Source organism: Ovis aries, chromosome 9 (assembly GCF_016772045.2).
Source record: "Ovis aries strain OAR_USU_Benz2616 breed Rambouillet chromosome 9, ARS-UI_Ramb_v3.0, whole genome shotgun sequence".
Classification (NCBI taxonomy): Eukaryota; Metazoa; Chordata; class Mammalia; order Artiodactyla; family Bovidae; genus Ovis; species Ovis aries.
In genome coordinates, this window is record NC_056062.1 from 89,327 (window position 1) to 211,222 (window position 121,896).

Below are 121,896 nucleotides of genomic sequence, written 5' to 3' on the forward strand. Positions count from 1 at the left end.
CCTGGCACTCTTGATTCCAGCTTGTGTTTCCTCCAGTCCAGCGTTTCTCATGATGTACTCTGCATAGAAGTTAAATAAGCAGGGTGACAATATACAGCCTTGACATACTCCTTTTCCTATTTGGAACCAGTCTGTTGTTCCATGTCCAGTTCTCACTGTTGCTTTCTTCACTGTTGCTTTCTGGCCTGCATACAGATTTCTCAAGAGGCAGGTCAGGTGGTCTAGTATTCCCATCTCTTTCAGAATTTTCCAGTTTATTGTGATCCACACAGTCAAAGGCTTTGGCATAGTCAAGAAAGCAGAAATAGATATTTTTTCTGGAACTCTCTAGTTTTTCAACGATCCAGCAGATGTTGGCAATTTGATTTCTGGTCCCTCTGCCTTTTCTAAAACCAGCTTGAACATCAAGAAGTTCACGGTTCACATATTGCTGAAGTCTGCCTTGGAGAATTTTGAGCATTACTTTACTAGCGTGTGAGATGTGTGCAATTGTGCGGTAGTTTGAGCATTCTTTGGCATTGCCTTTCTTTGGAATTGGAATGAAAACTGACTTTTTCCAGTCCTGTGGCCACTGCTGAGTTTTCCAAAATTGATGGCATATTGCGTGCAGCACTTTCACAGCATCATCTTTCAGGATTTGAAATAGCTGGACTGGAATTCCATCACCTCCACTAGCTTTGTTTGTAGTGATGCTTTCTAAGGCCCACTTGACTTCACATTCCAGGATGTCTGGCTCTAGATTAGTGATCACACCATCGTGATTATCCAGGTCGTGAAGATCCTTTTTGTACAGTTCTTCTGTGTATTCTTGCCACCTCTTCTTAATATCTTCTGCTTCTGTTAGGTCCAGATCATTTCTGTCCTTTATCGAGCCCATCTTTGCATGAAATGTTCCCTTGGTATCTCTAATTTTCTTGAAGAGATCTCTAGTCTTTCCCATTCTGTTCTTTTCCTCTATTTCTTTGCATTGGTCGCTGAAGAAGGCTTTCTTATCTCTTCTTGCTGTTCTCTAGAACTCTGCATTCAGATGCTTATATCATTCCTTTTCTCCTCGGCTTTTCACTTCTCTTCTTTTCACAACTATTTGCAAGGCTTCCCCAGATAGCCATTTTGCTTTTTTGGATTTCTTTTCCATGGGGATGGTCTTGATCCCTGTCTCCTGTACAGTGTCACGAACCTCATTCCATAGTTCATCAGGCACTCTATCTATCAGATCTAGGCCCTTAAATCTATTTCTCACTTCCACTGTCTAATCATAAGGGATTTGATTGAGGTCATACCTGAATGGTCTAGCGGTTTTCCCTACTTTCTTCAATTTGAGTCTGAATTTGGCAATAAAGAGTTCATGATCTGTGCCATAGTCAGCTCCTGGTCTTGTTTTTGTTAACTGTATAGAGCTTCTCCATCTTTGGCTGCAAAGAATATGATCAATCTGATTTCGTTGTTGACCATCTGGTGATGTCTATGTGTAGAGTTTTCTCTTGTGCTGTTGGAAAAGGGTGTTTGCTATGAGCAGTGCATTTTCTTGGCAAAACTCTATTAGTCTTTGCCCTGCATCATTCCGTATTCCAAGGCCAAATTTGCCTGTTACTCCAGGTGTTTCTTGACTTCCTACTTTTGCATTCCAGTCCCCTAGAATGAAAGGGCATCTTTTGGGGTGTTAGTTCTAAGAGTTCTTGTAGGTCTTCATAGAACCACTCGACTTCAGCTTCTTCAGCATTACTGCTTGGGGCATAGACTTGGATTACTGTAATATTGAATGGTTTGCCTTGGAGATGAACACAGATCATTCTGTCGTTTTTGAGATTGCATCCAAGTACTGCATTTCAGACTCTTCTGTTGACCATGATGGCTACTCCATTTCTTCTGAGGGATTCCTGCCCTCAGTAGTAGATATAATGGTCATCTGAGTTAAATTCACCCATTCCAGTCCGTTTTAGTTCACTGATTCCTAGAATGTCGACGTTCACTCCTGCCATCTCCTGTTTGACCACTTCCAATTTGCCTTGATTCGTGGACCCTACATTCCAGGTTCCTATGCAACATTGCTCTTTCCAGCATCAGATCTTGCTTGTATCACCAGTCACATCCACAGCTGGGTATTGTTTTTGCTTTGGCTCCATCCCTTCATTCTTTCTGGAGTTATTTCTCCACTGACCTCCAGTAGCATATTGGGCACCTACTGACCTGGGGAGTACCTCTTTCAGTATCCTATCATTTTGTCTTTTCATACTGTTCATGTGGTTCTCAAGGCAAGAATACTGAAGCGGTTCGCCATTCCCTTCTCCAGTGGGCCACAATCTGTCAGAACTCTCCACCATGACCCACCCATCTTGGGTTGCCCCACAGGCATGGCTTGGTTTCATTGAGTTAGACAAGGCTGTGGTCCTAGTGTGATTAGGTTGACTAGATTTCTGTGAGTATGGTTTCAGTGTGTGTGCCCTCTGATGCCCTCTTTCAACACCTACCATCGTACTCGGGTTTCTCTTACCTTGGGGGTGGGGTATCTCTTCATGGCTGCTCCAGCAAAGCACAGCCACTGCACCTTACCTTGAATGAGGGGGTATCTCCTCCCGCTGCCCTTCCTGACCCTCAACATGGGATAGCTCGTCTAGGCCCTCCTGCGCCCACACAGCTACCACTCCTTGGACATGGGGTGGTCCTTCCTGGCCGCCGCCCCTAGCCTTGGGCGTGGGGTTGCTGCTCCCGGTCATCGCCCTGGTCTCAGGCATGGGGTTGCTTCTTCCTGCTGCCGCTCTTGGCCTCGGGTGCCCCCCCTGGCCTCGGATGCAGGTGGCTCCTCTCAGCTGTCGCCCCTGACCTCGGATGCGGGGTGGCTCCTCCCAGCCCCTGCCCCTGGCTTCAGATGTGGGTATCTCCTCCTGGCCGTCACCCCCGACCTCGGATGCTGGGTAGCTCCTCTTGGCCGTTCCTGTGCTGTCGCATCCTGGCACTCTAGACCACTGTCCCTGACCTCGGACGTCAGGTAGCCCTAGGCCGTACTTAGTGTGGAATGAAACAGACATCTTTTAAGAATGAATTTAAGAATGAAACATGTCTATTTCATCCTTAAACCTCTGCATATCCTTCTCTAATTCTTCAGATACATACACTTCAGATGTGCTGTGACTATTAGGTGAAGAAGAATTCCCATTTTCTAATTCGGGTTCCATGCTTTTATTGTCACTAGCACTGCAATTATCTGCATGCAGTGGCTTCTGGGACCAGTCCTGTATTGCTTTATTTTTCAGATCAGTATTTTAACAACAGCAAAGGGAACGTGAATTTTCATTTGAATTCGATGTTTCATCTTACCAGAGTAGACAAGCCACAGACTGGAATGACATGCCTGTCCCGTGTCTAATTTCCGATTAGTGGGATCTTGCCTCATATTTTGTGACATCTGCACATCAATCTCTTGGTCTTTCACTTCAAATATAACTACTGGCTCCCTTACTTTTGTATTTTCTGTATCATTATAAAAACTCTCCTCAATTTTCATAAACACATGTTCAATGTCCAGTTGATAAATTTTAAAGTCTACTTTATTTTCAAGGAAACAAAGCTTTGAAGATGACCCACAAGTCTATCCAGGGACTCTGAATTTATGGACCATGGAAAAACATTTTTGAGACTGGGTTGTTTTTGTTCAGGAAATGCTTGGAATACTAGAGAGACAGATACTCCAAGTGCATCTTTTTCCTCACAATCAGGTATATTATTTGTGAGATTAGGAGATATTTCCTTTCAGTTTGCTCCTTCTTTAGGGTTATCACATAGTGGATCTTCCTTAGGAAAAAATGGTAATTTGGTATTCCTCACAAAATTTCACTGAACTTCCCCTTTAACTCTTTTGTGATACATTTTAACTTATCTTTCCATTCTAATTTGCCTTGTTTGATACACATTTTCTCATATAATACTATACCAGATATTGAAATTTACAGTTTTACATATCTGTGCATCATTATTCTCATCTTCACCAAGTTTTTTCTGTTCTTCCTCTGTTATCATTTCCAAGTCTAGTTCTCTTGACGGATCTGCATGTTTAGTTAAAACTACTTCAAATGTTTAGATAAAAGATATAATCCTCACTTAAAACATAGATCTAAAACATTGTGTGAAATGACACATTAAATCAATCTTAATTTTCAGCTGAATATTTACTTCTTTAAGAACTACTTTCAATGACCTAAAAACTTCAACAAACCATTTGGGAAATATCAGATGTCACCAGCTTGCAGGCACACAAACAGATCAAAGATTCAGTCACTGCTGCTGCTGCTAAGTCGCTTCAGTCGTGTCTGACTCTGTGCGACCCCATAGACAGCAGCCCACCAGGCTCCCCCATCCCTGGGATTCTTCAGGCAAGAATACTGGAGTGGGTTGCCATTTCCTTCTCCAATGCACGAAAGTGAAAAGTGAAAGGGAAGTCACTCAGTTGTGTCTGACTCCTAGCGATCCCATGGACTGCAGCCTACCAGGCTCCTCCGTCCATCAGATTTTCCAGGCAAGAGTACTGAAGTGGGATTCCATTGCCTTCTCGATCCAAACAGCAGTAAACTAAGCGGAAACCAAACAAAATACAGGACAGACATATAAAGTCACCATACATTCTCTTCTCTACTTCACAACAGGACCTTTTTAACAACATGCCAAGCATCAACTGCAACATTATTCAGGGTTTACAAAATTCCTCTTCCTTTTAAGCTTTAATCAGTCCTCCATCTAAATGCTTCCCTCTACTCTTCTGACAAATTACTTTTCATCTTTTAAGGCTCAACCTGCTTTGTGAAGTTGTCTTTGATTACTGCCATCTTTCCCCTGATAAAGAGGTACACCTTTCCCTGTGGCTACCTTAGTACTTTAAAGATTTTTCTAGTGTATCTTTCTAGATTTTCCTAGTGATAGATATAGACCTAAACTGTAAATTATTCTTTACATGTCTATCTTCTTGGCTCCTAGACTGCAGAGGACAAGCTCTTAAAACCACCTCGGTATATATAGCATTTTTAATATTTTTTTTAATTGAAGGATAACTGCTTTACAGAATTTTGTTGTTTTCTGTCAAACTTCAACATGAATCAGCCATAGGTACACATATATCGCCCCTTTTGAACCTCCTTCTCATCTCCCTCCCCATCCCACCTCTCTACGTTGAATCAGAGCCCCAGTGTCTCTTATTCAATAATTATTTCTCAGGTTTCCGCTCAGTACTAGACACTGGAGTTTAATGAAAAATGTACAAAAAGGTGTCAGGGATGGCTTTTCTAGAGATAATGCCTGAGGGCAGACTTACACAGTTCAAGGGAACAGAGGGCAGAAGAGGGAGAGCATTTCAGGGTGTAGCAAGATGGGAAGAGAAGCACACACATCACAGGGTAGATATTTGTCCAAAGTGAAGGGATGGGACTGATGAAGGTCATGGCATCCAGTCCCATCACTTTGTGGCAAAGAGATGGGGAAACAATGAGAACAGAAACAAACATTATTTTCTTGGGCTCCAAAATCAATGCAGATGGTAACGGCAGTCATGAAATTAAAGGACAACTGCTCCTTGGAAGAAAAGATATGACAAACAGAGTATTAAAAAGCATAGATGTTACTTTGCTGACAAAGGTCGGTTTAGTCAAAGCAAAGGCTTTTCCAGTAGTCATGTATGGATGTGAGAGTTGGACCAAAAAGATTGAGCACCCAAGAACTGATGCTTTTGAACTGTGGTGTTCAAAAAGACTCATGACAGTCCAGTGGACTGCAAGGAGATTCAACCAGTCAATCTTAAGCAAAATCAGTTCTGAACATTCATTGGAAAGACTGACTCTGGTGCTGAAGCTCCAGTACTTTGGCCACCGGATTTGAAGAGCTGACTCATTAGAAAAGACCTGGATGCTGGGAAAGGTTGAAGTCGGGAGCAGAAGGAAATGACGGAGGATGAGATGGTTGGATGGCATCACCGACTCCATGAACATGAGTTGAGCAAGCGCCGGGAGATGGTGAAGGACAGGGAAGCCTGGTGTGCTACAGTTCATCAGGAGGCGTAGAATCAGACACGACTGAGTGACTGAACAACAACAAGAGGGACAATTTAGGAGGGCGTGAGCAGCAGTTCAGAATTCTAGAGCAAAGGAGTGAAAGGACTAGAGATAGAGGGTCAGACAGAAGTCAGATTCTGAGAGCATCAATGGCGCTTTAAGTGGTCTAGACATTAATGTGACTCAGAGTGCCTCATGGTCACGTATGCTTTTGAGATTGGTGACTCTAAACACCATGGGAGGGAGGAATCTGAACGGCATATGAATAACCAGAGGAAGGTGAATCTGAAGGCAATAATGCTGGGAATAACAAGGTGATGCAGGCCTGAACTGAGTGAGTGTTTACAGAAATATTTAGGATATAAAACTTTCAGGGTACAGTATAGAATAAATCTTTAAGAAACCAATAAATGTACAAATCCACAAACCCTGAAGGATAAAATAACTTCTCGTTACATTATAAAATGTATTGACTGATATGAAAATGATCAACATGAACTGACTGAAGTGGCTTCTATCTATTTTGTAGTTTTCCTATCTCACATCATCCAGTGTTGAAGGGACTCATGTAGGCATTTTATTTGAATTTGTTTTTCCTGGACCTACCAAGCTCATGGAGAGACAAAAACAAATGACTCAGTTGTATAGATTAAAAGAAAAAAAGAGAAACACGTTGAGTTTAGAGCATGTAGTCACTATTCTAGGAGATAACTGAGAATATTCTGTAAATGCAAGGTGATGATAGAAAATAAAAAAGTAGAGGACTGAAAAAAGAAACAGTGGATGACTTCTTACCATAATCCTGACCGTATGACTGATTAAGGGCGCAAAATTAATTAGTATTTATGGACAACACATTCTTAGATGTGGTTACTCAATAGACTTGGCATTCTAGTAGAATCATAATTGACTTTCTATATACTGCTTTTAAGGGATACACCACTCCTTTATACCAACCTCCCTTGTGAACTCTCAATTCATTACAAATACTAATACAAGTTGATATACTATGTGGACACTGCTGAGAAGGAGGTACTATGTAGCAAATTTCCCATGACTCCCATTCCCACTGGAAAAGCCAATTCTAAATGATACAAAGTCACAGAAAACACAAGAAATATTTTACATTTGGTATCAGAGTTGCTTTTGCAGTTATACTGAATATAATCATAACTAATACTTATGAATTGACAGCCATATAAAAACATTGCTACAAAGTTGGGTTTTGAGAAGGCAGTCTCTAGATGGCTACCTAGTCTTCCAACTAGTCCCAGAGTTCTAAACATAATCCTGCTACCCACTCTCAAAGTGGAGTGAAGTGAAGTCGCTCAGTCGTACCTGACTCTTTGCAACCCCATGGATAGTAGCCTGCACCAAGCTCCTCCATCCAATGGGGTTTTCAAGGCAAGAGTACCGGAGTGGGTTGCCATTTCCTTCTCCAGGGAATCTTCCCAACCCAGAGATCAAACCCAGGTCTCACATTTTGGACAGGCGCTTTACCATATGAGCCACCAGGGAAGTACCCACTCTCAGGTGTATGCTAAATACCAGCCTGAATGAACTTACTTTTCCCTAACTCTCTTTGTTATTTATTGTATTACTATGGTCAGAGGGAGAATGCAAGCACCTTACTAAGAGGTATTGATTGGCTGCAGGTTACAAAAAAGGAGTCAGCACAAGGTAGACTTTGCCACAAAATCTAATTTGGAACCATTAGAAGGACAGTAAGGCCTTGCCCAGATGGCCCACAGCTGAGTGCTCTGGGCTTCTGCATTACCTTCTTTGCTTCCTCTGTTTCCTGGCAGCTCCAACTTGCATAGCTGACAGAGCGAGTAATTCCCTACAGGGAAAACCGCTGCAGTCTTCATCTTCATTTTATCTATTATGGTCTTCTGTCAAAATTCTGTGGATGCTGACTGATTTTTGGTCATTGAAGGGGACACCAACGCACACTGACAATCATCTTTCAAATGCTTGACTCTTTGACAAGTCTCATTATTGAGGCTCAAAGCAGCAGAAGCCCAATTCAAAAAATGTGAAAACAAAGTCTCCATTTGTTAGAATGTGAGAATACAACACACTAACTTGTACAAAGTCTTTCTTCAGAGAATCAGTTCCAAGTCCTCTTCTCCCCTGAAACTCACTAGTCCTTCACAGCTTACAGTATCTCATATGTCACTGTCATTCATGAAGAGATGTAAACTAGTGTCTCATTTCTTCTACTTTTTCATTGCCTAGTATTACTGATTCTGATTTACTCAACTTCTATTACATATTCTGTATTCCATAAGAACTTTACCAATAATTATTTTTTCAACATCAGTTCAGTTCAGTTCAGTCGCTCAGTCGTCTCCAACTCTTTGTGACCTCATGAATTGCAGCACACCCGTCTTCCTTGTACATCAACAACTCCTGGAGTCTACACAAACTCCTGTCCATTGTGTCAGTGATGCCATCCAACCATCTCATCCTCTGTCGTCCCCTTCTCCTCCTGCCCTCAGTCTTTCCCAACATCAGGGTCTTTTCCAATGAGCCAGCTCTTCATATCAGGTGGCCAAAATATTGGAGTTTCAGCTTCAACATCAGTTCTTCCAATAAACACCCAGGACTGACTCCCTTTAGGATGGATTGGTTGGATCGCCTTGTAGTCCAAGGGGCTCTCAAGAGTCTTCTCCAACACTACAGTTCAAAAGCATCAATTCTTCTGCATTCAGCTTTCTTTATAGTCCAACTCTCACATCCATACATGACTATTTTTCAACATACAAATATATTATTAAGAAAATGTATATCTACATTCTTTTACACTTAATTATGCCTTATAATACTGTGTGCTCTAGAGACCATGGTTTTAAAAACACTTTTAATGAATGCTACTACATTAATGGGCTCAATAAAGGACAGAAATGGTATGGACCTAACAGAAGCAGAAGAGGCGGCAAGAATACAAAGAACTGTAAAAAAGATCTTCAAAACCCAGATAATCACGATGGTGTGATCACTAATCTAGACCCAGACATCCTCGAATGTGAAGTCAAGTCGGGCTTAGAAAGCATCGCTATGAACAAAGCTAGTGGAGGTGATGGAATTCCAATTGAGCTGTTTCAAATCCTGAAAGATGATGCTGTGAAAGTGCTGCACGCAATATGCCATCAATTTTGGAAAACTCAGCAGTGGCCACAGGACTGGAAAAGGTCAGTTTTCATTCCAATCACAAAGAAAGGCAATGCCAAAGAATGCTCAAACTACCGCACAATTGCACACATCTCACATGCTAGTAAAGTAATGCACAAAATTCTCCAAGCCAGGCTTCAGCAATACATGAACTGTGAACTCCCTGATGTTCAAGCTGGTTTTAGAAAAGGCAGAGGGACGAGAGATCAAATTGCCAACATCGGCTGGATCATCGAAAAAGTAAGAGAGTTCCAGAAAAAACATCTATTTCTGCTTTCGTGACTATGCCAAAGCCTTTGACTGTGTGGATCACAATAAACTGTGGATAATCCTGAAAGAGATGAGAATACCAGACCACCTGACCTGCCTCTTGAGAAATCTGTATGCAGGTCTGCAAGCAACAGTTAGAACTGGTCATGGAATAACAGACTGGTTCCAAATAGGAAAAGGAGTATGTCAAGGCTATATATTGTCACCCTGCTTATTTAACTTATATGCAGAGTACATCATGAGAAACGCTGGACTGGAAGAAACATAAGGTGGAATCAAGGTTGCCGGGAGAATTATCAATAACCTCAGATATGCAGATGACACCAGCCTTATGGCAGAAAGTGAAGAGGAACTAAAAAGCCTCTTGATGAAAGTGAAAGAGGAGAGTGAGAAAGTTGGCTTAAAGCTCAACATTCAGAAAACAAAGATCATGGCATCTGGTCCCATCATTTCATGGCAAATAGATGGAGAAACAGTGGAGACAGTGTCAGACTTTATTTTCCTGGGCTCCAAAATCACTGCAGATGGTGAGTGCAGCCATGAAATTAAAAGACGGTTACTCCTTGGAAGAAAAGTTATGACCAACCTAGATAGCATATTCAAAAGCAGAGACATTACTTTCCCGACTAAGGTCCGTCTAGTCAAGGCTATGGTTTTTCCAGTAGTCATGTATGGATGTGAGAGTTGGACTGTGAAGAAGGCTGAACGCCAAAGAATTGATGCTTTTGAACTGTGGTGTTGTAGAAGACTTGAGAGACCCTTGGACTGCAAGGAGATGCAACCAGTCCATTCTGAAGGAGTTCAGCACTGGGATTTCTTTGGAAGGAATGATACTAAAGCTGAAACTCCAGTACTTTGGCCACCTCATGCAAAGAGTTGACTCACTGGAAAAGTCTCTGATGCTGGGAGGGATTGGGGGCAGGAGAAGGGGACGACAGAGGATGAGATGGCTGAATGGCATCACTGACTCGATGGACATGAGTCAGAGTGAACTCCGTGAGTTGGTGATGGACATGGAGATCTGGTGTGCTGCAATTCATGGGGTCGCAAAGAGTCGGACACGACTGAGTGAGTGAACTGAGGACCACACTGCATCCAAAGAGCACAGAACACCATGACGAAAGAATGCACGCAACACAGAAATATTTGCTTAAAAAAAATGGAACTCTCAGGTCTAAATCTCTTAAGAGAAATCAAAGAATCAAGCAAGAAATGTAAAAGTGAAACTAAACCCCGTGTCAATACAAGGGTCACTTTATCGTTTCACAGGCAACCATGCCAATGGTTCAAAATGATGGTTCTGCAGTGTGCCCTGAGAATTCCTGAAGTCCAGAGACCCACTGGGCCAGGGGATCCAAGAGGTCGAAACTTTTTTCACAACAACTCTAAACTTTACTTCCATGCTCAATTATGTTTTGAGTGTACACAGGTGTTCTCCAGAGACAGGATATGTGAATATTAGAACTCTAATGACTAGTGGAATTAGCCATTATGATTGTGTGTGCCTGTATTTTTACCTTTTTAAGTTTTATTTTCCAGGAGTCTCTGGCTGAAGTGAGGGTTGGAGGTGGCCTGCTGCATGGTCAGGGTCACTGAGTGCAGCAGTGCATGCATGGGACCTGTTAAAGGAAGTGCCATTATCTTCATTACCTCCACCATAGTTTGGCCTCAGGTCAAACAACAGGGAGGGAACACAGCCCCACCCATCAACAGAAAATTGGATTAAAGATTTACTGAGCATGGCCCGGCCCATCAGAACAAGATCCAATTTCCCCTTCAGTCAGTCTTTCCCATCAGGAAGTTTCCATAAGCCTCTTATCCTTATTCATCAGAGGGTAGGCAGACTGAAAACTTCAATCACAGAAAACAAGCCAAAGTGATCACATGGACCACAGCCTTGTCTAACTCAATGAAATTATGAGTGAGCCATGGCCACCCAAGACAGACAGGACATGCTGGAACATTCTGACACAACATGGCCCACTGGAGAAGGGAATGGCAAACCACTTCAGTATTCTTGCCTTGAGAACCCCATGAACAGTATGAAAGGGCAAAAAGATAGGACACTGAAAGATGAACTCCCCATCAGCAGGTCAGTAGATGTCCAATATGCTACTAGAGATCGGTGGAGAAATAAATCCAGAAAGAATGAAGAGACGGAGCCCTAGAAAAACAACACCTAGCTGTGGATGTGACTGGTGATGGGAGTCAAGTCCAAGGCTGTAAAGAGCAATAGTGCATAGGAACCAGGAGTGTTAGGTCCATGAATCAAGGCAAATTGGAAGTGGTCAAGCAGGAGATGGTAAGAGTGAACATCAACATTTCAGGAATCAGTGAACTAAAATGGACTGGTTTGTGGTTTAGTCCATAAGTCATGTCCAACGCTTCTGACCCCATGGGCTATTTGTAGCTCGCCAGACTCCTCTGGCAATAGGATTTTCCAAGCAAGAATGCTGGAGTGGGTTGCCAATTCCTTCCTCAGGAGATCTTCCTGACTCAGGCATCGAACTCGGGTCTCCTGCATGGCAGGTAGATTCTTAACTGACTGAGCTACCAGAGAAGCCCCCAAATGGACTGGAATAGTGAATTTAACTCAGATGACCATATGTCTACTATTGTGGGCAAGAATCCTTTAGAGAAAATGGTGTAGCCATCACAGTCAACAAGAGTCCCAAATGCAGTACTTGGATGCAATCTCAAAAATGACAGAATGATCTCTGTTCATTTCCAAGGCAAACCATTCAGTATCACAGTAATGCAAGTCTATGCTCTGACCAGTAACACTGAACAAGATGAAGTTGAACGGTTCTATAATGACCTACAAGACCTTCTAGAACTAACACCGAAAAAAGATATTCTTTTCAATATAGGGGACTGGAATGTACAAGTAGGAATTCACGAGATACCTGGAGTAACAGGTAAATTTGGCCTTGGATTACAAAATGAAGCAGGACAAAGATGAACAGAGCTTTGCCAAGAGAACGTACTGGTCATAGCAAACACCCTCTTCCAACAACACAAGAGAAGACTCTACACAGGGACATCACCAGATGGTCAATGATGAAATCAGACTGATTCTATTCTTTGCAGCCAAAGATGGAGATGCTCTATACAGTCAGCAAAAGCAAGACCAGGAGCTGACTGTGCCTCAGATCATGAACTATTTATTGCCAAATTCAGACTTAAATTGAACAAAGTAGGGAAAGCCACTAGACCATCCAGGTATGACCTAAATCAAATCCCTTAGGATTATACGGTGGACGTGACAAATAGATTCAAGGCATTAGTTTAGATAGACAGAGTGCCTGAAGAACTATGGACGGAGCCTCATGGCATTGTACAGGAGGCACTGATCAAGAACATCCCAGGGGAAAAGAAATGCAAAAAGGCAAAATGGTTGTCTGAAGAGACCTTACAAATAGCTGAGAAAAGAAGAGAAGTTAAAGGCAAGGGAGAACAGGAAAGGTATACCCATTTGAATGCAGAGTTCCAAAGAATAGCAAAGAGAGATATGAAAGCCTTTCTCAGTAGTCAATGCAAAGAAATAGAGGAAAGTAATAGAATGGGAAAGACTAGAGATCTCCTCAAGAGAGTAAGAGATATCAAGGGGCCATTTCATCAAAAATGGGCACAATAAAGGAGAGAAATAGTATGGATCTAACAGATGCAGACGATATTAAGAAGAGGTGGTAAGCGCACACACATAAAAACTATATAGAAAAGATCTTCATGATCCAGATAAGCACAATGGTGTGATCTTTTACTTAGAGCTAGACATCCGGGAATGTGAAGTCAAGTGGGCCTTAGGAAGCATCACTACAAACAAAGCTAGTGGAGGTGATGGAATTGCAGTTGAGCTATTTCAAATCCTAACGGATGATGCTATGAAAGGGCTGTGCTCAATATACCAGCAAATCTGGAAATCTCAGCAGTGGTTACAGGACTGGAAATGGTCAGTTTTCATTCTAATCTCAACGAAAGGCAATGACAAAGAATGCTCAAACTACCACACAATTGCACTCATCTCACACGCTAGTAAAGTAATACTCAAAATTCTCCAGGCCAGGCCACAACAGCACACGAATTGTGAACTTCCAGATATTCAAGCTGGATTTAGAAAAGGCAGAGGAACCAGAGATCAAACTGACAACATCCACTGGATCATCGAAAAAGCAAGAGTGTTCCAGAAAAACATCTACTTTATTGACCACCCCAACTGTGTGGATCACAGCAAACTGGAAAATTGTTCAAGAGATGGGAATACCAGACGACCTGACTTACCTCCTGAGAAATCTGTATGCAGGTCAAGAAGCAACACTTAGAACTGGATATGAAACAATAGACTGATTCCAAATAGGGAAAGGAGTACGTCAAGGCTGTATATTGTCACCCTTCTTATTTAACTTATACACAGAGTACATCATGCAAAATTCCAGGCTGGATGAAGCACAAGCTGAAATCAAGACAGCCAGAAGAAATATCAATAACCACCGATATGTAGATGACACCACCCTTAGGGCAGAAATTGAAGAAGAACTAAAGAGCCTTTGGATAAAAGTGAAAGAGGAGAGTGAAAAGGTTGGTTTAAAACTCAACATTCAAAAAACTCAGATCAATGCATCCGGTCCCATCCCTTCATGCAAATAGATGGGGAAAGAATGGAAACAGTTACAGACTTTATTTTGGGGGGCTCCAAAATCACTGCAGATGGTGACTGTACCGATGAAATTAACAAATGTTTGCTGTTTGGAAGAAAACTATGACCGACCTTGACAGCATATTAAAAAGCAGAGACATTATTTTTCCAACATCAATCTGTCTCATCCAAGCTATGGTTTTTCCATTAGTCATGTATGGATGTGTGTTGGACTGTACAGAAAGCTGCACACCGAAAAATTGATGCTTTTAAATTGTAGTGTTGGAGAAGACTCTTGAGAATCCCTTGGACTGCAAGGATATCCAACCACTCCATCCGAAAGGAATTCAGTCCTGAATATTCATTGAAAGGACTGATGCTGAAGCTGAAACTCCAATACTTTGGGCACCTGAAATGGCTGAACTGGAATTCTGTCACCCTCACTAGCTTTGTACAACTGCTCAGCAAGATATTTTTTAGAAATTTAAATTAAAAGGTTATAAGTAAACTAGTAATTAAAGGTCTCAGTTCAGTTCAGTTCAGTCTCTCAGCCCTGTCTGACTATTTGCGACCCTATGAACTGCAGCAAGCCAGGCCTTCCTGCCCATTACCAACTCCTGGAGTTTACTCAGACTCACGCCCATCGAGTCAGTGATGCCATCCAGCCATCTCATCCTTGGTTATCCCCTTCTCCTCCTGCCCCCAATCCCTCCCAGCATCAAAGTATTTTCCAATGAGTCAACTCTTCGCATGAGGTGGCCATAGTAATGGAGTTTCAGCTTTAGCATCATTCCTTCCAAAGAAATCCCAGGGCTGATCTCCTTCAGAATGGACTGGTTGCATCTCCAGTCCAAGGCACTCTCAGGAGTCTTCTCCAACACCACAGTTCAAAAGCATCAATTCTTCGGCGCTCAGCCTTCTTCACAGTCCAACTCTCACATTCATACATGACTACTGGAAAAACCACAGCCTTGACTAGACGGAACCTTAGTTGGCAAAGTAATGTCTCTGCTTTTGAATATGCTATCTAGGTTGCTCATAACTTTTCTTCCAAGGAGTAAGCATCTTTTAATTTCGTGACTGCAATCACCATCTGCAGTTATTTTGGAGGCCAAAAAAATAAAGTCTGACACTGTTTCCACTGTTTCTCCATCTATTTCCCATGGAGTGATGGGACCAGATGCCATGATCTTCGTTTTCTGAATGTTGAGCTTTAAGCCAACTTTCTCACTCTCCTCTTTTACTTTCATCAAGAGGCTTTTTAGTTCCTCTTCACTTTCTGCCATAAGGGTGGTGTCATCTGCATGTCTGAGGTTATTGATATTTCTCCCAGCAATCTTGATTCCAGCTTGTGTTTCTTTCAGTCTAGCATTTCTCATGATGCACTCTGCATATAATTTAAACAAGCAGGGTGACAATATATAATAAAATAACAAAAAATCTTAACCTAGAAGCAGAAATTAATCTTCTGACTTCGTATCACAAGTTTGTTTAATTCATAAAAAGTGTTTCTCTTATGATTCCTTCAAATGAGAAAACATCTCTATGTCGTTAGTGTTTAGGTGCCAGTCATCATTTATGCTTAGGGGTAGAAAAACTGCAGTGGGCACAGTAGAACTTGGAAATGATTACGAAGCACGGCCAAAGTAAAATCAATTAGAAAGAAAGTCAGACATCTGAATATATACTTTCAGTTACTAGGCAAGAAGATTCCATTTCTAAATTAGAGTTTAAACTCAGCTTTTCAAGAAAATTTAAAAATTTAATCAGTATCTGTTAAAAATGAGAAATCTAGGACCAAAAAAGATCACAAAATTTGTGTGTCCTTGATTACCACAGCCACTGATGGTTTTTACTTAGTGTGTATAAGTCAAATAAACAGCTCAGAAGTTCACCAAATTAAAAACAAGAATCACTTATCACGAATCTGAAACTCAAGGCAAAAAGATAATAGAACTGCCCTCAGTCAAATAAGTCTCAAAGCTGTTATGTAAAGGGCATGGAATTGAGGTAGAAACCGCTACACTTGCTCTTGGAGTAAGATTTCACTTGAGCACTAAGGTACTATAGAAATTTCTAACACAAGGTGGGACTCCAGGACTGGCCCCTTGCTAAGAGTCCTGAGTAAAGACCTGTTCTGCTGTTTCTCCACCTCAAGTCTGGTGCTCATCTCTGCCAGCCTCTCATTAGTCCTGGGGAAGATGGAAAACACCAGTTTCATTCATGTTTCCCTAAATGATTGACATTTTTTAAGTTGCCATATACTAAATGGAAATCCCATTATACTGTTTGAACACTGAAAACACGGAGCAGCAGACCTACTATAATCAATGATAGTTGTAACCTTGTTTGAAAGAAGTACACATGTGTCTGGGGCTTCTCAAGTTATAAGTCACAGTTGAGAGAGGAGAGAAAGGGCATCAGAGACCAAGGGATATGTCCTCACAGTGATAACTGCTGCCTCTGGGACACATCTGCCTCCAGGAAACAGTTCAGGGATGAAGAAACACACCATCCCACAAAGCCACGTTCAAGTGCTTCCTTTCACCACCCTTGTACATACGTTTCTCTCATTAGGTGCCAGTCATCATTTATGCATTTGGCTCTGAGGAATCACCTAGAGCCACATCTCAAATGGAGGATGAGAAAGTCAAAGGGTGAGACTGAAGAAAGTTAAAACAGCCCCAGAAACAATTACAAGTGTCCCCTCTTCTTCCAAAGTTCACTTTATGTCACTTACTTCTATAAAGGGCCTATGTCAGCAACTGTTTTTGATTTTTTTTAATGTGAAGAGAATTTTTCATTTCAAAGGCAGTGTCAAAACATTGTTCAGTGTATGTCTTTACAGTGAGAATCATCACGTTCCACAAGCATGGAAACTGGCCCCACCGAGATCCTTCCCCAGAAACCACACCCCACATCTCAGCGTCAAGTTGCCACAGCCCTGAACCCTCTCTGTGAGCACCTGTACTTCCCTTGTGTATACTTATTTTAGGCATCGCGTAGCAGAATGTGTCCTCCGGTACTTGCTCCTTTGAGGTATGCTCTTTGGGCTTATGAAATGTGTCCTAGGAGTGCTCTGATTTCAGATGGTGGGAAACCTGGACTCAGCACTGTAGGAGGGAATCTGCCCTTTCCAGCCTCCACATCCCCTCAGTCAGGTCATCAGCCACTTTGTCAATTACCTTCCCTTTCACCCCTGTGTGAATCCTCCCTATTTCACAAGCATGCTTTTAAGTAGTGTAGAAAAATTTGGTACAGTATTAACACAGATTGTCTTAGAGCACCCTCTAGCAGTGACTATCTAGTTAGCTTTCACTTCCTACTAATCTCAGGAACCTGGCTCTATAAAAATTAGGCTTCAGAGAGAAATTAATGGACTAAATTTAGCTTCTGTGATTCTGTGTCTTGACTACTTGTTTACTTTATTTGCCAATGACTTTCTGACTCCTAGTTCTTCTAGGTAGAGTTGCTTATATTTTACCCACTCTCTTTATTATAATCTTATGGCAAAGTTTCCATCTTGAAGAGTTCAGATTCCAAGTCTTCAATTCTGAGTTCCATCTGACTTTTTATGGAAACATTATTCCTCTGTCTTAACTACTCTAAGTTCTGTTGAGCTGCTGCCTGTATCTAAGGCAAATGCAAAAAGATAACATTTTTAAAATAATTATAACTTGGATAATTATACTTGTTCCCTTTAGTTTTGAGTCAGTGAATCAGAGGGTAATTTTAAACCTGAAAAATAAACAGTGGAAGTTTAAAACAATTATCATCAATGTGAAGTGGATTAAATCTGAATTATAAAATTAAAGTGGAATCAATGTTATAGGAGTACTTATATAATCTGATAATTCAAAGACTACAAAGATAAACTGCCGGGAGCCAGCCTGAGGAATCCCACCTATGGCAAAGGTCATGAGGAAGGAGGCCTGACAGTACACAAACGCAGGGTCAGGCCTCAGGGGTCCCCCTGGACATTCTTGAGCATTTACCCCCAAAACTAGAGTCTGCCTACCTTACTGCATTATGCTTTCACCTACACTGCTGACATTATGGGGGGCTATCCCCCAACCACCTCTCTCTGAAAAGGAGTTAACTTAGAACTCCAGTTAATAAATCTCCTGGGCATGACAAGAGTGTTTCAGTCCATAAGCTCCTCTGATGGCGGTCTAGCCTGCTAACAGGTTTGTCTGGCCACATGTGATTGTTCACAGACTCCCAACTGTGAGAGGCATGAGATGCTTTAAACTTTCTAAAAACAGATTCTTTTGAGAAGTTAGAAAATTATTAGTATAGTATTAGTGAGTTAGTTAGAAATTATACTGGTGGAGGGTTTTCATTGTTGAGCCAATATTTGCTGCTAAGCCTCCATATCCCTTGCCCCTTATACACACTAATTGATATAACTAGCATATAGGAGAAATAAGTATTAACCTTGATATTAATGATGTTAGACCTCAGGCTAAGTAAATTCTTTTCTTGATTATAGCGCACTGCACCTTTGCCCTGTAGAAATGCAACTTTATCTGGTGCCTTCGGAGGGTGGTGCCTGACTTAAGAAAAATCACCTTTGGAGAAAACAAGTTTTCTGGTTGACTAATCATCATCAGAAAGGGTCATAAAATGTTAGCAGGCCTCTTGGCCAGATGATGTAAATCACCTTAGAACTTTGTATATCAAAAGGAATGCAGAAAGAAAGCGTGGTTTCAATAAGGGTCAGGACTGCTGACCCGACGTGACTTTGTATTTTCCATTTATCTCTATGTATAACAAAAAGTATAAAAGCGGCCCTGGAAAATAAAGAAATGGACCAGTTCCTGGAAAGACTGGTTCCCCCGAGTCGTCTTTTTCATTTTCTGGCTGAATTTCCACCTGGAGCATGGAGGCTCACCATGTCTACTTATTTGCCCTGGCTTCTAAGACCCACGTGAGAGGGAGCCTAAGGCGGGGCACCCTGCACTATTCAAGCGGGGGCTGGTGGCCTACGTAAATGGTGCAAACCCCTTGTCTCGGAGTTTTATTGGTTCTCCACATAAACCAAGTTATTCAGCTTCTTTTCTTCACTAATTTTCCTACTACACTATTCTTTTCTAAACTCTCTATATCTTTAAGCAAACAACTTTCCTATAGACGCCGACTCCGTCCCCACTTCGAATTACCCTGGATCCATCAGGGCTGGACCCTGGCAATCAACTTAAAATTATAAACACTGAACAAGAAAATTTAAGAATAATTCAAGAGGATGGTACCGGTTCTAAACTACAATATTGTCTTTTCCTCCTAATAGTCTTGCTGTATACCAACTGGTCTTATAAGTAAAAGGATTCTTTAGTGAGAGTCATTCTGAAAGGTCAGTATACTAATAACTGTGATGGAAACCGAAATATTTAAAGGGCAAAACAAGTGTACCCTTCCTTCCAGTAGTCTACAAAACAGACTGCTCTAAGGGAAGTAGAGGGAACACATGAACAGTATACATCGAAATGTACAGTGAGGTCAATTCAAGCACATGACAGATCAACAAATGAACCTGAAAAAATAGGTTGACTTCGTTTCATTTCTCTATGAGATCCTGTCTCGCTCTTCCTTCAGTCTCCAGTATATACTGCTCTACTTGACTGTGTTCTATCATATTCAGTTCTGTATGACTTTTGAGGGTCACTCCTTCTGGCTCCAAGTTCTTTTTCTTCTCTTCTAGTTTTTCACATTTCTTTTGCATTCCTTTCATAGATAATAACTCCTCTCAAAGGACTTGATTTTTCTGCATCCAGGGGCAGCCATTTTGAAGATGCAGTTCCCATCTCTGCTGGAAGATCATCAATCTTCAAGAAGAAAACAATACCATTTGGTAATGAGGCAAGTGGACTGAGCACGGCCTAACTTAAACCCAGGATCAAATAAATATGATGGTATCTGTATCGTAGAGTGTAAGACCAGGAATTATTCAGAGAATCAAGAAAGAAGTACAAACCATCAAGAGTCAGAAAATATGCTCTTCACTGTCATCATCTTTCTCACACAACATTTGCATTTGATTTTATACTTTTATTGTTCTACAATAAATATTTTTCTACCTTTCATCTATAAAATGACTACAAGTCCCCTCTTAGTAGAACATCTCTTACTCCTCCCCACCCCCCATCTCAATGCCCCACAGTTTTCAAGGAAGTGCAAGGGATACTGTATTGGGTTATCTAGGGCTGAGTCAACAAATCCCTCCAAAAGAAGACTGAAAACAAGACTCTAATTACTAAATCTGCAAATATGGATGCTAATCCCATAAGACTTTTTCTGAACTACAAAGACTGTTTGCTCATTTGACCTGCATTCCAAAGCAGTTAATGAAATTCCATTTCCTAAGAGTTTACTGAGATGATCCATACATTTTTCTGAAAAGAAAAATGCCACATTCTGCTAATCCTTTGTTACTTTCCATTTATGCAAGAAAAGGGCTGTGCATATCAATAAATATTCCCTGTTAGTGTGTACTTAAACAAGATTCTCCTTCATGGAAAAAATGACGACAGTGTAAATTTAAGGGCTAAACTGTTCTTCACAGGCTAGATGACAAGGGCTGAAGAGAAAAGGCTCCATGAGAGCTGGACAGTCAGGAAAGCTCTGGAGGAGGAGAGACTGAGCACCAGCTCTGAATAAATGGAGGGCTACCCAAGAGAAAAGAAACTGTAAAGACAGAAAGGACAGTCTGAGCAAAGGCCAAGAAAAGGAGAAATCAGCCAGTGAACTCTGAGGATAAAATTCCACCACAGGGAAATAAAAAAATGCCCACACAGAAACATGTAAATCAATGTTCACAACAGCATTATTAATAGCCCCAAACTGGAAACAACCCAAAGCTCCATTGATTGATGATGGATACATGGCTTAGTTATATACTGCTTATTGTTTGACCATCAACAGAAATGGAAGAACTGATATGTGCTATCACATGGATGAACCTCGAAAACACGTCAAATTAGAATAGCTAATCCCAGGAGGGCGATCCTAAGATGTCAGAGGAATAGAACGGGAAGACCACTTTCTCCCTCACAAATTAAGGAGCACATACTGTATGATTCCATTTACATAAAATACCCCAAACAGGCATGTCTCCAGAAACGGATATTAGACTGGGGGTTGCCTGGAGCTGAGGGAGATGAGGGGGCCATAGGTGGTGGCTAAGGCATTCAGGGTTTCTGTTGGGGGCTGATGGAAAGGCTCTAAAATCGATTGTGGCCACAGGTGACAGCCCTCTCGACTAAGAGATACTGAACTACACATGTTGAGGGGGTGAATTCCATGATATGTGAATTATACCTCAATAGCTTTTTTAAAAAAAATTCAATGGCAGGATCTAGATAATCTTAATTCTCCAGTTTGGATGAACGTACTAGATACCATCTGAGTATCTCCATGCCTTTATAATATATCTAAAATGAAAAGAAAAGAAGGCAATGCCTGACTTCAACTGCTTTGTTTAATACCCTTTCTGCACAAGTTATTCTTAAATGCATGAAATAAATATATAAGAATTCTACAGCCTTTCACAAAAGTAAATATGCAAAACGACAATTTTCTGGAACATTCCATTAAACATTATCCTCTGATTTTATCTGGCTTGCCTCATCATGGTAATACAGCTATCACTAAAAAAAAAAAGTCTATAAACTTCTGTGAAGAATGAGGCGCAATTCCCAACTTTTCTAAGGATATCTAATATAAGAAAAAAGATAGTGCAAATGGCAGAATGAAAGTCAGAGTTTAAGAAAGAAGTGCATTTAAAGATAATAAAACTGTAGTAAATTACTTGTAATGAAAATACAAAAGAAAGCTGTCCATGAAAATGAAGTCTTAAAACACTTTATCCTATGTATTGACCATTGACACATCAAATTTCACACTTACCTGACTTGTGAGTTGAAGTAAGTTGTTCCTTAAATCTTATGCCTCAACTTTTAAGTTAGGACAATAACGTGACGTGACGTGACCTCCAGTGAAGCCCCCGAAACAGACTGCTTTCTTAGGGTATCAGCCAGTTCTTGTTGAACTGGTCTCACAACTGCCTAATAAGATGCTCTGTCACTGAGTTCATAAAATCACTTTACTATTATGTTATGTTAATAATACAGAATGCCAACATATGTACTTTGATTTCATCTCACATGCTAGCAAAGTAATGCTCAAAATTCTCCAAGCCAGGCTTCAACAGTACATGAACCAAGACTTTCCAGATGTTCAGGCTGGATTTAGAAAAGGCAGAGGAGCCAGAGATCAAATTGCCAACATCCACTGGATCATAGAAAAAGGAAGAGAGTTCCAAGAAAACACCTACTTCTGCTTTACTGTGTCAAACCCTTTGACTCTGTGGATCACAACAAAGTATAGAAAATTCTTAAAGAGATGGGAATACCAGACCACCTTACCTGCCTCCAGAAAAATCTGTATGCAGGTCAAGAAGCAGCAGTTAGAACCAGACATGGAATAACGGACTGGTTCCAAATTGGAAAAAGGGTACATCAAGGCTGTATGTTTTCACCCCACTTATTTAACTTAGATCAGAGGACATCATGCCAAAGTCGGGCTGGAGGAAGCACAAGCAGAAGTCAAGATTTTCGGGAGAAATATCAGTAACCTCAGATATGCAGAAGACAACACGCTTAGGGCAGAAAGCAAAGAGGAACTAAAGAGCCTCTTGATGAAAGTGAAAGAGAGTGAAAAACTTGCTTGCAACTCAACATTGAAACAACTAAGATCATGGCATCTGGTCCCATCACTTCATGGCAAATAGATGGGGAAACAGTGAAAACAGTGACAGACTTTATTTTCTTGGGCTCCAAGTCAATGCAGATGGTGACTGCAGTGAAATTAAGATGCTTTGTTCTTTCAAGAAAACTATGACAAACTTAGACAGCATTATTGGGACTTCCCTGGTGGGCCAGATGGTAAAGTATCTGCCTACAATGCAGAAGACCCGGGTTCAATCCCTGGGTTGGGAAGATCTCCTGGAGAAGGAAGTGGCAACCCACATTAAAAATCAGAGATATTACTTTCTCGATAAAGGTCCATCTAGTCAAAGCTATGGTTTTTCCAATAGTCATGTATGGATGTGAGAGTTGTGTCATCAAGAAAGCTGAGCACCAAGGAATTTATGCTTTTGAACAGTGGTGTTGGAGAAGACTCTTGAGAGTTCCTTAGACAGCAAGTAGATCCAACCAGTCAATCCTAAAGGAAATCAGTCCTGAATATTCAATGGAAGGACTGATGCTGAAGGTTCAATACTTTGGCCACCTGATGCAAAGAACTGACTCACGGAAAAGACCCTGATGCTGGGAAAGACTGAAGGCAGGAGAAAAAGGGGACAACAGAGGATGAGGGCTGGATGGCATCACCGACTCAATGGACGTGAGTTTGAGCAAGCTCCAGGAGTTTGTGATGGACAGGGAGGCCTGATGTGCTGCATGCCGTCCATGGGGTCACAAAGAGTCAAGACATGACTGAGTGACAACTAAACTGAACTGATGGACTTTGAAAACTATCACCACAGACATCTATTCACCTTCTTTTCCCTCCTCACTGAATCTGGTTACAGACACAGAAGTGGCCACCCTCCAGCCTTCCTGATATTGTTACTCAGGAAAAAGATTCAGTCTCGCTGTCCATGCCCTTCCCCTCCCGATAAATCTGCAGAGCTTCATAACCGCATGTCCAGAAAGAAAGAGGTGTGAATGTGGGACAAGTGGTGGAAAATTCCACGCTGTGGAACATTTTGCCCTCCTTTATTAGAGGTTTGATTAATTAGCTTCAGAGATCTTCACATATTCTTTCCAGTGCTCAGATCTTTCCAATAGATTCCTATCTCAGCGAAAAAATGAGGTCATTCCCTTGTGGCATATCTATTTTATATCTAGTAGCATGTCTATGTTAATCCCAAACTCCTAATTTATCCTTCCTCCCCACTTTTGCCCTGGGCTAACCACAAGGACCAGCATAGCACAGGGAACTCTACTCAATATTCTGTAGTCACCTACATGGGAAAAAGGATCTAAAAAAGATGGTATATATGTATGCATATAAATGAATCAACTTGCTTTACATCTGAAGCTAACATAAAATTGGAAATCAAGCACATTCCAACATAAAAGAAAAATGAAATTTAAAAAATGAGGTTTCTCCCATGGCCTCCAGGGAGCCTTGATAACCTGGCTTCCACCTGCCTCCAGACTGCAGCCCCTACATCCCTCTCCCTGACTCACTCCATTCCTGCTGCTCTCAAATCCTGCCACCCTTCAGTCTTAGTGGATGCGTGTGTATCCAAACGATAGTAATTCATCCTTAAAATGAGAATTCTCCAAGCCAGGCTTCAACAGTGTGTGAAACGTGAACTTCCATTGTTCAAGCTGGCTTTAGAAAAGGCAGAGGAACCAGAGATCAAATTGTCAACATCTGTTGGATCATTGAAAAAGCAAGAGAGTTCTCAAAAAACATCTACTTTTGCTTTATTGACTATGATATATCCTTTGACTGTGTGGATCACCACAAACTGTGGAAAATTCATAAAGAGATAGGAAACCAGACCACCTGACCTGCCTCTTGAGAAATCTGTATGCAGGTCAGGAAGCCGCAGTTAGAACTGGACATGGAACAACAGCCTGGCTCCAAAATGGGAAAGGAGGACATCAAGGCTGTATATTGTCACCCTGCTTATTTAACTTATATGCAGAGTACATCATTAGAAATGCTGCGCTGGATGAAGCAAAAGCTGGAATCAAGATTGCCGGAAAAATATTAATAACCTCAGATATGTAGATGAGATGAGCCTTATGACAGAAAGTGAAGAAGAACTAAAGAGCCTCTGGGTGAAAGTGAAAGAGGAGAGTAAAAAAGTTGGCTTAAAGCTCAACATTCATAAAACGAAGATAATGGCATCCAGTCCCATCAGTTCATGGTAAATAGATGGGGAAATAGTGGAAACAGTGGGAGACTTTTTTTTTTCTGGGCTCCAAAATCATTGCAGATGTTGATTGCAGCCATGAAATGAAAAGCTGCTTACTGCTTGGAAGAAAAGTTATGAGCAACTTAGACAGCATATTAAAAAGCAGAGACATTACACTGCCAACAAAGGTCCTTCTAGTCAAGACTATGGGTTTTCCAGTAGTCATGTATGGATGTGAGAGTTGGACTATAAAGAAAGCTAAGCACAGATGAATGGATGCTTTTGAACTGTAGTGTTGGAGAAGACTTTTGAGAGCCCCTTGGGCTGCAAGGACATCCAACAAGTCCATCCTAAAGGAAATCAATCCTGAATATTCATTGGAAGGACTGATGCTGAAGTTGAAATTCCAATACTTTGGCCACCTCATGCGAAGAGTTGACTCATTGGAAAAGACCCAGATGCTGGGAGGGATTGGGGGCAGGAGGAGAAGGGGACGACAGAGGATGAGATGGTTGGATGGCATCACCAACCCAGTGGATATGAGTTTGAATAAACTCCAAATATTGGTGACGGACAGGGAGGCCTGGCATGCCGCAGTCCATGGGGTCATAAACAGTTGGACACAACTGACTGAACTGAACTCAACTGATTGAATTGAAAATGAGAACTATGAGCAAATTGTTTGCAAAAATTTTCTAAGTAAATCATAAATAGCAGATGGAAGAGTAAATCTAGAAGTGTTTGGGTAAAGCTCATCACTTGAGTCCCTAATTATGAGTGAATGACAAGTAGATGCCTTTAAACAGTTGACAGGCCATAAAAATGAGTGATTCAAGGCTGAAATATTTCCCAAATTAAATTGACATGAAGAAAAATAAAATTATCCCAAGAAATATGACAAATACCTCCAATAAACACAACTTGCTAGCTTTAAAAAAAAAAATGCATCTGATACCTAACCTACACAGCTACCCCAAAGTAAAGAGCTTAGCTCTGTATATATCTAAACAGACTAAATTTTGTAAAAAAAATTTTCTTGAGAATATGCTACGGTTCTAACATTGTAATAGTCCACTACTATTATACCTATTGATACCTATTGATAGCTGCAATAAGCACCTCTACAAACATCAGCTAGCTCATTAGCTATAATGATTCTGGAAAGGAAGAAGTTAGAAATATAAGTAAGCTGCAGAGTATCTATACTCTGCAAAAAAATTAAGAGTATCTATTACTAGTTGCAAGAGGTATGGTTTTCCTTGCGGGGGAGCAGAGGAGGCAGGACTTTTATAAGTTTATTCTGAAGAAGTTAAAGTGTTCAAAAATGTTTTTACAACTGATCTTGCAGTTTTTACAAACTGGAAAACTGTAAAGGATGTGCAAAGGTCGTTGACAGTGGAGCCAAGAACGGACTCTGATTTAGACAGTGAAGGTGATGACGTGCATGGAGTGACACACATGCTCACTCCAAAGCAGAGGGACTTGGGTGTGTAGTGCGGTCGATGGGGGAGCAACACGCCATCTTTCTGGCCTAAAGTGCAATCAGCCTTCTGACTCTACTAGTCCTCTTACATCAAACCACAGTTACTTCTCTAGTACAAATATATCAATACAAAATACGCTTCTTATTTCACTCATGGTGCATACACTAATGGTAAATAGGTAAAATTTAGAGAGCTCTTCTTAGGCAATCATGAGATTATTTGCTGCTTCCATAACTTTCGCTTCTTTTTCTTAATGCTTAAAAAAGTAAGATAGGGCAAAAGACACTGGGAAAACACTTATTAATTACCACTAAATATATATTATGTGGTATCTATCACTGTTTTCAAAAGTTCAGTTCAGTTCAGTTCAGTCGCTCAGTCGTGTCTGACTCTTTGCGACCCCATGAATTGTAGCACGCCAGGCCTCCCTGTCCATCCCCAACTCCCGGAGTTCACTCAGGCTCGCGTCCATCGAGTCAGTGATGCCATCCAGCCATCTCATCCTCTGTCGTCCCCTTCTCCTCCTGCCCCCAATCCCTCCCAGCATCTGGGTCTTTTCCAATGAGTCAACTCTTCGCATGAGGTGGCCAAAGTATTGGAGTTTCAGCTTTAGCATCAGTCTTTCCAAAGAAATCCCAGGGCTGATCTCCTTCAGAATGGACTGGTTGGATGTCCTTGCAGTCCAAGGGACTCTCAAGAGTCTTCCCCAACAACCACAGTTCAAAAGCATCAATTCTTCGGCGCTCAGCTATCTTCACAGTCCAACTCTCACATCCATACATGACCAACGGAAAAACCATAGCCTTGACTAGACGGAACTTAGTCAGCAAAGTAATGTCTCTGCTTTTGAATATGCTATCCAGGTTGGTCATCACTTTTCTTCCAAGGATTAAGCGTCTTTTAATTTCATGGCTGTAATCACCATCTGCAGTGATTTTGGAGCCCAGAAAAATACACTCTGACACTGTTTCCACTGTTTCCCCATCTATTTCCCATGAAGTGATGGGACCAGATGCCAGGATTTTCGTTTTTTGAATGTTGAGCTTTAAGCCAACTTTTTCACTCTCCTCTTTTACTTTCATCAAGAGGCCTTTTAGTTCCTCTTCACTTTCTGCCATAAGGGTGGTTTCATCCGCATATCTGAGGTTATTGATATTTCTCCCGGCAATCTTGATTCCAGCTTGTGTTTCCTCCAGTCCAGCATTTCTCATAATGTACTCTGCATATAAGTTAAATAAGCAGAGTGACAATATACAGCCTTGATGTAGTCCTTTTCCTATTTGGAACCAGTCTGTTGTTCCATGTCCAGTTCTAACTGTTGCTTCCTGGCCTGCATACAGATTTCTCAAGAGGCAGATTAGGTGGTCTAGTATTCCCATCTCTTTCAGAATTTTCCACAGTTTGTTGTGATCCACACAGTCACCTTGTACTAAAATAGGACACTACATAGAGCAGAGTGTTAATTTTCTCACAAGAATGACATCCAAAATATAGTCTCCGAATTGCCTCTACTTTTCCTCCTTACCATCAGTGGAAGTTATCAACTACCCTAATGATCTATCAAGGAAGGGAAATCAGTGCCAAAAATTAAGAGGATCTATTGCTAGTAGCAAGAGGTATGGTTTTCCTTGTGGGGGAGCAGAGGAGGCAGGACATTTATAAGTTTATTCTGAAGAAGTTAAAGTGTTCAGAAATGTTTTTACAACTGATCTTGCAGTTTTTACAAACTGGAAAACTGTAAAGGATATGCAAAGGTCGTTGACAGTGGAGCCAAGAACGGACTCTGATTTAGACAGTGAAGGTGATGACGTGCATGGAGTGACACACATGCTCACTCCAAAGCAGAGGGACTTGGGTGTGTAGTGTGGTCAATGGGGGAGCACACGCCGTCTTCCTGGCCTAAAGCACAATCGGAGGAGGGTGCCCGCTCATCTGATATGCTTGCAATAATTTTGAGATCAATTCCTATGGAAAATATTAAAGGGCTCTCCTTGGATGAGGTCATTGTATGCTCCTACCTGACTGATGTAGACAAATGGATCTGAATTACAAATATTGCTTTATCCAACACATGAAAAATGTCATCCCTCCTCAAAATATAGATGTATAGGCTTTCACAAGCCTCTATACTTTCTATGGTACATACTCTTCGTTTATACAATATATACACACAGATACATACACACACATACAGGACTACTGAAAATACCTCAGAGTTCATTTCCTGATTAGCCATTTATTTCTGCTTTTGTTTGGCAAGGTGTTTGCCAGGATTCCCTCCTGTAAGATTCTGGCATTCCATTCTCCAGAAAACTGCTTCTGAGTGTCATATGTCGCTCTTCCATAACCTGGAGAGACACTATATGAAGTTTTGGGGCCCATATCATTAAAAGAAAAAAAAACCGTTAAAAGCTTAGAAGCAGAATATAAAATGAAATAAAACTGTTTAAAGGAAGTAGCCTTTTAAAGCACAAGGATCTTTATCCCACATGAGTAACTCGGATTTTAATTTAAATGTCTGCTAAATTTATCACAGAGCAAAAACATGCAGATATAGTATTGTGAAAGGAAATCTCTTTACAAAGCATTTAACTAGTTCCTTCACAGTCTCAAGGCAAGTTAGCCTGTATTTTAACATTTAAAAAGCCAAAATTAATACATGGATTGGAATTAAGAAGATTACTTTGTCAAATGTATCAAAAGTGCCAATCATTATGTTAATTAAGCTCAAGTTACATCCAATCCTCCACTCAGAAAACACATACAGAGCATCTACTAGATGCCAAGAATGGCAAGAAACTAATCACTTAAACTCTGAATGTCACAGTTCATACCCAGGTTGAAATAACATTTTGTTTGAAATCTAAATAATACTTATTAAATAAGAGATATATTATAAATAATATTGATGAAATGGTGTTAGAAGTTTGAAATTTTCAGCAACGATTACTATGCATGATTCACATCATTTCTCAGTCTTCAGTTCCATCTAGTGCTCTGAGAGTGAGTTCAAGTTGCTGTTTCATTCCAAATTCTTTACTATATTGGTCTTCCTTTCTTCTTAACTGCTCCCTAACTTTTTCATATAACATATCAACATTTCTTCTATTCACTTCTTCTTGCTTTAAGGTCAATCTGCAAAATTTATAGAGCTCTTAAAAAAAACATGAGACTATTCACTGCTGCAGTAACTTTCATTCCCTCTTCATAATGTTTAAAATAGTAAAATGAGGGGAAGACAATGAAGAACAGTTAATGATCACAGTTTTCATGCAGAGGGTTAAGAATAAAACAGCATAATTTTTTTTTCTTTTCTGTCTTGAGAAAAATGGCTACTTCATACTTCTGTGGGTGGGAATGAAAAGTAGTCTAAACTTTCTTAAGAAATAGTTTAGAAATATGGATCAAAGACCGTTTCCAAACATTTTCATACTTTAACCAAATAATGCACTATTATTAAAGAAAATGAATTCAAAATATTAGAAATATAGAAATGAATCTGTAGAAAAGATGTTTCTTCTAGTATTGAACATAAGACAGAAACGTGAAAAACAACCAAAAGTCAATCTGTTGAATCATGAATGAGATTTCCCTTATGGTGGACTTCTGTATGATCATGAAAATGATGATCTGGAAAAATATACATTGTCATTCGAGGCATTCACTGTTAAGCACTTACATTATTTCCATGAATTTCACACTCCACAATACTAACGACGTATTCTCCCCTGTAAAATCCCAGAGGGTAAGTTAAATATTATAACACAGCTACTTCTCTGCAGTATTAAAGTAAATAACAATTCAAATATTTCTCTAAAAGTAGGATGTACAGTACCTCAAGCTGCCAAGCTCTCATGTCCACTCCAATTCCTGATACCCTAACTGTGATTCACTTCTTTTCTTTCAGACAGTTCTTTCTGTAGCTCACCAACCTTATTTTCCAGTTTTTTAATTTCTCCTCTAAGTAGTTCACAGTGGCTTTTTAAAACTTTCATTTATTTTTCACATGAAAGAATTGCATCCCTAATTTTCAACAAGCTAACACAATCTGCAACAAGAAGAAAACACATAGAAACAAGAAACACATTGATATGAGTAATTTTTGAGTATAAAGGACAGCACCTTTCATGTTCACTCCTCCATACACTGAACCATACTGAGTGTCTACCAAGGGGAAGACATTATTCTAAGCTCTCCAGATAAAAGAGATGACCCTGGCTCTTGTTTAGCTTGCAGTCTAGTAGAAGAGAAAGAGGAAAGAGAAATAAAATAATTACATACATATATATAAAATTATAAATTCAGGTACAGTAAGAATGATCATAGGCTCAGTGTATACATTCACTGTCACTGTCTTTTAACACAAAACATATTTCTAAGATGCACACCACTGTAATATATCCATAGCTCTAGAGCAGTACTAGAAAAGGTGAGCATGTATTACTACACTATACACAAACAGGCTTTGTATTGATATTTACACCATGGTTCTACCTTTATACCTCAAGCCAAGTGGTTCTACTTGCAATGTGGAATATTTAAAGACATCACCATCCTGGGAAGCACTTTCAGATGACTGAGGTAAGTCATTCAGGTAGCTCATGTCATTAATCTGTGCTTTGACCTACACAAAAATAATAGTGTTTCAAAGTGTCCTCAGAATATTTATAAAATATACTAACTGTACAAAGGTGATAAATAGCACGTCATTAAACGAAAAACAGACACTTCTTAAAAGGACAGATTTTTATCAAAACCATAATTTGATCAGTAGTGTTTCTAAATTAAGTTCTCAAAGTGTATGTCTCTACCACAAATGAAGATTTTCTGTTTTGCCATTATTCCTTTTACAAAATAGTTTTTACTAGGATAATATTTTTTATAATTAGTTTTTTGTTATACCTTGTTCTTTTCATTAGATGTTTTCTTTGCAGCCCTAAATGACAAATGATTCTTTTCAGGGTAATATTAAATACTTAAAAATACAAACAATACTTAAACTTTGGCTTTTTACATAAAACCATTGCACTGGAAAGTAATTTTTTACTAAAGGATTAAACAATAAATAAGAGTAGCATTAATTCTCAAAGAAAATATATCAATAATACTAATAAACCATTGAATTTAGATTAAAGGAAAAGGTAAAACATAACTTTACTTGTGTTATTTGAAAAGAAGCAGTATACCAGGGTTTTTGGCAGTTGTCATTTTCAATAAAAACTACCTTTTACGGCAATAAAACCTATCTGGAAGGTATTTCTTAATTCCTTATAAGAAAGAAACCCATATATAAGAAAACCATAATAACCATGATATTAGCCTTCTGAGGACTTCCTATGCAACTGCTATGCATTATTACAAGCACTTGACATGTCTTAAGGCATTTTTAATCCTCACAGTAATTCTTGGAGATAGGTAATACATTAGGTCCTCTACCTAGGGAGAAATGGAGCACGGAAAGGCTGAGGATCTTGCCCAAGCCCACATAGCAAGTCACCAACAGACCCAGAATTCAAACCCAGGAAATCTGGCCTCAACATTGCGGTTCCAAAACATGCTAAGAAAGTAAGATTTAAATAAGTCTTTCTAAGTAATATGATAGCAAATGAATCTACATTATTATTCCATGTCTACCAATAACTATAAATAATAATTTCTGAATCTTAACATATTTCTAAAAAAAATCAAACATCTTTCCGTGTAGGCAATATTGGAAATCTACTTGCAATAAAGACTTGCTTTTTGTAAAGAAATTCATCAATAGGCATTCATGTAACCATTCTGCCATTTCTTCATGCACTGACATGCACTTATTGAGCAGAACATATGTGTTAAGGACACTCGGTATGGGATGGATGGTTTTAGTAATTTAGAACGTTATGATACAAAAATAATAATTAATGAAAGATTGTCAATAGCTTTTTCTACTGAATATAAACAAAAATTTCCCCTTTTCCCAGGAATCTATAAACAACATGAAGTTAATATGCTGTGATGTTTCAGAGTACCTTCCAAAACCTTAGCTACTCACGATGATACGATCATCCAGAATCATCAAGGAATGATTCAATCCTATTCAGTATAGCCTAAGTGTTTGTATATTCATGATTCTATAATTTTTAAAAATCTATATATGATAGAATTAATTGAAGTAATCATCTCCATATTCAATTACATAAGAATATTACACTTCAGAACCAATGAACAAGCCCTTATCATAAAACTATATATGAGCAGAAGTATTATGTACAATTAATTTACTGTAATAGTTTAAAGATAATGTCATACAGTCAATAAGCTTTCTAATATCAGAAATGGAAACAAGATTCAACTTAATACACACGTTCTCTGCTGGCTCATTTCCAATAGCATATATATGCTAAAAGCTCCCCTCTGAATATAAAATAAGAAACTCCTTTGAACTCCCCATTCCTTTTCAGTTACCATCCACTTCTCCATCGCCTGTCCCAGGAAATTGTGCCTATGAAGCTGTTTATGTGTATTTGCTACAGTTCAGCTTCCAAGGGGACTAGTCACTGAAATGACTTCTGGCCAAAGACACTCGTCCTCACCTTACCCTTTCACAGTTAAGTGAAAAATAACTTGCCTTACCTGAAAATAGGAGAAAAACATGAACTCAAAACCCAATTTTGGCCCTGTATGTTTGAATTAATTCATGTATATTAAATCTACCAAAAGTGAATTAGATGATTTTTTATGTTATTGAAGGGTTAATAGGGTAGCAGAGATGTGCCTGCAAACAGGCCTCTCTGCTAGGGCTGGATGTCCTTGCAAATGAGGCATTCTGCCAAAGAGTCTGGACACAGCCTTGAGTTTAATGGTCCCTTGCAAACAAGGGAGCATTCCCTTCTTATGATAAAGAAGGAATAGAGGGCTTTGTACAGACTCTGCCGTAGACTAGGATTTTACTCCCCTTTGCTATATTATAACATGTATGTACCTGTGCTGTGCTGAAAAGGCTTATTCATGCAGTCTGGAATTCTGCCTAGGGGGCTTTTATAATAAACGGCAATTAGTTTTTTGCCCAGTTCTGTTCCTCCAGCTGGAGTGTGCGTGTCATCTATCTCTTATGTGTCTTGTTCTGTGTCATTTCACTCATAATCTCCAACATCTGGTGCCCAACATGGGGCTCAAGTGAAACCGAAAGGGTGAGTAACCCCGGGGGGATTTTAAATCCATAGCAGGGGAACTTTCGGGGAAATTATGGGGAATTCCTCACCCTAGCAGAGGGGAGCTTTCAAAAAAATCATGGGGAATTCCTCACCATAATTACGGGCACAATACATGGAGTTAGTCCAAGGACTTCTCCACTCCATAGGCGTTAAAGCCTTGACTTGTCGGTTGAGTGAGCTTTTTCGCTTGGTGGAGCAATATTGTCATTGGTTTCAATATCAAACTAAGTTAGAGTTAAACTTGAAGAAATGGAAAATAATTCAAAAGGAATTGAGAAAGCAACATCAGAAGGGTAATGTGATCCCTTTGAAGTTATGGACTTTGTGTACTGCTATAACACAGGCTTTGACCTTGCTCTCTACTGATAATGAAACTAAACCTAATGCTTTAAGGAGGGGAGAAATAATTTATGAGGATGTGTCAGACGTTGCTGGGGCTTCTGCATCGCCTGAAGGCAAGGATACAAATAAGCCTCCTCCTGTAAATGGTGAAACATCTGGTAGTTCAGAATCAGATTCAGAGGCTTCTTCAGTTTTGTCAGAGGAGGGCAAAAAGATTAAAGAAATGATCCATCTATTCCAGGAATGATGGAAATCCCGTAAGGAGGAGAAAAAATCTGCACCTTCTGCTCCTCCTTGTGCTTCTCTTTTCCCCACTGCAGTTAATCGGCCCGATGTGGGTAGGGAACATTGCTGGTTCTCATTTCCTTTGTCTATGCTTCATGATGATGACTTGTCTGCTCCCCCTGGTGGGTTTATCAATCCTCCACAATTGTTTCCCATCCAGAGACAGCAGGATGGCAATGTGATAAATGTTCAATATGCTCCTTTGGATTATAAAGTTTTTAAAGATCTTAAAGCTGCAGTAGCGCAATACAGTCCTCAATCTCCCTTTGTTTTGGCTATGCTGGAATCATTGGGAAAAGGCAAATTAATCTTTCCATTAGATTGGGAATCTATTGCCCAAGCTGTCTTGGAGGGCTCTCAATGGTTGCAACTTCGTAGCTGGTGGGAAGAAGAAGCTAGAAAGCAGGCTCAGATTAATGAGGGACAGAATCCCCCTGGTCCTCTCGAGGACAAGCTAATGGGAGAGGGCCAATATCGGGCTTTAAGAGAACAGGCTCAATACTCTGATCAGGATTTACAACAAGTCTGCCAGGTCTTTTTACGAGCATGGCACCATGTGGTGCCTACAGGTCACACCCAGCCCTCCTTTGTTAAAACAATGCAAGGCCCCAGTGAGCTATATACTGATTTTCTAGCAAGATTGAGGGTAACTATGGAATGGGCTGTAGGGAAGGATGAGATTTCAGATATATTATTACAAACTTTAGCATTTGAAAATGCAGATCCTGAATGCAAGCGTATACTGGGACCTTTAAAGGGACAGGGTGCATCTATAGCTGAATATATCAGAGCCTGCTCGGGAATAGGAGGGACTGAGCATCAGGCTAATGTCTTTGCTACAGCCTTGGCCAAAGTTATGAGACCACCAAAGGGAGGTAACTGCTTCATTGTGGAAAACCTGGTCATATGAAAAGAGAGTGTCAGAAATTAAAAGTTGATCAAGGTGCAATTCCTAAAGACAGATCTCTTGCTGGGAAGAATAAGACTCCTCCTGGACTTTGCCATCGGTGTGGGAAAGGGTTTCATTGGACTAATGAATGCAGATCTAAAACAGACAAAATGGGCAACCCGATACTGGGAAACTATCCTGCGGGCCTAAGTCCTTGGGGCCCAGGAACAATAACAGGGACTTCTCCTCCTTGCCCTCCTCCCATCCCATCTGCCCCAACCCTATTCCCTCCCAATAACCATTGTGAGTCGATGCCCCGTTAAAAGGACCCCAGATGATGATTTCGAACTTACGGTCTGCTGCTTCAGGGAGTGCTACTGCTGATTTGCGACTAGCTGATAATGTTCTTTTGTCACCAGGGGGAGGCATTTATAAATTAAAAACAAATGCATTTGGACCACTGCCTAAAGGCACTTTTGGCTTGATATTAGTCCATAGCAGCACAGCTTTGAGAGGTTTAACCATAATTCCTGGGGTACTAGACTCTGATTATGTTGGGGAAATTTTAATTATGGTCTCTACTTCTACCACACTTTCATTGTTAGCTGGGGAACGTATTGCTCTAATACTTCTACCTTATCACCCCTTTTTGGCTCTTCCTAATGAACAGGAGGATTTTGATGTACTGGGTGAATATATTTTGGGAAATGCTTATCAAAGATTCCTGCCCTGTTCTCTCCTTGATTATACAGGAAAACAACTTTGAAGGACTAGTAGACACAGGGGCAGATGTTTCAGTCATTTCTTCTCAACAATGGCCCCAAGATGGAAAAAAGAAAAAAGCCCTTTAATGCTGATGGGATTGGGCTCCATTGCAGATGTCTGGAAGAGTACCCATCCCTCACAATGTCAATTCCATAATGGAATATCAGTGTTTGTTACCTTTTATATTATAAATATACCTACTAATATATGGGGAAGAGATCTTCTCTCTCCCTTGGGGGCTTCTGTAACCATTCCATCGGAAAACTAATAGCCACTGCTCAAATTCCTCGAACACTCCCATTAAAATGGTTAACTAATACTCCAAAATGGGTTGAGCAGTGGTCATTACCACAAATGAAGCTCGAGGCATTAGAACAATTAGTACAAGAACAACTCCAACTTGGTCATATAGAGCCCTCTACCTCACCCTGGAATTCTCCTGTTTTTGTTATAAAAAAGAAATCTGGAAAATTGAGAATGTTAACTGATTTACAAGAAGTTAATAAACGTATTGAACCTATGGGAGCCTTGCAATTGGGACTCCTCTCTCCAGCTCTTATTCCTCAGAACTGGTCCTTAATGGTGTTAGATCTTAAAGACTGTTTGTTTTGTTTTGTTTTGTTTTTGTTTTTGTTTTACCATTCCCCTACAATTGCAAGATAGAGATAAATTTGCTTTTACAGTCCTGTTCTTAATCATGCTTAGCCTGTTAAGCATTATCAATGGACAGTCTTAGCACAAGGAATGATAAATACTCCTACCTTATGCCAAGAATTCGTAGCTCACTCTTTACAATCCCTCCGTCAAGAATACCCCAATTATATTCTATATCATTATATGGATGACCTATTGGCAGCTCCTAGTATTGCTGAACGTGATGAATTCTTTTTAAAAGTACAGGAGGCTTTAAGACTATACAATTTGCAAATAGCCCCGGAAAAAAACACAAAAGGACTTTCCTATTTCATATTTAGGGACAATATTGGAACAACATAGAATTAGGCCCCAAAAGTTGCAAATTAGAAGAGACCATCTCAAAACCTTAAATGATTTTCAAAAGTTATTGGGAGATATTAATTGGCTATGCCTGGCACTTGGGATTCCTACTTATCAATTATGACATTTGTTTTCTACTTTAGAAGGAGATACAGCTCTGGATAGCCCCCAGACCTTAACCCCATTGGCTTTACAGGAATTTCAATTTGTTGAGCAACGACTAAATTATGGCTTTTTTACTTACTTACATGCATCTCAGCCTATTTCTTTTATAATATTTCATACCCCTTATTCCCCATCTGGTGTAATTCCTCAAGAAAAAGGATTAATAGAATGGGTTTTCTTACCTAACAGTTTTTACCAAAAAATTGACTATATATATGGATAAATTAGCCTTCCTTATACAGAAGGGCCGCCAATGTATTTTACAATTATCAGGATGTGAACCACACCAGATTGTTACTCAGTTAACAACTGCTCAAATATCTCAATGTTTACAATTCAATGAAAACTGGCAAATTTCTCTTGCTTCATATCCCGGTTCGTTTTCTGATCATTATCCATCATCTAAATTGATTGATTTTCTCCAGACTAACACTATGATATCTCATTCCCCAATTTCAGATGTTCCAGTTAAGGGACCCACTATTTTTATAGATGCAAATAAGAATACTGCTGGATATTGGACCCCGGAAAATTCCAAGGTTCTCCCCACTCATTTTCTTCTGTACAGCCCGATGAATTGTGGGCTATCTATTTAGTTTTGCAAGATTTTCCCCAACTTCCTATTAACATTGTTTCAGATTCTCGATATGCTGTTCTCTCTTGCCTACAGCTTCCCCATGTCTCCCTTCCATTGACTCTTAAAACAGCTATTGATAAATTGTTTTACCAAGTACAACAATTGCTCTTGCAGCGTTCAGAGTTAATTTTCTTTACTCACATACGTGCACATTCTTCCCTTCCTGTACCCTTATCATCTGGAAATGCTACAATTGATGCCTTACTTTATCCTATAGAAGCAGCAAAACGAGAATATCTCTTACAACATACCAACTCCAAAGGGTTACAAAAATCTCATGCTATTACTCGAAAACAAACTCAAAATATTGTTCATTCTTGTTCCATATGTGCACCCTTTGCTTTACCATTTACCCCACCAGGTGTCAACATAAGAGGACTACAGGCAAATCAGATATGGCAAATGGATGTAATTTACATTTCTTCCTTCGGACAACAAAAATGTGTGCATCATACTATAGATACTTGCACACATTTTCAATGGGCCACTGCATTACATTCTGAAAAAGGCTGACGCTGTTATTACTCATTTGTTATCTTGTTTTGCAGTTATGGGATTACCAACTGAATTGAAAACTGATAATGCACCTGCTTACCAATCCGCAAAATTAGCTCACTTTTAATCTCAATACCATATAACTCATATTTTTGGTATTCCTTATAATGGTCAAGGGCAAGCTATCATTGAAAGAGCTAATTGTACCCTGCGTGATTATCTTGAAAAAATAAAAAAGGGGGAACAAGAGAGATTTATGAAACCTAAAGATATTCTGAATAAAACCTTACTTACCCTAAATTTTTTTTAATGTTTGGAGCAAGGGAAATCTATCAGCAGCAGAGTTGCATTTTCAAGGGAAAGAAGAGGATAAGAAGATCTTGAATACGCCTATTTGGTATAAAGATAAAGAGAAAGGTTGGATCCCAGCATCATTAATATATTTGGGACGAGGATATGCTTTCATTTCTGTTGATAATTACAGGTTTTGGACCCCAACAAGATTGATCAAAATCAACAATGGCTGATCCACTTGTTCAAAAATTCCAAGAGCTTACTATACAGAAAAGCCTTACTTCCCGTACAAGGGAAGAAACACCTCCTACATGGGGTCAAATGAAGAGGTTGACCCAGGAAGCAGAGAAGACGTTAATGAAGGCGGGGCAACCTCTAAATCCTACCAATCTTTTGCTTGCCATGATGGCGATGGTGACATGTCAGGTAATCGATGTATCGGCAAGTAATCATACAGATTGGGCATATATACCTAATCCCCCATTAATAACAGCAGTTTCCTGGGGGGAACCAGAAGTGCAGGTATGTACTAATGAGACTGCCTTCTTTCCCCCGCCAGCTTGCGGAGGAATAGAACAACTATCTCATCATAAACAACAATATAATATTAGTAATTTGACCATTGCAGCAGAAGGTATTCCTTTATGTATAGGGGGACACCCCTTTTGTCTGTCCACCAAGAAACATTCTCATCATTCTTATAATACATGGGGGGTAAAATATAATAATTACCATTTTTCTACTTTTGCTGTGTTTGTTTCCACCAGGGGATTTAGCACCTCGACAGAACTGATGGACACTCATAATGGAAAACACATGTCACTATGTCCTGTTAACTTTTTTATTCCTTCTCTAGAATCTTTGGAATGGGAACGTTACCGAGGTCATCGACCCTTTTAAGTCATGAATTATTCTCGGGCCATCATTGTAGATTGGAGTCCAGATCATGGGTAATTCTTAAAAAAATGGTCAAGTAAATCTTTTAGGTGGCATCGTGCAAATAGCACTTTGATAGGCAATGATAATGAAACAGTTAAATGGCAGCAATTTTCACTTGTCCCTCCTCAATTACAATTGCAAGGATATCCGCACATGCAAGGAGATATTTGGAAACTATGGGTGGTTTCTGGTAATCTCACTATCTGGTCAGGAAACTATACTTTGGACAATGGTAACTCTTCGGGTCCATTCCATGTTAATTTACATGTTAATAAATCTTATTCTGCAATGACATGTGTAAAATATCCTTTTGCATTGTTGTATGAAAATTGGACTTGGAATGATACTGTGGGGTCTGTGTCATGTGACTATTGTAGTCTAACTCAATATGCAAATCAGTCTTGGTGGGAAGAATTTGAAAGATGAGCCTATAATTCCAATTTCTTGCTAGTAATTGCTAAGGCTCGGACAGAAGTATGGTTACCTATAAATATGACTCAGCCGTGGTCAGATTCTTTTGCTGTTTCTCATCTAGTAACAGCTGTACAGACTTTGCTACACCGATCTCGACATATGCTTGGTGTGGTCATTACTTCGATTCTAGCAGTCACGTCAGTAACTGCAACAGCAGCGGTGGCAGGTCTTGCGTTACACCAAAGAATTCAAACAGCTGATTTTATTCAGGACTGGCATAAAGACTCTCATTTCTTATGGCAACAACAATGAGATTTGGATGCCCAACTTGCTATCGACGTGCTCAATCTTCAACACACCGTTTCCTGGCTTGGAGATCAATTGGCTGTTTTATCTACACGAAGTGTGATGAAACGTGATTGAAATTCTTCTCAGTTTTGTATAACCCCTGTACCATTTAACATGAGTGAAAGATGAGATAAAGTAAAACGATCCTTGACTGGGCATCAAAATCTCACTACAGAGACTATGGACCTAGAACGACAAATTTTGTCTACTTTTAGCAGGACTTTACCTGACATTACGGGGTCTGATTTGCTGAAAAGTCTTCAAGAGAGAATGAATAACTTAAATCCATTAGGGCATGTATCCTCACTAATTGGGACTACTTTTGGGAACACTGTGTTTATATTACTTTTATGTTGTGTTGCTTTTCTAGTCTTCCAGCGATGGCGGAAAGGGAAACAACTAAAGCACGAACCAGAGAAGATCCAGACCATGCTACAATTTATAAAAGCAAATAAAAAAGGGGGAAATGAAGGGTTAATAGGGTAGCAGAGATGTGCCTGCAAACGGGCCTCTCTGCTAGGGCTGGACGTCCTTGCAAACGAGGCGTTCTGCCAAAGAGTCTGGACACAGCCTTGAATTTAATGGTCCCTTGCAAACGAGGGAGCATTCCCTTCTTGTGATAAAGAAGGAATAGAGACTCAGCAGTAGACTAGGATTTTACTCCCCTTTGCTATGCGATAACATGTATGCACTTGTGCTGTGCTGAAAAGGCTTATTCATGCAGTCTGGAATTCTGCCTAGGGGGTTTTATAATAAACGGCAATTAGTTTTTTGCCCAGTTCTGTTCCTCCGGCCGGAGTGTGCATGTCATCTGTCTCTTTAGGTCTTGTTCTGTGTCATTTCACTCATAATCTCCAACAGTTATAAAGGCTGCCTTCCCTTAAAAATATTTCCCCTCATTATATCTTAAACAGGGAGTCCCTACAGCACATTTGAAAGCTTTTTATTTTTTTTAAAGGACTAATATCTACAGAACAGACAAACTTTATATTACTAGGAGCCAAAATCTATTAACACCAATCAGAAAGAGGAACCAACTCCTAATTTAATACAAATTATATATAATGATAATGCTATACATCGATACATATTACCTGCTTACATTCAGTTATGTGTGTGCTTAGTCCTATCTGTGACTCTTTGCATCCCCTAGGACTGTAGCCTGCCCGGATCCTCTGTCCATGGGGACTCTCCAGGCAAGAATATGGAGTGGGTTGCCACAACCTCCTTCAGGGTATCTTCCCAACCCAGGGATTGAACCCAGGTCTCCCAACAGTACTGGAGTGGGTATCCTATCCTTTTCACAAGGGGAACTTCCTGACCCAGGAATTGAACCAGGGTCTCCTGCATTGCATGTGGATTCTTTACCAGCTGAGCTACCTGGAAAGCTCCTACATTCAGTTATATTAAATCCGAACAGCCACCAATGAAAGTGGATTAAGCATTTTTAATAATATTCATTAATTTCCCACCTGAAAATGAAATAAGTTATAAAGTTATTATTTGTACCCTAACAATAAAGGTCCAATCTGGAAGGTTCAATTCTTTTAATAGGCAGTTGGGTTCATTCTATGACCTACTCTGTTGCTGAATGTTCCTCCCTAAGTCCATCCTAAAGGAGGTCAGTCCTGAATGTCCATTGGAAGGACTGATGTTGAAACTGAAACTCCAATGCTTTGGACACCTGATGCGAAGAGCTGACTCATTTGAAAAGACCCTGATGCTGGGAAAGACTGAAGGCAGAAGAAGAGGATGACAGAGGATGAGATGATTGGATGGCATCACTGACTCAATGGATATGAGTTTGGGTAAACTCCGAGAATTGGTGATGGACAGGGAGGCCTGGCATGCTGCAGTCCACGGGGTAACAAAGAGTTGGACATGACTAAGGGACTGAACTGAACTGAATTGAACTGAAGTCAACTATGCTGAGATATCAGACAGAATGAATCTTTAATCTTGGCATCAGTGACTGGCAATTTCAATGGAAAACCCTGACTACTGGCAATGATCTCTCTTTACATGTATCTAGGTCAGGGACCATCATTGTCCTATTGTTCATTAATTCAACTCTTTAATCCTATGATTCAGCATTTGATCTCACCTTCTTTATCATGTAAAAAATTATAAAAATGGAAGAAGTAAACAATAGTCAGGAGAGTTTTTTGCCTCAATTCCAAAGACAAGCTATAAATTATAATAGATTCTAACAATATTTTAAGTTTTCTAATTGAAATGCTATAAAAACTTAAGTGATCATGTTGATTCTAAAAGGCTACTTTTGAAAGGTAATTTTATTTGTTATGAATTCTGTTGCAAACTGTATTATGTTGTTAAAGAATAGAAAACAGTATTAAACCAGAAATTTAAATTTACATTTTTACATACCTGTGAATGGTTATTTTCATCTCCATCACATTTTTCTTGTTCTTCCTCTCATGTCATTTCTAAGTCTGGTTCTGCTAATAGATCTCTAAGTTTTGTTAAAATTACTTAGAATATTTAGATAAAAGAATATTTAAAACATAGATTTAAAACATTGTATCAAATGACAGCTTATATCAATCTTAGTCTTTAGCTGAATATTTACTTCTTTAAGAAATACTTCCACTGGTCTCAAACTTCAAGAAACCTTTTGGGAAATACCAGAATTCATCAGGTTACAGGCACACAAACATCTCAAGGATTCATTCACAAATTCATCCAAACATCAGTGAACAAAACAATCAGAAACCAAACAAAATTTCAAAATACAGGACAGATATATAAAGCTACAGTATCTTCTCTACTTCATAACTGGACCTATACAACAACACGCCAAGCTTCAACTGCAACATTATTCATAGTTTATAAAATTCCTGTTACATTTTTTTAAGAAATTGATTTCTTAAATTGAAATCTTCTTTCCCAACAAATTACTTTTCACTCTCTAAGACTCAGCCTGCTTTGTAAAGTTGTCTTTGATTACAGCTGTCTTTCCCCAAATAAACAAGTATCTCTTTCCTTGTAGCTACCTTAGGACTTTATAGATTTTTCAAGTGTATCTTCAGCTCCTGAATGTACATGTCTACCCTCTTGGCTCTTAGACTGCAGAGGACAAGCTCTTAAAAATCACCCTGGCATACAAATGTCTTTAGTTATTTATTCAATAATTATTTTGGGGGGCTCCTGCTCAGTACTAGATGCTGGAGTTTAAAGAAAAATGTAGATAAAAGGTGTCAGGGATGGCTTTTCAAGAAATACTGCTTGAGCGCAGACTTACGCAGTTCAAGGGAACAGAGGGCAGGCGAGGGAGAGCACAGAAGGCTATAGCAAGATGGGGAGAGAAGCACACACACGAGAGGGTAAATATTTGTCCACAGTACAGGGACAGGTGAGGAGGACATCATCAGTGGTTCAGGATTCCAGAGCAAAGGACAGAAAGGGTGAGAGGCGGAGGGTCAGGCAGAAGTCAGATTATGAAAGCATCATGTGTCGCTTTAAGATGTCTAGATATTAATGTGATTTGACGAGTTGTTCATGGTCACATGTGTTTTTGACACAGGTGACTCTAAACAGGAGGTGGAATTTCAAAGGTATACAAATAATTAGAGGGAGAAGAATCTGACAGCATTAATAATGAAAAAAAAAAGTTGATGCCGGCCTGAACTGGGGGAGTGTTCCCAGAAATATTTAGGATATAAGACTTTCTTGGTCGAGTACAGAATAAATGTTTATGAAATCAATACATGTACAAATCCTGGGACCCTGAAGGAGTAGACTATGCTGGTTACTCTATAAAAAGTATCGACTGGGAAGATAAATGATCTGCATGAACTGTCTGAAGTTCCTTCTGTTTATTTGGTGGTTTTCCTATGTCACATCTTCCAGGGTTGAAAGGATTCGTGTAGGTGTTTTATTTGAATTTGTGCTTCTTGGACCTAACAAGCTCATTGAGAAACAAGAGCAAACAAGTCCCTTGTAGAGATGTTAAAAAACAAACAAACAAAAAAAACACTTTATAGCTTGTAGTCACTATTCTAGGAGATAACTGAGAATCTTGTAAATGCAAAGGTAACTTCTACAGGAGAGGAAAGAAAAGAAAAAAATGATAGGAGTGAAAACAGAAACAGAGTATGATTTCTTACTATAGCCCTGATCATATGACTGATTGAAGGCATTAAATTAATTGGTGTGTATGGACAACACATATTATATGTGGTTACTCAATAGACTGGGCATCGCAATAGAATAAGAATTGGTTTTCTATACACTACTTTTAAAAAATACAGCACTCCTTAAAACCAACATTTCTTCTGAACTATTAATTAATTGCAAATAATAAAACAAGCTGATATATTACATGGATACAACCGAGGAGGTACTATGTAGCAAATTTCCCATGACTCCCATTATCACTGGGAAAGCCAATTCTAAAATATATAAAGTCATAGAAAACACAAGAAATATTTTAGCATTTGGCTTCAGAGGTGCTCTTGCAGTCATACTGAATAAAACTTATAACAAATACTTATGAATTCAGAGCTATGTAAAAATATAGCTAGGAAGCCACATTTTGAGAAGGCAATCTCTAGATGTCTACCTAGGTCTCCCAACTAGATGCAAAATTCTAAATAGAATCCTGCTACCCACTATTGGGTTTGCTACATACTGCTGCTGCTAAGTCGCTTCAGTCATATCTGACTCTGTGAGACCCCATAGATGGCAGCCTACCAGGCTCCCCTGTCCCTGGGATTCTCCAGGAAAGACCACTGGAGTGGGTTGCCATTTCCTTCTCAAATGCATGAAAGTGAAAAGCGAAAGTGAATTCCCTCAGTTGTGTCCGACTCTTCGCAACCCCTTGGACTGCAACCCACCAGGCTCCTCCGTCCATGGGATTTTCCAGGCAAGAGTACTGGAGTGGGTTGTCATTGTATGCTACATACTAGCCTAAATGAATTTACTTTCTCCTAACTATCTTTGTCATTTATTGTCTTACTATTGTCAGAGGAAGAAAGCAAACACCTTTCTAAGAAACACTGTTTGGCTGTAGGTGGCATACAAGAAGCGAGCACATGGTAGATTTTGCCACAACATCTAATTTTGGAAATGTCAGAGCCCAGGTGGCCCAGGGATGAGTGCTCTGGGCTTCTTCACTACCTTGTTTGCTTTCTCTGTTTTCTGGCAGCTGAGACTTGCCCAGCCGATGGAGCGTGTAATTCCCTGCCAGAAGCACCACTCCAATATTAACCTTTTCTTTATCTAGTAAGATTGTCAGGGGAGTGTGTAATTTCCTCGGTTCTGTCTTGTCACAGCAAACATTTGAAGAGACGGATGTTAAAACCCTCAGCATGTCACAGCTCTCAGACAGTGTTACAGCTCCGTGTTACAGCTCAGTTTTATTTGGAAAATACATGCATGAGGTGAGGACATGCTGACCCTAAAGAAGCAAAGTGAAGAGAGGGAGAGAGATAGACAGAGCGCACATCCCCGGCCCTTTATATATATATATATACATATACATATATATATATATATTTTTTTTTTTCCTCCCCCTGGGCTTGCCCCATGTCAATTGGGCTACCCAGGAGTGCTGTTTGTTCTACCTGAGGTCTTCACTCCGGTCCTTGGATCTTCCTTTGTTCTATCTTTGCAGGCTCTACCCTTCCTTGGCTTTTAGCCACCACCATTCTGGACTCCTTTTTCCTATCCTAACTACCTAACAAGGTCATATGTCCCAATTCTGTGGATGCTGACTGATTTTTGGTCATTCATTGTGAAATCAACAGACACTGATCATCAACTTGCAAATGCCTGGCTCTTTGACAAGTCTCATTACTGAGGCACAAACAGGTAGAATCCCAACCTGAAAAATCTGAAAACAAAGTCTCCATTTATTAGAATGTGAGTAAGAAAACGACTCCAATGACCTCCTACAAACTCTTATTTCAGAGAATCACTTCCACGTCATCCTTTCCCCTAAACTCACTACTCCTTCACAGCTTATTGTATCACATGTCACTGACATTCATGAAGAGATGCTAACTAGTGTCTCATTTTTTCTACTTTTTACTTTTCTAGTATTACTTACATCGATTCACTCAATCTGTTCCCTATTCTGTATTCCATAAGATCTTTATGAATAATTTAATTGCCACAGAATTATTATTAAAAATCTTGCATGTTTCAAAATCAGTGTGGTATTTATTGAAAATAACAATTCTAGCATTTAGGGGATGAACCCTATTAATCTGTTTTATTTCAAAATTTAGTTTGGTTTGCTACATCATGCTAAAGCTTCAAAAGATTTCTGTGAAACAACTGCCAAAAAATCAGCTACCTTAAAAAGAAAAGTCAATGCCTTCCATATTAAAATTATTCTACTTCAAATAACAAATACCAGTACAACATATACCTTTGATGCCTGAGAGTTACTTAGAGTGGCTGGGTTTCCCCTACTTCTAGCAGCACCACCCTTCTCCCCCACCCCGAATATTCTCTGGAGCAACAGTGATCTTTCTCTTTTCAGTGTAAATACACTAAGCCATCTAGAAGGAATTCTCTCAAGTATCCTCATCAACTCCAAACTCACCTTCCTAAGGACTTACTTTCCTCCCTTCCTCCTTTCACTAGATTCTCTCCTCTTCAAAGGGTAATCTCTGGATCTGCGGTCTTAATTCTTCCCCCTTTACATTCTTTCTATGGATCATCTCCACCACTTCTTTTTCCTTTTTTGCTTAGCAATGGTATCTTACACCTGTAATTGCTACTTCAACTCTTTGCTTCCCTCTGGCTATAAACACGCTCAGAAAGAAAAACAAAATAATGCTTTTTCTTGATCCTGTTCTGTCCTGCACTATCCTATGCTCATCTTCCAGATTTCTCTAAAGGCAAGGCTACACCCTTGCTACTCAGAGAGCTTGTTAGAAATATAGATTCTCAGACCTCCTGCTTAGCAAATGCACTTCCCACAAGGTTCCCAAGTAACTAATTCAAATGTGAGAAACTCTGGTCTACACTGAGTCTGCTTCTACATGAATTAGCCTAATTTATTCTTCTAAAATCTTAGCCTCAGCTTACCCTCCAGAGAAAGCAATGGCAACCCACTCCAGTACTCTTGCCTGGGAAACCCCATGGACGGAGAAGCCTGGTGGGCTGCCATCTATGGGGTCGCACAGAGTTGGACACGACTGACGTGACAGCAGCAGCAGCAACTTACCTTCACTCTACCTTCACTTTGGAGACACTTCCATCCAAATGGAAACTGCATCAGAAGTTGGAAACTTTCCAGTGGACACTGTATCAGGCTGTAGATTCCTTGATCTCCCCATCATGGCCCCTGCTCTCTCCTTCTTTCCAGTTCTCTGGTTTTGGCTGACCGTGACACCATCCTATACAGCAGCAGCATCTCATATGACATCAATTTGCACACATTTACAGCTGAGTACCTATGCCTGTGTTCCTGCACAGAGGCTAACACACAGCTCTGCGTGCCCAGGGACCTCAATCCTGAATGCCTTCTAACAGCGAGGAAAACAATAAGACAAGGAAAACTCTGCTGTTCTTCTCAGACAAGCTCACTTCAGATTCATCACCCATGTCAAATACTCTCCCTTTTTTTAAAGACCTATCTTATTTCTTGCCATCTTCCCCCACAGACCCTTGCTTCCTTTCCCTTCATTTCCTCCCTGAACCCTATGCCTCTCTCATCCTTCATTCCCTCTTTCCTCTTATTTCTCAACCTTATTGAGGTTGTATCTTGAAACAGAACTAATAATTTTTTTTTCTTTCGGCCATGGATCACACTGACCAGGGATCAAAATGGCACCCCCTGCATCAGAGAGTCTTAACCGCACAGTCTTAACCATTGGACCAGACCTCCAAGGAAGTCCAGGAACTCATAATTTAGCTCCTTAAATGGCATTCTCAATTTAATCTCTGGCTGACACCTGATAAGATATACTATTTCCCTCCTCGACTTTTTCCTCACTACGCATCTGTCAGGTGATTTGCTTTGGCTATTAGAATATGTCAGCAGTCCCATTTTAACTCAACGTTCTGTCAAATGACTTTTCTATCAAATCTAGTTCTTACCTTCTACTTGTCCATTTAATGTCTTTTTTTCCTCTTTGACCAGCAGCTCCAGATAAACTATCCACACACTTCTGTGGAAGGCTCTCAGAGATACTGTTAAAATTTATACTGAGTTACATGAAGCATTCCTAAACCCTTTCTAAGAAAATCTCCTACTTTTAAAAACTGCCCACTTTTAACCCAGGTAAGACAGGTTTTGCCAAGATCCCACAGCTGCTAAGTGTCAGAACCAGGATGCTGACTTCAGGCATGATGCTGGATCACCAGGCAGCAACTGCCTGCAACGAAGAGAGCAGGGCCTTCCTATCTCCTTCCATTGGTGCCACCTTCAAATAGGGCACCCATACTTTCTGTTACTTCAAGTATGGCTGTCATAAAGGTACTCTGCACATCCAAAATGCTTTGTATTATTAGTGTAAAAGTGAAAGTCGCTCAGTCTTGTCTGAGTCTTTGCCACCCCATTCACTATATAGTCAATGGAACTCTCCAGGCCAGAATACTGGAGTGGGTAGTCTTTCCCTTCTCCAGGGGATCTTCCCGACCCAGGAATCAAACTGGGGTCTCCTGCATTGCAGGCGGACTCTTTACCAACTGAGTGATCAGGGAAGCCCTTGTTAAAACACCATTGCCTCTTGAGAAATCTGTGTGCAGCTCAGGAAGCAACAGTTAGACTGGACATGGAACAACAGACTGGTTCCAAATAGGAAAAGGAGTACGTCAAGGCTGTATATTGTCACCCTGCTTATTTAACTTACATGCGGAGTACATCATGAGAAACTCTGGACTGGAAGAAACACAAGCTGGAATCAAGATTGCCAAGAGAAATATCAATAACCTCAGATATGCAGATGACACCCTTATGGCAGAAAGTGAAGAGGAACTAAAAAGCCTCTTGATGAAAGTGAAAGAGGAGAGTGAAAAAGTTGGCTTAAAGTGCAACAATCAGAAAATGAAGATCATGACATCCCGTCCCATCACTTCATGGGAAATAGATGGGGAAACAGTGGAAACAGTGTCAGACTTTATTTTTGGGGGCTCCAAAATCACTGCAGATGGTGATTGCAGCCATGAAATTAAAAGACGCTTAATCCTTGGAAGAAAAGTTATAACCAACCTAGATATTACATTCAAAAGCAGAGACGTTACTTTGCCGACTAAGGTCCGTCTAGTCAAGGCTATGGTTTTTCCAGTAGCCACGTGTGGATGTGAGAGTGGGACTGTGAAGAAGTCTGAGCACCAAAGAATTGATGCTTTTGAACTGTTATGTTGGAGAAGACTCTTGAGAGTCCCTTGGACTGCAAGGACATCCAACCAGTCCTTTCTGAAGGAGATCAGCCCTGGGATTTCTTTGGAAGGAATGATGCTAAAGCTGAAACTCCAGTACTGTGGCCACCTCATGTGAAGAGTTGACTCATTGGAAAAGACTTTGATGCTGGGAGGGATTGGGGACAGGAGGAGAAGGGGACGACAGAGAATGAGATGGCTAGATGGCACCACTGGCTCGATGGACGTGAGTCTAAGTGAACTCCAGGAGTTGGTGATGGACAGGGAGGCCTGGCGTGTGTTATGCCCAGAGTCTGAGTCCCCAAACTGAGAGAATAAGACATGCACAGCAATGCAAAAGCATGACGGGGTTTTATTTCTAGCTCAAGCTAGGGCTCCCGCCACATCCAACGCAGTGGAGTGGAGCAAGGAGCCTGGAGCCCAGATTTACAGCAGTATTTATAGGTTTTAGTACAGAGAGTTGGCAAGGGCTGATTGGCTGCAGGAGTTTCCTAGTATTTACTAATTGGTTAATCTTTATTGGCTGCAGGGGTTTTCTGGTATTTACTAATTGGCTATTGGCTGCACGGGGATGTCTTTTACGTCCTGATAAACTCAAACCAGGTTACGGGGAGTATGCTGATTAGACAAGTCCTGGCATCCGCGGGGATGACCTCACTGGGCAATGACTCAGCTTTTCCCATGAGTCCTACCTTAGTCCCTGAAGCCTATCATGGCGTTTGTTAGGTCCCAACATTCCCCCCGTCCTTTGATCATGGAGAGGAATCCTCCTCTTCATTTTGAGACATTGCCTGATATTGTTGTCTCAGCATCATCACTTGAACTGTACTGATATGTTTTTTTTACAAAGGTCCAAGGTCAAAGAATAAATCTGGCCACCAAGTATTGGGGGGATTCCAGTAGTCGAATTGAGTGCCTCATGGGTTAGTCCATTATGAAGCGTCCAGGTGATCTTAGCAGGTTGATGTGGGTTAGCACCAGCAGTTCTGGAGTGGAGAAGGAGGGTCACCAACAGGAGAGTCAGGGGGATTCATCTGGGGCCAGCTGGCAGACAAGCTTCATTTTTAAGGGGTTGGTGGGATGCGGCGTTGCCTTCCATTCTTTTTGGGTGCCTCTGGGGTGGCACGACACACGTGGTTGCAGTGCACCCAGGGTCCAATTCCGTCCACCTTTAGGGCAGTGGGGGTGGTAAGGAGAACAACATAGGGGCCCTTCCATCTTGGCTCTAAGGTTTTTGACTGGTGTCTCTTAACCCAGACCCAATCTCCCGGGCCCATATCATGGGATGGGGTTGTTCCTTTACTCTGGCCCTCATGAACTTCTCATATAAGTGACCAGATATGTTTATGCACTTTACTTAAAGCCAGCATCTCTTGTTGGAACGTGCATAGTGAGAGAGATGGTTTAGTCTTTCCCTCAAACACTGAACAAATGGGGGTGGGGGGTGGACTTCCATATACAATTTCAAAGAGAGTCAAACCTAGTTTATAGGGGGTATTGTGCACCAGAAAAAGTGCAAAGGGAAGGAGGGTTACCCAGTCCCCGCCAGTCTCTATTGCCAGTTTTGTTAAAGTTTCTTTTAGGGTCCAATTTATTATTTCTACTTGTCCTGAGCTCTGGGGACTGTACTCGCAATGTAGCTTCCATTTGGTCCCCAGGGCTGAGACCAGTCCTTTAACAATTTTGCTCACAAATGCAGGTCCATTATCAGAGCCAATAGATGCTGGCAGCCCAAACCTAGGTATTATCTCTCCTAGGAGCTTCTTAGCCACTATTATTGCTGTCTCCTTTTTAGTGGGGTAAGCTTCTACCCACCCAGAAAATGTATCAACCAAAACTAACAGGTAACGATAGCCATACTTGCCTGGCCTTACCTCTGTAAAATCTATCTCCCAATGCTGTCCTGGCCTTTCCCCCTGGTATCTTACACCCGTGTGCTGTCCTTTTCCCCGTCTCATCATCTGACAGGCCTTGCAGGTGCGGACTATGTCCTGTATGGTTTTATTTTGTCGGGGAAACTGCAGCTGTGCTGCTTATAGAAGCATCAAAGTCTTTTTCTCTCCCAAATGGGTGGTTTGATGTAAATGGGTACAGAAGTGTCTGCCCAAGTCGGCAGGAAGCAACAGGTTGTCATCCTGGTCCTGATACCATCCGTCCTTGCCCGCAGGGAAGTAGGTGTTATCCTCCATCCAGCTTAAATCGGAGGGGGAGTATATGGGGCTTGGGGGAAGAGTCCCCATCCCCGGTGGTGGTAATCCTACAGCCAGCATATGAGCTTGGCAGTATCTATCGGCCACCTCGCGGGCTGCTGCATTGGCAGAACAGTTGCCTCGGGCCCTGGCATCTTCTCCTTTCTGGTGTCCTGGGACATGTACTATGTATACTGCCTGGGGCAAGTGGACCACTGCCAAGAGTCTGCGTATTTCAGGTAGGTTCTTAATCTCTTTTCCCTCTCCTGTCAAGAACCCCCGTTCTTTATATATAGGGTCATAAATATGCACGGTGCCAAATGCATACCGGCTGTCAGTGTAAATGGTGATCTTTTTTCCTTTTGCCCTCTCTAGTGCTTGTATCACAGCTATCAATTCTGCTTTTTGGGGGGATGTTCCAAGGGGCAAAGCCTCGGTCCAGATGACCCTCCCAGCGTCATCTACTATGGCTGCCCCTGCTTTTCTCTGTCCATCCTTTATATAACTGCTCCCATCTGTGAACCATATCAGCTCACTGTCCTTTAATGGTATGTCCCTGAGGTCTCTTCGTATGATGGTTACCTCAGCCAATACTTCAACACAGTCATGGAGAGGCCCATCCTCCTCCGGGATGGGCAAGAAAGTAGCAGGATTTAGAAAACAGGGTGTCTGAAAGTGTATCCGGGGAGCATCTAACAGCAGGGCTTGGTAATGGGTTAAGTGAGCGTTAGAAATCCACTTACCTGGTGGCTGTTTGAGGATCCCCTCTATGGCATGGGGAGTGTAGACCAAGAGGCGCTGTCCTTAAGTCAACTTGTCAGCGTCATGGACAAGGAGAGCAGTGGCCGCAATGATACGGAGACAGGGCGGCCATCCAGCAGCTACCGGGTCCAGCCATTTAGAGAGGTATGCCACAGGCTGCCTCCAAGGTCCCCATTGCTGTGTCAGGACTCCCTTTCCCACTCCCTGCTTTTCATCCACAAACAGTTGAAATGGCTTAGCCAGATTAGGGAGAGCTAGAGCCAGGGCTTCTAGCAATGCTCACCAAAGTTCCTGAAACGCCCACCTCATTGGCTCAGTCCAAGTCCAGTTCTTATTTTCTCTACTTCCTTCATATAGAGGCCGGGCCTTTTCAGCAAACCCCAGGAGTTTGCTGAAAACCTGCAGTACCCAACAGTCCCTAAGAACTCCCTCACTTGCTGAGGAGTCGTTGGCTCGGGGATCTGTAAAATAGTCTCTTTGATAGCCTGAGTCAACCATCTTTGCCCCTGTTTTATTTTGGACCCCAAATAAACGACTTCCTGTTTAGCAATTTGGGCCTTCTTTACACTCGCCCAGTACCCCAATGTCCCCAAAGTCTGAAGGAGGTTGCCTGTGGCCTCTAGGCATACCTCCTTGGTAGTAGCGGCAGCATGAGGTCATCCACATATTGCAGTAGGACGACGTCGGGGTGGCTAGTCCGGTACTCACAGAGGTCCTCACCTAGAGCCTCATTGAACAACGTTGGCGAGTTTTTTAATCCTTGTGAAAGGCGAGTCCAGGTCAGCTGTCCTACAGTTTGACTGTCTTCATCAGTCCATTAGAATGCGAAGATGTCTTGGCTCTGGGGGGCCAGAGGCAAACTGAAAAAGGCATCTTTTAAGTCCAAGATTGTATACCAGATGTAGTCTGGTGGCAAGCCGCTCAGGAGGGTGTATGGGTTAGGGACAGTGGGATGAATGTCACTCACCCGCTTGTTGACTACACGAAGATCTTGGACGGGTCTAAAGTCCATTCCCCCGGGCTTTTTCACAGGCAGCAGGGGAGTATTCCATGGGAACCGGCACTTTTTAAGAATCCCTACCTTCAGGAGGCACTGTATGTGTGGCGTGATTCCTTGCTGGGCCTCCTGACTCAGGGGGTACTGCTTTACCTTCACAGGGGTAGCATTTGCTTTTAATTCAACAATGATGGGAGGTCTTTGTTTTGCCAGTCCTACTCCTGCCGTCTGAGCCCAGGCCAGAGGGTATTTTTGGATCCATTGTAGCATAGCCAGGTCCACAGCTGCAGGGGGTTTTGGTGAATATAGTCTGTATTCATCTCTCAGTGCCAGGGATAAAACATGAATTGGTTGTCAAAGCCCGTTTGCAACTGATATCCCTCCAGAGTCAAAGTGAATTTGCGCATTGACTTTGTACAATAGGTCTCCTAATAAAGGGGCTGGACATTCCGGGATCACCAGAAATGAGTGGGACACCCGTTGGGCTCCCAAGTCCACTTTTCGTTTAGTAGTCCAGTAATATCTTTTTGTCCCAGTGGCTCCCTGGACCAAGCTAGTCTTCTTGGACATCGGCCCGAATTTTTGATTGAGGACCGAGTATTGGGCTCCTGTATCCACCATGAAGCCAACCAGTTTCCCCTCCACATTAATAGTTACCCAGGACTCGGGGAGGGGTGCCGGGCCTTGACCCCCCAATCACTATCTTCTCCTGCATATAAAATGTGGGTACCCAAGGGAAACTCTTCTTTTCTTACAGTCCTTCTTTTCAGGTTTATCTTGGAGCACTCATTTTTCCAGTGCCCTTGCTCTTTGCAATAGGCGCATTGGTCTCTCTTTAGGGTCGGTCTGGCTGGTTTCTCTCTTCCTTTCGGCTGGGTGTCTTGAGTCTTCCGGGAATCAGGTCCCAGTCTCGTCCCCGCAAAGAAAATTTGAGCCAACTCTTTCTGATTTCTTCAGTTTCCCTTAGCTCTAAATTCCCTTTCCTCCCGTCTAATTCGTTCCTCCCTCTCCTCAGGGGTCTTTCTGTTATCAAACACTTTCTCAGCTGCCCTCACCAGATCCTGTATTGACTGTTCTCCCAGACTCTCTATCCTCTGTAACTTCCTCCTGATATCCAGAGCTGCCTGATTAACAAAGGCTAGCAAGACTGCTGCGCGTGACTCATCAGCCTGAGGGTCCATGGGTGTATACTGCCTGAAAGCCTCCATCTATCTCTCTAAAAAGACTGCTGGGCTCTCATTTGGCTCCTGCCTTATCAAATTTACCTTAGACAAATTCATTGGTTTCCTGGCGGCTACCCAGAGGCCAGCAATCAGAGTCTGGTGGTACACTTGGAGATGCTCCCTACCTTCAGCACGTTCAAAATCCCAGTTCGGTCACATCAAAGGAAACTCCTCCTCGATTAGGTGGGGCTGCGTGGTGGGTCTTCCATCCACCCCTGGAACATGTTTTCGTGCTTCCGATAGAATTCACTACCATTCCTCCATGGTGAAGAGCACCTGCAACAGCTGCTGAAAATCATCCTAAGTAGGATTGTGAATAAACAAGATAGAATCTAAGAGATCAATAAGACCTTGGGGTTTTTCGGAAAAAGAAGGGGTTTGAGTTTTCCAGTTATATAAATCACTTGTAGAAAATGGCCAGTACTGGTATGTTTGCTCCCCACTGGGATTTGTTGGCCCCACCCGGACAGGGAATGCCCGAACGGTGGATGAAGGAGCCTCCCAGCTTCCGTCCTCAGACAAGTCTCCACCCCTTCGAGTCTTTCCAAGAGTTCGTTGGGCTGGCCCCCCTTCCCATGGCGGAGCCGAGGGTTCTGGGTCCCTCCTTTGTTCTACGGACGACACCTGTAGTAACTGCGGGGGCAAGGGTGGCTGCATATATGGGGGAGGTGAGATCTCAGTGTCTAAGTCAATCAGGCTAAGATATAAAGAGGATTGCTGGAGTATCGGCTTCTTCTTCTGACTCTCCTGATCTTCATGGTCAGTCATTATAGACTAAGGGGTGGAAGAGCTTTGACCCATAATGATGGAGCTCACAATGAACACACACACACACACACAAAATGGCGCCAGCACACAAAGAGAGGCAACAGACAGAAGACAAACAAATATCGGCTGAAAACACAGAACTAGGTCTATCCCGGGTTACTGTTGTCTTGCTTCCCAACGTTATCTCACCGAAGGGTGTCCACTGCCCACTAGATTCAGAGTCGGGAGAGATGTTCCTTCCCAATCCCTCACAGAACCAGCTGCCTTCCAGCATGAATGCTGGGCCCGGGTCTTATGCTAGCTGCCAGTTGCCTTCCAGTGCGCTCACTGGGCCTCGGTCTTACACTGGCTAGGATGACTAATTCACCTCTGATTAGGCCTAACAAGAGTCAGCTGCCTTCCAGTGTGTATGCTGGGCCTCGGCCTTATGCTGGACTTAACCAGACTTAACACTGGTGTTCAGATATTTTTCCTCCTAGTAAGGAAACCCCTCCTACCAGGAGAGTGTTATTCTTCCCAGTTAAAGGGATCCCAGTTGAGCCCCCAAATGTTATGCCCAGAGTCCGAGTCCCCAAAACAGAGAATAAGACGTCCACAGCAATGCAAAAGCATGAAGGGGTTTTATTTCTAGCTCGAGCTAGGGCTCCTACCACATCCAACGCAGCAGAGTGGAGCAAGGAGCCCAGAGCCCAGATTTACAGCAGTATTTATAGGTTTTAGTACAGAGAGTTGGCAAGGGCTGATTGGCTGCAGGAGTTTCCTAGTATTTACTAATTGGCTAATCTTTATTGGCTGCAGGGGTTTTCTGGTATTTACTAATTGGCTATTGGCTGCACAGGGATGTCTTTTACGTCCTGATAAACTCAAACCAGGTTATGGGAGTATGCTGATTAGACAAGTCCTGGCATCCACAGGGATGACCTCACTGGGCAATGACTCAGCTTTTCCCATGAGTCCTACCTTAGTCCCTGAAGTCTATCATGGCTTTTGTTAGGTCCCAACAGCATGCTGAGATTCATGGGGTCGCAAAGAGTCAGACATGGCTGAGTGACTGAACTGAACTGAAAAGCAAACTGCTGTTGTCATAAGCCCACATATTTATCACTACCCTCCATGCTTCTGCGTCTCTTGAAATGCTCCTTGCAGATCAACTTGACAAGCCAAAGGCAGTAATACTTTCAAGAACTATCTTTTCCAGGCCGAAGTGGTAAAAAAACACAATTCAGCCTGTTTCTCTCTGACCCCCTCTAGCAGTTTTACACCTGCACATGTACCGAAGAAACATACATTTGGTTGGGAGATTGGGACTGACACATACACACTACACACTGTTGTGTATGAAGGATAACTAATGAGGACCAACTGCATAGCACAGGGAACTCGACATTCTATAACAGCCCATATGGAAAAAAAATGCTTTTAAAAAGAGCTGATATACATATATACACATAACCGATTCACTTTGCTGCACACCTCACACTAACACAATAGTGTAAACAACTGTACAATAAAAATCAAGGTGAGAACAGAAGGAAGAGACACAAACATTTGGCTATAGACTGACATGGAATAATGCAGCAATTTTTAGATGTCACTTCAGAACCCAAAGTGTAGGGTAGAAAAATCAGGATATTGTCATTATCCTCAAATTAAAAACAATTAGGAGCCCGGTGGCGGCGGGACGCACGCACTGGCCAAGCCCACCGCTGGTGCTCACAGCTTTTTCCCGGCGCCACGCCGGCCTCACGCGGAGGGGGCCCAGGTTCGACCGCTAGCTGCCAGCCCTTCAAGCCAGACTGTGACCGCCCGCCCTCGCGGCTCACAAGGCCCCGGAGTGCTGGCGTGGGTTTCCCATTGACAGGGCCCGTTTCCGGCTCACATGCCCCTGCAGTGCCGGCCCGGCTCCCCGCTCACACGCACCCCTGCCCCCGCTCCCCAACGGCCCGGCTCGCCGCCCTCAGCCCAGTGCGCCCAGCCGCGCTCCCCAGTCTCACAACCCCGGACGTCGGCCCGCGCTCCCCGGCCGCACGCCCCTAGCGCAGGCGCCAGCCCGGCTAGCAGCCCACACAACCCCCGCCCCGCAGGCGCCGGCCGGTGCTCGCCGCTCACACGCCCCCTGCGCGCCGCCTTCCCTCGCAGAGGCCCGGCCTAAGCTCGCCGCCCGGCGCTTGTGCCGTGTTCTGCGAGAAGGCCGTGGAGCCGGCCCGGGAGCTGCCCCCCGCGGCCGAGGGAAGGCTGCCTGAGGCGGGGCGCCGGGAGGGCGGAGGCGGGCGGGCGCCTCCCGGGGCCGCTGCTCTGGGGCTGCACAACCGCGAGGGGGATGGCGGGTGTGCCTGTGGTTCCACTCCGTGGCTTGGGCAGGTCGGTTTCGGTGGCTTCCATCGCGCGCGGGGCTCGCCGCCACTTCCTCAGCGACCCCCGCCGCCCCGAGTCCTCGAAGCCGCTGTGCGCGCGGGTTCCCCCGTCGGCGTCTCGCCCTGGTGACGCGCGGAGAGACCGGGAGACGGGCTGCTGGAAGCAACTCAGGTGCTAGTTACACTGGGGAGGTGCCCTGAGGGCTGCGGTGAGTGTAGCCCCACCGGGGAGCCGGCTATGCAAACACCCTCCCCTCCCCGCCGGAGAAGGGTGGGCCCCAAGGGGGCTCAGGGGCGCGAGGCTCGCTCCCTCTTCACTCCCAAGGCATTTCAGAGGAGCTATGGGATTACCCTGTGTTTAGATGGCTGTTACAGCGCTTGTGGCTCATCTGGTAAAGAATCTGCCTGCAATGGGGGAGACCTGGGTTCAATCCCTGGATTGGGAAGATCCCCTGGAGAAGGGAAAGGCTACCCACTCCAGTATTCCTGCATGGACTGTCGTGAAGAGTCAGACTGAGCGACTTTCACTTCACTACTTAGGGGGCTTCCCCACTAATTAAGGGACTTCCCTCATAGCTCAGTCAGTAAAGAATCTGCCTGCAATGCAGGAGACCCGGGTTCAATTCTTGGGTTGGGAAGATCCTCTGGAGAAGGAAATGGCAACCCACTCCAGTATTCCTGTCTGGAGAATCCCATGGACAGAGAAGCCTGGCAGTCTACAGTCCATGGGATTGCAAGAGTCCGACACGATTTAGAGACTAAACCACCACGCGGCACTTTGGGGACTGGATCGGATAGAAAAAAGACTGGTTCTGAGTGGGTTATAATACACAGCAGGAGAGATGGATGTGGTCAATAGCCTGGTCGGGGGTCACTGAACACCATGTCCTGAGACGACAGGACTTGTAGGTACAAGGACAGGGGTTGGAGGTGAGAGGAGTATTGGGCAAGGGGAGGGACCACATCTCTAGAGGCTTCTCTCAGGTAGCAGAGTAAACATCTGGTGGTCAGCAGGAAGAGCCTTTGGGTAAGGTGAGTTTTGTTTTGAACATTCAAGAGAACTTAATCTGACTCTTGGGGCCATTTAACAGATGGGGAAGCTGAGCCACTGGAATTACAGATCAAGTTAAAGGACTTGTCTGAAATTGCAGCTGTTGGAAACGGAGCCTCAACTTGAACAATTGTCTTCAGTTCCCAGTCTGTTATTCTTGCAACTTCAGGCAGTTACCTTATCTAAAAAGTTAGGAGACCACAGTGGGAGGTTCACTGGAGACGTAGAAGTCAGAGGGGTTGTTGTTGTTCAGTCCATAAGTCATGCCCCAGTCTTTATGTCCGCATGTACTGAGGCATGACGCCAGGTCCCTGTCTCCCTGAGTTTGGTCAAATTCATGTCCACTGGGTCAGTGATGTCATCCAACCATCTCACCCTCCGTAGCCCCCTTCTCCTTTGTCATATCTTCAATCTTTCCCAGCATTAGTCTTTTCCAATGAGTCAGGACTTTACATCCAGTGGCCACAGTATTGGAGCTTCAGCATCAGCATCGGTCCTTCCAAGGAATATTCAGGGTTGATTTCCTTTAGGATTGACTGGATTGATTTCCTTGCTGTCCAAGGGACTCTTAAGAGTCTTCTCTAACACTACAGTTCAAAAGCATCAATTCTTAGATGCTCAGCTTTCTTTATGGTCCAACTCTCATATCCGTACATGACTATTGGAAAAACCATAGCTTTGCCTATAGAGACTTTTATCTGCAAAGTGGTATCTCTGCTTTTTAAAATGCTCTCTAGGCTTATCATAGCTTTTCTTCCAAGGAGCCAGGGTCTTTAAATTTCATGGCTACAGCCACCATCCTCAATGATTTAGGAGCCCAAGAAAATAAATTCTGCCACTGTTTTCATTTTTTCCCCATCTATTTGCCATGAAGGGATGGGACTGGATACCATGATCTTAGTTTTTGAATGCTGAGTTTTAAGCCAGATGTTTGAGAGGGGTGGAGGCTTTCCAGTAAGTCCCCACTAGGGTGGAAAGACTAGGCCACATGGGAAGAAAGGAGCCCAAAGGCATAGACAGTGCCCACAGGTGCTGGCTTTTCACACTGTGAGTCCAGCTGTCTGTGTCGCTCAGACTTGAAGTGTTGGTTTCCCACTTTGGGAAGCGGCAGGGTGGAGGGGGGGAATCAGGGGTGAACTTAGAAGTGTAAAATCACTGGCTTTTCTGGGTCTTACAGGGCATCAGTGCACCTTTTCTTGCAGTCCTGGCTGCCTTTGGGGGCTGGCCACTGGGACAGCTGAGCTGGGTTAGACTAAGAATTGGTCTTGATCTGATTGACCCCTCACACCCTGGACGCACACATTCTTTTGAGAATCATTCCTTGCTAGCAGATGGTAGCTGGTTTAGAGCAGGGACTCTGCGTTTTTCATTCCAGAATCCCTCATGGTTAGGTGCTGTGTTTGGAAAATTGGAATGATGTACTTTGTATCTGCAGAACTGATAATAGTTTGAGTCCTTAGGAAAATTATCTTGAGTTCCCAGGGGCTTACAGCTGGAGGTGGGAGCACAAAATGATGCAATTCCCAGTGTAAATTTTAAAAATTTAAGTCTTAAAAAAATAAATAAAAATTTAAATCTGAAAACTCATTTGAATCTTTACAAGTTTATTTCATACTTGTCTTTTGTATACCTGCTGATCTCCTAATGATGCAAATTTCAGCTGTCCCTTAATATTTGGAATAAAAAGAATATTTAAGTGAGTGCTAGTAAATCAGACTTTTCCATGATATCTTTTTAACCAGTTGATGAAAGAGTAGGTAGAAGTCATGCTTTTTTCATTAGAAATCATTTCTTACATCCAAGCAGCATTAAATAGTGTAATTTTGTAGTTATAACTGAAGTGCTAATGCATTTATTTTGGATCTAACAGTAGACGGTTGCTTATCATTGTTTTGAGGTTTTTGGTTTTTTAGTTTTTTGTGTTTTTTTTTTGGTTGTTGTTGTCATTGTTATAGCATCATTGTGGGGTTTTTTTGGTAAAAATTTTAGTTGAAATATAGTTTGTTTACAGTGTTTCAGGTGTAGGGGTTGCTTGTTGACAGACATTGTGTAGCATTTATGGATTTTTATAATTCTAATATTTTTATCCTTCCAAGGAAAATTTTTTTAGAAATTTGCCAAACTAGGTAAGCAGAAAAACTCCTTTGGCCTTTCTGTTTTCTATCCTAGCAGTGTGTAGCGTTGTTGTTGGTTTTTGTTTTGGTTTTTCTTTTTTTTTTTTTTTGGTAGTAACCCTTTAAGATCCATTTCCAATAAATAATAAGGTATTTACATGCTTTTGTCATATGTTATTACTTCTGTAGACTATTGGTATTTTGTCATTCATTTTAGTGAGGTATAATTTATGTACAACACAATACACATTTTAATAGAGTTTTGACAAATGTATACAATCCTTGTAACCAGCAACCCAACCAAGATTTCTGCCATCCCAAGGATTCCCTTTTCTCTTCTGTGGACTGGCTACCTCCCATCTGCAGCCTTAGGCAGCCAAGGATTTTCTTTCCCCTTCAGATTGTATTTGTCTTTTTTATTGTATTTCTGGAGAAGGAAATGACTACCCACTCCAGTATTCTTGCCTGGAGAATTCCATGGGCAGAGGAGTCTGATGGGCTACAATCCATGGGGGTTAAAAAAAAGTCAGACATGACTGAGTGACTAACACATGCACACTAACACACACACACATATTCCTTTTCAGATTTTTCTTGTAGAATATTAAGTGTAGTTTCTTATGTTGATCCTTGTTGGTTATTTTATATATCAGTTCAGTTTCAATTCAGTCATGTCTGACTCTTTGCCACCCCATGGGCTGCAGCATGCCAGGCCTCCCTGTCCATCACCAACTCCCGGAGTTGACTCAAACTCATGTCCATTGAGTCTATGATGCCATCCAACCACCTTATCCTGTGTCGTCCCCTTCTCCTCCTGCCTTCAGTCTTTCCTAGCATCAGGGTCTTTTCAAATGAGTGAGTTCTTCTTATGAGGTGGCCTAAGTATTGGAGTTTCAGTTTTACCATCAGTCCTTCCAATGAACATTCAGGACTGATTTCCTTTAAGATGGACTTGTTGGATCTCCTTGCAGTCCAAGGGACTCTCAAGAGTCTTCTCCAGCACTACAGTTCAAAAGTATCAATTCATATATTTCATATATACTAGTGTGTATATGTTAATCCCAACATCCTAATTTCTCCCTTCCCATACCTCCCTTGCACCTATGGTGACCCTAAGTTTGTTTTCTATGTCTGTGAAGCTCTTTCTGTTTTGTAAATAAGTTCATTTTTAGATTCCATATGTAAGCAGTATGATATAATACTTGTCCTTGTCTGACTTACTTCACTTAGTGTGATAATGTCTAAGTCCAACATTCCTGTTGCTACAAACAGCATTTCATTCTTTTTTATGGTGTAGTAGTATCCCATTGCACAAATATACCACATCAGATGCAATTTTTAAGTGTAGTCAGATCTATACATCTTTTGTTTAAGCCTTCCCAAGTTCGTTGTAATTCAAAGAAAAGCCTTCCCAATTTCGTTGTAATTCAAAGAAAAGCCTTTCAAGTTCTGAGCTTCTTGAAAAGTTTCTTGGGGTTTCTTTTTTACTTTCACGGATTCATTGTCTTCAATTAAATGTTTGAGCTTTTGGGTATTTCTGCTTGTATAAAGTCTGAGATTTGTATCAGACCTTATTTTTTCCATTTGGAAACACACTTGGTGCAGTCTTTTCATTGTATAAACATAGAGGTTAGTCTTTCATTTCAGAGGAAATCATGGAATGTCACTTTATTGAGTACTAGCTAAACGTCTCCTTTGTTTCACTCAGGTTTCTGATAGTCGTGAAGAAGCAAAAGACCTGTTGCGCAAGAACCACATGCTGCAGGATGAAATTGCCACGCTGAGACTGGAGATAGATGCAGTGAAGGATCAGCACCAGGAAAAGGAAAAGAAATATTTTGAGGACATTGAAATTGTAAAAGGAAAGAATGATGATCTTCAAAAGGCAATAAAACTGAATGAGGAAACGTTAACAAAGACTATATCCCGGTATATTAAGTATATTAAGCCAGCTTACTGCTCTGACAGCTGAGAATGCAATGCTAAACTCAAAGCTGGAGAACGGAAAAGAAAGCAAACAAAGACTGGAAACAGAAGTGGAATCCTACCGTTCTAGACTGGCTGCTGCCTCACACGATCATGATCAAGGTCAGACATCAAAAAGAACCTGGAACTTGCCTTCCAGAGAGCAAGAGACGAGTGGTTACACTTGCAGGACAAAATGAAGACCGATGTGGCTAACCTGAAAGATAACAACGAGATGCTTTCCCAGCAACTTTCTAGAGTGGAAAGTAAGTTCAATAACCTAGAAATTAAGCTGCATCACACGAGAGATTCTCTCAGAGAAAAGATTTTGATGTTAGAATGTGTCCAGAGAGACCTAAGCCAAACAGAGTGTCAAAAGCAGGAAATTGAACACATGTATCAGAACGAACAAGGCAAAGTGAATAAATATATTGAAAAGCAGGAATCCTTAGAGGAGAGATTATCTCGACTCCAGAGTGAAAACATGTTGCTCCAACAACAACTGGACGATGCACAAAGCAGAGCCGACAGTAAAGAGAAAGAGGGTCGTTAGCATCTAAGACCAGTTTCAGCAGATCGTGAGAAAATTTCAGGCCGAACGTGAGAAACAAGGTCTGATGCTGGAGGAAAGAAACAAGGAGTTAATCAAGGAGTGTAATCATTTAAAATAGAGAATATGTCAGTACGAAAAAGAGAAAGCAGAAAGAGAAGTGAGTATCCAGAAGGAGAAATTCTCAGACTTCCTGAAAGAAAGTTCACAGTGATTCTTCATTTTGGCTAAATGTTGAATCTAGTTGAACATTAAAAATACACAGGCTGTGAATCTATGGTCTCTAAACCAGCCTAAAAGCACACCTTGTATCCAGCAATTAAAAATTAAACCCAAGAGATGCTTTACTTTGAGTAGAGGCATCATATTGCTTACGAAATGTTAAGAGGTTCAGTTCTAAATTATTAATATAGATAGTGTTAGTAATTTACTCTTTTACTATTAGGATAAGAATTTTAATCTTTATGTTTCCACATTTCAGTATCATGATGAAGCAGATAAATGAAATGCTCAAACCTAAAATGAATATTTCAAAATTAAGTTTCAGTTACATGGATTACTGAAACTATTCCAGGTTTCCCAAGCTTCAGTAGCTTGTCATACCTTTGTGTCATATTTGTTGGTATAATTTTAATTTTATTTATATCAATTTGAATTAATTTGGGAAAATTTCAGCCTTGAATCATTTTTTCTTATGGCCTCTCAACTCTTTAAAGGCATCTATTTGTCATTAAATCATAATTTGGGACTTGAGTGGTGAGCTTTAGCCAAACTATTCCTGATTTAATCTTCCCACTGCTATTTATGTTATTTACTTAGAGCATTTTTACAAACAATTTGCTCATAATTCTCATTTTAAGGATCAATTAGTATCATTTGAATACAAGTTTGTCCACTAAAAATGAAGGATGACAGGATTCGTGAGCAGCAGGAAGAGTGAGTCAGGGAGAGGGTCGTAGGGGCTTGCAGTCTGGAGGCAGGTGGAGGTTAGGATATCGAGGCTCCTTGAAGGCTATGGGAGCAACCTCATTTTTTTCACTTCATTTTTCTTTTATATTGGAATATGGTTGATTTACAATTTTGTATTAGTTTCAGATGTATAGGAAATTGATTCAGTTATTCCTACACATATATCCATTCTTTTTCAGTTCCTTTTCCCAGGTAGGTGACTACAGAGTATTGAGTAGAGTTCCCTCTGCTCTCCAGTATGTCCTTACAGTTAGCCAAGGGCAAAGGTGGGGAGGAGGGATAAATTAGGAGTTTGGGATTAATATAGACTCACCACTAGATATAAAATAGATAAGCCACAAGGGAATGGCCTCGTTTTTCTGCTGAGGTAGGAATCTATTGGAAAGATCTGAGCCCTGGTTGGAATATATGAAGATCTCTGAGTTAATCAAAGCTTCTAATAAAAAAGGAAAGGAAAATGTTTCCATGGTGTGGAATTTTCAATTACTTTTCCCACCTACACCCTCATTTCTTTCTGGACGTGAGGTGGTGAAGCTCTGCAGATTTGTTGGGAGGGGCAGGGCATGGACAGTGGGGCCGCATCCTTTGTCTGAGTAACTTAATATCAGGAAGGCTGGAGGGTGGCCCCTTCCGTGTCTGTAACCAGATTCAGTGAGGAGGAAAGAGAAGGTGAGTTGCTGTCTATGGTGATAATTTTCAAAGTACATATGTTGGAGTTATCTATTATTAACATAATGTAATAGTAAAGTGATTTAATAAACTCAATGACAGAGCATCTTATTAGGCAGTTGTGAGACAACTTCGACAAGAACTGGATGATGCTGTAAAAAAGCAGTCTATGTCAGAAGCCTCACTGGAGGTCTTGTCACTTTATTGTGCTAAGTTAGAAGCTGAGGCACAGGATCTGAAGAACAACTGTAAACTGCTACAGCTACGTCAACTCACAAGTCAGGTATGTATGAAATTTAACGTGTTAACAGTTAATATGTAGGATAAACGGTTTTAGGACACTCTTTTCCATGGTCAGCTTTCTTCTGTATTTTTGTTACAAGTAACTTACTGCAATTTTCTTATCTTTATAATGCACTCGTTTCTTAAACTCTGACTTTCATCCCGCCATTTGCATTATATTATTTTTTTCTTATATTATTTACCCTTAGGAAAGTTGAGAATTGTGTCTCATTATTCACGCAAGTTGAGAGCCTTTTTCTTTTTCTTTGAAACAATGCTTTTTAAAGTGATAGCTGTATTACCATGATGAGGCAAGCCAGGTTAAAATCGGAGGATAATATTAGTTTAATGGAACGTTCAGAAAATTAACATTTCTCATCTTGCCTTTTGTGAAGGGCTGTAGAGTTCTGTATATATTTATTTCATGGATTTCAGAATAACTTGTGCAGAAAGGATATTATACAAACCAGTTGAAGTTTACGAATTACCTTCTTTCCTTTTCATTTTAAGGATATTGTAAAATCGTGGAGGTACTCAGATGGTGTAAATACGTACATCCAAACTAGAGCATTAAGAAGATTATCTGGATCCTGCCACTGGATTTTTTTTAAAGCTATTGAGATATAATTGACATATCATAGAATTGAGCCACTCAACATGTGTAGTTCAGTATCTCTTAGTCTAGAGAGGTGTAACCGGTGACTACAGTCAATTTTAGAGCATTTCCATCATCCCCTAAAAGAAACCCTGCATCCCTTAGCCACCACCCGTGGCCTCCCATCTCCCTCAGCCCCAGGAAACCCCCAGTCTAATATCTGTCTCTCTAGACAGGCCTGTCCTCGGTATTTTATATAAATGGAATCATGCAGTATGCTCCTTTGGGATTAGCTCTGCTCATTTGACCTCGTGTTTTCACAGTTCATCCATGTGATAACAAGTATCAGTTCTTCCATTTCTGTTGGTTGTCAACAGTAAGCTAAGCCATGTATCCATCATCACTTGATGGACCTCTGGGTTGTTTCCGCTTTTGGACTATTAATAATGCTGTTGTGAATATTGATTTCCATGATTCTGTGTGCACATGTTTTTATTTCCCTGTGGTTGGATCTTATCCTCAAAGTTAGCTGGCTGATTTCACCTTTTCTTGGCCCTTGCTCAAACTGTCCTTTCTGTCTTTACAGTTTCTTTTCCTCTTGGGTGGTCCTTCATTATTTCAGACCTAGCACCTAGTCTCTCCTCCTTCATGGGCCTTTCAGGACTGTCTAGCTCTTTGGGCCTTTTCACATCAGTGCTTGTTACCTAGCCTCTGAGGAACAGTTTAACCCCTAATTTTACACTATTGACATTTCTTCCATGAGGGGGAATCTTGGCTAAGTATACGTTGGTGTAACAGGGAATACTTATTGATATGCACAGCACTTGTCTTGCGTAAATGGACAGAAACAAAGGATTACAAGAATGAGGCATTTTTTGTTGTTGCTGTTCAGAAAAATGTGTGGATCATCTCTGTAAACTACTAGGAAATGGGATTTCTTTAACTTTTCAAATAATTTCCTTTGGAATGCAATTCAAATTGGCAAAAACTCTTTGTACATCAGAAAAAGGCTTATGGGATTAGAATCCATATTTACAAGATGTATTAATTAGAGTCTTATTCTCACAGTCTTCTTTTTGGAGGGACTTATTAACTTAGCCCTAGATAACTCAATACAATATCCCTCAAACTTCTTTAAAATCCTGGGACATTAAGATGGGGGGAGAAGTAAGAGACATTCTACTAAGAGGTGACTTGTAGTCATTTGATGAGGAAAAATAGAAAAATATTATTGTAGAACAATAAAAGAGTGTAAAATCAAGTGCAATTGTTGTGTGACAAAGATGACAGTGAAGAATATATTTTGTAGCTCTTAGTGGTTTGAACTTCTTTCTTGATTCTCTGAGTAATCCCCGGTCCTACAGTCTACAATACAGATACCATCATATTTATTTGATCCTGGGTTTGAGTTAGGCTGTGCTCAGTCCACTTTCTTCATTAGCAAACAGTACCATTTTATTCTTGAAGACTGATGATTTTCCAGCAGAGCTGGAAACTGCATCTTCAAAATGTCTGCACCTGGATGCAAAAAAAAATCAAGTTCTTCAACAGGAGTTATTATCTATGAAACTAATGCAAAAGAAATGTAAAAAACTAGAGAGAAGAAAAAGAAGGTGGAGCAAGAAGCAGTGACCCTCAGAAGTCATATAGAAATGAATATGGCAGAACACAGTCAAGTAGAGCAGTATCAACATGAGAATGAAGAAAGAGCGAGACAGGATCTCGTAGAGGAATGAAAAGAAGGCAACCTATTTTTGCAGGTTAATTTGTTGATCTGTCATCTGCTTGAATTCACTTTCACTGTACATTACATTTTGGATCTATACAGCTGTGTGTTTCCTCCACCTCCCTTAGAGCAGGTAGTTTTGTAGATTTCTGGAAGGAAGGGGGCACTTGTTTTCCCTTTAAATATTTCAGTTTCCATCACAGTTATCACTAAATTGACCTTTCAGAATGATTCTTACTAAAGAATTCTTTTACTTATATGACCAATTGGTAAAAAAACAAGACCATTAGGAAGAAAAGAAAACACTGTGGTTTAAAACTGGTACCATCCTCTTGAATTATTCTTAAGTCATCTTGTTCAATTTTTAAAATTTTAAGTTGATCCTTTTATTATTTGAATTATCAGATTATATAAGTATTACTATAACAGTGATTCCAGTTAAATTTTATAATTCAGATTTAATTCACTTCACATTAATGATAATTGTTTTAAACTTCTGCTCCTTTTTTTGTTCTTTTTTCACCTTTGAAACAACTTGCTGAATCACTGACTCAAATTTTCCAGGTTAATGATTATTTAAAAAATGTTATCTTTTTCAATTTGCCTTAGACACAAGCTGAATTTCAACAGATGGAATTCATAATTAAAGACTTGGAATCTGAACTCTCCAAAATGTATAGTTTGCAGGAAGATTCTAATAAAGCAGAGTTGCAACTCTACCTAGTATGTGAAGTTATAAAGTCATTGGAAGATAAAGTAGACAAGTAAGTCAAAACACAATATCACAGAAACTAAATTTAGTTCATTAATTTGTCTCTAAAGCCTAATTTTTATAGAGAGGGGTACATGAGATTAGTAGGAAGTGAAAGCTAACTAAATGGTCACTGCTAAGGGGTCACCTTAAGACAAACTATTAGTACCATATCAAGTTGTTCCACACTATGTAAAGGCATACTTATGAAATAGGGGGAAATTAACACATGGGTTAAAGGCAGGATAAATCACAAAGTGGCTAAAAGTAATATAGTGACCTGACTTAGGGGTCTGGAGAATGGAAAGGGCAGATCCCACCTGCAGTGCCTAGTCCAGGTTTCCCCACTCTCTGAAAGCAGAGCACTCCTAGGAAGCCTTTCATAAGCCAAAGCATCATAAAGCCAAGAAGCAGGTACCCGAGGACACATTCTGCTGGTCGATACATAAAATAAATGTGTACAAGTGAAGTACAGGTGCTCCCAGACAGGGTTCAGGGCTGTGGCGACTTGATGCTGAGATGTGGGGTGTGGCTTCCAGGGAAGGAGCTCAGTGGGGCCAGTCTCCCTGCTTGGGGAGCGCGATGCCTCTCACTGAAAAACGTACACTGAACACTGTTTAGAGTTTTGGCTTTATAAATGAGACCAGAAATTGTCCTCAGATATTTTTCCCCCCTCAATCATCAAAAACAGATACTGACACAGGCCCTTCATAGAAGTGAAGTAACATAAAGTGAACTTTAGAAAAGCAGTGGACACTTCTAATTGATCGTGGGGCTGTTTTAGCTCTTTTCAGCCTCATCCTTTGACTTTCTCGTCCTCTCTTGAGATTATGGCTCTAGGTGATGCCTCAGAACCAAAAGCTTTTATTTCTCTGAGGTCATGAGTGAAACATTTAGCAAATGCTTCAAAGTGGCTTTGTGGGATGGGGTTTCTTCTTCCCTGAACTGTTTCCTGGAGGCAGGTGTGTCCCAGAGGGCAGCAGGTTGTCACTGTGAGGCCACATCCCTTTCTCTCTGATGCCCTTTCTCTCCTCTCCCAACTGTGACTTGTTACTTGAGGAGCCCTAGACGCGTGTGTACTTCTTTAGAGCAAGGTTACAACTATCATTGTTAACAGGAGGTCTGCTCTGTGTTTTCAGTGTTCAAACAGTATATTGGGAATTCCATTTACTATATGGCGACTTTTAAAATGCAGATAATTTAGGGAAACATGAGTAAAGTTGGTGTTTTCCATCTTCCCCAGGACTCATGAGAGGCTGGCAGTGATCAGCACCAAACTTGAGGTGAAGAAAGAGCAGAACAGATCTTTACTCAGCCCTCTTCGCAGGAGGCCAGTCCTGGGGCCCACTTGTGTTGGAAATTTCAATACTCCTTTAGTGCCCAACGGAAATCTTACTCCAAGAACAAACGTAGGGTTTTCTACCTCAATTTCACGCCCTTTGAATAACAGCATGGAGACTTACTTGACCGAGGTTAGTTCTATTATCTTTTGTTCATTGGGTTTCAGATTTCTGATATGAATGATCCTTGTTTTTAATTTGGTGAACTTCTGAGGTGTTTATTTGACTTATGCACACTAAGTAAAAGCTGTCATTAGCCGTGCTAATCAAGCAGACATTTAATGATTTTTTTGTCCTAGATCTCTTGTTTTTAAGAGATACTTTTTTTAATTGAGAAATTATTTTTATTAAAATTTTTATTCTGAAATGAAACATGCTCAGTGTAATGAAAATTTAAACAGTAATGAAACATAGCAAATGAAAGTCTACTCGACCAAGTATTCTTTAGGGAAAACTAGTGTTTTCAGGTAGGTTCTTATCTTTGCAATCTTTATATATATTATATAGGCAAAAAATTTACAATTCTGCAACTGATTTTCAACATTCAGAATGGAAGGCAGGGCTTTCAGTACCTGTTCATATGAACTTACTTCACTTTTTCTTTTTTTTTTAATTTTTATTTTTACTTTATTTTACTTTACAATACTGTATTGGTTTTGCCATACATTGACATGAATCCACCACGGGTGTACATGCGTTCCCAAACATGAACCCCCTCCCACCTCCCTCCCCATAACATCCCTCTGGGTCATCCCCGTGCACCAGCCCCAAGCATCCTGTATCCTGCATCGGACATAGACTGGCGATTCATTTCTTAAATGATAGTATACATGTTTCAATGCCATTCTCCCAAATCATCCCACCCTCTCCCTCTCCCTTTGAGTCCAAAAGTCTGCTATACACATCGGTGTCTCTTTTGCTGTCTTGCATACAGGGTCATCATTGCCATCTTTCTAAATTCCATATATATATATATATATATATATATATATATATATATATGTATTAGTATCCTGTATTGGTGTTTTTCTTTCTGGCTTACTTCACTCTGTATAATCGGCTCCAGTTTCATCCATCTCATCAGAACGGATTCAAATGAATTCTTTTTAATGGCTGAGTAATACTCCATTGTGTATATGTACCACAGCTTTCTTATCCATTCATCTGCTGATGGACATCTAGGTTGTTTCCATGTCCTGGCTATTATAAACAGTGCTGCAATGAACATTGGGGTACATGTGTCTCTTTCTATTCTAGTTTCCTCGGTGTGTATGCCCAGCATTTGGGATTGCTGGGTCATAAGGCAGTTCTATTTGCAATTTTTTAAGGAATCTCCACACTGTTCTCCAAAATGGCTGTACTAGTTTGCATTCCCACCAACAGTGTAGGAGGGTTCCCTTTTCTCCACACCCTCTCCAGCATTTATTGCTTGCAGATTTTTGGATCACAGACATTCTGACTGGTATGAAGTGGTACCTCATTGTGGTTTTGATTTGCATTTCTCTAATAATGACTGATGTTGAGCATCTTTTCATGTGTTTGTTAGACATCCGTATGTCTTCTTTGCAGAAATGTCTATTTAGTTCTTTGGCCCATTTTTTGATTGGGTCTTTTATTTTTCTGGAATTGAGCTGCATAAGTTGCTTGTATATTTTTGAGATTAGTTGTTTGTCAGTTGCTTCATTTGCTATTATTTTCTCCCATTCAGAAGGCTGTCTTTTCACCTTGCTTATATTTTCCTTTGTTGTGCAGAAGCTTTTAATTTTAATTAGATCCCATTTGTTTATTTTTGCTTTTATTTCCAGAATTCTGGGGGGTGGATCATAGAGAATCCTGCTGTGATTTATGTCGGAGAGTGTTTTGCCTATGTTCTCCTCTAGGAGTTTTATAGTTTCGGGTCTTACATTTAGATCTTTAATCCATTTTGAGTTTATTTTTGTGTGTGGTGTTAAAAAGTGATATAGTTTCTTTCTTTTACAAGTGGTTGACCAGTTTTCCCAGCACCACTTGTTAAAGAGATTTTCTTTACTCCGTTGTATATTCTTGCCTCCTTTGTCAAAGATAAGGTGTCCATAGGTGCATGGATTTATCTCTAGGCTTTCTATTTTGTTCCATTGATCTGTATGTCTGTCTTTGTGCAGGTACCATACTGTCTTGATGACTGTGGCTTTGTAGTAGAGCCTGAAATCAGGCAAGTTGATTCTTCCAGTTCCATTCTTCTTTGTCAAAATTGCTTTGGCTATTCGAGGTTTTTTTGTATTTCCATACAAATCTTGAAATTATTTATTCTAGTTCTGTGAAAAATATCGCTGGTAGCCTGATAGGGATTGCATTGAATTTGTAGATTGCTTTGGGTAGTATACTCATTTGCACTATATTGATTCCTCCGATCCATGAACATGGTATATTTCTCCATCTATTAGTGTCCTCTTTGATTTCTTTCATCAGTGTTTTATAGTTTTCTATATATAGGTCTTTAGTTTCTTCAGGTAGATATAATCCTAAGTATTTTATTCTTTTCGTTGCAATGGTGAATGGAATTGTTTCCTTAATTTCTTTTTCTACTTTCTCATTATTCGTGTATAGGAATGCAAGGGATTTCTGTGTGTTGATTTTATATCCTGCAACATTACTATATTCATTGATTAGCTCTAGTAACTTTCTGGTGGAGTCTTTAGGGTTTTCTATGTAGAGGATCATGTCATCTGCAAATGGTGAAAGTTTTACTTCTTCTTTTCCAATTTGGATTCCTTTTATTTCTTTTTCTGCTCTGATTGCTGTGGCCAAAACTTCCAGAACTATGTTAAATAGTACTGGTGAAAGTGGGCACCCTTGTCTTGTTCCTGACTTCAGGGGAAATGCTTTCAATTTTTCACCATTGAGGATAATGTTTGCTGTGGGTTTGTCATATATAGCTTTTATTATGTTGAGGTATGTTCCTTCTATTCCTGCTTTCTGGAGAGTTTTTATCATAAATGGATGTTGAATTTTGTCAAAGGCCTTCTCTGCATCTATTGAGACAATCATATGGCTTTTATTTTTCAATTTGTTAATGTGGTGAATTACATTGATTGATTTGCGGATATTGGAGAATCCTTGCATCCCTGGGATAAAGCCCACTTTGTCATGGTGTATGATCTTTTAAATGTGATGTTGGATTCTGATTGCTAGAATTTTATTGAGGATTTTTGCATCCATGTCCATCAGTGATATTGGCCTGTAGTTTTCTCTTTTTTGTAGCATCTTTGTCAGGTTTTGGTATTAGGGTGATGGTGGCCTCATAGAATGAGTTTGAAAGTTTATCTTCCTCTGTAATTTTCTGGAAGAGTTTGAGTAGGATAGGTATTAGTTATTCTCGAAATTTTTGGTAGAATTCAGCTGTGAAGCCACCTGGACCTGGGCTTTTGTTTGCTGGAAGATTTCTGATTACAGTTTTAATTTCTGTGCTTGTGATGCGTCTGTTAAGACTTTCTATTTCTTCCTGGTTCAGTTTTGGAAAGTTGTACTTTTCTAAGAATTTGTCCATTTCTTCTACGTTGTCCATTTTATTGGCATATAATTGCTGATAGTAGTCTCTTATGATCCTTTGTATTTCTGTGTGGTCTGTTGTGATCTCTCCATGTTCATTTCTAATTTTATTGATTTGATTTTTCTCTCTTTGTTTCTTGATGATCTGGCTAATGGTTTGTCAATTTTATTTATCCTTTCAAAGAACCAGCTTTTGGCTTTGTTGATTTTTGCTATGGTCTCTTTTGTTTCTTTTGCATTTCTTTTTGCCCTAATTTTAAAGATTTCTTTCCTTCTGCTAACTCTGGGGTTCTCCATTTCTTCCTTTTCTAGTTTCTTTAGGTGTAGAGTTAGGTTATTTATTTGACTTTTTTCTTGTTTCTTGAGGTATGCCTATATTGCTATGAACTTTGCTCTTAGCACTGCTTTTATAGTGTCCCACAGGTTTTGGATTGTTGTGTTTTCATTTTCATTAGTTTCTATGCATATTTTGATTTCTTTTTTGATTTCTTCTGTGATTTGTTGGTTATTCAGAAGCGTGTTGTTCAGCCTCCATATGTTGGAATTTTTAGTAGTTTTTCTCCTGTAATTGACATCTAATCTTAATGCATTATGGTCAGAAAAGATGCTTGGAATGGTTTTGATTTTTTTGAATTTATCAAGGTTAGATTTATGGCCCAGGATGTGATCTATTCTGGAGAAGGTTCTGTGAGCGCTTGAGAAAAAGGTGAAATTCATTGTTTTGGGGTGAAATGTCCTATAGATATCAATTAGGTCTAACTGGTCTATTGTATCATTTAAAGTTTGCATTTCTTTGTTAATTTTCTGTTTAGTTGATCTGTCCATAGGTGAGAGTGGGGTATTAAAGTCTCCCACTATTATTGTGTTACTGTTAATTTCCCCTTTCATACTTGTTAGCATTTCTCTTACATATTGTGGTGCTCCTATATTGGGTGCATATATATTTATAATTGTTATATCTTCTTCTTGGATTGATCCTTTGATCATTATGTAGTGGCCTTCTTTGTCTCTTTTCACAGCCTTTGTTTTAAAGTCTATTTTACCAGATATGAGTATTGGTACTCCTGCTTTCTTTTGGTCTCTATTTGCGTGAAATAACTTTTTCCAGCCCTTCACTTTCAGTCTGTATGTGTCCCTTGTTTTGAGGTGGGTCTCTTGTAGGCAGCATATAGAGGGGTCTTGTTTTCGTATCCATTCAGCCAGTCTTTGCCTTTTGGTTGGGGCATTCAACCCATTTATGTTTAAGGTAATTATTGATAAGTATGATCCCATTACCATTTACTTTGTTGTTTGGGGTTCGGGTTTATACACCCTTTTTGTGTTTCCTGTCTAGAGAATATCCTTTAGCATTTGTTGGAGAGCTGGTTTGGCGGTGCTGAATTCTCTCAGCTTTTGCTTGTCTGTAAAGCTTTTGATTTCTCCTTCATATTTGAATGAGATCCTTGCTGGGTACAGTAATCTGGGCTGTAGGTTATTTTCTTTCAGCACTTTAAGTATGCTTTGCCATTCCCTCCTGGCCTGAAGAGTTTCTATTGAAAGATCAGCTGTTATCCTTATGGGATTCCCCTTGTGTGTTGTCGTTTTTCCCTTGCTGCTTTTAATATTTGTTCTTTGTGTTTGATCTTTGTTCATTTGATTAATATGTTTCTTGGGGTGTTTCGCCTTGGGTTTATCCTGTTGGGAACTCTCTGGGTTTCTTGGACTTGGGTGATTACTTCCTTCCCCATTTTAGGGAAGTTTTCAACTATTATCTCCTCAAGGATTTTCTCATGGTCTTTCTTTTTGTCTTCTTCTTCTGGGACTCCTATAATTCGAATGTTGGAGCGTTTCATGTTGTCCTGGAGGTCTCTGAGATTGTCCTCATTTCTTTGAATTCATTTTTCTTTTTTCCTCTCTTCATTTATTTCTACCATTCTATCTTCTATTTCACTAATCCTATCTTCTGCCTCCATTTTTCTACTATTTGTTGCCTCCAGAGTGTTTCTGATCTCGTTTATTGCATTATTCATTATATATTGACTTTTTTATTTCTTCTAGGTCCTTGTTAAACCTTTCTTGCATCTTCTCAATCCTTGTCTCTAGGCTATTTATCTGTGATTCCATTTTTATTTCAAGATTTTGGATCATTTTCACTATCAATATTCGGAATTCTTTCTCAGGTAGATTCCCTATCTCTTCCTCTTTTGTTTGGTTTGGTGGGCATTTCTCCTGTTCCCTTAACCTTCTGAGTGTTCCTCTGTCTCTTCATCTTGGTTATATTGCTGCATTTGGGGTGGCCTTTCTATATTCTGGGAATTTGTGGAGTTCTCTTTATCACGGAGCTTCCTCACTGTGGGTGGGGTTGTATCAGTGGCTTGTCAAGGTTTCCTGGTTAGGGAGACTTGTGTTGGAGTTCTGGTGGGTGGAGCTGGGTTTCTTCTCTCTGGAGTGCAGCGGCATGACCAGTAATGGGTTATGAGACGTCAATGGTTCTGGAGTAACTTTGAGCTGCCTGTATATTGAAGCTCAGGGGTGTGTTCCTGTGTTGCTGGAGAATTTGTGTGGTATGTTTTGCTCTGGAACTTGTTGGCCCTTGGGTGGAGCTTGGTTTCAGTGTAGGTATGGAGGCATTTGATGAGCTCCTATTGCTTAATGTTCCCTGAATTCCGGAGTTCTCTGATGTTCTCAGGCTTTGGACATAAGCCTCCTGCTTCTGGTTTTCAGTTTTATTTTTACAGTAGCCTCTAGATTTCTCCATCTGTATAGCACTGATGATAAAACATCTAGGTTAAAGATGAAAAGTTTCTCCACATTAAGGGACACCCAGAGAGGTTCACTGAGTTACATGGAGAAGAGAAGAGGGAGCAGGTAGTTAGAGGTGACTGGTATGAGATGCGGTGAGATCAAAAGAGGAGAGAGCAAGCTAGCCAGTAGTCACTTCCTTATGTGCGCTCCATAGTCTGGACCACTCAGAGGTATTTACGGAGTTATACAGGGAAGAGGAGAGGGAGGAAGTAGACAGAGGTGGCCAGGAGGATAAGAGAGAGGAATGAAAAGGAGAGAGACAAATCCTGCCAGTAACCAGTTCCTTAGGTGTTCTCCACCGTCTGGAACACACAGAGATTCACAGAGTTGGACAGAGAAGAGATGGGGGAGAAAAGAGACAGAGGCCACCTGGTGGAGAAAAAGGAGAGTCCACAGGAGGAGAGAGTGGTCAAGCCAGTAATCTCACTCTCAGGTAAAACTGGGTAGTGAAGTTTGGGTTTTTAAATGCACAAAATTGACAACAAAAACCAAAAAGCAAAGATTAAAAATCTAGAGTAGAGGTTGGATTTTCAAAAATACAATATTAAAGAAAAGCAGAAGGAAAAAAGAAAAAAGAAAAAAAAGTCACAAGAATTATTAAAAAACTCCAACAACAACCACATAAAGACTATATATGGTGTTTGCCTTAAAAAAATAGAGTCTTTTTTTTAAAGTAATACTAGGTTATAGAAATAAAAATTAGAGGAGAAATAGAAGACTTAACAATTTTAAAAAGTTAGAAAAAAAAGCAAGAAAAAAAAGAAAAAAAAAGAGGGGAAAAAAAGGAATGGTTGTAAAAATAGTATATATCTGGCCATTCTCTGATGTTGTGGGCAGTGTGGGGTCACTTCCAAGGCGGTTCCCTCTGTTTAACTTCTGTTTGCTGGTTTTTTAGGCTCAGTAGTTCAGTCGCGCTGTGGGGAGGGGGGGATGCTGCAAACAAATAGCACTGTCGTGTGCACATAGTGTCTCAGCCCCACTGGACCTGTCCCTTCTCATGGTGCACAAACCGCTCCGGTTCTAGGATGCTCAGCCGGGAACTGTCTGAGGCCGGCCCTAGGCTGCGTGCACCTCCCCAGCCTAAGCCGCTCAGGTTCGGCGCTCAGGTAGCCCTCAGAGGCTCAGATTCGGTTGGGACTGCATTTTGTGCCCTTCCCAGGTCTGAGCAGTCAGGAGTTTGGCAAGCGCGGTCGCTGCGAGTTGTCACCTTTTCTGTCTCTGCTGCTCAGTTTTCTGGGTGTGCCACTGGCACCCCTTGTGAGGCAGATGGTGACTGTCCAGCACACCCAAAAGTCTTAGCAAAGAAGCCTGCTTGCAGTTTGATAGGTAGGGCTGCAATTGCCCCTTTCCAGCCCTTACAGCTCTGGCTGCCTGTCCCTGGCAGTGGATGGTCTGCAGCCAGCTATTTCTGTTCCATCCTTTGTTCTGTGCGTGGTCCTGGCAGTGTCTTATGTTTGAGCTTTTCGCGTGGTAGCTATCCCACAGTCTGGTTTGCTAGCCCAAGTTAGATCGTTCTGGTTGCGCGTGGGGTGTTCCTGCCTGATTCTTACAAATCTCTTCAGCCCACGCCTCCTGCTCTTCCCTGCCCTGCCCCCGCTTACTAGTGGTGGATGCAGGCGTCTGTGCTGCTTTTCCGCTGGGGGAGTTACTGTTGGGCTTGTAATCTGTTGGTTTTAATTATTTATTTACTTTTCCTTCCTGTTATGTTGCCCTCTGTGTTTCCAAGGCTCACCACAGACTCGGCAGGGAGAGTGTTTCCTGGTGTTTGGAAACCTCTCTTCTTAAAATTCCTTTCCTGGGACGGGCTTCCCTTCCCGGGACGGAGCTCCCTCCCCACCTCCTTTGTGTCTCTTTTTGTCTTTTATATTTTTTCCTACCTGTTTCCAAAGACAATGGTCTGCTTTTCTGGTTGCCTGATGTCCTCTGCCAGCATTCAGAAGTTGTTTTGTGGAGTTTTCTCAGCATTGAAATGTTCTTTTGAGGAATTTGTGAGGGAGAAAGTGGTCTTCCCATCCTATTCCTCCGCCATCTTAGGACAGCCCAGGAAATTTTAAAACAAACAAAAAGCAACAACAGAAAGCATATTATGACAAACAAATGAAGTCAGACAAAAATGAAAACACATGATCTGATTTTTATGAAATCCTAAAAAAATAGATCTAATCTCTGGAGACTTGCAGATTATTGACTGCCTAGCATTGATCAGACTGGTTGGGAAAAGGACAAGAGAAGTTTTGGGTGATGGAAACATTCTGAATCTTGCCTGTGGTAGCTGTACCTGGGTGTATTTTGTCAGAAATCATAAAACTATACCGTTAAGTTTTCTTGCATGTAAATCATACTAAGCTCATGAAAACATACTTAACATGATTTGTCATTAGAGAAATGCAATTTAAATCCACAATGAGAAACCACCTCACATCTAAGATAGCTTCAATGTAAAGATCAGAAACAACAGAATATAACAAGAGTGCACAGGATTAACAAGTGGTGGGAGCATGGGGAGACACCGGAGCCCTGTGCCTTGCTGGGGAGAGTGGAAGATGATGTGGCCACTGTGGAGAAGAGTTCACAGACTCCTCAAAGAGGTAAACTTACCATATGACCTGGCAATGCTACTCCTAGGTCTACACCCCAAAGAATTGGCAGTAGGGACTCCAACAGATGCTTCTGCATGAATATTCATACCAGCCAAAACGGAGATGCACCCCAAAAGTTCATCAAGGGGGCAACGGATAAACAAACTGTGTTACATAATCAGTTACCCCTCAAACAACACAGATTTGAACTGCACAGGTCCACTTATAACTGGATTTTCTTCAAGAAATACATACTATGACATGTCGCATGGTTTTTGAATCCACAGAAGTTAGACCGAGGATATAGAGGGCTGACTTTAAAGTATATACAGATTTTTGACCACATGGAGGGTCTTAATACTTTTTTGCTTTCATAGAACTAATTTTGTAAAGGGAATGGTGCTCAGAGATACAACTTGGTACTTTCATCTCCACCTGCCTAACTCCCATCTTCATTTTGAAGTCTGAGAGATGCCTGTATCAGCAGGGTCCACAGCCATGATTTTCTGCCTCTACTCTGCTCCTCCAGGTGCTCCTGCCACCACCACCACCAACCCCCCGTAGTTGTCACTGCTTCTGGTTTCTCAGGCCCAAACAACAATTCCATTCTTGGCTCCTTCCTTTTCCCCCAACTCCAAACATGAATTGGAGAAAAATAAAGTTGATTCTGTCTTAGAGATATATCTGGTTCTACCCATGTATGAACACTTACTTGCTTTATTACTCAACTAGTAAGAGCCTGCCTTGTGGCTCAGACAGTAAAGTGTCTGTCTGCAATGCAGGAAACCCGGGTTCGATCCCTGGGTTGGGAAGATCCCCTGGAGATGGAAATGGCAGCCCACTCCAGTATTCTTGCCTGGAAAATCCCATGGACCGCGGAGCCTGGTAGGTTACCGTCCATGGGGTCGCAAAGAGTCGGACACAGCTGAGCGACTTCACTTTCACTTTCAAGAGCTACTTCCCTGATAGCTCCAATGGTAAAGAATCTGTATGCAATGCAGGAGACCCCAGTTTGATTCCTGGCATGGGAATATCCGCTAGAGAAGGTATAGGCTACCCACTCCAGTATTCTGGCCTGGAGAATTCCATGGACTGTACAGTCCGTGTGCTTGAAAAGAGTCAGACACGACTGAATGACTTTCATTCATTCACTCACTGACTCAGTACCAGAGAGCAAGGAAGTAGATTTTAAGTAAATGCTTTTAATTAACTGCCCATCTAGATGGAATAAAATCAAAAGTCAGTTCCAAGTGAATAGTAATCTAAGTGGAAAGGTAGGAAAAACGGGTAGATGACATAAGGGAATCTCTTCATGATCTCAGGTAGGCAAAAATCCAAGGGCAGGAAATCATGTCTTTTGTGTTCATGGTGCATCTCCAGTGTAGATACCCAATATTTACAGAGGGAACATAAAGGAAACTTCAACACCGTCTGGAGGAAACTACACACATGCAAATACTTGGGTCATTGTGAAGATACACAGTGTTCTTAGTGATCGATTGAATGTCATATAAATGTCACTTCTCATTAGTCTAACATCTAATGCAATCCTAATTAACAACCATTCAGACGGATTTCCTGGATAAAATGATTCTAAGTTTCACATAGAAAAATGAGCAAGAATACCTAGGAAGGCTCTGAGGGTCAAAAAAGTCAGGTCCAGTTGCCGGGAGCCAGCACGGGAGATCCCACCCATGACAAGGTCATGTGGAGAGACCTGACGGGCAAGGCGAGTCAGGTCTCAAGGGGTCCTCTGCCTGAGAATCTACCCCAAAACCAAAATCTGTCTGTTTACTGTCTGCTATACTCTACTCTTCTGACATTACAGGGGGCTATCCCCAATCACCTTTCTCTGGAAAAAGTTAACAGAGCTCTAACTGGTCTCCTTCATATGAAAGGAATGTTTCAGCTCAAATCCCTCTGATGGCTCTCTAACTTGCCTGACAATTGGAGACTTTTACAACTTGTGATTGTTTACAGCCCCCCAACTGTGAGAGGCACAAAGCTTAAAATATCTTAAAGATATAGAGCCTTTTAGAGCTAAGAATTATTTTGGTGAAGGGTTACATTGTTTAGTTAATGTTTACTGCCAGGCCTCCATATCCTTTATCTTTTAGGCACCTGGGAGGATATTAATCAATGTAAATGGGATGCAAAAATAGGAATATAGTAGTTTTGATGTTAGCAATACTAGACTTTTGAGTTAATGAATTTTCCCTTTGTTATAAATCACTGTACTCCTCTTTTTCTTGTTATAAATTGTTGTGTCCTTGCTATGTAAGAATATAACTTTATTTAGTGCTTTCTGAGAGTGGCACCAGACTTTGGGAAGAACAACACTATTACCCTTATCAGAAAAGGGCTGTAAAATGTTAATTGGCTTTCTGGCCAGAAGATGATGTAAATCACCTAAGACTTGTGTATACAGCTAGGTATGCAGAGAGAAAGCCTGGTCTCGATAAGAGTCAGGGCTGTTGACACTGCATAATTTTGTATTATCCATTAATCTCTATGTGCAACAAAAAGTATAAAAAGCTTTCCTGAACAATAAAAGATGGACCAGTTTCTCAGACCAGCTTCTCAAACTGGTTGCTTGGAAATCTGGCTCCCCCCATGTCGACTCTCTCTCTCTTTCTCTCTTTCTCCCTCTCCCTCCCTCTCCTTTTCAGGCTGAATTCCCATCTGGAGCGTGGAGGCTCACCACATCTGCTTACTTGCCCTGGCTTCTAAGACCCCTGCAAGAGGGCGCCCAAGGCGGGGCACCCTGCGCTATTCAAGTGGGTGCTGGTGGCTTACGTAAATGGTGCAAACCTCTTGTCTCGAGGTTTTATTAGTTTTCCATGTAAACCAAGTTATTCAGCCTCTTTTCTCCACCAATTTTCCTACTATACTTTCCTAATCTCTCTTTATATTTCTAATTAAATAGTCCTTTCCCAGACGCTGACTCCATCCCCGCTTCGAATTCCCTGGATCCACCAGGGCTGGACCCTGGCATCCAGTGAGAGGTATGATAAGGCCTACCAGGAGATAAGACAGATTTAAAGCCATGATTATTATCAATAATCCCAGAGTTTAGTTGGTGATGGACAGGGAGGCCTGGCGTGCTGCAATTCATGGGGTCACAAAGAGTTGGACACGACTGAGAGACTGAACTGAAATGAACTGAACCAGCAGCATTCAATGTGTGGCTACATCATAATCAACATGTGACTTCAACTCTTGTTGGTTTGGTTTATTCCACTTAGTCCTAAGGGGGAAATGAGCCTGTACATGGGTAAATGTCACTTCCACTCCCATTGCCTCACCAAGAACTACTTGCATGTAAAATTATGTTTGTCCTCTGGAATCCAGAGGATGTGAGGTACTTAACAGGCTGTGTGTGGGAGCACTGCAAAGAGTTCACCTCCTGAGCAGAAAAGAGCCCTTGGTCCAGGGTGTGTGTTTATGCAAGGGGGTGAGTTTCAGATGCACTTACTGTCCTGGGGCCTGCCCATGGCCACTTGTTTCAGCTGGGACCTCGGCAAGAGTCCTGGCCACTCCTGCTACAGATTCACCTGCATCTGCCCACATTAGGAGGCCTGTGCACCTGTGTCTTCTGAGCCCACACACACCAGCAACCCACCCAGTGTTGATGGAGCCTGAGAATATGCCCACCCATGCATGTGCTTATGCAATTCTGTGTCCAAACACTCTGTGTATAATTGGGAAACTGAGACCCCAAGAGGTAGAGACTGGTTTAAGGGGCTTCCCAGCTGGCTCAGCAATAAAGAATTCACCTGTCACTGCAGGAGATGCAAGAGATGTGGGTTCAGTCCCTGAGCTGGGAAGATTCTCCTGGAGGAGTAAGTGGCAACCCATGCCAGTATTCTTGCCTGGAGAATCCCATGGACAGAAGATGCTGGTGGTCTGCAGTCCATGAGTCACAAAGAGTTGGACACAATTGAATTAGTGAGCATGCATGCATGTGGAAAATTCTCAGAGATGGAAATACCAGACCACCGGACGTGCCTCCTGAGAAATCTGTATGCAGTTCAAGAAGCAACATTGAGGACTGGACACGGAACAGATGGCTCCAAATTGGGAAAGGAGTTTGTCTAGGCTGCATATTGTCGCCCTGCTTATCTAACTTATATGCAGAATAAGTGTAAGTAAGTGTTAGTCACTCAGTCGTGCCTGATTCTTTGCGACCCCATGGACTGCAGCCAACTAGGCAGGCTCCTCTGTCCATGAGATTTTCCAGGCAAGGATACTGGATTGGATTGCCATTTCCTTCTCCATATATGTGAAGGGCCAGGCTGGATGAAGCACAAGCTGGAATCAAGATTGCAGGGAGAAATATCGATAACCTCACATCTACAGATGATACCACCCTATGATAGAAAGTAAATAGGAACTAAAGAGCCTCTTGATGAAAGTGGAAGAGAAGAATGAAAAAGCTGGCTTAAAACAACTCAACATTCAGAAAACTAAGATCATGGCATCCAGTCTCATCACTTCATGGCAAACAGATGGGAAAACAATGGAAACAGTGATGGATTTTATTTTCTTGGGCTCCAAAATCGCTGCAAATAGTGACTGCAGCCATGGAATTAAAAGACACTGGCTCCTTGGAAGAAAAGCTGTGACCAACCTAGCACTGGCTCCTTGGAAGAAAAGCTGTGACCAACCTAGATGGTGTATTACAAAGCAGAGACATTACTTTGCCAACAAAGGTCCGTCTAGTCAAAGCTGTGGTTTTTCCAGTGGCCACATATGGATGTGAGAGTTGGACTATAAAGAAAGCTGAGCACTGAAGAATTGATGATTTTGAACTTCGTGTTGGAGAAGACTCTTGAGAGTCCCTCGAACTGCAAGGAGATCAAACCAGTCAATTGTAAAGGAAGTCAGTCCTAAATATTCACTGGAAGGACTGATGCTGAAGCTGAAGCTCCAATATTTTGGTCACTTGATGTGAAGAATTGACTCACTGGAAAAGTCCTTGATGCTGGGAAAGATTGAAGGTGGGAGGAGAAAGGGGCTACAGAGGATGAGATGTTGGATGGGATCACTGGCTCGATAGACATGAGTTTGAGCAAGCTCCGGGAGTTGGTGACGGACAGGGAAGCCTGGCGCGCTGCAGTTCATGGGGTTGCAAAGAGTCAGACACACCTGAGCAACTGAAATGAACTATGTTTTTAATATTTTGAGGAATATTCAGACTGATTTCCATAGCAATTGCAACAATTTACATTCCTACCAACATTGCAAGAGGGTTCCCTTTGCTGCACGTTATTGCTAGCATTTATTTCTGATCATTTTTATGACAGCTATTGTAAGAGGTGTAAGGTGATCTCTCAGTAGGGTTTTTATTTCATTTCCCTGATGGTTAGTGATGCTGCGCACCATTTCATGCATCCAATGGCCATTTCTATAATCAGGTTAATGATCCAGTGGAGAATCTGATGGTGGAAACGCGCAGCTCCTTTCTAGGGACGGAATACAGAGGATTTTTTTCAGGTGCCATAAAAAGCTGATGACTTGTTCTCTAGGCTTCCAAGGGTTTGGAAGGTGGTTCCAAAGGGTGAGACACGTCCAGCAGGAAAGCTGGCATGACGGGAGCAGGGCATCACCAGTGTCATCAGCAGAGAGGTTGGGACATTGATACATTTAGTAATTTTATCAATCCTGGACAAGCGGATTGGGGGGAGGGTGGGAAGCATGTCCCTCTCCAAATGCTGTTCTGAGCGTCCTGCTCTGCCATCACATGGCCGGCAGGTGGTGCAAGAACCCGCCCTTTCTTCCGTGTGCAGGGCTCCAGAGCAACATGTCCACTTACTTGCAGACCATTCTTCCCTGCGGCCAAGAGATTCCGTCCCGCCTCCCCCGTCAGGATGACTGAGGGGGCATCACAGTGCCTTTGGGAGACGTGCCTGCGTATGGCCACGTCTGAAGGAAAACAGATTTCCCTGTTGGCGCCATGGCATCTGAGGTGAGGCTGTGGGGCTCTTGTTCAGGGCAAGAGCTATCTTAAATAGCAGCACAGAATCAAGACTGCTGGGAGAAGTATCAATAACCTCAGATACACAGATGACACCACCCTTAAGGCAGAAAATGAAGAGTAACTAAAGAGCCTCTTGTTGAAAGTGAGAGAGGAGAGTGAAAAAGTTGGCTTAAAACTCAACATTCAGAAAACGAAGATCATGGCATCTGGTCCTATCACTTCACAGCAAATACATGGATAAACAATGGAAACAATGAGAGACTTTATATTTTCTTGGGTTCCAAAATCACTGCAGATGGTGACTGCAGCCATGAAATTAAAAGATGCTTGCTTTTTGGAAGAACCTAGACAGCATATTAAAAAGAAGAGACATTACTTTGCCAACTTATAGCTCCTAGTATAAGCTATGATTTTTCCAGTACTCATGTATGGATATGAGAGCTGGACTATAAAGAAAGCTGAGCACTGAAGAATTGATGCTTTTGAACTGTGGTGTTGGAGCAAATTTTTGAGAGTCCTTTGGACAGCAAGGAGATCTAACCAGTCCATCCTAACGGAAATCAGCCCTGAATATTCATTGGAAGGACTGATGCTGAAGCTGAAACTCAAATACTTTGGCCATTTGATGCAAAGAACTGACTCATTGGAAAAGACCTTGATGCTGGGAAAGAGTGAAGGTGGGAAGAGGGGGCGGGCAGAGGATGAGATGGCTGGATGGCATCACCGACTCGATGGACATGAGTTTGAGTAAACTCTGGGTGTTGGTGATGGACAGGCAGGCCTGGCGTGCTGCAGTCCATGGGGTCGCAAAGAATTGGACATGACTGAGCAACTGAACTGAACTGAGCAGCACAGAGCTTTTTTTTTTTTTTTCCTGGAAGCTCCCCCTGTGTTTTCCTCTCTACTTTCTATATTATTAAATTTTTTCATTTAAAATCTTTTTTATTTAAGTATAGCTGATACACAATAAAGTTTGTGAGACAGTGATTCACAATTTTAGAAGTATATACTTCATTTATGGGACCTTTCCCAATGGCTCAGTGGATAAAGAAGCCCCTTCAATGCATTAGATGCAGGAGACACAAGTTCCATCCTTGGGTCGGGACGATCCCCAGAAGGAGGAAAGAGCAACCCACTCCAGTATTCTTGCCTGAAGAATTCCATGGACAGAGGATCCTGGCGGCCTATGGTTCATACGGTTGCAGAGTCAGAGGTGACTGAGCATGTACTCTGTTTATAGTTATTATAAAACATTGGCTATATCCCCTGTGCTGTACAATATTTCCTTGTAGCTTAAACATAAAACTTTGTACCTCTTAATCCCCCAGTCTTATACTGCCCCTCCCTGTTCCCTCTTCCCACTAGTTTGTTTTCTGTATCTGTGAGTCTTTCTTTTTTTGTTTTATTCACTAGTTTATCATTTATATTCAGGTAATATGCTAACAAGGCTTATTTTATAGCTGGAGCTGGTTTTAAGGGGCTGGTTGGGAGGAAATGCATGCTCAGGGTTGTCTTGTGGGAGGAAATCCTGCATGATTCAGAGACAGAAACACGTGTGTAAGGAAAGCAAAGTATCAGTGACAAGGACCTTCTACTCCAGGGAGTTGAATGAGACAGGGACAGGGAGGGTGGGCCTGGTGAGAGACACATGATCCCTTACAATTATGAACATGCTGTCATTATTTTTTAAACACATGCCCTCTGTCAGCTTACAAAAATGTCTATTTTCACTAGTGGCCTAGAAAAGAGTTTGCCTCCCTGATCCTCAAGGGCACTGAATTATTCACTTATTCACTGGTGCAAAGATCTTTACTAAACATGTGCTATGGGCAGATAATATGCGTAAAATGTAAAAGTGATTGAAAAAATATTTTTTAAAAAAACCTAAGATGGAAGTCTATGAAAACACATTAACATATTCATATTTTAAACATACCAAAATCAGAATTTTTTAAAATTTTACTTTCATGGCTTTAAAAGAATACAAACTATCTGTAGCACATCTAAAATATACTTCTTAGCTCGTTTTCAAAGTAAAATATTGCCATGCTTGATATTTTCTCACAGCATAGGGATAAATACTTGTAAATATTAGTTTAATGAAACATGTTTTGCAACATCTAATACGATTAGTATTGTTAAAAAATAAAAATATCAAGGTCACTACCAAAATTGTTTGAGATTAATAAAAATTGTCAATCAGTTTGAATATCCAAACAGTTGTAATCTTTAAAATACTAGCAATTGCGCACTACTTAAGGCAATTTAAGACAAAAATACATTAACATCTAAACCTTAAGCATATTTGAAGAGCCAAGACAATGACTCGTTGCTGTTGTTGAGTCGCTAAGTAGTGTCTGACTCTTTGCAACCCTGTGAACTGCAGCAAGCCAGACTCCTCTGTCCTCCACTGTCTCCTGCAGTTTGCTCAAATTCATGTCCATTGAGTCAGGGATGCTATCTTACCATCTCATCCTCTGCCCACCTCGTCTCCTTTTGCCTTCAATCGTTCCCAGAATCCAGGTCGTTTCCAATGAACTGGCTCTTCACATCAGGTGGGCAAAATATTGGAGCATCAGCTTCAGCATCAGTCCTTCCAATGAATATTCAGGACTGATTTCCTTTAGCACAGACTGGTTTGATCTCCTTGCTGTCCAAGAAACTCTCAAGAGTCTTCTCCAGCATAATTTGAAAGCATCGATTCTTCGGCACTCAACCTTTTTTCATGGTCCAACTATCACATCCATATAGTATGACTACTGGAAAGACCATAGCTTTGCTATATGAACGACTGTTGGCAAAGTGGTGTCTCTGCTTTTTAATAAAGTGTCTAGGTTTGTTATAGCTTTCCTTCCAAGAAGCAAGTATATTTAAATTACATGGCTGCAGTCATCCTCCACAGTGATTGTGGAACCCAGGAAAATAAAATCTGTCACTGTTCCTACTTCTCCCCATCTATTTGCCATGAAGAGATGGGACCAGATGACATGATCTTAGTTTTTTGAATGTTGACTTTTAAGCCAGATTTTTCACTCTCCTCTTTCACCATCATCAAGAGGCTCTTTAGTTCCTCTCTGCCTTCTGCCACTGCAGTGGTATCATCTGTTAATATGAGGTTGTTCACAACCTGTAATCCTCCTCCTTCTCTCTTTCTTCCTGTATTCTGGATGTCGCCAATAAACGCCTACCAATGAAACCATAGAAAAGGTGGCTTTTTCTGACTGCCCACATAATTAACGGCTGGACTAGGGTACTCTTGCTTTTGATTTTATTTGAAATAGCATTTTGGTATCAGAAAGGGCAGGGAAGGTGGTTTTGAGATGTCATCTGCAAAATGAAGCAATGATGGCTAGGCACTGCTGTTTTAAGTATGACACCTCAGCCAAAAGGGAAATGCTGAGTTCTTCCGCTGCCACAAACAAACTCACAAAAATAAACCAAGCAGGAGAACAGGAAAGATAAACCCACACCAACAAAGGGACAAGTGTTCCTCATAAGACAAGGCCAGAGAAAGACTCAACATCCTCGTGGCCCCCAAATGCTCTAGAAAATCAATATTCTGTAAGGAAACACAAGAAAAATGTGAAGGTCCAATGAGAGGCAATGCACATGGCTAGTGTAGCTCAGAGATGGCCTAAGACTTCAGATGTACACGTGGGCAAAGGTAAACACAGTGCAGAGAGCAGTGGTCATCATCTCAGCGCTAGGTGCTCAGTATGGTGACAACCAGACCTCAAGACCACAAGAGAGAGCAGAGGGCCTAGCAGAGCCCATAGACATCTCTCTATCTGGGAGAAGAGTGCGCAGGACCCATGAAGGTACTACAGGTGCATCTCTTTACTATCAGAGCCCATCCTCAGGGTGGATCCCACTCCACTTCTGGCAAAGTTTTTCCTATCATCTTAGATGCTCACCTTTGGTGGTACAAAGTTGAAGCCCTGGTGGGCGCCTGCGGAGACTAAACTCCCTTCAGCTGCTCACACAGCCAAGAATGTCTGTGGCCTGTGGCTCACAGATGTAAGATCAGTGCCCTGTCAACCCAACCTGGGGGTCGGTGCTGAAAGTGAGGTCACACCTGACTTACCTTTCACTGGACACAGCATCCCTGCTGGTAGGACTGCTGAATCCATTAAACTGTGGAAATTCTTACTGAAAAACAACCATCTTTCCGTTAAGGTCTCCAAAAGAGTTTGCTGCTGCTGCTGCTGCTAAGTCGCTTCAGTCGTGTCCGACTCTGTGCGACCCCATAGACGGCAGCCCACCAGTCTCCCCCGTCTCTGGGATTCTCCAGGCAAGAACACTGGAGTGGCCTGCCATTTCCTTCTCCAGTGCAAGAAAGTGAAAAGTGAAAGTGAACTCGCTCAGTCGTTTCCGACTCTTTGCAACCCCATGGTCTGCAGCCTACCAGGCTCCTCTGTCCATGCGATTTTCCAGGCAAGAGTACTGGAGTGGGGTGCCTTTGCCTTCTCCACCAAAAGAGTTTAGGAGCAATGAATTTGGAAACCAGAGGGGATGACATGAATGTAGATGGAAACTTGACACCTTACAACAAATTCACTTCAAATTATTCCTAGACATACTTTCCATGCAAAACATATCACAAATCCAGGACACTGAGCAGAAATTAGACATGAGCTCCGAGTCTTCACACATAATACAAAAAGGCAGTACACAAAGAATAACAAAGGAATACAGTGAACTTTGTAAAATCAAAGATTTGTATTCTGGTAAAGACCTTATGAAAAACGCGAAGGACACATCACAAACTGCGAGACAAATATTTGCATACACAGAGCTTATAAGGGATTTGTCTCCTAATACACAGAGAACATTAACACAAACGAGCCTCAAGGAAAGGTCTGAAGGGACACCAGGCTAAGGAAGGTACACAGAGAGTACACCAAATGATGCCCAGCACTGAGGGCCTGAGAAACGGTCTAGCTCCACTCCCCGAGCCCTGTGTGACCCTGACTAGGCCTGTTATACCTGGAGGCTCAGAGACATGGACAGGGAGGAAGGGGAAAAGAAATTATTTGTATTTCTAACACTCACAGCAAACACTTAGAATGAAAAGGCAAGTATCAACCTCATTGACAATGACATTCACTGAAAGGAAATACTCGGAGTCCATCTAACCCAGGAGGGAAGCACCTGTTCTCAGGGAACTGCAAGAGATGGGTGAAAGGTGAAGCCCACACAATCCAATGGAAAATAAGCTATGCTCATGGATCAGAAGAATTCCTACTGGTAAAATGATGTCACCCACCCCCACCCCCGCTGTGGGGCAATCCAGAGGGTCCATGCTATTCCTCTCAAAATACCCACAGATGTTCTTAGGGCATTATAACCAAAGAATTCCAATGTGTATGGAAACACAAAGGAGCCAAAATAGTCAATACAATCTGGTGAAAAGCCCTGAAATGGACATACCAGGCTGCCTGATAGCCAGTTAGACTACAACACTAGGATCATCAGGACAGCATGGTACTGGTAATAAATAAAACACACAGAACCAGACCCACGGAACAGAGTTGAGAGTCAAGAAATAAACCCAAGCTTCTAATTTGTCAATTCATCTATGACAAAGAAGGGGAGAATATACAAATGGGAACAAGAGCTTTTTCAATAAAAGGCCATGGGAAAATTAGATAGTTACATCTGAACAATCACATTGGCTTTTGGTCTCTTAACACCTCAGATTCAGTGAAACATATCAACACAAAGCCTGAAGTTACGAAACTCCTTAAAATAAGCATGGGCCATAGGCTCCTAAGTGTCAGAGGCTTCTGAACATGTGAAGGGGGAAGCAAAAATGGGTCTCTTTAAGTAAAGGAAACAGGAAACCAAAGTACACCAATGGGCTTCGATCCAATTGAACAGCTTTGCAACAGAATAGCTAAGCGTTCACATATCAAAATGGTAGCAAACTGAACATGAAAGAATATTTGCAAGCAGAATGTCTGATAAGGGGTTCATAGGTAACATAGACTAAGAACTCACACCACTAAGTCTCCAAGAAACACCACCAGACCTATCCCTTCCCCTGACACCTACTGAGAACTCACACCACTAAGTCTCCCTGAAACAACACCAGACCTATCCCTTCCCCTGACAACAACTCCAACCCCAAACCTTTATCTCACTCTAAACTAAACCCTAAAGCCTAGCCCTAAGTGAACAATATACATGCGTACATGCATGCATCCACAGGAGAGACACAGAGGAAGAGACAGACTGAATTTAGAAAGGTCAAGAAAGAGACGGAGCTAGAGAGACTGAATGATGGACAGAGGAAATGAGCAGGTTTCACAGAATTTGCATGAATCTATCTTGCGGTTTGAACCAATGACAGTGCCTATTCACCCTGCAAGGGTTGAAATGACCCAAGGCGATGAGAGTAAAACACAGGATGCTGGGAGCAATTGTAGGGGCAGCCTCCCCCTCTCCTAGTGGCTGAGATGGGTCACTTGAACCAGAATTTCAATGGAAGAGGAGGACGAGGAAGGTTGATATTAGAGGAGATAATGTCTGAATATTACTTTCTGGTCCTTCCAATGTGGGGGTCAAGAAATAGGCAGGAAGGGAGTGGCTTTTTCCAGGTCCCAGAGCCCACGCAGGCCTGTTTCTGCCCCATTCTGTGCTAGGTCAGCCCTGTATTGAGTCCTTCCTGTGTGAAGTCTCAGTGCACAAGCTCCAAGTGATACCAACCCATGGGGTAAACAGGCACTGGAGCTGTTTGTAGGCCAAGAGACCTAGGCAGGAGATGGGAGAATGACCCCCACTCTGCAGGTGGAGAGACTGGGGAAACCCTGAGGGGCACATGGCTTGTCCAGGGCCACATCACTTATGAGAAGGAGGAGCCTGGTCTGAAAATGGCTGTGTCCTCAGAGCTCAGGCCCTGGCTGCACCCAGGCCTCCCCAGGCTGAGGGGTGGGCTGTGTGGTAGTCACTGTGTCTACACACGGCCTAAGGGGGTGGGTGAGCAGTCAGAAACCCAGAGGTCCCCTTGGGGAGCTTTGTGTAAGGGACCTTGGCAACGAACCCAGGAAATGATGTCACTTCCTGGCAATAGAACCCAACAGAACCCGGAACCCAGGTATCCAGGCCTCCACAGTGGAGAGGAACCCCAGTCAAGAGAGCTTGCTGCCAAGATATTCTGCTGTTTGCCCCTGCCCAGAGGCCGGGGCATTGGGAGAGCTCACAGGCAGAGTGTGTGGGGACATGGTCAACACTGGATCAGGCCCCCCACCCCCGAGAGGCCTCTGGCCCTTGGCCCGAAGCAACAGGAAGGTAACACGGGAGCCCCAGGCCGGGCCAGGTCCCCTCTCCGATCCCAACCATATAACCCTAAGTCCTTTCCCTGTGAGTGTGGATGGGGGTTTCTCGAGGTGTGTCGGCCTCAAGCAAGCCCAGGCGGATGTGGGTCAGAAGCCTGTGGGCAGGGTATGTCCACACCCCAGGGGAGAGCAGGCTGGGCAGGATGGGGAGAGTCCAGGCAGTGCCGGCTGCCCAGGCTGACCTCACGCCCTCAGGTGAGTCTCCTTCGTCCTGTGTGGGTATCTGAGCAGACACTCGTCTCTGCTTGTTGTGGGAGCAGAAGTTCGAGTGGGCAGAAGCAGCAGCCATACTGGCCAGGCACAGCTCGCCAGCAGGTCTGGCAGACGGTCACTGTCATTGCAGAGCTTCCCACTGGATCTGGCCAATGAGCAGGACACCCCATATACCTCCCCGAGAGAGGGATCAGACCACCACCCCCCTACCTGTGAGGCCCAGTGCAGGCTCCAGGTGAGTGTGCCATGGAGGGGTCAGCCCACTGGGAATGAAGAGGAAGCAGGAAAGGCCTGCTGCCCAGACACCACCCAGGACATACCCCGGGTACCAGTCTCAGGCTGCCACGGAGCTCAGCACACCTGGCTCCAAACCAGAGCCCCGAGAACCCCTGCCTCTGAGGCAGAAGGGGGATCTGGAGCCCAGCACGGCATAGCACAGAGGTGAGGAGCCTGGGGCTGTGCATGTGAGTATGTGGGGAGAGGGTGCTGAGCCACACAGGGAGGGGTCCCCCAGAGCTGGCTCTGGGCCTGGAGCAAACGCTGGCCTCACACCACCCATCTTATAGACTGCAGAGAAGGCTCCTATGCTGGGTATTCTTTGGGAATCTCTAGGAAGCTTTAGTGTCCAGTTAGGCACGTGGCAAGGATGGCCTGTGGTCAAACTTTTCTTTTCTCCCAGCTCTAGCTCTGAACTTCAAATTCAACCAGGCTCCACTTCTAAGACCTATCCCTACAGAGGTGGTTACTCCAGGTGCAGGACCCAGGGATCCACTGAGGGGAGATAGAGACCTGAGATTTCCCCTCCCAAAGACACCAGGCCATCTGGGTACTGGCAAGCACCCCGAGAAGATTGGACTTCTGTGCCTGCAGGACCCCCAGCCACAGGCACTGATGTCTCACCCCCTCAGCAAGAACATCCACCTCCACCTGCACCTGCACCTGCTCGGGCTTTGGCAGGAGAACCCGAGTCAGGGGATGAGTCACCACCTCTGCAGGGAGAGCTTGCAGTGGCTCCTGCCCAAGACCCAGATGCCCTCGCTGACTGACCCACTCCCGCAGGGAAAACGGGCCCCCGCTCGGGATAGAGACCTGAAGCCCTTTCTGGAAACATCTCGTCCAGGGGACCTGTTGGCTCTGCAGCCTCCATCCCCGTGGATGCCATCAACTTGCTCCCTACCCAGGGCAGATTGAGTGTCCTTCCCCTGAGCTTATTTCCATCTGGTTTATGTGTAGCTTTCTTGTGATGTTTTATTTTATTTATGGCTTTATGTATTTTTTTTCTGTTAAGTTTTTGTTAATAAATTTTACTTTAATTGATGCAATTTGGGAATATTAAGGCCTTCACAATGCTGTTAACCATCACCACTGTCTACATTCGCATCTTCTCATTCTATCTCCCCACTTCCCAGAAAACCCTGGATTCATGTCAAGCACTCCCCGTTCCTCCCTCCCCCACCTGACAACATTTAGTCTTCTTCTTTCTCCATTTCTTCCCATTCTTTGAGTGTCCACAATCAATACCAACCACTGAAATGATAGAAAAATGGATTTTTTTCTGACAGAAAGGGAACGTTATAGGCTCTTAGTCTTGTTAGACTTTTTGCAACCCCATGGATTTTATAGTCCATGGAATTCTCTAGGCCAGAATACTGGAGTGGGTAGCTGTTCCATTCTCCAGGGGATTTCTCTGACTCTCCACATATTTTAAGACTAAAGTTCAGAATTCTTGTTTGTATTTCATTTGAAGTAGCCTTTGGGTAACTGAAAGGACAGTGTAGGTACTTTCAAGATGTCATCTGCAGAACGAAGCCCTTACGGCAAATGTGGTCAGAACCTCCATTTAGGCATTGCTGTTGTAAATGTGACATCTCAGCCAGAAGGGAGATGCGGAGCTCTTCCTGTTCCACAAACAAATTCACAGAATAAGCCGAAAGAGAGAGCTGGAAAATGAACACCAACAACCAAAAAGCGGTCCTCATTGGACAAAGCTAGAGAAAAGCCAACATCCTATGGCCCAAAAACCCTCTTGGAAATGAATGTTCAGTAAGGAAGAGAAGAAACATGTGAGGGTGGACAGGCCATGCCCATGGCCAGTGTAGTTTAAAAACGGCCTGACCTCTCAGATGAAGACACATGCCAGTGTAAACCCTTTGCAGACAGCAGCGATGGTCATCACCATGTAAGTGTTTAGTCTGGTGACAGCCTGCCCCGGGTACCACACGAGGGAGCAGACCTGGGTCTCTTCCTCTGCCCCACATCCCTCCCTCAGGAAAGCAGCTTAGGTGCTTTCAGGACCTGGCTCATCCATGAGCTGTGACCACCTCCAGGGTAGACTCCACCTTCTCCTCCCTGTACTGTGAACCTGCACACAGTGGGCCTTCAGAACCTCAAGAAACTTGCCGCAGCCCCACTATACACAGTAGCCTCCCCAGGCATCAAAAACCTCTGTAGTCACGTTGGCCCAAACCCTAGTTCTGGACCCCTGGAGCCTACTACAGCCTTTTCAGCGTGAATAATCAGGTCCTTTATACAGATTCCCAACTATCAGACCTGAGCTTTGGATTCACAGCTTTGTCCCTCTCATGGCAGCCAGGTGGGCTGCAATGCAGGCAAAGGAGCTCATGAGCTGAGTTTCAAGGGAGGCACTGAAAGAGCAGCAGTGGATACAGCCTGTTGCAAACTGAGGGAGGGTCTCTGAATGTCTCAGAAAAGGCCTCTGGTGTGCAAGTGTGGAGGAGGGCCCCGATGGTGCAAAGGAAAGAGGTACTCAGGGGTAAAGACTCTTGGCCTCTCCTGTAGCAGCTCCAGTGGTAGCCTGTGAACAGTGGACAGCCAATGTGGTCACATGAGCATGACTAATTTCCTCACAAAGCAAGAGAAAGGGGGCAGGTTGTGGGAGAGGGTGTAGTGGGGTGGATGAAGGGAGGTGCCCTTCCTCTCTTCAATGAAACTGCTTTTGTGAGTCTCCAAGCTGCCAGACAGCAGTTACCAAGTCAGGTCCCCACAGCACCCAGTGTGGGCTGGGTGCCTTAGCCCCTGTCACACGGACAAGCCCCACCATGTGGCCTCCCTGAGTTCTAACAGCAGGATCTGGGAGGTTTGTCTGGGTACACACTAACCTGATATAGCTGGGTTACCCCCTTCTTAGAGCCCCAGTTTTGTCCTCTAGAATAAGGGCATCGATTGCTACCTGAGCAGGTTGCTACCTTAATCCTGTGAAGACTCTTTAGAGTAATCCTAGAAATAGTAGCTGGTCTTGAGCTTCCCTGATACCTCAGCTGATGAAGAATCCTCCTGTGTTGCAGGAGAGCCCAGTTCGATTCCTGGGTCAGGAATCCTGATCCACTGCAGAAGGGTCAGGCTACCCAGTCCAATATTCTTGGGCCTCCTTTGTGGCTCAGGTGGTAAAGAATCTGCCTGCAATGTGGGAGATCTGGGCTTGACCCCTGGGTTTGGAAGATCCCCTGGAGAAGGGAAAGGCTGCCCACTCCAGTATTCTTGCCTGCACAATTTCATGGATCATATAGTCTATGGGGTCGCAAAGAGTCAGACACGACTGAAGGACTTTTCACTTCACTTTCAAGAGATATAACAGAATCCAGATTAGACTGAGTCTCCCAGTGTCATCTGGCATTTCTTCCCTGAAGCCAGCCAAATCCCACACACTTGCATTTCCAGGGTCTCCACTTAGCCTGCTGGACAGAAAACCCAGCATGGTTCTAACAAGTTCACAGATAAGCAGGAGGACTTACAGGCAGACGGCTTCCCTCAGGTCTCAGGTGGAGCTCAGGGACCATAGCAGGAACCGGCGCTCTCAACCCCTGGGCTCAGCAGCGCCCTCCTTTTCAAGCCTGCACCTCTATCCTGATGGGAGTAGGGAGGTCACCAATCGCCCCAGGCCGACCTCATGCCCCTCCCATTGCTGTAGACTGACCTCACTGGCCCCACCCCTTCCAGCAGAACCAGAACTCCTCTTCCCCTTGATTCCAGAGTAAGTCCCGGCCCTGGGCCCCGATTGGTCACTGCCTCAGTCCTGAGCCCATCACGGTGGCCAGGGAGGATGGAACACACAGATCGAACAGATCCAGGTCGTGTGACCTTACTCTCCAGGACACCTGTGAGCACTTTACCATATGTCAGGGGTGGAGACAGTGCAATGCCCCAAGAATAGGGCTGAGAATCCAGTCACTGTGTCCATATGCTCAGTGTCCTGGGATGAGCTTGTGCATCGTCTCTATAAACTACTTTGTCCTATGCAGACAAAATGTTCATGACACACCTCTTCCCTTCCCAAGCGCAGTTTCATGCACCCATATTCAAGGGAGCAAGGCCTCCAGTTTGAAGATAGGTTTGGAGATCCCCCTCCTAGCATCTAGGCTTCTTCTGTGTGTCATGGTAGAATAATTGATTCAGTCAAAAAGACCCATGAGCACCACAACATGCTGCTGGGTGTTTTCAGGATTATTGCCTGTTCTGAGTAGAGGACACAGATTGATTATATTCTTTGCAGCCAAAGATGGAGAAGCTCTATACAGTCAACAAAAACAAGACCAGGAGCTGACTGTGGCTCAGATCATGAACTCCTTATTGCCAAATTCAGACTCAAATTGAAGAAAGTAGGGAAAACCGCTTGACCATTCAGGTATGACCTCAATCAAATCCCTTATGATTAGACAGTGGAAGTGAGAAATAGATTTAAGGGCCTAGATCTGACATATAGTGTGCCTGATGAACTATGGAATGAGGTTCATGACATTGTACAGGAGACAGGGATCAAGACCATACCCATGGAAAAGAAATGCAAAAAAAAAAAAAAAAATGGCTGTCTGAGGAGGCCTTACAAATAGCTGTGAAAAGAAGAGAGACAAAAAGCAAAGGAGAAAACGAAAGATAAAAGCATCTGAATGCAGAGTTTCAAACAATAGCAAGAAGAGATAAGAAAGCCTTCTTCACTGATCAATGCAAAGAAATAGAGGAAAACAACAGAATGGGAAAGACTAGACATCTCTTCAAGAAAATTAGAGATACCAAGGGAACATTTCATGCAAAGATGGGCTCCATAAAGGACAGAAATGGTCTGGACCTAACAGAAGCAGAAGATATTAAGAAGAGGTGGCAAGAATACACAGAAGAACTGTACAAAAAAGATCTTCACGACCCAGATAATCATGATGATGTGATCACTAATCTAGAGCCAGACATCTTGGAATGTGAAGTCAAGTGGGCCTTGGAAAGCATCACTACAAACAAAGCTAGTGGAGGTGATGGAATTCCAATTGAGCTGTTTCAAATCCTGAAAGATGATGCTGTGAAGGTGCTGCACTCAATATGCCAGCAAATTTGGAAAACTCAGCAGTGGCCACAGGACTGGAAAAGGTCAGTTTTCATTCCAATTCCAAAGAAAGGCAATGCCAAAGAATGTTCAAACTACCGCACAATTGCACTCATCTCACATGCTAGTAAAGTAATGCTCAAAATTCTCCAAGCCAGGCTTCAGCAATACGTGAACCATGAAACTCCCTGACGTTCAAGCTGGTTTTAGAAAAGGCAGAGGAACCAGAGATCAAATTGCCAACATCCGCTGGATCATGGAAAAAGCAAGAGAGTTCCAGAAAAACGTCTATTTCTGCTTTATTGACTATGCCAAAGCCTTTGACTGTGTGGATCACAATAAACTGTGGAAAATTCTGAAAGAGATGGGAATATCAGACCGCCTAACCTGCCTCTTGAGAAATCTGTATGCAGCTCAGGAAGCAACAGTTAGAACTGGACATGGAACAACAGACTGGTTCCAAATAGGAAAAGGAGTACGTCAAGGCTGTATATTGTCACCCTGCTTATTTAACTTCTATGTAGAGTACATCATGAGAAACGCTGGGCTGGAAGAAACACAAGCTGGAATCAAGATTGCCAGGAGTAATATCAATAACCTCAGATATGCAGATGACACCACCCTTATGGCAGAAAGTGAAGAGGAACTAAAAAGCTTCTTGAGGAAAGTGAAAGACGAGAGTGAAAAAGTTGGCTTAAAGCTCAACATTCAGAAAACGAAGATCATGGCATCTGGTCCCATCACTTCATGGGAAATAGATGGGGAAACAGTGGAAACAGTGTCAGACTTTATTTTGGGGGGGCTCCAGAATCACTGCAGATGGTGACTGCAGCCATGAAATTAAAAGACGGTTACTCCTTGGAAGAAAAGTTATGATCAACCTAGATGGCATATTCAAAAGCAGAGATATTACTTTGCCAACTAAGGTCCGTCTAGTCAAGGCTATAGTTTTTCCTGTGGTCATGCATGGATGTAAGAGTTGGACTGTGAAGAAGGCTGAGCGCTGAAGAATTGATGCTTTTGAACTGTGGTGTTGGAGAAGACTCTTGAGAGTCCCTTGGACTGCAAGGAGATGCAACCAGTCAGTCCATTCTGAAGGAGATCAGCCCTGGGATTTCTTTGGAAGGAATGGTGCTAAAGCTGAAACTCCAGTACTTTGGCCACCTCATGCGAAGAGTTGAATCATTGGAAAAGACTCTGATGCTGGGAGGGATTGGGGGCAGGAGGAGAAGGGGACGACTGAGAATGGGATGGCTGGATGGCATCACGGGCTCGATGGACGTGAGTCTGAGTGAACTCCGGGAGATGGTGATGAACAGGGAGGCCTGGCGTACTGTGATTCATGGGGTCACAAAGAGTCGGACACGACTGAGCGACTGAACTGAACTGATGGTTTGTAGCAGCCATTTGTGGAGCAAATCTATTGATATCAAAGACCGTTTTCTCAGACAAGATCCCTTCACTATTTCTGGGGCACAGATCTTTTGGGGACACCATTCAACCTGCTTTCTATAGAAAATGACCCTCTTCTTCTAGGAACTGACTGAGGTCCCATATAAACTGGAACACCACCAGCCATGTGGGTGGGGTTCTGGGGAGAATGAGGACTCTGAAAACAGGATGGGTTGGGGCTAAGGGCTAGGCTACCTCCAATCTTACCTTTTGGATTTTCACTTCAGTTCTGGGACAGGGCTGGCCTCAGCACTGGGCTTTGTTTTTATGCAGTCAGGTTATCAGTTTGTGTGGCTTGTAGGCTCTTCGCGTATTTGGAAAAGCCTTCCTAGTGTGAGGATGGAATAATTGTTATCCCTTGGCTTCTACACAACTGTTTCTCTCTTGGCTTTTGGTTGCACACATTTGGGACAGCTGTAGGGTGGGTGTGTGTCTGTGTGTAAACTGTGAGACAAGAATATCTCTTGCTAGATGACTACCTAGTTTTCTCACTATCAGTCAAGAAAAGATCTCCTTTTCCCAACTATCTGAAATATTATGTTAATCTTCTACTAAAATTATGCCTGTTTGGGAGTCTGTATCTGGCTTTTTCATTGTTTGCTTCATCTCTCTGAGAATCCATGCATTAAGGCCAGTCCAAAGCACACATGTCTTCACACTTCTGAGATCTCTGAATTGGGAGGCACCTAACAAGTCAGAACCTTAATAATTGGCAGTATTTGTAGTGGTGGTTCATGAGCCAGTAATGCACCTTGTACTACACTTGGCCTGGTTCTTCAACAAAATGATAATAATCATGGCTTTAAAATCTGTCTCATCTCATGGTAGGCCTTATCACACCTCATCACTTGATCTGATTTTTTTTCCCCTCAGGGGTTTCCTGAGGTATTCTTGCTCAGTTTTTCTGTGTGAAGCTTAGACTCAGTTTATCCTGAAAATCAGTCTGAATGTTAATTAGGATTGCATTCGATGTTACACTAATAAGAAGTGACATTTCTCACATTCAATCTGATCACTAAGAACACTGTATATTTTCACAATGACTCAAGTACTTGCATGTGTGTAGATTTCTCCAGAAGGTGTTGAAATTTCCTTTATGTTCCTTCTGTTAATACTGGGCATCTACACTGGAGATGCAGCATGAACAAAGTAGACTCGTGTCTATTTTTGCCTACCTGAGATCATGAAGATATTCCCCTATGTCTTCCAGGTTTTCTTACCTTCCCATTTAGAACCACTATTCACTTGGAACTGACTTTTGTTGGACTGATTTTATTCCATCTACATGGGCAGTTCGGAGAAGGCAATGGCACCCCACCCCAGTACTCTTGTCTGGAAAATCCCATGGATGGAGGAGCCTGGTAGGCCACAGTCCATAAGGTTGCTGAGAGTCAGACATGACTGAGCGACTTCACTTTCACTTTCATGCATTGGAGAAGGAAATGGCAACCCACTCCAGTGTTCTTGCCTGGAGAATCCCAGGGACGGGGGAGCCTGGTGGGCTGCCATCTGTGGGGTCGCAGAGTTAGACACAACTGAAGCGACTTAGCAGCAGCAGCAGCAGCAGCACATGGGTAGTTAATAAAGCACCACTGACTTAAAATCCACTTCACCTCTGACTGGTACTAGTAGTGTAATAAAGCAAGTGCCCATATATGGATAAGACTAGATATATTTGAAAGACAGAATCAACTTTATTTTTCTTCAATTCATATCTTTGTATCTGGAGTTGGTGGAAATGAAGTAGCCAATTATGACACCGTTGTTTGGACCCAAGAAACAAGCAGTGACAACTATGGGGGAGGCCCCTGATGGAACAGACGGGAAGTGACAAGTCACGGCTGTGGACTTGCCTGAGCTTGAGGCATCTCTTAGATACCAACATGAAGATGGGAGGTAGGCTGGTGGAAATGAAAGTAACAATTTATATCTCTGAGCACCATTCCCTTTAGAAAATTTAGTTATTTGAAAGGAAAAATTATCAAGACCCACCATGTAATCAAAAATAATGTGTATACTTTACAGTCAGCCCTCTGTAGCCTCAGTTTCACATCTGTGGATTCAAAAACCATGGGTCATGTCATAGTATGTATTTATCAAAAAAATCCAGGTGTAAGAGGACCTGTGCAGTTCACACCTGTGTTGGTTGAGGGTTACCTATATATGTAATAGATACAGAATGCATCCATCACCCCAACTATTCTCCTGTCCTTTTCCCAATCACTTCAGTCAACCCTAGGCAGCCAATAATATGCTGATCTCCAGAGATTAGATCTACTTTTCTAGGATTTCATACAGATCGGTTCATGTATTTTTCCTTTATGTCTGACACTTATTGTTTGGCATAGTAAGTTTTTCGTTGCTTTTTGTTTTTAAATGTCCTTAATTTATTTCTGTTAATGTTCAAGTCTTTTTCTTAAAAGGAAATGTACCCATTCTCTATAAAGTTCATTAGACATATATGGATAACACTGTATTTATGCTTTCCATGGTGCTTCTATGTTTTAATTTAGTTTTTTATTTGGTTGCTCTGGGTCTCAGTTGTGGCATGTGGGATCTAGTTCCCTGACTAGTACAGGAATCTGGGATCCCTGTATTGGGAGCATAGAATCTTCACCACTGGACCGCCAGGGGAGTGATGGATATTCATATTTTTATTTGTTCTTTCTTTTGCCTTATTTCTAATTGGGTTATAGTTATTTTACAATGCTGTGTTAGTCTCTGCTGCAATATGAGTGCATCATTTGTGTGTGTACATATACACCCTCCCTGTTGATCCTCCCTCCACCCCTCATTCCTCTTTAGGTCATCCCAGAGCAGCAAGCTGAGCTCCCTGTGCTGTTCAGCTACTACCCACCAGCTAGCATTTCACACATGGTAGTGTACATACGTCAATGCTACTCTCTCAATTAGTCCCCTTCCTTCCCTCCCCAGCTGTGTCCACGAGTTCATTTTTTATGGCTTACCTCTATTTATGCTCTGTAAATAGATTCATCAGTATGATTTTTCTAGATTCCATATGTGTGCATATATTTAAACTATGTTTTGAACTATTATATGTGTGTGTGTGTGTGTGTGTGTGTGTTCATTCTGTGCTTAGTTGCTCAGTCCTGTATGAATCCTTGTGACCCCATGAACAGTAGGGTGCATGTGTCGTTTCAAATTATGGTTTTCTAGCGTAACCTAGATTGATGTATCATAAGGTAGTCCTATTTTCAGATTTTAAGGAACGTACATACTGCCCTCCATAGTGGCTATATCAATGTACATTCCTGCAAGAGCACAAGAGGGTTCCCTTTTCTCTATATCCTCTCCTGCATTGTTTGTAGATTTTTTGATAATGCCAACTGTGACTGGTGTGAGGTAATACCATATTTGTAGTTTTGATTTGCATTTCTATAGTACTGACAGAATAGTGAGTGATGTTGAGCATCTTTTCATGGGTTTCTGGCCATATGTATGTCTTCTTTGGAAGATATCAAAGTCTTCTTCTATGGTTCAGCCTCCATTGATCTTTATTTTGCCACTGCCCTGCTGTCTTGATTACTGTAGCTTTGTCGTATAGTCTGAACTGAGGGAGGCTAATTCCAGATTCATTTCTCATTCTTAAGGTGACTTCGGCTATTTGGGTTCTTTTGTGTTTCCACACAAATTGTAAAAATTTTTGTTGTAATTCTGTGAAATATGCCATTGGTAACTTGACAGGGATTGCATTGACTCTCTAGATCGCCTTGGGTAGCACAGTCATTTTCACAATATTGATTCATTTAATCCAAGAACATGGTGTATCTCACCATCTGTTGTGTAATCTTTGATCTCTAAGCATAATGTTTTGATATTCATGAATTTTATTTTTTTTTAATTTTTTAAATTTTAAAATCTTTAATTCTTACATGCGTTCCCAAACATGACCCCCCCCTCACCTCCATCCCCACAACATCTCTCTGGGTCATCCCCATGCACCAGCCCCAAGCATGCTGCACCCTACGTCAGACATGGACTGGCGATTCAATTCTTACATGATAGTATACATGTTAGAATTCCCATTCTCCCAAATCATCCCACCCTCTCCCTCTCCCTCTGAGTCCAAAAGTCCGATATACACATCTGTGTCTTTTTTCCTGTCTTGCATACAGGGTCGTCATTGCCATCTTCCTAAATTCCATATATATGTGTTAGTATACTGTATTGGTGTTTTTCTTTCTGGCTTACTTCACTCTGCATAATTGGCTCCAGTTTCATCCATCTCATCAGAACTGATTCAAATGAATTCTTTTTAATGGCTGAGTAATACTCCATTGTGTATATGTACCACAGCTTTCTTATCCATTCATCTGCTGATGGACATCTAGGTTGTGTCCATGTCCTGGCTATTATAAACAGTGCTGCGATGAACATTGGGGTACATGTGTCTCTTTCAATTCTGGTTTCCTCGGTGTGTATGCCCAGAAGTGGGATTGCTGGGTCATAAGGTAGTTCTATTTGCAATTTTTTAAGGAATCTCCACACTGTTCTCCATAGTGGCTGTACTAGTTTGCATTCCCACCAACAGTGTAGGAGGGTTCCCTTTCTCCACACCCTCTCCAGCATTTATTGCTTGCAGATTTTTGGATCGCAGCCATTCTGACTGGTGTGAAGTGGTACCTCATTGTGGTTTTGATTTGCATTTCTCTAATAATGAGTGATGTTGAGCATCTTTTCATGTGTTTGTTAGCCATCCGTATGTCTTCTTTGGAGAAATGTCTATTTAGTTCTTTGGCCCATTTTTTGATTGGGTTGTTTATTTTTCTGGAATTGAGCTGCATAAGTTGCTTGTATATTTTTGAGATTAGTTGTCAGTTGCTTCATTTGCTATTATTTTCTCCCATTCAGAAGGCTGTCTTTTCACCTTGCTTATAGTTTCCTTTGTTGTGCAGAAGCTTTTAATTTTAATTAGATCCCATTTGTTTATTTTTGCTTTTATTTCCAGAATTCTGGGAGGTGGATCATAGAGAATCCTGCTGTGATTTATGTCGGAGAGTGTTTTGCCTATGTTCTCCTCTAGGAGTTTTATAGTTTCTGATCTTACATTTAGGTCTTTAATCCATTTTGAGTTTATTTTTGTGTGCGGTGTTAGGAAGTGATCTAGTTTCATTCTTTTACAAGTGGTTGACGAGTTTTCCCAGCACCACTTGTTAAAGAGATTGTCTTTACTCCATTGTATATTCTTGCCTCCTTTGTCAAAGATAAGGTGTCCATATGTGTGTGGATTTATCTCTGGGCTTTCTATTTTGTTCCATTGATCTATATGTCTGTCTTTGTGCCAGTGCCATACTGTCTTGATGACTGTGGCTTTGTAGTAGAGCCTGAAGTCAGGCAAGTTGATTCCTCCAGTTCCATTCTTCTTTCTCAAGATTGCTTTGGCTATTCGAGGTTTTTTGTATTTCCATACAAATCTTGAAATTATTTGTTCTAGTTCTGTGAAAATGTGGCTGGTAGCTTGACAGGGATTCCATTGAATTTGTAAATTGCTTTGGGTAGTATACTCATTTTCACTATATTGATTCTTCCGACCCATGAACATGGTATATTTCTCCATCTACCAGTGTCCTCTTTGATTTCTTTCATCAGTGTTTTATAGTTTTCTATATATAGGTCTTTAGTTTCTTTAGGTAGATATATTCCTAAGTATTTTATTCTTTTCGTTGCAATGGTGAATGGAATTGTTTCCTTAATTTCTTTTTCTACTTTCTCATTATTCGTGTATAGGAATGCAAGGGATTTCTGTGTGTTGATTTTATATCCTGCAACTTTACTATATTCATTGATTAGCTCTAGTAATTTTCTGGTGGAGTCTTTAGGGTTTTCCATGTAGAGGATCATGTCATCTGCAAACAGTGAGAGTTTTACTTCTTCTTTTCCAATTTGGATTCCTTTTATTTCTTTTTCTGTTCTGACTGCTGTGGCCAAAACTTCCAGAACTATGTTGAATAGTAGCAGTGAAAGTGGACACCCTTGTCTTGTTCCTGACTTTAGGGGAAATGCTTTCAATTAAAAAAAATCGAAATCATTCCAAGCATCTTTTCTGACCATAATGCATTAAGATTAGATCTCAATTACAGGAGAAAAACTATTAAAAATTCCAACATATGGAGGTTGAACAACACACTTCTGAATAACCAACAAATCACAGAAGAAATCAAAAAAGAAATCAAAATATGCATAGAAACTAATGAAAATGAAAACACAACAATCCAAAACCTGTGGGACACTATAAAAGCAGTGCTAAGAGGAAAGTTCATAGCAATACAGGCATACCTCAAGAAACAAGAAAAAGTCAAATAAATAACCTAACTCTGCAACTAAAGCAACTAGAAAAGGAAGAGTTGGAGAACCCCAGAGTTAGTAGAAGGAAAGAAATCTTAAAAATTAGGGCAGAAATAAATGCAAAAGAAACAAAAGAGACCATAGCAAAAATCAACAAAGCCAAAAGCTGGTTCTTTGAAAGGATAAATAAAATTGACAAACCATTAGCCAGACTCATCAAGAAGCAAAGAGAGAAAAATCAAATCAATAAAATTAGAAATGAAAATGGAGAGATCACAACAGACAACACAGAAATACAAAGGATTATAAGAGACTACTATCAGCAGTTGTATGCCAATAAAATGGACAACGTAGAAGAAATGGACAAATTCTTAGAAAAGTACAATTTTCCAAAACTGAACCAGGAAGAAATAGAAAATCTTAACAGACCCATCACAAGCACGGAAATTGAAGCGGTAATCAGAAATCTTCCAGCAAACAAAAGCCCAGGTCCAGATGGCTTCACAGCTGAATTCTACCAAGAATTTCGAGAAGAGCTAACACCTATCCTCCTCAAACTCTTCCAGAAAATTGCAGAGGAAGGTAAACTTCCAAACTCATTCTATGAGGCCACCATCACCCTAATACCAAAACCTGATAAAGATGTCACAAAAACAAGAAAACTACAGGCCAATATCACTGATGAACATAGATGCAAAAATCCTCAACAAAATTCTAGCAATCAGAATCCAACAACACATTAAAAAGATCATACACCATGACCAAGTGGGCTTTATCCCAGGGATGCAAGGATTCTTCAATATCCGCAAATCAATCAATGTAATTCACCACATTAACAAATTGAAAAATAAAAACCATATGATTACCTCAATAGATGCAGAGAAGGCCTTTGACAAAATTCAACATCCATTTATGATAAAAACTCTCCAGAAAGCAGGAATAGAAGGAACATACCTCAACATAATAAAAGCTATATATGATATTCATGAATTTTAAAAGTATCTGCAGTTCATTCCCTTTTTCTGCCATAAGGGTGGTGTCATCTGCATATCTGAGATTATCGATATTTCTCCTGGCAATCCTGATTCCAGCTTGTGCTTCTTCCAGCCCAGTGTTTCTCATGATGTACTCTGCATATAAGTTAAATAAGCAGAGTGACAAGTTACAGCCTTGACGTACTCCTTTTCCTATCTGGAACCAGTCTGTTGTTCCATGTCCAGTTCTAACTGTTGCTTCCCAACCTGCATATAGGTTTCTCACGAGGCAGATCAGGTGGTCTGGTATTCCCATCTCTTTCAGAATTTTCCACAGTTTATTGTGATCCACCAGTCAAAGGCTTTGGCATAGCCAATAAAGCAGAAATCGACGTTTTTCTGGAACTCTCTTGCTTTTTCCATGATCTAGTGGATGTTGGCAATTTGATCTCTGGTTCCTCTGCCTTTTCTAAAACCAGCTGGAACATTAGAAGTTCATGGTTCACATTTTGCTGAAGCCCATCTTGGATTTTGAGATGAGTGCAATTGTGTGGTAGTTCGAGCATTCTCTGGCATTGCCTTTCTTTGGGATTGGAATGAAAACTGACCTTCTCCAGTCCTGTGGCCACTGCTGAGTTTTCCAAATTTGCTGGCATATTGAGTGCAGCATTTTCACAGCATCATCTTTCAGGATTTGAAATAGCTCCACTGGAATTCCATCACCTCCACTAGCTTTGTTTGTAGTGATGCTTTCCAAGGCCCACTTGACTTCACATTCTAGGATGTCTGGCTCTAGGTGAGTGATCACACCATCGTGATTATCTGGGTCGTGAAGCTTTTTAAACAGTTATTTTGTGTATTCTTGCCACCTCTTCTTAATATCTTCTGCTTCTGTTAGGCCCATACCATTCCTGTCCTTTATCAATGTTCCTACATTGTTAGGAACATCTTAACCAATGAACCAGCAAGGATATAAGGAAGTAAATATCTTTATGACCCTTAATTTGCACCCATCTGATGTAGATTATTTATCTCCATCTTGTTTAATTCTTTGCCTGAGGTTATGTCTTAGCTGTTCATTTGTAGTCTTTGTCTCCTCATTTTGCCTATTTTTTTGTTTCTATGCATTAATATTAGGTAGATGATCCATGACTCCATGTTGAATGAGTGGACTTAAGTATAGTGTCTCCTGTGTGGCTCAGAAGAACAGTTACTCCAGGTCAGCAGAGACAGGAAATCCAGTGTGTCTCCTGTGTAGGCTGAGTGTGGTGTCCTGTTGGATGTGCCAACGTTGCTTTGGGCAGGCTGATGGGTCTGGTTGACCACCAGTGCAGCTGAGCGTGAACCCCACCTCAACAGTTGCAGATGTGCTTCTGGCTGGAGCTGACATGGTCTGGGAACCACCTTGAGGGGTTGTGAGTCATGGCCGAGTCCAACCACTGTGTGTGGTAGGGAAGGAGTCTGTTGGGGGAATCCAGGCCCTCAGGGGGAAGCCATTTTGGAGGAGCGTTGTGGGCATGGCTGGGCTAGATATGTGTGTTCCACAGGTAATAGAGAGACATAGTAGGGCAAGCAGTGCCAGCAAGGTAAGTGGGGAATGTCAGAATTCTCTCCTGCTAGCACTGGGCCAGCTAGGTACAGGGAGGATTTTTTAAAATGTCATCAATAAGTGATTTCATGCCTAGAGAAATTTCCAAGAAAACCTTGCCCCTTTGGCACTTTTCCTAAAACTAGTCCATAATTCTCCTTTCCACATGACCTATGCACTTTTCAAGCTGCTGCCTTATGAGCTGACATTCAGAATCAGTACTTTGGCACAAGCCTATTAAGTGATTGGGCCCACATGGGATCTCATTGATAAGATGGCTCATTATGATGATTTCACAAAGAATAAATCACAGTGATCTGTGAGACTGACCAAACTGCCCAAATGGCATCCTATTATCTCACTGGTACCTATCTTCTCAAAGCTGCGAGACCACCAGATTCCAGACCTCTGGCTATGTGATAATCCCTTCAGAGAATTTCCCATTGGTGGGGTATAAGAAAGACTCTGTCTGATAGGGGGGAATATTGGTTCTCCTTAAGAGCCAGTCACCCTCTCTTTTCCCTCTAATGAATTACCTTTTCTTGTCTGACCGCCCAGCTTGCTCTCTTTTCCTCCACACTCACCTTACATTTTAGTGCCAAAACCCGGGAAGGAAGATCCATGGCACCTGGGTAGGCTCCTTGCCCACCTCCAGTTGTCCCCTCCCTTGGACCTTGCCAAGAAACTGAGACTCTCCACTTGCCTTGCTGGACTCACATCCACACACCAGCCCACTTTTCATCCACAGGTTACAAGAGTGAGTGAAATCCTATTCTCTCGGATCTTCTCTCTCACACTGGGCGGGAGGATTTCCATGGCCCTTGCACCCCATCTGACTTTGAAATAGGGGATGCCCATATCAAACCAGACTGTTATTACTCTCTGAGAGAGTCCTGAGAATGGGGAAGCCTTTTCTCTCGGACCTTTCTTCTCGCTTTCTCTCGCCTTTGCCTAACCTCCCTCTTCAGTGGCAATGGGAAATTCTCAATCCCAGCCCTCAAAAACCTACTCCTCTAGGATGCCTTCTCCATAACCTAAAAGCCTTGGGCTTCCAAGGGAAGATAAGACCAAAAAGACTTATTTACTATTTTATTTACTATTCTAACACTGTCTGGCTGCAACACAGACTCGATAACAGGTCCCGATGGCAAGAAAATGGAACTCTTTATGATGATACTCTACCGGACCTTGATAGCTTCTGCCACCGCAATGCCAAATGGTTAGAAATCCCTTATGTTCAGGCCTTCTTTGCTCTTCACTCTCGACCCTCTCTCTGTGAATCCACTCTGGGCCACATCCTCCAAATACGATGCTTCCCCTTCCCTGTTCAGACTTGCCTTCTTCCTTCGACCCTTCCAACCACAGCCCACCCCCTATCACTCCCAATCCCCTTGCAGCAGCTCCAGATCCAGTTCCACAACCTCCACCTTACACCCCCTCCTTCCTCCCTCCTTCTCAGGCACAGGCCACTGCTGCAGCTCCTGACCCCCACCCCAGCCTGTGCCTGAGATAAGCTCTGAGACCTCAGCCCCATCGTCTACCCCAGGGTCCTAAGGCTTTACCCCACCTCCCTTGATCCCCTCCCTAGTACCCTGTCGCAAACACCTTTAAGACAGGAAACTTCACCGCAGGACTCCGCTCCTTTCTGTGCTCCACTCCTCCCTTTAGGGGAAGTAGCTGGGGCAGAAGGCATCGTTCAGGTTCATGTCCCATTCTCCCTCTTTGATCTATCTCACATTGAAAAGCATCTTGGCTCCTTCTCCTCGGACCCTAATAATTATCTAAAAGAATTCAAGCATCTTACCCAGTCTTACAACTTAACCTGGCATGATATTTACATCATCCTTTCCTCCACTCTTCTCCCAGAAGTGAAGGAACAACTACAGCAAGCCTCTCAGGTGCGTGCTGATGAGATACACAGGACAGACAACACTAAACCCATAGGGGCAACAGCTGTTCCCACGATGATCCCAACTGGGATTACTAGGCAGGGAGACCTGGACAAGCAGCCTGTAATCACGTGGTTGCTTGCTTCATTGTGAGCTTCCAAAAGGCAAGGCATAAAGCCATCAACTTTGATAAGCTCTTGGAAATAACTCAAGGGCTAGATAAAAACCCAGCACAGTTTCTAGCCAGGTTAACAGAAGCACTACAAAAATTTTCAAAATTAGGCCCCACTTCAGCAGAGGGCACCATTGTCCTTAACACCCATTTTATCTGCCAGTTGTCCCCAAATATCCAAAAGAAACTAAAAAAGGCATAAGGTCCTCAAACCCCTCAATGAGACCTTTTAAATTTAACCTTTAAGATTTTCAATAACCAGAAAGGACAGGCAAAGCTAGAGAAGGCCCAACGAGATCAGGCCAAATGCCACCTTTTAGCCACTGCCCTACATGGCTCCAAGCCTCCATCAACCAACAAAGAAAGGAAGCAACCTGGGCCCTGCTTCAAACGCAGCAAAGAAGGCCACTGGACCCACTCACACCTAAAGCCAAGGCCCCCTCCAGGTCCATGTCCCAGCTGTGGCACAAAGGGACATTGGATCCCTTTAGGGAACCGGACATCCCCTCCTGATCCTGAGCTGTTCTCTGACCCAGCTCTGACCAGGCTCACCACTGAAACACTGGAGGTGCCCAGGGCCCCAGGCCCCAACTCTCATCACCTCTATGGAGCCCAGGGTAACTTTTGCAGTGGCAGGTGTCGACTAAAAAAAGATGTACAACTGGAGAGTTGTGAGTTAAGTTTTATTTGGGGCAAAATGAGAACTGCAGCCCAGGAAGCAGCATCTCAGACAGCTCTGAGAGAAGACTTCTCTCAAGTAGCAGTGGAGGAAAGACAATTTATAAGCTTTGGGGGAAGTAGCAGTAGTAGTAGTAGCTTAGTTGCTAAGTCATGTCCGACTCTTGAGACCCCATGGACTGTAGCCTGCCAGGCTCCTCTGTCCATGGGACTCTTCAGGCAAGAATACAGGAGTGGATTGCCATTTCCTTCTCCAGGGGATCTTCCCAACCCACGAACTGAACCTGGGTCTCCTGCACTGCAGGCAGATTCTTTACCAAAGAGGGAATGCAATACCATGAAGCACTCATTTTACAAAAGGCTTTTTGTTAGTCATGAGGATCTGATATCACCATGAAGGGATTTAGTGTTTCTCTAGATATGAGGAGATGCAAGGATTGAAATCATAAAATCTGTCCCTAAAAACATCCAACTATCTAAAGACCTGTCCCACCAGATTCCCTGGAGCACCCAGTGCCTCACTTCATGGGGTTGTTGAAGGTCAACAGCTAGAGCAGCATGGGGTTCAATCTCTAGATGCCTTTGTTGTTCAGTCGTTGGCAATGCTCTTGGTCCATGCCAATTTGTAGTTGACACAGCCCCCTTGTGGTCATAAATCTGACCATACTTTGGCGGGCATTTCATGAGCATTTTGTTTCGCATTGCTGGGAAGGCTCATTCCCAGTTCTGAAGAAGGTTTTTGTTGATAAGACAATGTGCTATTACTGGACTAGGTCTTAATAGTCAAAAATCTCTGGACACCTGTCTTCTAGTTATGGTCCAGGAAAGTATTCCCTCTCGTTGCATCTTTTCAAACCTAGAGTTACATTATTACAATCATTGATCATATATCAAGCTATACATTTGATCAACTGCTTCAAGTCTAGTCATCATTTTCATTGGAGATTCATACACTTGGTAATACAAGAAATGATAATCTTGTGAAACAAGCAAAATACAACTGGTGTAGTTAATAACACTAGCAGAATTAAAAGTAAGTATTTTAGCCATGAGCCTCCCACACCAGTTTTCTTAAAAGATCGTCAAGATTAAGGAATGGGTCACTGAAAGCAGAAATCTTATTTTTCATGTGATTCAAATGTGTTACATTAAAGGATTTACCAGGTATGAAAATATACCATTCAGTTTGCATTATAACACAGATATCTCCCTGAGATGCTTTAAGGTGTCAAGGGCCTTGCAGTTGTGTAGCACTGCCTCTCTCATCATAGGGATCTCAGAATTCAATAGGCTAATAGCCCAGTTACTCTCATTTAAAGCTTATGACAGATGTTAAGGCTTAGATATGGTCAATTACATCCTCCAACCCCACTGAAGGTGCACACACACACACACATATACACAAAAGCTGCTAAATGATCATACCAGTAGAATACAGGTCTTTAACCCACTGGGATCATACCAATGGTAGACTGGCTAGGGTTACCTCTAATTCATTGACGTGTATGACATAAAATTCATGGGAATCCCAGGCTACACCTTCATATACAACCCTGTAGATATGAAGGCCATAAACTAGTGCCGCAAATCCACTGAGTTCCATACCAATCACTCTCTCTAAGGGTAATAAGAGACATAGTTCATAAAGCACCCAGCCTTGTCTCGTAATTGCCAGGTTGATCATTTTTAGTATGACTTAACCCTTCCCAACACAGAGGAACTTTTAAACTTAAATTACCATAACCTAGTGTTAACCATGTAGATCTACCCCATAACTGTGGGAATTTTCCTTTTCACAAATGATAGGTTAATTTTGTTAATTGAGACTTAGGTCATTACTCCAATTGAGTTAAAATGACCCTAAGAGAACACTTAAATCTATGGCCAGCATCCCCAGAGCAGGTATTATTAATTGGCCAGGTGAGAGAATCCCATTCATAATATCGTGAAGATAGAACAGGACTGAACAGTCATCTAAAAGAAATTTCCTAGTGGGTAACCCTGGAGAACAAAAATCCACCAAGGAAACCCAAAAGTACTAGACATAGGTAATTGGCCACAATCAAACAATTGGATTGAGTTTTAAACTAGCATAGAATCATGTCCATGATAGAAAAGATTGATTGATACGCATAGGTCCAAGGAATCAAGAAAACATTATAAATGATCATAAAAGTCAGATCAGCATCTTGGGCAAGCTGTCTACTTGTGATGTCATCTTCTTCTCGTCCTAGAGTAGTGTCTTTTCCTCTGTTTGAGCATTGTTTTAAGGTGAGTTTGAGGTCAGCAGGCATCTTTATAGACCCCGTCCAGCTTAGGGGCCTTTGGAAGTGGGAGTTAGCCCAAGAGTCAATTTCCCTTCAATTTCACTGGGCATGAGCTAGTTAAAAGTACCTGATAGAAAGGTCCATCCATCCAGGTTGGAGAGAGTTCCTTAAACTATGTCTTCTTTCAGTCTTAATTGCAGGTCATGCGTGAAGCATCTGATCTTCATCCAAAGATAGATTACTAAGATAAGCTTCAGAAACAACCCTAGAGTGTCCTTTAATAATGCAATTAAATTTTACGTTAATATACCCTAACAACAAAGAACTATCCAGGAAATGAGTCTTAGTAGATACAGACCTCCATTAACAAACTGGGATTTAACATTCATTGAAACATCTTTTTCTCCCTAAAATCACCATCATTTTAACCAAATATAACCAAATTAAGACTTATTTGTAATATAAATATGGTCGCAATAAACTTTTCCTGATGATTTATATAACCATAATTGATCATAGACTTTTTTGCGTTGCTGAGACTACAAAAGTCTCAGACTGAACGTTTAAAATAAAACCTTTCAGGACTAGGAAAGTCATGCCAAACGTTTATCACAGATTTTGCCTAACAGATCTAAGTGAATTCCTCCCATCTTAAGGTCTCAGATTCAAGTTCCTTCAGATTTCTGTACCTGTTAGTGAAATAACCTTCCTAACTTATCTGATAAAATTACTGGAAACTAAGAGTTTCCAATCTCTGGAGGGTTCAGACAGAGAGAAAAGACAAATGTTTCGATTTTTTATAAAATATAATTTTACCAAATTACTGTCATAATTAGTTTGAAGGGAAAGTTTTTCTTAAACCTGAAAAACTAGAAACCATAAAAGTTATAAGCATATTCACCAGTTCATTCAGTCCTCTTGTTAACCTTTGTGAAGTCAGCAGATTTTTCTTTAGAATCTTTCTCCACTTCAGAAACTGGTATTTATCCAAAAGTTATTTTTATAAATCTTGAAGGGGAAGCATTTTTGCAAAATTTGGTTAGTGCTATGACAATATTTTGAGATAGTAACTGAATTATACCCGATAACATTTTACCCAAACATATCAAAATTTCAGGAACTCCATACAGTTTCTAGGATATCTATATTAGTAACATATTACCATACAATATAACCTGAGACTTATTACTCACTTGACAATACTTTCCATGTAGTTCTGTATATAAGACAAACCTAATTAGTGTAATATCTCTCTTTGGGATGTTTCAGGGGCCTTCTGAAGCATCCCAAAGTTAGGCTAGAAATCTTCTTCCTTAGAATGATTTAAGAAGCCTTGTCAACAAATATCAAAGAGGTTTAGAACAACTCAGTGAGATAAGACTACAAGTCATTGTGAAACAATACTGTTCAGCTAGCCAAAGTCACAATAAAGAATTTCAGAACAGATCATTTAAGAGATAAAGAAACTTAAATCTGTTGTCAAAGGCAGTTCTTTATATGAAGGAAAGCTGTCCTCTTAACAGACAGAAAAGCTAAACTCAAGTGTTTGCACCAGCTTACTTAAAAGGTACACTTAGTTAACTTTATTTTAAACTTAGTCCTAACCATATATATATAAACTCTTTCCTCATGGTTTACTTTTCAGAAACCTTATCGTACCCATTACTGTGTTCTTCCATCCTAAAACGTCACCTGTAAGTCAGACTTACTTCGTTTTCCCTTCACAAAATGAAATTCTATTCCTCATACCTTCTTTACTGAAAACACACTTCCTACTTCCCTTAAGCAACCAAGAACTGACTTTTATATTAGCATTTTATAGATAAATAAATAAAATACCAGTGATGATTTCTAAAATCTTTGTTTTCTTAGAGAACATTTTAGAATGGCACCAAACATCATTTATGTTTAATCTCAAATCTCTTTAGTTTCTCAGTAAGAGGTAATTAGTGTTTAGTAGTAAATGTTTCAAAATCTTATTTTATTTGGAAATAACTCTGCTATTCAATAGACTTCCAACACTTATTTTAGCACAACCCTTAGAAGTTCAAGTTACCCCAATCTGGAGAGACTATTTCAGATATATATTCCTAAAGAGCATAATTATTTTTAATAGAGCCTATCTAAAGGCTCATAGCTCATCTACATTTTTTTTCATCTACATTTTTTTAGAAGTCTTTTCACTGGAAGTCATTTCCTTGCTGACAAACTTGTAACAGATATAATAATATTTAACTTATATTAAACCTAGGTACAATGGAAATATTCTGTTTAATGTTAACTACTCTTAGACATGTCTACATCATTTAAATCAACAACTAAACATTAATATCAGGTATTTTATACTGAATATTTCCCATTTCACATGGACCTGAAATTCATTTAGGTTAATTTCTCTTGTATTTAGAATTACTGATGTGTAAGTGCTTACTTTTTTTAAGGCCAATTAGATTAGAGTTCATTTACAAACTGATCTCAGCAATAAGCAATATTATCAAAAAAGCAAAGACACTCACTGAGACATACATACACGCAAATAGACACAAGAGATCCTATAGCTTTGTTTTTCAAAGTTAGTTATGAATAAAAAATGGTTGCAGTAAGATTTTAAAAGGTTTTGTTCCCCTTTATGTTTGTTTTGGTTTCAGGAATTAGATATGGTCTAGATGTATAGGAGGAGTTATTTCCTCAGGGTAAGAATTCTTAAAGAGATAATTTTTCTCTTCAAGCTTCCTCTGGAGTCTAAAGAATATTGCGACCACATTGTCAAAAATTGTATTTTTTTGTGACCATAGTTTTACAGCTGAAATTTAGACCAGATATTGCTCAACTTGGCCCTGATAACAAGGGTAGATTGGTCCCAGCAAGGATTGTCTCTCTGGGAAAGTAGGGGGTCTCAATTTGATCAGCCCCCGGCTGTTGATTACAGGAGGAAGTCCTGGAAATGAGAGAACTTCAGTCCATTTTCTTATCCTATGTCAGTAAACATCTAATAATTTTAGGCCACTTTTCTTGGCATTGGATCATAGCTATAGATTGACCAGTCATTTAAAAAGTCTCCCCAAGGGTTTCCCAGGTGCGGTGTAGAAGCTTAGAGTGAGCAATTCACATATTAGCTCGAACAGTTTGTACCAGATGTCTGTGCACTCAAACCAAACCAACAAACCAAACTGAACAACTTCACCAGCCAGGAGTCATACTCCAAATGAAACAGAAAGCAGAGAGATGCTCCCAAATCAAAAGCCAAGTGGCAAAAGTGCCCCCAAAAGCAAAACCAAATGGCATAAATGCCAAACATTACTTCCCAGTTCCACTAGACCTGTGACCCGGCAAAGTCAGTGCTAGCAGCCTTTCTCATTCTGATAGTTTCAAGCAATTTCTTGTTGATTTTCTGCGAAGAAGTTACTCTACCATTTTCTGTTTTATAAGCTTCTAGATACCAGTCATGGAGAAGGCAATGACAACCCACTCCAGTACTCTTGCCTAGAAAATCCCATGGCCAGAGGAGCCTGGTAGGCTGCAGTCCATCGGGTCACTAACAGTCAGACACAACTGAGCGACTTCACTTTCGCTTTTCACTTTCATTCATGGGAGATGGAAATGGCAACCCACTCCAGCGTTCTTGCCTGGAGAATTCCAGGGACAGGGGAGCCTGGTGGGCTGCCGTCTTTCAGTCTTCACACAATACAGAAAGGCAAGGCAAGAAGGGCAGATCCTACCACTGTAAATCAAGGCTCTGCTTTTCTAAACACCATGGAAAGACAGCAATTTTAGGTCACAACTGGCAGACAAATACTTCAAGGCACATTTAAAGTTTGTCTCCAAAGAGTACAAAGGCTCCTAAACCAGAGAAACTTGCTAAAGGACAGCTCCAAGAATTGTACATGGAGCTAAACCGACTGTTGTCAGCAGGCTGGCCTGAGAACCCTTAGTTTGTGTCAGGGACCTCGGCCACAGGAAATGATGTCACTTCCATAACAGAACAGAACCCGGAACCTGGGTATCAGACTCCCACGGAAGAGCCCCCAGTCAGACTGCTCGCTGCCATGATGTTCTGCTGTTTCCCTGCCCCCAGGCTGAAGGCCTCAGCAGACCTCAAAGAAGTGTGTGGGCGCGAAGTGGGCTGGCTGGGGACCACCCCCGCAGCCACGAGAACTAGGCATCTGGCCTTTTTCTCAGGAACAGGGAACACGGGAGCCCCAGGCCGGGCCAGTCTTGTCCCGTCACCCGGCTAACATGAGTCCTTTATCTGTGAGTCTATAATGGGTTCCTCGGGGTATGTCTGCCTCAACAAGCCCAGGCCATGTGGTCACAAGCCTGTGGGCCGGGTTGACATCAGGGCAGGCGGGCATGGGGATAGAGTCCTAGCCAGCCCGGCTGCCCAGGTACCTCACACCCTCACGAGTCTCCACCCCCCTGGCATGGGGGTGCACGCACCCATGCATCTCTTTGATTCTGGGAGAAGTTCCACTGTGCAGAAGCAGCCACACTCAGTCTTGCCAGCAGGGCTACCCTCAACGTCATTGCAGAGCTTCCCACTGGATCTGGCCGATGGGGAGACATCCCGACCACCACCACCCCGCGTGAGGCCCAGTGCAAGCTCCAGGTGAGCGTGCCCAAGGAGGGTCAGCCCACTGGAATGAAGAGGGGCAAGGCCTGCTGCCCAGATACCACCCAGGACACACCCCGGGACCAGTCTGAGTCTGCGACACGCCTGGCACACGGCTCTGACCCAGAGGCTCGAGAAGTTGCCTCTGAGGCGGGATGGGACCTGGAGCCCAGCAGGCAGAGCACAGTGAGGAGGCTGGGCCTTCATGTGAGTGTGTGGGGAGGGGTGCTGACCTACACAGCGGGGGTACAGAGCTGGGGCTGGGCCGAGACCAAGGCTGGCCTCATCACCCATCTTTACTGCAGTCCCAGAAGGCATCCTATTGGGACTTCCTCAGTGGACTTGTCTTCAAAGTTCAGGGAAGAATTCTGTCCCGCAGAGGCACAGGGCAAGGCCTCCACCCGAAATCTTTTGTTCTCTCACAGCTCTAGCACCAGGCCCCAAGTTCAACAGGCAGACCTCAAGACCTGTCTCTACGGAGATGGTTGCTCAGGTGCAGACCCAATTTCCACTGAGGGAGGTAAGCCGATTTCCCACCCAAAGACACCGGGCCCGCTCGGTATCGGCCTACACACGGAAGATCAGGTCTCTGTGCCTGTCAGGAACCCCAGCCCCAGGCGCCAATGCTCCAATCCCCAGGGAGAACTCCACGTCCACCTTCATGTGCAGTTACACCTGCCCCTGCTCGGGCTGGCAGGAGGGACCTGAGTCAGGCGATAAGACCACCCTGCAAAGAGTCTGCCCTGGCTGCTCCCAAGACTCACATGCAGGATGACTGACCCACCCTGCAACAATGGGGCTCCCTGCTCTGGACAGAGACCCAGAGCCGTCTCACTTCCATTTCTGGAAACACGTGTCTGGGGGTTACTTGCATCTCTCCTCCTTCTGTCCTAGTTCCCAAGACTGAGAGAATCTCTTAGCTCACAGCTGCAAAAGCACAAAGGGGTTTTATCGCTCGCGAGTAGAGGCTCATGTCTCATCCAAGCAGTGGACTTCTAACAAGTTCCCAGAGCTCCGGATTACACTGCTTATATAGCGTGTTCTCTCGAAAATTTGAGAAGCGGCAGTTTCGGGTTGGGGACGTCTAATTGGTTACCTTCTGTGCAAGGGTGTTGGCTTCTGATTGGTTTGCCATTTCTCCTCCTGGCCACGGGTGCTGATTTGCTCACTGGGTGGTGGGGTGAGGTCAGGTATTCCCAAAGGCTCTTGGAGTCCCAAAGCTCTTTCCCTGGAACCTTACAAGATGGGGCTTTTCTGTTAGTAAAATTAGGAATAGGTCCTTCATGCTCCATCCTCGCTGGACCTCACCCTTTAAATGCTGTCAACTTTCCCTCAGCCAATAGACTGAGTTCCCTTTCCTGAGCTTCTCTTCATCACTTTCTCTGTGTTCTTGACACACCATGTTCTTCACAAGTTGGGGACTGTTTTCCTCTAAGTGTCAAGCCATAAAACCCACGGTCGGTACATTTCCAGAGCATTAAGGACCTTCACTGCTGCAGTCACCACTCCAGTTGTTGGGGGCCTTTCATTCTCCGCCCCACCCTCCACCCCCAGCAAATCCTCTATTCACCTCAGCCTCCCTGTTCCTCCCTCGCCCTGAGAACCTTCAATCCTCTTCTATCTGAGTCTCTTCCCTAACCTGATGTCACCAGTCAATGCCAATGAACAAAATCATAGAGGGTGTTATTAGACTCACACATATTTTGAGTAGACTTGGGAATTCTGGTTTCCTATTTCCTTTCAGGCACCCTTTGTGTAGGAAAGGGGCAGGGCAGGTGATTTCAAGATTCCATCAGCAAACGAGACCATGGAAATCATCTCCAGCTGGGCACTACTGTCATGCGACGTCTCAGCCAGAAAAACGCTGAACTCTTCCTCAGGCACAAACAAAGTCACCAAAAGAAGCCAGGACAGACAGTGGGTAAAGGAGCACATCAACAACCGGAAAAGCGATGTCTCAACCTCATGACACAAGGCTAGAGGAAGACCCAACATCCTTTGTGGACCAAACGCACTCTGGAAAATCAGTCTACAGTAAAGAAGACAAGCAAGCTGTGAAGCTGCAAGAAGAGGGCAATGCACACGGCCAGCGCAGCCTAGACCTGGAAGCTAGAACCTGAGTTCTAGCCTAGGAGACAATTTAGACGTTGCATGGGAGGCAGTGCACACGGCCTGACCACTCCAAGGAACACGCACCAGCCAACGACAACCCTTTGGAGACAGGTGACGGTCATCCCCGTGGGCCGTGTCTGGACTGCTGACAGCCTTCCCTGGGCAGCCCGAAGACCAGATCCCCAGCATGTCCACAAAGGGCTTGGCAGGACCCTCCAGGGTCCTCCGGACATCTCCTAGCTGCAGTGGCGGATTTCAGATGGGCTCTCACTTCACCAGCGCTGCAATGGATCCTGTCAGGGTCAACGCCACCTGGGGGCCCAACAGGTCGCAGAGGCGCCTGAGACACCAAGTCCTTTCAGCCCCTCCTCACTGGGATGCCCTGGGCTGTGGCGCCCAGGGGAGAGCAGCACTCCCTCAGATCCCACCCTGTGGTCAGTGCTGGAAGTGCAGGCTGCACCTCACTCCTTCACAGGGTCCCTGTTGGCGACTGGGTCAATCTACTACAGCAGAAATCCAAACTGAAATGCAACCACACCTCCCACAAGGCCTCCAAAAGTGCAGGACGATGAACTGAAAACGGAGGGGTGACATGAATGCCGATGGAAACTGGACACTTTACACCAAATTCCCTTCAAATTTTCCTGAGACCTATTCTCCTGCCAACCGTCTCACAATCCAGAAGAAACTCGAGCAGAGGCTAGGCATGAGTTTCAGTCTTCACACACAATACAGAAAGGCAAGGCACAGAAAGGCGATCCTGCGACTGTGTAAAATCAAAGGTCTCTGCTCTGCTAAACACCTTATGGAAAGACAGCAAACGACGTCACACACTGGCAGACAAATACTTCCAAACGCACAGATAAAGGATTTGTCTCCAAAGAGAACACAAACAAGGCTTCTAAACCGAGAGAAACGGCTAAAGGGACAGCAGGCCAAGAAAGGTACATGGAGAGTAAACCGAATGATGCCCAGCACCGAGGGCCTGAGAAACCCGTCCCTAGCTTTGTGTCAGGGACCTCGGCAACGGACCCAGGAAATGATGTCACTTCCCGCAACAGAACCCAACAGAACCCGGAACCTGGGTATCCAGGCCTCCACAGCGGAGAGGCCCCAGCCAGACTGCTCGCTGCCAAGATGTTCTGCTGTTTGCCTGCCCACAGGCCGAGGCCTCAGCCTCAAAGGGAGAGTGTGGGAGCGGAAGACGCTGGCTCAGGACCAACCCCCGCCCCCCACGCCGGGCGAGAGGCATCTGGCCTTTGCCCAAAGGAACAGAAAGGGAACACGGGAGCCCCAGGCCGGGCCAGGCCACCTCTCCCGTCCCACCGGCTAACACTGAGTCCTTTCTCTGTGAGTCTGGGGATGGGTTTTCTCAGGGTATGTCTGCCTCAAGCAAGCCCAGGCACATGTGGGTCACAAGCCTGTGGGCCGGGTGTGTCCACACCCAGGAGAGCGGGCACGGCGGGATGGGAGAGTCCAGCCAGCGCCGGCTGCCCAGGCTGACCTCACACCCTCACGGAGTCTCCACCACCCCGGGCGGTACAGGGTGTCACAGAGCCATGCATCTCTGCTCATTCTGGAAGCAGAAGTTCCACTGTGCAGAAGCAGCAGCCACACTGGCCAGGCGCAGCTGCCAGCAGGGCTGACTGACGGTCAACGTCATTGCAGAGCTTCCCACTGGATCTGGCCGATGAGGAGACATCCCGACCACCACCACCCCCGTGAGGCCCAGTGCAAGCTCCAGGTGAGCGTGCCCAAGGAGGTCAGCCCACTGGGAATGAAGAGAAGCAGGCAAGGCCTGCTGCCAGATACCACCAGGACACACCCCGGGGACCAGTCTGAGTCTGCGACACGCCTCGGCACACCCGGCTCTGACCCAGAGGCTCGAGAACCCCTGCCTCTGAGGCGGGAGGAGGACCTGGAGCCCAGCACGGCAGAGCACACAGGTGAGGAGGCTGGGCCTGTGCATGTGAGTGTGTGGGAGGGGTGCTGACCTACACAGCGTGGGGTACCCCAGAGCTGGGGCTGGGCCGGACCAAGGCTGGCCTCACATCACCCATCTTTCACACTGCAGTCCCAGAAGGCATCCTTTGGGACTTCCTCAGTGGGACTTGTCTTCAAAGTTCAGGGAAGAATTCTGTCT

General features: G+C 42.5%; 1 pseudogene; it reads left to right on the forward strand.

The window, feature by feature from the left end:
- Window positions 1-52,611: 52,611 nt before the first annotated feature.
- LOC121820381 (ankyrin repeat domain-containing protein 26-like) lies at window positions 52,612-121,086 on the forward strand (annotated as a pseudogene).
- The last annotated feature ends 810 nt before the right edge of the window (window positions 121,087-121,896 follow it).